The sequence below is a fragment of the Camelus dromedarius genome, chromosome 21 (genome assembly GCF_036321535.1).
Source record: "Camelus dromedarius isolate mCamDro1 chromosome 21, mCamDro1.pat, whole genome shotgun sequence".
Taxonomy (NCBI): Eukaryota; Metazoa; Chordata; class Mammalia; order Artiodactyla; family Camelidae; genus Camelus; species Camelus dromedarius.
In genome coordinates, this window is record NC_087456.1 from 20,692,253 (window position 1) to 20,800,578 (window position 108,326).

At 50.8% G+C, this 108,326-nt stretch overlaps 1 protein-coding gene across 3 annotated transcripts; it reads left to right on the forward strand.

Annotated features, from left to right (window-relative positions):
• The first annotated feature begins 469 nt into the window (after positions 1-469).
• Positions 470-96,971, forward strand: ITPKB (inositol-trisphosphate 3-kinase B). 3 transcript variants are annotated; one of them, XM_031438463.2, is made up of 8 exons: positions 470-741; positions 2,138-4,276; positions 81,526-81,625; positions 82,930-83,143; positions 87,309-87,513; positions 89,644-89,745; positions 91,425-91,496; positions 93,722-96,971. In XM_031438463.2, the coding sequence occupies exons 2-8, from the start codon at positions 2,345-2,347 to the stop codon at positions 93,935-93,937; spliced, it is 2,841 nt and encodes a 946-aa protein (XP_031294323.2). In that variant the 5' UTR covers positions 470-741; positions 2,138-2,344; the 3' UTR covers positions 93,938-96,971. The 3 variants fall into 3 exon arrangements, with proteins under 3 accessions (XP_031294323.2, XP_064333326.1, XP_031294324.2); XM_031438464.2 differs by lacking the exon at positions 470-741 and adding an exon at positions 1,428-1,539; XM_064477256.1 differs by lacking the exons at positions 81,526-81,625; positions 82,930-83,143; positions 87,309-87,513; ... (1 more) ...; positions 91,425-91,496; positions 93,722-96,971 and adding an exon at positions 6,315-7,622.
• Positions 96,972-108,326: the final 11,355 nt, after the last annotated feature.

A 108,326-nucleotide genomic window follows, 5' to 3' on the forward strand; every position in this document is an offset into this window, starting at 1 on the left:
ATATTTGTGTACAAGAACACAAACCGTTTCTATAAGGCTTTAGACCGTTTTTTATATGCTAAAAAGATACCCATGTTTAAATGCACAGCTCTGTTTAAAATGCACACTCAAACTTTATTAAAAACATTTTTCAAAAAAGTTTCATAAAGCTAGCCATCAACGAGGCTCGATGGAGGGGTGGAAAATGGATCGTATATCTTTAACCCGCAAAAGTTAAAAGGCTTTTTTTTTGTTGTTAGCTAACAATGGAAACTTTTTTTTTAAAGTGTTTCCCTCCTTCGGTCTTGCCAAGCAATAGAAAAAAAAAAAAAAAAAAAAAAAAGAAGAAAAGAAAAACTTGTTCCGCTGAGTTCAACCCCAGACGGGCTCACAACTTCCTTCCTGCTTTCCTCCCCCAAGCCCCCGCCTTTCTCTCTCCTCCCTCCTCCCCCGGCCCCCCCCCCCCTTTTAATCGCACATTGAGCAAACAGTGAAGTAGCCAGGAGCAGACACTGACAGGGGTAGTATCTCCACGGCCCAGAAGGGTGTGCAGGGCCGGCCGGCGTCGCCACCGCCGGGATCGCCGGGATCCACTGCCGAGGAGCTCGCCCCCATCTTTCCCACTCCCCTTTTTTGTCTTCCATCGCTTGGTGAGGAAACCCTTTCTGAGCTTTTTTACTTTTAAAGCCATCTTTCTCCTACGAAGTCTGCGTCCCTGGGCCATGTAGTCTGTACAGGACCCGGGAATCTGAGAAACTGCAGGTAAGTTTGGCGGCTTTTTAATGGCTCTCGCCTCCGAACCCTCTCTCCCCTCACTCTGCTCTGTAGCGAATCTGAGGGTTCCGGCTTCTGAAAAAGCGCCGAGAGGTGGGCCGGAGAGACTGGCAAGGGGGATTTGATTTGGGAGGGTGGCGGGGAGTAGGGGTGCGGGGAGAGGAGGGAGAGACGAGTTTTCGGCGTTTCTGCGGCTCGCCTTCCGGGCCGCTGGCTCCCCGACGCCTCCCCCGGCGCGCTGCAGGCGTCCCCCCGCCTGGGTTGGCGCCGGGCGAGGCTACCCAGGATGCGGAGAAGCTTTGCACTCGGCCGCGCCGCCCCGGGGCTTAGAGCGCGGCGCCGGGAGGTTTGCAGAGCCGGGGTTCCCGCTGGCTGCAGTCACGCACGCCCTGGAGTTACTCGGAGTGGGCGCGGATCCCGAAGCCCACAGAGGCAGTGGCGTCCTCGGGCACAGGGTGTGCGGAGGGTGGACTCGCTGTACGCGTGTGTATACACAAACACACACGCAGTTCTCCGCGCGCGCGCACACACACATACACTCCCATACACACACACACACACCCCTCCGCGAGGGGCGACAGCAGGGGGCGGCGAGTATTGGTTCCGGTACAGGGGACGCGCAGCGCCTCGGCCCCGGGCGCGCGCAGGCGCGCCCACACTCACAAAACACACTTGTTTGGGGACCGGCGACAAGGCCAGTGCTGAAAAATGCCTCGGCTGCAGCCCCGCCGCGCTCCCTGGCCATCATAGGCCGAGGGACACAGCCCCACGGCCAGGGTCAAGAAGGTAAACGGCAGGCATGCAGGGGTCCTTCCCAGATCCCGGCGCAGGCAGCGGCCCGGAAAGGCAGGTCCCACTCAGGTTCCTCCGAGTCAGTCCTTGGTGGTCAGAGAGGGTGGAGCGGGGAGATCCTGAGCCCCAAGGGCGGGGGCTGCCCCATCATACCCGATATAACCAGTGTTTGCAAAGCCGAGGGAACCCAGAGTCGGTGGAGCGGGTGTCCTCGCTCTCAGAGAGCTCGGAATCAGCCGCGCCCCGCGCACGGCACGCTTAGGAATCGAGTAGTTGTACATCGTCCCCCGCCCGTCCGCGTGGCTCTGGAGACGAATCTCAGAATTTGGAATTCGAAGGGACTTCCAAGCGCGTCACCATCTGGGGTGAGGGGTGGGAATGCACTCGGAAAACGCATACCCACAGCCGCGCTGGCGACCGACGTCCCCAGGGCTTATGTCCTCGCCGTGCCGCACAGTCCCTGTAGGTGAGACGTCCAGTGCACCCGATCCCCGACAGATTGGGGTCCCGCGGACCGGGGCCGTCCTAGTCCCCTAGCGGTCCCCTGCACTGGCCCTCTGGGGTCCTGACTTTTCTCCTTGTGTCTCCACAGAGGCGCTGTTGTTTATGGAGCTCTGGGCGGGGGCTGAGCCCGTGGTCTTCCCCCCCGCCCCGCGCCCAGGCCATGCCATCCCATCTGCGCGCGGAGCCGCGGCTGCCGGGCCTCCGGGGCTGAGCCGGGAGCCGCGGGAGGAAGAGGCGCCGGCGGCGGAGCCGGAACGGGAGCCGCGGCGGCGGGCAGCGCGGCAGACCCAGTACTATGGCTATGTACTGCTATGCACTTAACAGCCTGGTGATCATGAATAGCGCCAACCAGGTGAAGAGCGGCGGCGGCCCTCGGCCCAGTAGTAGCGAGACGCCCCCGCCGCCGCGGAGGGTCGCGTTGAGCCCTGGCAGCGGCAGCGTTTTCAGCCCCGGGACTGGCACCTCTTTCCTCTTCCCCCCAGCCGAGTCGTTGTCGCCCGAAGAGCCCGGGAGTCCCCCGGGCTGGCGCAGTGGTCGGCGCAGGCTGAATAGTAGCAGCGGCAGCGGCAGCGGCAGCGGCAGCAGCGTGGGCAGCCCGAGTTGGGCGGGTCGCCTGAGAAGAGAAGGGCAGCAGGTGGTGACCACCGGTACCCTTTCCCCTCCCGGGCCAGAGGAGGCCAAGAGGAAGCTTCGAATCCTGCAGCGCGAGTTGCAGAACGTACAGGTGAACCAGAAAGTGGGCATGTTTGAGGCGCACATCCAGGCGCAGAGCTCCGCGGCTCAAGCGCCCCGCAGCCCGCGTCTGGGCAGAGCTCGTTCGCCCTCGCCGTGTCCCTTCCGCAGCATCAGTCAGCCCCCAGGACGGGTCCTGGCCCAGAGCGAGGAGCGGAGGACAAAGTCCTGGGGGGAACAATGTCCAGAGACTTCAGGGGCCGACTCGGGGAGGAGAGGAGGGGCGCCCAGCCTGTGCCTCTCGAAGGACAAGGAGGGAGTGACACCCATGCCCTGCCCGGCCGCCCGGTCAGGATCAGGTGCTCAGGGTCCAGCCGCTTCGGTGAGAATGGAGAAGGGGGTACCTGCCAGACCCCACTGTGGCTCACCCATTGCTGTGGAAGTTGACAAGAGTTTCTCTCCTCCTTTGGGAACTCAGAGCTGCCAGGCTCCCTTGTTAGGGTTGGACCGAGTGAACTTAGCAATGGCCACAGAAGTGGCAGTGAGAGCCACATCCGCTGGGCCACACCATCCTCACGACCCTGCCCTCCTTGAGCAGTCTGAGAGGGCCCAGGAGCTCGGGGGTGTGCACCCCCGGAAGGCCCTGGCTGAGAGTCAGGGGCAGTTTCCGGGCGGTGAGACAAGCCCAGCCCCAGAGAGAGGCGGGCCCCACAGTGGAGACCCCCCAGGGAAGGTGGGGAAAGGAAATCTGCCCTGTGGCCTGCTGGGTTCTGGGGCGCTGGAAACGGACAAAAGGCCAGAGAGGACTGTGGACGTGCAAAGTCTGGAGGAGCCCTCCGAGGCCCGGAGCTGGTTCAGGCAGTCTGGACACCTGGGCTCCATAGGCCCCAAGGGGACCCAGAGTGGGGACGTAGTGGTCAGGGAGTCTCTGCTGCCCTCCAGCAGAGTGGATGAAGGGTCTCAGATGCTGGATTTGCTTGGAGGCAGTGGCTCAGCACAGCCAGGGACTCGGGAGGTGGAGGCGGGGATTGCTTCTGGTGAAATGCTGGAACCTTTGCCCTGTTGGGAAGCAGCAAAAGATCTGAAAGAACCTCAGTGCCTTCCTGGGGACAAGGTGGGTGTGCAGCCTGGGAGCTCCAGGGTTTGGCTGGGCCCCATGGAAGAAGCCAGGCTGGCCTGGACGTGTGGCACAAGGGTGCAATCAGAGGGGACTTGGGGAAGTCTGCCACAGGACAGAGATGTCCACCCCAGCCCAGAGCGGCTTTCGCCAGATCAGAAGGACAAGACTTCCCTGAGAGAGGCCTGCAGCCGAAGCAATATACCTGCCGTCATAATTACAGACATGGGTGCCCAGGAGGATGGGGCCTTGGAGGAGGCGCAGGGAAGCCCTCAGGGCAGCTTGCCACTGAGGAAACTGTCCTCTTCCTCTGCCTCCTCCACTGGCTTCTCCTCCTCCTATGAAGATTCAGAGGAGGACATCTCCAGTGACCCTGAGCGCTGCCTGGACCCCAACTCTGCCTTCCTACATACTCTAGACCAGCAGAAGCCCAGAGTGGTAAGTCTTGCCCTGAGATTTTTCTAGAACTTGTGGTGCTTTCATACCCCATGTGTCCCCCTCTTTTTTTTTTTTTACTTTCTGATTCATGAAGACTCTGATCAGGACCCTGGGGCAGTCACAACCCATAATTCTCTCCAGGTGTGTTTGCTAGGGTTGAGGGGATGTGCCTAGGCACTGGCACTGTATTTTGTAGCTTGGACAGTGAATTCGAGTCACTTCTGTTGCTATTTCCATGTACATTTTTAAAAAAGCATTTTTTTAAAGGTACCTCTGGTAAGTCATCACTCATTTCTTGGGAAGATAATATTTACGAGTATTACCCAAAACTTCCTGATTAATCTCCAAAGATAGTGAACAGAGCTGCTGAGTGTGGCTTTGTCTGCTCAGGTGAAACACTTAATTCTGTGATTCATTTAGGCAGAGGAAAACTGACAACGATGTCATCGAATCAACTCAGCCTCTACTCATAGGCCAGGAAAATGAGTGATGTGATTCTGTGACAGGGCCCTGAAACCTGTAGATGTGGTTGTGGCCGGTCTGTAGGGTAAAGAACCACCTAGCCTCAGTAAATTTTCAGGACGTTGCAATATTTCTGGGGCCAGTTTAACGTATGAATTACAGTGAAAACCATGCTTTGAGCTAATCAGATGTTTCTTTAATAACAGAATGTTATATTAGGTTGAATTACCTGAGATAAGCATCTGGGTGATATCTCTAGGGTAGATACCTCCTAATGAATATGCTTGTTGGCTAGTACAGGTACATTTCAGGTATGTTTTCAAGTGCATCTCTTGTGATTCAGCATCCTGACATCTTGTTCTGGCTATGGCAGTCGATAGGGGTTTACTTCTGTACATGGTTAGTCTCAGTCCTAGGCTGTTTTCACTCTTACGAGGATCAGAGTAGCTTACGGAAGACGTAAGCATTGAAGCTCGTACTTCTGAAAAGGTCTGGACTTTCTCTTAGCTTTTCCAGAGTATGGGGAATTTCCTAGTTCAGTGTATGAGGGGTTCCTGTGCTACCTTGGGGGAAAGTCTGCATTTTATTGTAGTAGGTAGTCTTCTGATTTAATCTTGAATATCAAGTACTGTTCACAGTACCTCAATAACTTATACCACTGAGAACTTTGTATTTCTACTCTACATTCTTCTATGAGGTATTTTGGACTCCAAAGCATGTTTCTGTCAGACGCCCACTTCAGAAATCACATTCTGAATTTTTGAAGACCAGGCATTTCTTTTCACTAGACTGTCCTTTCTGCCGATGATTGGGAGGCAAATGTGTATGCAAAATCTGGCCCCGATCAGCTTGGTATCTTGTGGCCAGCACAGGGCATCTGGCTTGGGCACACCACCTTGAGAGGAGGGATGATCGACCTGGAAGGGGACAATGGTAAAGGGCAGGTGGAACATGCTTCTCACTGAAGGCATAGCCCAGATTTCTCTGCCTTCTGGCTGGCTGTGAAAGGCCTGGTGAACGAGATGGTCCTCTGTTCCACTCCTCCCATTGGCTTTTTAAACCCTGAAGCAAGCTGCTGCAGCCAAGTTGCTTTAACTTGTTCTCCAACTTTCCATTTGCCCTTTCTAGTGGTGGATTAGCAACTCCTATTAGCTGGTTCTCAAAGCAGTTTGTGTGTCCCACTGTTTGAAAAGGGCTCTTGTCTGGAAGTGAGTTAAAGGGGAGATGAAAAATGACAGGTGATAATATTTTTTTTTTTCCATCGGCCAGAGGGATGCCAGCTGAGAAACCAGAGGGTTGAGTGGTGTTCTCAAGTCAGCAGACAGGTCCAGCGGTGGGAACGAGGCCTGTCGGTTGTCCAGCCAACCTCCCTCCTCTAAACAGGGTTTCAGACACCCACAGAGCTGGGCCAGGGAAAAGTCCCCTGCCAGCCTCACTCTGCATCACGTGACACTGATTGGGAGTTTGTATGTGGGGGAAGGGTGGGTAACCAACTGGAAATTATGGGATCCTAGGGACTTTTGAGCTTATGGTTGAGTGCTTGCATGATCAGCCAAATTTTCTTTTTCTTGCACAGATTGTTGCAGTGGAGTCTTGTCTGTGACACCGAAACATCTGCCCATTGGGTCAAAAGTCACTTGATTACCTGAGATTGATATTTTGTCTACAGAAGGCCAGACGTCTTGATCGACTGGGCCTTTTGGCTAGGCTTTTCGGTGTTTTATAGATAAAACTTGAGCTAGTGCTGTCTGAGACTCTAGGACTGGTGCTCTGTTCTCTTCTCTGGATTGTACTGCTCTGTCTACCCGGCTGCACTGCACTAAGGTGCACACGACCTCACACACACTCACCCTCACCGCCCCACGTGCCAATGCACACTCCTAACACAGGTTTGAAATTGCACGTTCAGCCTCGCAGTCACACAACTAACCCCTGACCCCCAGACCCACATGGAGGAATGTTTCTGTGCTGCTCTGTCTTTCCGCAGGGTTAAACCCTTCATGCCTGGAGTGATAGTTCTTTGCTCCTGTGGAGCAGCGACCCTGTGTGTGATGTGTGCACAGGTGGAGGTGACGGCCTGCAGCCTGGCTGCTCTGTTGGCTCTCCTGATGTCTGGCCTCCCTGCCTGCTTAGTAAGTCCCAGAGCCAGTATAGGGGATGTGAAAACTTCCTTCTAGTTAAAAACTAAGTGAGAAGCAAGTTGTTTGGAAATGCATTCTGAAACTTATTTAGCCACTTAGATTATAGAAAGTAGCAAAGGCCTTTTTTTTACTGAAGGGGTGTGAGAAGGCTGGCCTGCTCTTTTGCTCATTTGTTTCTGTGGGGAGGAGCTGTAAAGACATCCTCAGAAACAGGCAAAGTGCTTCAGGCCTTTCCTACCGCTTCAGGCTTCAGATGAGCTGGACAGATATGCCTGTCCCTGAAATTGAAGGTTGCAAGTTTTTGCACTTGCCTGTCTGTTTATAAAGGATCAGATGCTTGAAGTTTGCTCAGAAGTAGTTGTAGTACACGCCTTGTGTTCAAGGGCTGAAATTCAGGCACGTTCACACTTACTGTTTTCTGAAATTGAACAGAAGTGAATTGCGCTGAGCAAAGATGATGTTCTGTCATTTGTGTTTTGAGACAACTTGAAATTCATCAGCTGTTCTTTACCTCCCCCTGTTATTCCATTTAAGAGTAACTGGGCTTTGAAACACCAGGTTTAGAGTATTAAATTAAAATAAGCATGGACCTTACTTTAAAGAGGAGATTTTATTGAGTGATTCCAAAATTGTAGTATCAATTATGTGTGTAAAAACCAAAACAAAATGCTGGCCTAATTACCTCGGGGACATAAAAAGAAATATAACACAGAATCTTCTTGATTCTACTTTTTAAGGGCCATTAGAGTTTCGTTTCTTTTAATTTTTCTTTTTGTATTGACTAGTTTTGTTGTCTTTTTTTTAAAGTAAAAAACTAATTCTTACGCACGGTAAAAAAAAGAAATTCAAACAGTTTAAAGTGGCTTTCTGTGATTTTTTTTTAAGTGTGAAATTTTTATTTGGTGGTAAACCTAATTAAAATTTAAAAGCCTTAGGATACTTAAAAGAAATGTATCTGGTGGTAAGTACTTAGAAGTGGAAAATTCTTTTCTGGAAGAGAATATTGAAGGCCCAGATTTATGGGGTTATGAGTTTAGGTATGCTGTTTTTTTAAGATGGCACACCTTCCCCCTCAGGTATGTGGAGAGGATCTTTCTGGCAAGGCCTCAGTACCTTTCAGATCTGGGAGGACACCTCGTCATTTATGTGAGGTTCTGGGTGTTACCCTGATCTGTTCAGGGAGGAGGAAACTGAGACTCAGGCAAAGGGCTCCAAAGGCTGTGGCTCTGGCTCAAGATTCCTCCTTTTAGAATGTCCATTCTGCATGAGGATGATCTCATAGGGGCCTGTCAAGTTCTAACTCTCGGCGACTATATAATTCCAGACATTTGATTGAAGACCTGGTGTATGTGAAGTGTGTATCAGGGTGTCCAGTAATGTGACAAGATTTCTTTGGGGTGGACCTTGGGCAGTTGAGGCCAAAACTGGTTACATTTAATTGTGTCCTTTTACGTAAGACCCATTAACCAATCTGCCTCTGTTCTCTTTACTGGAAGAACGGTTCTTTGCGATTTCCCATTGAAAAAGCATCATCAAAATAAATCAGGACAAGACCCAAGATTTTCATGAGTAATTAGACTGATATTAGAGGCTGTGCTGGCAGGATGCTGGAACATTAACCTGAAAAATGAAAAATGCATTTTGTTATCTGAGGGCTTTGGCTCCCTCAGCTAGTTCAGTTTGGAAACCAATGCAGAGCCAAAACATCACTTCAAAGACCTTGTTTTATCAAAGATAAAAACAATTCATCCAGCTTAAAATCCTTTCAAATAAAAGGTGGCCTATAGAGAAAAAAGAATGTTTAGGCATTACAAAAACACGGCTCAAGATTTACCTAGCTTTTAGGTTTAGCAAGAAAAAAACGTGTTAAACTGGTGGGCTGCTGCTTTTAGAGAAATGTATTTCTGGTGTTACATAAATCATTTTCAGAACTTTTGCTTTTAGCGAGAGTCACTTTTCTGATTTTGTTGGCACATACCTGTTAAATGTAGCTACAGATTAGATTAGTTCTCTGTAGTTTATTTGTATTCCTGGGAAGGTTGATAACATTGTTTAGGCTTATTTTATTTTGTCAGGTTTCAACTTAGTTATCTAAAGGTAGAATTTTAAAATATTTAATGGAAAGAATTTTATATCCTGGTTGAAAAAACTTTGTAGTTTGCAAGTGATCAGTGATTCTGAATTAACTCAGGAACTCTTCTAAGTTGTGTTGTGGACATACCCTCAGTGTGGAAGGTTCTCTGGGTTTTGATAAGAGATGAGATCTTGGCATTGTAGGTTATGCACGTGGTGCCCTCCAATCCGTGATGAGGGTGCCTTGCAATGATTTTTTTTCTGACTAGGTGGAATTGGCATTGTGAATAATATATTTTTCATGAATTGAGGAAGCTCATGTTTACAAAATCACAGCAAACCCAGGCGTGAACTCTTTGGTAACATGAAAAGCCATGTAGAGTGCCAACTGCCATTTTCTCATTGGGATATTTGGGATTTTGTGATTCCCCACCAGACTCCTGGTCATTCATTTTTCCAAGGGTGAAAGACACTATAAATATAAACATGATCTCATTAGGAAGTTAGGCCTCTGTTCTTAGAATTTAAAAAACAAAATCTTTTCTATAGTTTACATAATTATCATAATGCAAATCTCGGTCTGGGAGAGGATTTAGAGCTCATTTCCTCCAAAATCCACCTTTTACAGGTGAGGAAAGTGAGGCCAGAGGGTATTCGATAGAATCACAGGACCTGTGTTTATATTTTTCTTTTAACTTAAAAAACATTAGTGGATAAACTTCTTACTCACCTGGGGAGATCCACCTTGGCTTTAAACATAGGACATGTTTTTAAAACGTTTGTTATAGGAATGGGTGAATGAATGAATGAGACAATATCTCTGCTGCATTGTCTGCACATAAAAAAACTGTTGCGTCATCTGGAAAAGAAGGAACAAAGAAAGGGAAAAAAGAAACAGTCAAGATAAGCTCATTGCTTATTCCTGGCCTTTCTGCCATAGGGTAGGGGTGCCAGACCTGGGTTTAGGAGACCTGGGTAGAATCCCAGTCTGTATGTGGCCTGCAAGCCCTCTGAAAAATGGGGAGAGGAGGCACGACCTTACGGGGTGGGGGATTAAAGTTCAGGGATGCAGTGTTTATAAAAGTGCTTCGACAGGCTCCTAGCACATAGTAGAGGCTCAGTTAACAGTGGAGGTGGAGTTAGGAGACATCTCAAGTACTGGTGAGGCATGTCTTTAGATAATTCATTGGGCCCCTTGGAAGAAATGCTCTGTAGCAACTCTAGGCTTTTGTTTGCATGCCACTTTCATCTCAGTATAATCCCAGAAAACGATGCTGCAACAGCCAAGATGGCTGGAGTGAAATTAATTTATCCAAGACTGATATTCATAGGCTACCTGTGAATTCACCTGCTATTGTGGGACCACAACAGTTTCCTGAGGTGTAGTTCATGGAATATTGAGAAAAAGGCCGGCCTTGCCTTCTGTCTCTGTTTTCTAGTATGGTTTCCTTTGGTTCAGTTGTGGGGCTGGAGATCAGAGACACAGAGGGGACTAGCTTGGTGGCAGAAATACACACCGTTACAGGCCCAAGGAACAAGGTTGTGATGACACCTTCTTGCTGAGTGTTTGTGCTGGGAAGGCCACTCATATTTTCACTTGAAGGTGAGGCCCTTCGGGCTGTCTCTGATGGGGAATGATTCCTGGTCATCATTTCACTGGGAAGCAACACGCAGGCTTTTAGCCACCTTGTCTGGCATGTTTCTCAACAGTTCCACTAAGAATTCACTATTACAGATCCGATCTTTCCCCTCTGTAGAGCTTCACTTGGGCATTTTTTTTATTGACTTGTTGGAAACCCATTCAGCAAAAGGTATCTCTTCTGGCCACTAGTCAATACTGCATTTTTTATTTCCTGAATTTTTTACTTCTTTTTGGCTCCAAACCAGCTGATAAGTTGAATAAGTAACCGAAAAGCAGGAGCTTCAGACAGTAAGTGAGCAGAGTGGACCTCTGCAGTTCATAGTTGTGTATGATTTAATGGGGGGGAGTGGAAAGTGTGGAAGGGGAGGATATGTTTTTATTTTTCCATCTCAGGAGAAGTAGAAAAAACTTCTCACTCAACCTGGGGTGGAGGGGTTGGGGCTGGTGAATATTCAGTGGAAGAGAATCCTCCCTCTTGAAGGTCACTGTTATCCTGTTAATCTAGCATTTTACCTTTGCAGTAAGATCCTGGGTGGAAAGGGAAAAATAAAATGAGACAGCATCTCAGACAAAGGCCTTGAGATTATTTCCATTGACCCTGGTGACTAAGATTAGGGTTTATCTGACCCAGAGACATGATTGATACGTGAATGACGCAGGGTCAGGCCCTGGCCTTGGCCAAGCAGAACTCGCTGAAAGGGGAGTCGGGTCCATTTGCTCAGGTTTATAAAGTTGGTCTTAATGCATCCGGAGGGCAGGCATGAGGTACTTTTTGCCTTGGGCTTTTGGGGCTTTGACAGCAGTTTTCTTTCTTTACCCCTCTTAATGAGTCCTCGACATCCTGCCCGCCCCCACCAAATCCATTTAATCAGAATGAATAAACTGTACTGTTTCCCAAGAAGCTGTGATATGTTTTATATTAGCAGTGCTTAGTACTTTCATACCCTACAGGGAGTATTCAGCCTGCGGCAGGACAAGGGATTTGGTGCTCCCGTGACCGGCCATCCCCCAGCTCAGTCCGCAATCGCTCTTGGTATGCTGCGAGTTGGTGGGACCCCAGCAGTTACGGGCTGTTGGGGGAGGTCACTGCACCCCCAGGCAGTTCCCAGCAAGTGTTTTTCCAGTTTCGCTGACATTCTTTCCAGGCTCAGCTCAATTTGTTTTCTTCTTCTCTATGGCAATTGATGACTGAGTCGTAAAATGTGTAATTCAGCCAGATCTCGTGTTAAGTGCGTCTTCCACAGTCGTGTAGGAGCTGGTGTTTGGCTAATCCTCTGCTATGCATGGGCGTGTAGGATTTTCTTTTTGCAAGTTAGCTATCTGAGGAGTAGGTTTAGTAAAATATACCTCATAAAGATGGGAAGGAATGGGGAGGGACTCAGGAGTATCACTTCTGTAATCCTTATCTAACCTGAACCTATTAGCAGGAAACTGAAAAGGCCTGTGGATGACAATGAGATAAACAGTTTAATCTCTTAACAATGCCAAGTGGAAAATCCAGCTGCAGCCAGGAGTTTAAGACATGGCCAGGTTTTTGTTAGGACAGCAAATCCTGAGACTCAGGTTGCTAAGCCAAGGGTAGGAAATTTGGTTGCTGTGTGTTAAAGCTGGAAGGTTGGGAAGACACTGGTTTGAGAAACTACTGAAAAATCCTTGCAGATATAAAATGTGCTAACGTCAGGGACATTTGAAATGCGTTATAATTGATATTTTAGTCTGTATGAGACCATTGAAACCTTTCCCTCCCTTTCTCCATCATCACCATAGTCAGAGCATTAAGCGCTCATTGGTATCCAGCATCTCACTAATTCCAAGTAAGTTAGGAGACTCAGGGCCTTCTCTGAGAACTTTACTGGGCACGCTCTGGGAGTGCAGTGTGCTGGAAAGACTAGGACTCTCAGATTTGGCACTTGGCCTCTTTGGGTTTTGGTATCCTTATCTGTAAAATGGGTATACTGATAGTCTCCCTACATCATGTGGTCTTTGTGAGTCTCAAATGAGATAGTGTTTGTAGAGTCATTTTGAGAGTATATTCTTTCCTGTCTAAATTTATTATAAGTACTGTGATTTTGCTCCCTCCCATTTTCTCTTTATTTCTTTAGTACCCATTTATTTGTTTCTGTCATGCACACTCTAAGTGTATACGTTGTGTTTTTTATAAACAATAATCTATTTTTTTATTGACTACAGTTGCCTTAGAGCATTATATTTCAAGTGTACAGCTATGACATTGTTTTTAAAGCTTTTCAAAAAGAGGATGGATGGACAAAGGCAGGCACTGCAGCAGTGTGAGATATTCCCACATCAGTGTTGCTGAAAGCAAAATTACTAAGGATTATGTCAAAAACAACCTTTATGTCCACAGAAGAGTCAGTTCTGACGCAGACATTGCAGCATAGGTCGGGGAGCAGGGATGAGTAGACAGTCTGGATTACATTCCTAGTTCAGCTGCTCAGAGAGTCTTCTCCTGCCTGAGTGACCTGTGCGGGCAGGGTGGACTGTGCATGAAACTTCATGCTCTTGTGGTTTGCTCACTCCCATGTGGGGATGCGAAGGTGATGGACATAAGGAAAGGCTGTCAGCTCCTGAATAATCAAGAGGAGACTACACTCCATCTAGAGTCCAAGGATGCTTAATGGGCACATTGATTTTCTCTAGTACCATGTCGTGGTTTTCTCTACTATGTCCTGGAAAGTGGAAGAGGGGAACTCAGCAAAGTCTTGAGTTTTTAAAGCAGACATCACGTTCAGCGGATATATACCAGGCACTTCCTAAGCATGGCCGGGCCCTGGGCTAAATCCTGAAATCTGTGCACAGAGCTGGCCTTCCCTTCTGGTGGCCACCCATGTTGAGAGGTGGACGTTGTGCCCCAGTGGCTGCCCAGACAGCAGGCATTCATCTGTCTGCAGGTGCCTGTGCTGAGGAGAATGGCTTAGTTGATGCTGTCCCCGTCCTTGGGGATGTGCCCTCTAAGGCAAAGCTGATGCCAACAGACATACTTGAGATTTGTGAAACTCAAGAACAAGTTGTATAGCCATTAAACAAGCACATTCATTAAATATGAGTTAATAAATAATGAATTGGTGTTGGCGTGGGAAAGGCAGGAAGCTTCAGTGTGTGTTGTGCAACATGTGAATTTGGGCAGCGGCCACTGAAGACAGTAAAGGCCTTGAGGGGTTTGCTATCTGTCTTGGAAGTGGTTAAGCGAAGGGGTTATTCTGGATCCGAAGGCTCTGGGAGATTGGGAAGGAAGATGGCACCCCCCCCACCCCTGTAAGCCTTAACACTGTGCATTGAACGCTACACAGATTGGCGCTTAGTGGGTTAAAGATGTGCTTGGACAGCTACACTGTAAATGTGCTCTTTTGAGGGTAAAATGGGGCCTTAGGAGAACCACCCCCCCCCCATTCCCACCTCAACTGATCACTGGGACATGGTCAGGAAAACTTGGGAGGGACTTCTGCTCAGTGAGTGTCTACTGAGACTGCAGCTTTGGAAGAGCCCTGGGAGAGGCTGGGCTAGGGGGTGTATAGAACCCTCCAGGGAGAGAGCCCTGGTGTGGAGTCAGGACAGTCCTGGGTTTGAGACTAAGCTCTGCCATTTCTTGACCGTGTGACCCTAGAGAAATGTCCTACCTTTCCGTTCCTCAGTTTCAACAGCTGTGAAATGGGGCTGACAATGCCACCCTTAAGGTTATGAGTCTGAAACAAGGTCCTGCGTGAAGTGCCTGGAATAGTGCCTGGACACACTAAACGCTCAACACACAGCAACCGCGTGGACTTCGAGGCAGCCGCGGTCTCCTTCCTGAGTTGAGCCCGCGCTGTCCTTCCTTTTCTTCAGGTGAAAGTGAGGCGGGTACCTGAGGGAGTGTTGCTTGCTGGTGCCCTTCTTACTCTAGAAGCAGAAATGGGGCCTGGGGGCTCTTTGATGCTGAGGTTAGTAGGAGGTATGTGCTGGAGGAGGAAAGAAGTAAGAAGGTCTGCTGGAGACGGGGTCTCGGGTAGCTACACCTGGAGTCACACCTTCACTCCGTCCCAGACCTTGGTGGGGACCTCACTTCTCTGAGCCTCAGTTCCTTCATGTCCGGTGTGGGGATAATATAATGACCCTCTCTCGCGGGCTGTTGTGAAGATGAACTGAGATCATGGGGCTCAAGGACCTGGCATAGAACAGGCGGGGATAGAGGTGGCCCCTCTTCTGGCCCCTCCTCCCCCAGTTGTTAGGCTGACTTGCCTTCACCAAGTGGCCGGAGTCACCTCGTCCCAAAGTGCAGTGAGTTGTCGAGGATGATGGCAAAACAGGCAGCAGGATTTATTTTTCCAAGAAGGTTTCTCAGTTGCAGGAAAGGCTTCACTTTGTTACCAGGGTTCACAACTTGAAGTTTAAAAAACAATCCACTATATTCAGCTGCTGGCAAGAGGTGTCAGGTTACTCACCTGGGACCAGCCTCTTTTTATTCTGTTTTGGAGGTGGAAACTGGCTGAGGTCAAGCAGGGACAGGAGGCCTAGCATTTGGGGGTGTGGAAGGCTCCATGTCTTCTCTCCCTTCCCCTGGCTCCTCTCCTTTCTTAATGTGTCTTTTAGAGTCACCATCTCTCATAAGGGAGAGAATGAAATTTGCATATGCATATGTAAGAAACACCACCACTTTGTACAGCTGTGGCTCTTCTGGCCAGGGAGGTCTCTGAACACGTGTCTGATTTGATTGGCCGTCATCCCTTCCCTGTGATGTGTCTGGTGGTGGGCTGGGCACCTGCTTATTAAAACAGGATCTGTCTTGGATTAAAGAGATGCTTTCTTCCACTGAAAGACCCTCCCTGAGGCCTTGAGGACCAGGCCAGTGGTCTTTGTAGCCCGCTTTGCCACAGAGAGTAAGCCACGGAGGGCCTGCCCGGCACTTCCCAGCCACACGGCTGCTTCTGCTGTTGCCCTGAGCAGACCTCGCTTGTCGGACAGTTCTAGGGCTGGGAGAGTGGATGGTGGTGTGGAGGGAGAACCCAGTCAGGTGGCCAGGCTGAGCTGGATTGACCCGGGCATACCCAGTCACTTTGGAGTTCCAGAAAGGCCTGTGGGAGCCTGTGCAGCTCCGGCAGGAGCTGGGCTCTGTGGCAACAAGTCCCACCAGAGCAGCACAGACTGTTCCTGGGCCAGACATCAGCACAGTCTTGGGCACCTAACCTGCCAAACACGGGCTTCTACTTTGCTGCACAGTTGGTGTGTGGTATGGAAATCCCTCTTGGTTGTAATGCAGGGCAGCTGCCTGCAGTGTGAACCCTTGGGGTTTGCATCTTTCCTGACTGCCACTGGTCCACACATCCCAAGATGGCCGTTAGGAGTCTGGGCAGAGTTTCTAGGCCCTGAACTGTTGGCTCCTTCCTGTGATGTTTCTGGGCCACAAAGTTTTCTGAAAAGACGGGTCTCAGGCCTGGCCGGCACTAACATCTCCCCAACCCCAGGCTCCATTTGCACTTTGCAAGCACAGAGGGGCTGACGTCTGGGAGGAGTAAAACCACGAAAAGAACTTGTTAGTATGTGGCAGCCTTTACCTCAGAGGCGGTCTGGATGGTGAGTGCGTTGGACAGTGACTCCTTTATTGCCCCAACCTGGAAATATACCCAGGACGGTAATCAGTTTCGATCTCAGGCTAAGGCCATATGGAGCAGCGTCTGGAATGCTGTTTACATTGTGGTATCACACTGTACATTCAAATCAGCCTGCTCTCTCCGGAGAGCCGCCTCCCGCCTCACTTCAGGCCGCTGGTTCACACTGAGAAGCTGAACAAAGTCTTGCAGGTCACAGGTTCTTCCTGGCATCCTTTCTCTGGCATTAAAGACTGGCCTAGATTTTTTTGGTCTGTCACTATTGGCCTCAAATACCACATTCCCAGGGAAAGGCAGGAGCATCTCTCCCAGAGATATAGCGGCAAAGAGCAGGCCCTAAGGGTCGATGTGGGTTACCCTGGAAGGAAGTGCCCTGAATGTCCCAGGTGGCTCGTTGCTGCAGACCATTTGCCTGGTCTCCGACTATGGTTTGCAGACATGTGACACTGACTTTGGAAAGAAGATTTCAAGAACTTCGGAAAATAGTTTTGTATGACCCCATGACCAGCTATTGTAAAAGAGAAAGTAAGTCCTGAATAGAGGTTTTAAAAAGTCAGTTGCATGAGGAATGGGATGGAGGGGACCTGGCTCAGCAATATTTCTTATGAAATTCACTGGGAGTTAAAATGTTAACAAAATTTCAGCATGAATTAAGTGGTGGTGCAGCTGTTACAAATGCCGAGCAATCTTAGGCTTCACGATAAAAATAAAGTAACAGTGGCTATGATTTCTGAAGTATCTATTATATGCCTGGCACATTCTATAAATTATTTAATTTTTGCAAGGCATATGTATTATTTTCCCCTTTTTACAGTGAGCAGACTGAGGACCAGGCAGATGAGGTTGCCAGTCCCAGGTGCACAGCTAGTCAGTGGCAGAGCTGGGATTTGAACTCATCCATGTCTCCCAAGTCCTTGCCCCTTCCATCATCTGTCACCTGGAGAAGAGTGGAGCCCTGTGCAGAGGGGTGCTGAGTTTAGTTCTGGGCCCTGTGCTTTAGGAAGATGGGACTGTTTGTACTGAGTGTAGAGGAAGATGCTTGGCTGATGAGGGGCCTTGGAGATGGTTGAGGGAACCAGGACTGCTTGTTGCCTCGGACGTATTACATCTGGGAGGCAAGAGAGTTGTCTTCGAATGGTTGCTCTGGAGTAGCATTTAGTCTGGTGGAAGATCAGATTTCTGTTCACAGAGGTGGAACTAAGAGAGGATTCTTTTCCTTCTAAATGAATGGACCTTTGTACAAAAACACAGACTCAGGAGATGGAATTGCAGCAGAAGTGAGCTTCTGGAGCTGCCTCGCAGCTCCCCAGCCTGGTGGAGAGCAAAGTGGAGAACTCCTAACCCAAAAGGGTAATAAAAAGTGAGGGCTCCTCACTGCTGCGGATGGAGCTGGGCAGGGAGCCCCTGACAGTGGGGGAAGGAGCAGGCATCGGGCATTCGTTCTGAAGCCCGGGCCCTGGGGACTTGCCTGCCTCCTCCTGTAGGAGACAGGGCAGTGCTGCCTGCAGGACATGGGTCTCCGCAGGTACAGAGCAGAGATCTGTATGTGTCCTGTTTCCTCAGTCCACCCAGAGGGAGTGTCACGGGCTCCTGGATTCAGTTATACTGTGCAGCCCCAGGCATTCTGGCCCCTTTTAAATGGCACAGGGAGGAACCTGTACTGGGTTTGTATTTCAAACACAACATTAGCACCTAAATTGAAATTGGGTGCATCAGGTTGCATTACTTGCCTACAGACTTGAGTTCAGTTAGGAGACACCAGACAAGAAAAGGGAGGAAGCTTATTCCAAAGGGGCAGGTGGACGGGAGGCCCAGGCTTTCCAGAGATGATTGCCTTGGGGTTTCTGACCTAAAGGAAGCGACTTTCTCTGTGTGGCCTCAGTGGGCAGAGCTGAGGCTGGAGGGTGTAAGCCCCGAAGATGCCATATGCCTCCTTAGAGAGGAGCACAGCAGTGGCACCACATGAAAGTGCCCTCTGATGAGCACTGTGGAAGTGCCTGGGGAGGGCGGTGAGTCAGGGCTGGAGGGATCCCCCCGGGCTCTCAGGGGTCCCTTAGCCTGGAAGTCGGAGGACTCAGCCTCAGCTTTGCCTTTGGAGACTCTGATTAAACTATTTTAGGAGGGGACATCTGGGTAGTTGCCAGTATTTGGCTATTTAGATAGAGCTGCTGTGAACATTCGTGTACAGGTTTTGGTGTGACCATAAGCTTTCATTTCTCTGGGCTGAACGTCCAGATGTCCAGTTGCTGGGTCATAGGCTTTTGTATATTTATTTAGTGTTTTTTGCTTTTTATTAATTAATTTTTTATTGAGGTATAGTCAGTTTACAATGCTGTGTCAATTTCTGGTGTACAGAATAATGTTTTAGTCATACATATATATACATATATTTCTTTTCATACTCTTTTTCATTATAGGTTATTACAAGATATTGAATAGGGTCCCTGTGCTGTATAGTAGAAACTTGTTGTTTATTGATTTTATATATAGTAGTTAATATCTGCAAATCTCGAACTCCCAGTTTATCCCTCCATACCCACACTTCCCCCCTGGTAACCATGTTTGTTTGTGTTCTATGTTTGTGAGTCTGTTTCTGTTTTGTAAATAAGTTCATTTATGTCTTTTATTTAGATTCCACATGTAAGTGTATTTAGTATTTTAAGAAACTGCCAAACTGTTTCCAGAGTGTCTGCACCATTGTACATTCCCTCCAGCGATGTATGAGTGGTCCACTTTCTCTGCATTCTTACCAGCAAGTGATGGTGTTACTATTTTTTATTTTAGCCACTCTGATAGCAATGCAGGACTGTTTCGCTGTGGTTTTATTTGTTTTTCCGAATGGTGTTGAACATCTTTCCATGTGCTTATTTGCTATCTGTATATCTTCTCCCGTGAAATGATCTGGCTTAGGAAAAAAAATTCCACAGGGGTACTGTGAAAACATGGACAGGGTCAAAATCCTTGGGCGTCGATTCCCCCTCCCTTGTGTGAGATTCCCCTTGCAGGGCTTCAGGTGAGGTTGCTTGGTCATCTCTGAGGTCCCTTCCTGCCCCCAAATTGTGTGGTGACCCAGAGCAGCCACCTTCCCGGTGGGACCGTGGTGTGCAGGAGGCCCGGGGCGCCCCCACCCACACTCATCCCTCTCCCAGCTCTGTCTCGTCAGGATCCCACCGAGGCTGACTCATGGGTGCTGTATTTAAGGAAAGGTGTTGTTGGGCCTGGAAGTAAAAGGAAAAACAAAGGAAGAGATGTTGGGTGTCTCCATGCCCCCTCCTCCCCTGGTCTCCCTCTGGGCCTCCTGGAAGGCCCATGGCCCAGCAGGGCCTGTGCTGTGTGGTTTAGTTTTGCAATATGGTCATACTGAAGGTCCCAGAAATGCTTCCCTTTTTATGTTAATTCAACAACAGAAAAAGAAAAGTGTGTGTATAATTTAAAACTGCTAAAAACAGTGGCGACGGGAAGTAATTTTTCTCCTTAAAACCAGCCGGCACCGCACCCTTTCACCCTAGGCTGCTTGGCAGTGTTGTTGATTTGTTTGCTTTTTGCCTCCTGTGTCAGGCAGGAAGTGGTCCTGACTGTTGATGGGACTGCCACCCATTTGAGGACCTGCTGGAAAGTTTGGCGTCCACTGGGAAGCAGGGTAGATGACATCTGCTTGAGAATGTATTTATTTTTGTTTTTCTGCCTAATGATGTATGTGGGAATTCACAGCGCATAAGATAAGCATCCTTTGGCCTTCAATTTCAATTTCAAGGCCTGGTTGTTTTCTCCCTTGGTATAATGAAGTATATACTATTTGCAGAATCTCCTTTGGTGCGTTTGTACAATCTGTCACAAAGAAGGAATTGTTTTCCATGTGGGCTTAGAGGACTTTGGGAAAATGAACAGAGGAGTTTTACATGGGTCCTTTGAGCCCGGGCAGTAGAGACAGTCTCCTGAAGGTAGATGGTCACAGGCTTTCCACATGATTCCATGGCCCACTAGAATATTCCAGCACATTTTCGTGGTCATTTGATTGGGCCCAAGACCAAAGATAGAGCTGAATCACATAATGGTTTGGTTCAGAATACTTTTCTGCTTCGGTACTTTTTGAAAACCTAGATTTATTTCTGGTTTGAACTTGTTCAATAGAGTTGAAAGAAAGAAACCTCTTGTTACATTCCTGGTTCAAATTAAAATTTGATATTTGCACTTGGTTTCACGTTGAATAAATAAAATGTATTATGGCTATTGGTGAGTAGTTCATTTTGATTCAGTCACTTCTCCAGATAGCATCACTGTTATAAAATTTATTTCCCATGAACTTGCATTCTTCCAGGATGGTGTGTGTGTTGATCTCATTTCCTAAATATTCTGGTCAATGAGTGATATTATATTTGCATTAATACATTGCAGTGAACTAGAAGTAATAAAATAGTTGACACTAAAACCAGTAGAGGTTTTGCTAAGTGCACAGACTTTGTCTTCTTGGGACCAGGCAGAAGGTTTTGGCTACTATTTGCGACTAGCTAACTTTCAAGGAAGGGTGAACTAACTTTTCTCATACAATCTGGAAACATTTTTTGTGTGCTGACTGTATCAAAGTTATGCTGGCAGGCAGGGATCTGTATATTAGTAAAGCTTAGTCCCCACCCTCTAGAAATTTTCAGTTCAATTGAGGAGGCAAATTGCAATAACCTGACATCTATTATACGTTATGTGTTAGGCACTGAATGAAGAGTTAAGTGATGTGCCTCAAACCATAGTAATATAGGAGTCAGAGTATGAGTCCAGACATTATTACTCTAGAATAGATTTTCTCAACTTTGGCACTATTGACATTTTAGGCCAGATATTTTTTTTGTTTGTTTGGGGGACTGTTATGTGCACTGCAGGGTGTTTAACAGCATTCGTGACCAGTAGCACCTCCCCCAGGTTGTGACAACCAAAAATGTCTTCAAACATTGCCAATGTCCCCTGAGGGTCAGATTACCTCTGGTTGAAGACCACTGCTGTAAAGCTTGTCCTGGTGACCACAACTCTATACTGCCTTCCCAGGTAATAGGTGCTGAGCACAGTATCCATGTGTTTAGAGGATAAGTCCATTCAGAGTCCTGTTGGAAGCAGAGGACAAATGCCACTCTACCTGGGGTTGTTGGGAAGAGAAATCTTCCAGGTGATGCTGTTTTGAGTTCAATTTTGGAGGGATTCACTTAGGCAGAGAAAGTGAAAGGATGTTCAGAGTAGAAGGACCCACATGCACAAAAGCATGAGAAAACAGTGCAGGTTTAAGGATGACAGACAGTTCACTCTGGACCCTTCACTTCCCTCTCTATTGCCATTTTCTTGTTTCCTTAGCAGCAAAGTGGGTTCACAGCAGTTATGTAATACTTACTTTCAATCAAAGATGTTGTATTAGGATAAGCTAGGTTTTGTTGCAGTAACAAACAGCCCCACAGTCAGCAGCTTAAAACAACGAAGGTTTGTTTCTTGCTCCTGCTACATACCTGAGATTGGTCAGCTGTGGGCTCTGCTATGTGTTGTCCTTCCTCTGTGACCCAGGCTGATGGTGCAGTCACCATCTGGAGCACTGCTGGTCACCAGGGCAGAGGGACTGAGAAAGTGGTGCATCATGTACTGGCTCATAAAGCTTCAGCCCAGAGCTGCATGTATCACTTCTGCTCATTTTTAATTGGCCAAGCAAGTCTTGTCCTCACTTAATTTTAAGGGGGCAGGGGATTCGAGTCCTACCATGTGCCCTAGAGAAGAACTGGAGATGTTTGGGAGAAAGCACTGATGTCTGCCACAGATGTCAAAGGCCCACACCTGGGATGTGTGGTCTATGGGCCTAGAGTCTGGACCGTGATGGACCAGGATGGAGAACTCATCGTCTCTTTGAGGGTCTCCTAGCTTGGCTTTAAAAAAATGGCTTATTGTCAAACCTTGTGTGAAATTGCTGAGCAAAAAGAGAAAATTAGATTATCAAGATTCCAAAAGATTTTAATTCTCTGAATAAGTCAGAGAGGTCCTTGTAGGTTAGGACCAGGTCAAAGGCCCTCATTTTAGAGTTAGGATGTTGTGGGTGGGAGTGGGAGAAAGGATTCAAGTGAATATGGCCTGGATGCAGTGGGTTGTGTGATGGAGGTGGGAGTAGTTGTTCAGGACCCTGGTAGTTACCTTGACACCTGGAATGCCCTCTCTGGCTGTTCCTGTAGTAAAGAGAACGGCTTTTAAGCCCAAGCCAAGTAGCAAGATGGCAGCCCTCGTGAACTATAAACTTACGGGGCTTTTCTGAGAGGGAAGGAAGCACTGGACGTGAGCAGGAGCCACTGAGAGCATTTGGGATGCTTTTAGAAAGCAAGCTCCTTATAAATAACCCAGGAGCATTTTCCTTGTTGGAAACTCACTCAGACCGCCGCCCCGTTCCAGGCCCTGGGGCGAGGAGATAGAGACAGAGGCCGACTGCCATGGATCTAAAATGGGATAAAACCGGAAACCTGTGGGGAGGATGCAGTCCTTGTCACCCCTCAGCAGAGGGGGCACAGAGGTCTTAGAAAAATAGAAATAAAAATAGCAGTTGTTGGCCACTTCCCTCCCCAGTGAATCGCTCTCTCCAAACTTGGTTTCTACTCTGTTTCTGAACTGTTCTCACCATGTAGTGTGGGAGCCAGGGCAAGTGAGGTGGGCAGAAATTGGGGGGTGGGAGTGTGGGGGACACAGGCATCGACTCACAGGGAGACTGATTTAGTCACAGTCTGGGAACTTGGGAGTAGGGGCTCCAGCAGCCAGAAGAGCTGAGAACAACCAGCCAGGCCCAGAGTCTCCTCATCTCTGGGGTCTTGCTGGAGTACCTGTGTGTACGAGTGTATACATGTGTACAGGTGGCCATAGGTGGGCGTGGGCATGCTGTGCCTGAAGGAGGGCTGCAGTGGAGGGTGTGCGGTGAGGGGGTGTAGTGGGCCACCCTGTGGTCTGCTGACAGCTGCCTAACCTGGGTTGTGTGGGTTTCCTCCCTCGGCAGTCAGATAGCCCAGGGCGCTCTGTGATGCACCGTGACATTGCCTCCCTGACATTGTCACCCCCCTCAGCTGGCACTGTTCTTTCTTACTTTGAAGGTATCAGGGCCAGCAGTGTCCTTCAAGCAGGCTATGCAGGACCAGACAGTGTAAGCCCAGAAGGAGCCCTACAGCTCCTGGGCCTGGCAGGCAGGTGGGCCTGCTGAGTGCGGGGCCAGGGCCAGGCCAGCTCCCCCTCTTCCCAGGCTAGTACTCCCTCCACTGTCCCTTCAGCACCTTTTTCTCAGCTGTAAAATGGGTGTGTTGCGGGCTGCTGAGCAGGACCTGTTTACAAATGCACAGGCTCAGGGACTCTGTTTGGGCAGAGGGCTCAGCTGCCTTCACCTTCTTCCTCAGTTGCCCATGTGGTTTTGGAGGCTGTGAACACCTGCTCACCCTTCATTCATCCTGGGACTGGCACTGTGCCCACGGTGACCAGCAGGGCTGGGGACCCAGACTGCTGTAGGCCTCACAAGGGCCCCACAAGGGCTCCACAGTTCCCAGCAGGGCTCTGAGAAAGGCTGCTTCCCATTGAGCTCTGCCCACCCCTAGGGTGGTGGAAGGTGGTGAAACCTGCTCTTACCCGCTCTGAGGTCTCCGGAAGACACAGGTGCTATATATAAAACCCGGCGATTATCTCACTCTTGCTAAGTTTCCACCCTGGAGGCTCACGGTAGCCACCGCAGGGAGATTTCCTGAAGCCCTCCTCCCAGCCCCTGGTGGCCACGGGACCTACTCCCAGGGCGGCCTGTTGTGGGGCTTGCTGGGGAGGGAGGAGGGGAATGAAGGACGTCTAGAAGAATGACCAGCCTCACACTCCAGCGCTCCCTCACTGAGGTGGGGACCAACATGGCCCCAGCCTGCAGTGAAACCCCTGTTTCTTTTTCTTGCCTTTAACGTGGGGCCTCAGGGCCAGGGATGGGACTGGTAGGTGAGGGATGCTAAGTACTGGCAGACACTCCAGTAGGTTCAGCTCAGACCTGAGACAACGGGCAGGACTCTTGAGGGATTTCTGTTGTTGCCTCCGTGACAAAGGAGAGGAGGACCGGATGGGCAGGTTTCCACTGAAGCTGCGGTGACTCGAAATTTCCTTGCGTGGTTTTTCTAAATGGGGCATGACTGGCTTGCTGGGTAGGATTGGTCTCATCGTTTGGAGCTGCCCAGCACACTGTGGGTCACCTAGTATCTTTGGCCCGTGGGCACTATTTGCCAGTAGTTGCCCCTCCCGCCCACGGTGCACCCCTCCCCCCTTGCAGACACCCCCCCCCCCCCAGGGCCGGGGCAGGTGCCGTTTCTGGTTAGGAACCACTGCACAGAGTTATTTACTTTGGCAGAATCTCAAGAGGACAGCAAGTGGAGCCAAAGGATTTTGGAGGAGGGAGAAGATGGGTGGGTGGGGTGTTAGGCTGAGAAATCTCTTACTAGCTTGGGCAGGGTGTGAGCCTAATTTCTTGTGAAGTGATAAAGTTTAATTTTTCATCCTATTTGTGAGCATTGGGCACCCTCAGCTAGTTGGAGACTCTTTTGTGTCTGTTTTCCTTTGTTTCATTCCTTCTCTTAATCAGCACTATTACCTCAGAGCTGGCTTCAGGGGTGTGTGACCAGTGCAGTTACACAGGGACTCCCACGCTCCCTCCATGGGCCCCACCCTTGGGTTTAATGCTCTGCAGTCACTGTCTTGAACTTCTTAATAATTCTATCTCTGAGTCGTGATTTGTAAATGAAATTCAGTGAGATAATGGAGCGTGAGTCCCCCACCCCCACCTCTTCTCCCCACCCCCGGCAATTGCTGACGTCCCATCAAGGGCCTAGGGGAGGGCTCAGGGAGGGCCAGGATCTGTGCTAGTGGTGTTGCAAGGTGGGGCATGGTGGCCATCCCCACCCCGGGCTATCAGGGCCACAAAGCAGGCAGCTCAGTGGGCCCAGCCTTGCACTCACTCCCCATCCGGGCATCAAGCATGTCCCACATGGAGGTTGTCATCCCTTGGGGTGTTCCCATCCCGGGGCAGACGGGCCTGTGGGAAGAGGAGAATCCCTGCCCATGACCTGGTGACTGGTGGGAGGGGACCTGGCAGCCCCCTCGGATGGCCAGAGTCCCAGGACAAGGCCCCTGGGCCCCTTGAGGGTCTGGATCAGCCCAGAGATGTTAAACAGCAAAGAATCAACACTACATCAGGTAGAGATTGTGGAAAAAAGAAAAAAAAGTTTATATTTTACTACCTTTCGTGGCCCCTCCCACTTGTTGAACAAGAAGTGCTGCCCTTTTCACTTTGCACTGGGTCCTGAAAATTATATAGTATTTTTACTTGTAATTTCTGTTTAGTTTTCCTTCCTGTTTCTGGAAAGGAAAAAGATAAGTAATTAAGAGAGATCACAGTGAATGTAGAAGATTCCATGTGTTTTCTCCCTTCTGTCCTTCTGAAGGTCATAGTCACTAGCCCCAGACTTCTCCAATGATACCTGTTGGCACAGCACCTTCTACAGGAGAGAGCAAACCAGGGAAAAGGGGAGATGGGGGGTGGGGAAGGGAAATCTTATCTGTCGCTGGAACGTGGCTGGAGTTTTTAGCTAGATGGTTGCATCTTCCTTAGTCAGTGAGCTGTTACTTAGTACGTACTAGTTCTGGGCCAGTGCTGGCCCTGGGCAGGACCCTGTAGGGATACAAGGCAGGCACCATAAAGCCTGGTTCCAGGAAACGAGGCTCCGCTGCCATCGGCAAACTTTATTAAGGGACTGTTGTGAGCAGCTGTAGCTAGTGCCACACCAAGCAAATTAAACAGACCTTGTCCTTGGCCCTGGAGGACTGTGCTGTAAGACATGGCCTCCTGGAGAAAGACTGCAGCCGACGTGACCACAGATAAGGGAAGTCTATAGACCGTGGACGGGCCAGAGTCAGGGGGGTCATACTTGGACAGGGTAGGCTCAGAGAGATACCATCTTTTTTCCTTCATTGAAGAAGTGCTTCTTGGGGGAAGTTGGACGTCAGGAGTCACTGTGCCCCCTCAGCTGCTCCCACAGTCTGCTGCATAGTTTCCAAACCTCCCAGGACCACAGTGATGCCTGCCCCACCCATACGTTTTAAGTGTCAGCCACGTTTTGTCTGTTACTATGAAGAGCACATCAGACTTTCCTAGACTCATCGGAGACTTCGTGAGGCCAGACACTGGCCATCCTCCTACCTTGGAGGCCAGTGGGCTGGGGGTGGCTACATGGGGCCAGCTGCCAGCTACCTAACCACCCAGCCACCAGCTTTCCACCAAACTGCTTCCTGAGAGTTCAAAAAGGGATTTTCAAAAAAATCTCAGTCTTTACGGGATGAGGCAAAGTTCAGTCCTCTAAAGACCCATCTCAAGGGTTGGCTGCATAATAAAAATTATTAAATACCATTGCCCTCAAGTACCAGGTGGTCCTATTTCCAGGCCAGGACAATTAAGAACAGTTTCACAAGGGGGAAGAAAAGGATCTATTAGACTAAGTCAGAATGAAACGCTGTTGCAAAATAAAGCATGATTTTAAGAGAAAACCACAGCAGTCCAGACAATGGGCAGGGGGTGGGGAGGTCAGTTCCACTTCCAGCGTGCAAACCTTTGTTTCTAGTCTGGTGCCTGGCAGAGACGTGAGAGACCTGGAGCAGAGGCACGGAGGCCTCACATACGGGACGTGCTTATACTAGAAAGGTACTTAGTCTTGATCTGACTTAAACTTAATGGGGCATCCTGTAATTTTTCTGGCAGCCCTACTCCAGAGGACAGTTTTGTCCAGAGGGCAGTTTTGCCTTTGTGACATGTGTGAATCCAGAAATGTGAGCTGGAGCAGGAAGCCTCTAGAGGTCCCCTCTAAAGGGGCCAGACATGGGGGGCTCTGCTGCCCAGGGCTGTCACTTGCTTGCTGTGCCATCTGGAGTTGTCCTTAAGCCTCTTTTGTACGATGGGGATGGAAAAGCAGGGCCTGTTCTTCTTCCACCTCCCTAGGGCTCGCTCCCCAGATGGGCTACGGTGAGGCGTCCTGGCAGAATCCACGGGGCCCAGGGCTTTGAGGGGCCTGCCAGGCTCTGTCAAAAGGCTGCTCAGGCTCCCAGCCACATTGGTTAGGATGTACTTGCTGCCTGTAACATCAAACTGCAGCTCTGCTGGCTTGAACAATAAGGAAAATATCTTATTTCACCTTAATTAATAAGTCCCAGCAGAGCTGCAGCGTTGGGTAATTCATTACAGCATTAGAGTCACTCAAGTCCTTTGCATCTCTCCGCCCCGTCCTCACAGCAGGTTCTTGCCTCTCTCCTCCGGTGGCAGGACAGCTGCTGCAAGTCCAGGTGTCCCACATGGACACGATAACATCCTGTGGAGGGAAGAGGGGGATGACTCTTCCTTATGTCTCAGCATCTTGCTCAGAAGACAGCCAGCAGATATCCCCTGCGTTTCATTGATCAGAATGTCTCACAAGTCTGTACCCCAGTCAGCCTCTGGAGGGGGAGTGACTTAAAGCAATGAGTAAGATGTTTACTCCTGGAATACACACATTTTCCTGGGTTCCTTCGGGGCAAACAATATTAGGTCCCTCGCTGTGTTCCTTAGCTCATCCTATGAAGCGTTTGAGGCAGTGTTCTTTGTTCTTTTTAAAAGTTACTCATTTATTTTGGGTGGGAGGTTATTTATTTTTAGAGGAGGCACTGGGGATCGAAGGCCTTTGTGCTTGCTAAGCTTGAGCTCTACCACTTGAGCTCTACCTTCCCCCTCTCTTTGTTCTTCTTGATTTTTAACATAAACATTCCAGGGGAAGAATCTAATGATAACTATGACCAAATGAATGATTTATAACTCTTTCCAAGTGTACTTTGATAAACTGCATAACTTTGTTTTACGTAATTGTAATCTGATTATATTCATTTTATCTATTGATTTTATCATTTTAACATCATCTCACATTTTCATTTTCATGAATTGACATGGGGTCATCTGCTTGTCATTTTAAGTGAATATATAATAATAATAGCACCTACCTTTTATCTAGTACGTACTATATGCCAGGCAGTGTTTTAAGTGTTTTCCATGGATGACTTTACTTAATAGCAACCCATTTTCAGGTGAGGAAACTGAGGCACAGATTATCTGGAAATATTCTGCAGCCTGACTCCTGAGCCTGAGCTGTCAACCACTGCGTCATTTACATGGTTAATGCCTTTTCTGTAGCTGTTGCTATATGTAGCAATGAGCATTTTCGTAAAAATTACCCTTTCTCTACTCCCTTTGGTTACTAACTTGGGAAATGTTTGTCTCAGTGGTATTGTCGGTCAGAGCCCAAGAAGAACGAATGGCCGTGTCATCTTCCCACCTTACCTTCTGGAAAGACTGACCCAGTCGCATGGTCATCTGCAAGATCTGGGCACTCCGGCTTCTCTCCCACCATTGGGGTTTCCTTCTAGTTTGGTATTGTTTCATTGCCTCATAAAGTTCTAATTTGTGATCTTTAGTTTTAAAGTGAGACTCTACGTGTTTCCCTGTGATGATGGCCTTTAATCACTCGTGTGCAAACTGCCTGCTTATCCCCATTGAGCAACGGGTAACTGAATTGCAGTATCAATGGCCCATGTTGATAGCATTTTTATATAGTAAGCACTCAGTGATGTTACTTACAAATATTTTTCTATTCTGTGGTTTTCTCTTAAAATCATGCTTTATTTTGCAACAGCGTTTCATTCTGACTTAGTCTAATAGATCCTTTTCTTCCCCCTTGTGAAACTGTTCTTAATTGTCCTGGCCTGGAAATAGGACCACCTGGTACTTGAGGGCAATGGTATTTAATAATTTTTATTATGCAGCCAACCCTTGAGATGGGTCTTTAGAGGACTGAACTTTGCCTCATCCCGTAAAGACTGAGATTTTTTTGAAAATCCCTTTTTGAACTCTCAGGAAGCAGTTTGGTGGAAAGCTGGTGGCTGGGTGGTTAGGTAGCTGGCAGCTGGCCCCATGTAGCCACCCCCAGCCCACTGGCCATCTGTACACCTTGGCAACAGAGTAGTGACCGACACACGCAGGCCCAGAAAGCCAGACAGAGTGGCGGCGGGAGACTTCATGGAATCCTTGTAATTAGAAAGGGGAAAGAGCCTGTTAGCACATGCGGTGTCCTCCTCCCCTCCCACGGGCCCAGCCAGCTTTAGAAGGTGGCATGTAATTTGCTCTGTCACCCAGAACACTCAGTTGAGTTTCTGGGCCTCATCTCTGAAATCCAAGAGTTGGACCAGATCAGTGGTTTTAACCCCTTTTGAGTCTTAGTGCCTTTTGGAAGGTGGCTGAAAGCAGTCCACTCTCTCCCTGAAGAAGTGCACATTTCACAAACCATTTTGCATGCTCTTTCAGAACATTTATAGCTAGAAAGCCGTCTCACCTTCAGTGCACAGTCTACAGGTTTAGAACCCAAAGATTTATTGATCTCTAAGGTCCCTTTTTAGCTCAGAAAGCCCAAGTTTTAGAAAGTTTCCAATCAAGAACTTGGGATTGGAAATGGGCAAAAGGGAGCCTCTTGTAGTTACTGGGAGGAAGCGACTGTCCAGCCCAAAAGATTTCACTATCAGGTTTTTTCTGGTTTTGTTTTGTGTTGTGTTGTTATTTTCCAGGGTTGAGTTCGTGATACCGTTTCTTTTCCTGTATCTTATTTTTTAAAAATGTTATGCTGTCTCTGAAACTACTGAAATTTTTCAGGTTTGTGGGGTGGAGGTGGGTTCCGAATGCTGTTTGATATTTACATTACAGGAACAGGGAGAGTGGAACATCTGCCCAGATGTTCCTGGCAACCCCCAGCAGCTGTTAGACTTTGCCTGTTGACCGTTAGCCTTTAGCAGCTTGCAACATGAGAGAATCGGCCGGTTGCGTTTATGTTTTTGTGCGCAGATGGGTCCTTGGGAGTTGGAAGAGAGGGAGAAAAATTTCTTCTGGTTGGTCAGAGAGTGCTTTCCCAGCACCTCTGGGCTTGCTTGGTTAAGAGGCTTTGCTTCAGTTCCCAGGGACTTTTCTAATTCCTCAAATGACCTGCCTGAAAGGAAGCTCAGGCCTCAAAGATCTGTTCTCAGGGGTCAAGCGAAAACTCCCAGGGTAATTTGTTATTAGCTGGAGGGGAGATGCCCACAGCCTCCAGCTGTCCCGGCCAGCCCAGCCTTCTGCAGTGGGATGGGGGCATTCACAGATCCAAGTCTTTCTGGTTGGAGGTTGGAGGCCTTTGCGCTCATATGTGCACACAGCTGCTTCTTAGTGTTTGGATTCAGTCCAGGAAGTTGACAGGGCTTGGGGCAAGAGGGAGCGAATCAGAATCTTTAACCCTGATTTTATGTCTCTAGAATCTCTTCCCTCCCTCTGGCCACCAGAACCTTTCTGTAAAATGTGGGGCAAATGATAAAAGAATTAGGCCATAAATATTTCACAACATTTTAGGGTGATTTTGCTGTGTGGGAGAGTGGCCTGAGTGTGGGGTACCTATGGATCTGGTTCTCCCATAGTTACTGGTGCTCTTCTAGTTTCCTGCCGATTCTGGAACTCACCTCTGAACGTGTAGCATCGCTAACCAAGCAGAAGCAATGCTGTGTTTCTTCTTAAAAGCAAACAAACAATTTTGCCAGTAGTTCTCCCTTCCAGTTCTAAGTTTCATGAGTTCTTTTCACAGTGCAAAGGAGCCTACAACTTTAAGAAAGTTCATTCCAGCTCAAGATTTCAAATAAAGTTGACGTTATGTGAAGTCACAGGTTTTCCCGTATCAGCTGCAGGGTGCAAGCCTCTTACTCCTAGATTGGGCACTGCATTTGTTGAATGTCCATCACTTACTGTTTAAGTAGCCAGTGATCCCTGAAAAAAGCCTGGCTGTAAAGTTGCCAGAACGATGCACTGCTTTGTTTCAAGCCGCTGTAAACTCTCTTTCTCCATGTCATTTTTATCTCCAGTGCTTTTGTCAAGGTCTTTCGTTTGTTTCTCCAGAGTGAGAAAATGTTACATTCCCCAGAAAATCCCCCAAAGACAATTTTCACTGTTGCCTGTTCAGTTCAATTCTTCATAATGACCCAGGAAAGAAACTAGCTGGGTCTTCTTCAGTCTCATACATTTTCATCATCACACACAAATTTAATACAGGAAATTCTCAAAACTTTGACCAGTTGCGGGGTGTGGTGGGAGGTGCCTAGTCTAGGTAATGATTTTTAAAAAGATAAGTCATTTTATTACTTTCTTGGTCATGTGCAATTACACTGAGGATCTAACTTAATAATAGTTAATAATTTGTAACTGATATTTTATGGCATGCTAAATAGATTTTTCTTAAGAGCTTGTACTGTTAATGTTTATTCCACTCTAAACTTAGCTAAGTAGCCTCTGTTTTTTATACTCCAAAGTCTACTGAATTCAGCCTAAGATTGAACTATCAAAAGTTTTGAGGTCTGAGCAAATAGTGTTAGAGTCTGACCCCCCTCAGTGTTTGAGGTCTAGGGAAATAAAGCTCAGGTCTGATGGTTTGGGATACAAACCCTTCACAAACTGTCCGTGGAGTTGGGCACAGTGTTTTCTGAAGAAATTAAGGTTTTTGTTTGTTTTTCGGGTATCAGTCCCTGCACAAAGTTAACTAATAGTGAGACCGAAAGCTGTTGCTCCTGAGGGGTGAGAGGGATGGGGGAAGACATTAGAGCAGGTTAAGTTTGATTAATTCAGCCTAGGCTGAACTCAACATACTTGGCGGTGTGAAAAACCAGGGCTGTTTGACTAATGAGTAGTATAAATACAAACACTTCAGAAATATCTGGCATGCCATAAAATACCAATTACAAGTTATTGCTAACTCTTAATAAATTAGGTCAGCAGACCTAGCTAGTCCTTTTCGGTTCTCACAAAATCCCTACAAAAGAGCTATTCTACCGGTTTTACAAATGCAGAAACCGAGACTTCGATAAATTCTCCCAAGACCACGGAGCTGGCAAATGGGTGCGCTGGGATTCCTTCCGAAACAAGGTGCCGCGGGGGCCCCCGGTCTTCCCCACCAAACAAGCCCGCGGGGAGAGGGTCTCCGACCACCTTCCCCGCGGCGGCTGCGGGGAGAAGCGCGGGCCGGCCCTCCCGTCACGTGACCGCCGCGGGCGCGCGCCCCGCCGCCGAGCATGCCGGGAGGCGGCGCCCCCTTCCCGGCCGCGAGCTTCCGCGCGTGGGCGGCGGGAGGGGCGCGCGGGAGGCGCCCGAGCTGTGGGGGTCCGGGTCCGGGGCCGCGGCGCGGGGGGGGGGGGGGGAACCGCGGGCAGGCCAGGCCCCTCAGAGAGCCGGCTCTCCTGCGACCTCCCTGACAGGGCCGATAGTGCCGGAGCGGAGGGCGGAAGGCCCGCCGCTCTGTCGGTTAATTGTGAACAGGTCGAGTGAGAAATGAAGTCAGGCGGGTCCCCCGAGTCCCCTGGGTACCCCTTGCAGGCTTCGCTGTTTCTGGGGAGGCTCAGCCCTTCACACCCAGGGTGCTAGCCCTCGCTTTTTCTCATGCTTAGGCCATAGGACTTTGTGTGCAATCTCATTTTCCTAGCAGTATCTGCACCTCTTTCCCCTTCACCTACTCAGACACTCTCATTTTTCTTAATGATCACGTTCTCCTACTTAAACATACACACTTAGCCCTTGGCAAGCGAAGTGGAATCTCGGGTCCTTGTCAGACCTCAGTGTTTAAGCTGCTGAAACACAGGGCATATTTGGTTTAGATATTTTACTGTTGTGAAAATAAACCACCTCCTGCAGTTACACCAGCTCAGATTTTCCCTTGATAGGGTCAATGTAGATTATCTACTGGAGAAAAAATGTTTAATTAGGAATAAAATTATTCTAAGTCCTGTTTTCTTGAGATTGGGGGAAGCTGGGGCAAGGAACAGTTATATAAATAAGTACAAAAAAATACCCAGGGCTAAAGAAACCCCTTTGAAATACAATATTTGTTGGCCCCTGGTGACAGATTTTCCTTGAATTTACTTTCTTGCCCTTAACGCTGGGCTCCAGGTTTCCCTGGCTCTGGATTTCCCTGTTCTTACCCCACTCTAGTCTTAGAGAGTTCTAGACTGATGAGCTGGAAAGGCGCCCTGTTAATGGATCCACATTACCAGCTGCCCAGTAAAGAGACTGTTGTATGGGCTTCTTAGAGCCAAATGATTGAATTAAATCCATGGTCTTAACTGGGCAAGTGTAGTCACCTCAGCTCACCTCTCTCCAGGCACAGTGCCATTGTTTCCTGCCTTTTTAGCTGAGGTACAGTGAGGCCCTAGGAAGAGCACGGGCAGCCCAGCAGAAGGTAATTCTTTCTCAGGACCTAGCTGTAATGAGACAGGGGAGAGGGGGAGCCTCAAGCCGATCTTTCTGTTGGGGAAAAAGTTGCCCCGCTCAAAAAATACCTGATGCAGTTTTCTTGTCTCTGTTCTTTGGTATTTTCTCTGGTCTTAGGCAAGCATTTCCTGCCTTTTCTGATCCTCTCTGTGTGCATGGGTGTTAGAGGAAGGAGGAGGAAGATTTCTGATAAGGGAGCAATTGGTGAGCAGGAAATGGCTATTTGGTACTGGTTGTTCTGCAGAATTAAAGGTTGTTCATGACGCTGATGCATGGTCAGTGAGAAGGATTCAGTTCCTGACAGGGAGTCCTATCATCGTAACCAGGTGGGCTAGTGAGTTCCCCTGAAGTGTGCTCACTTCGGGCCCAGGCAGCAGTGGGAAAACCCCCTCTCCTCTCCCTGCCATGCTGTCAGCTTACTGAGCAGGTCTCCACCTGTCTGTGTCGCTTAAGAGATGAGGTCCTTGGAGAAAACAGGGAGCATCAATTTTTTTAGGACTGTTGTTAAAAGAAATTAGAGCCCTCAGAGCCTAACAGGAATTCTCCTGTTGGGATTGCACTTTATGTTCTGTAGAAATGGTCCTTCCAAAAGCAGGAGTTCCAGCTGATTGAGCAGGGAGCCTCCTCACCTGCAGCTCACAGACCCTGCGTGGCTGGCTTCTGATTAGCGCACCAAGAGCATCTGAAGTTCTTGGAAGTGTGTTCATATGAAGAACTGATGCCGCTGTGTCCGGCCCTGTGTAATCTAACATCCAGAGTCAAAGGGAAAGCTGCAAATGATGACAAACCTAGGCCCAGAAAAAGACACAGGCCTTTACAAGATAGTGAGTTTCTTCTGAGGTCCCCAGCGTCTCTTTTTGTATTCTCTACCTCTCTCTTGCTTGACTTCTGTTTGGGCTTCTGCTCCCTGCTGTCTGGCTCTGTACAGAGAAGGTGGTGTTCAGCAGTCAGGCAGTGTAGCTTGTGGGAAGAACAGGCAGGCTCTGGAGTCAGAGGCTGAGTTTCAATCCCAGCCTGGCCAGTTACTGGTATCATGTTAGGCAAGATACTTATCTTCTGTGAAAATCCTTTCTGGATTGGGTTTATGAGGGGACTGAGCGATGTGAGTCCCTGTGATGCCTACCTGGTAAATGGTACTAATTGTTTTTGGTTTTGTTGTAAATGGACGAGGCTGTGCTGTCCTGGAAGCGAATGGGGAACATCTGAGTAAGGACCGCTCTCAGAAAGCTGATGCTAAGGATGATAATGACTACCTATTGAGGGCTTAATATGTGCCAGGCATTGTTCTAGATGCTTAAAATAGCTTGGCTTATTTAATCCTCATAATGGCCCTGTGTGGTCAGGCTGTTAATATATCTATTTTGCAGATGACGAAACCGAGACACAGGTTAAGTAACTCCTCAGGTGTCAGAGAAAATTCTAGTATATGAACACAGGCAGAGCCTGACTCCTCGAGTCTGGGCTCTTAACCGCTCTGCTCCACCCTGCCTCTCAGTACGGGCTGTTAGACCAGGGAGTCGGTGTTGTCAGCAGAGGTCATCCTCCAAGAGTCCCGTCCGTGTACTTTCCGTACTTTGTCACAGAGCCACTGTGACCAAGAGGCCACTTATTCAGCTTTCCTACTGAAGAAACAGCTCACTGAACACTTTCCTTTTGGCTGAGACCTTTCCCTCTCTCTTGGTCTTATTATCTATGTGTTAGATAGGTCCTTATTATATCAATGTGTTAGAAAGCCAAGGCTGTTCTTTATGGGAGATGGTGGGAGTGAGAGGAGGCCAGAGGGCCACGGAGAGTTCAAGGAACCCGAGGAAAACATAAGGCATTGTCCTTGCCCATCAGCTCCTCCCTGAACCCTCCCCAGCAGTTTTTTTAGAGTTTCCAGATGACCCTGGTTTGATACTGGTTTTCCAGCTCTTTCTTGAGCTGCCAGGTTCAACCATCTTAATTTGAGGCAAATAAGTGCACCAGGCTGGAGAGGGCACCAGCCTGAGAATGACCAGAATAGCAGAGCTGGTGCTGCCCAGGGTTCTTCCTGGAGACCATCAGCAGACCTGCGAGTTCTGAGTCAGCAGGAGGAAAAGCGAGGTGCAGGGCTGAACTCTAGCTCAGTGGCCTGGCAGGGAGAGGGATGCCCCACGGGGATGCAGCCTTCCATTACCTGCTGCAGATGCTGCCTCTCCTCTTCCTACATGCTTAGGATTGGCCTCCTGCAGGAGGAGTCTTTCTTTTCTGTTCTTCTCCAGCTGCTGGAGATAGGGAGTTACGACCCATTCAAATGTCAGTGAACAGTACCTGTTCCCTGGCCTCTGTCCTGCCCGGCGTGGTTTCACTGGGCCCTGATCAGGGTCTGGGGAGAGGCAAAATGAAATGAAAAGGCATACACTTTCCAGCCTTATAAGTCTGAAAGGCGCTCATCCTCTGATTGGCTCAGAGCATCCACACTCTGGGTTGAGAGAGGCTTCTCATCACCCATGCATTCAGTGTCCCTCATCCTGCTCCTCTGCCTTAAGGTCAGCCCTGTTCGGTCCAGAAATGAGCTGTATCTGCTGCTTTAGAGGCCTTAGCAAGTCAGTGACCTTTCTCATCTTTGACATCAACAGAGATTTCCAGAACATCCGCCCTATGCCAGGCACTGTGCTAGGTTCTGTGGAAACAGAGAGAAATCCAACAGAGCTGCTGCTGCCCTTAGGAAACTGTCCAATGTGGGTAATTCCCCTTGGCCCCTTGACAGTCACACCTGTGACATTTAGGGGACAGAAAACGAAATTTGAACCAGTTGGACAGACAAACCCAAAGCTGCCTTGCAGCCTGCGGTGCTGTCCTGTCATGGGGCCGTGCTTCATCATCTGTCTGGAGAGCACAGTGCGACAGACCTGCCTGTGGGTCTGGTGGCTGTGACTAGTGCTGCCCTGAGAGGGTGTTCACTCCTCTCTGGGGCCCTTACATCTGGAAGTAAAGGCACCTGTGTTGCTGGCTTCTCTTGGCCCCCCTGCCTGGACCCTTTCCTGGAATGATCTCTGAGCAGACGCTTCAGCCTTTGTGCATGTGGAAAGCCACCTCAGGGGATAATGTGCAGCAGAGGACTGGCTACATCACCTAATTCTGCCTTCCCTTTGTGACTGAGTTTTGGCAGTTATTTTTCCCCTTGAGTGCTTGGCTTGGAGAAGGGAGGCTTGGGAGCCTATGGCCCCTGGGTCCTAATCCCTCCGACCTACACCCATCTCTGTGAGGTCTCCCAGGAGATACCAGCTAACCCTAGCTGAGGGCCCTGGCCTGGGGCACGAGTAGGGAAGCTGTCTCTGGGAGAGTCCAGGGTTCTGTGCGGAGGAACCGAGATCTCTGTATCTTTCACTCATGCCATCTGGGCTGGGCTGCCTGTGTCTTCCCCCGTAATCACCCCCATCTCTAGCCCCACAAGTTGACTGAGTGCTGGTCAGAAGCCCATTCTCTTGTGGGATGTATTCGATTTCAGCTTCTCCCTCGGCATGGAAATGGTCAGCTCTTTGTAGAGTTTGCTGTTTGCAGAGTTGGAGAATCCGGCACAAAGTGATCTCCCACCTGACGTCCGGGCAGCGGGGGTGCCGAGAAGAGGAGCCAGGGCCCTTCCTGGCTGGTGCCAGAGCTCTGTTTGCTGTGCTGAGCTCGCTCGTCTCCAAGGGGGAGATTCCATTTCTCATGTTTTCTGCACTGTGTGTTTGTGATATTTTCAGATTTACTTATTGGTGGAGAAAGGGGAAAGAAACTTAACCTTTGTTGAATATTTGCCAAACACCGCACCGTGCCCTTACATGCGTCACGCCTCCATCAAGCCTCACAACAATTATTTCCGCCATCTCTCAGACAAGGAAACAGATGCCGAAAGGTTAACCAAGTTGCGACAGGCACGTAGCCTGAATCAGTGGATTTCCTCATGGACCTACCAACTTGTAGTCGACGCTTGCCTGTGTTTTCTGGTCTGGTGAACCACATGGTATTATTCTCAGATAGTAACAGCTCTGCATTAAAGTGAACTAGTTTGTTTCATGGTTGCTGGTATGATTTGTTCCCAAGACGGCTGGATGAATGAACACCAGGGCATGTCCTCTTTTTCATTAGGGCCACCGTATCTGTTCTTCTGGTAGGAAGCTGGCATCCCTGAGTGTGACCCGTGCTGGGGACGTCTCCTGAGAGTGGGAATGGGTTGCATGGAGCCCCCTGCCATCCCTGCAAGGGGGACCACATCCTCTCTGCAGTGTCTCAGTTCTGAGATTCTGTGGCCTTATTAAATGTGATGAAGCACTTAGAAAATATGCAGAGCCCTTGCTGGATGTTAAGGTATTGCGTTGTTTTTCTCATTGCTCATGCCAGCAGTGACTTCTCTGCAGAAAGTCAGTCATCTTAGTGGCCATTTTGTCTCTGAAGGGACCAGGAGAAACAGGAGCAGTTCATACTTCAACTGGAAGATGGTGTCCTCAGGAAACAGATGAGGAAGTCCAGGGCCTGGCCTGCCACCGTTTCCTCTCCTAGCTGTGGCCTCGTCAGAGATAGGAGCTGGCATTCAGGGCAGTAGAATAAGGTTACTAGTTATCCTCCAGGGTTGTCAGTTACATGTAATTCTAGCTACCGAGAGCTCTTTCTGTGTGCCAGTTTAATTCTCATTTAATCCTATAGCAGAATTGTGAGCAAAACTATTACCCCATTTCACAGATATGGAGACTGAGGCTTAGAGGGATTAAATAAATGGCCCAAATCACAAAGCTAGAAATTGGTAAACCAGGATTTTAACCAAGTGTATTGAATTCCAAAGACTCCCAAGTAGGGGCTTTAGTGAGTGAGTAATGGTCAAAGCTGGGCATCCTGGGTGAGGGGCAGGCAGGAGCTGGAGGGACGAGGAAGAATGAAAGTGGGAATGACAGAAGGAGGGCTGAGGAGGAGCCTGGGGGACATCAGTCTTTCCCTCGCTCTGCTTTTTTCTCTTCCCTTCTCCCTGTTCCTGGGCCTCTGTCCCTTTCTCCCTCTCCCCCCTCCCTCTCTTCTGCCTCATCCTCCTGTGATGCTCCCATATCACAGCAGGGGTTCACAGGGGTGGTGAGGGCCTTGCTGTGGTTTCTCCGTTCTCTTCCTCCTCTTCTCCTTCCCATCCTCTCACTTTCTTTCCTTCTTGCCATCTTGACTGCACACTGGGCTCCTCAGAAGAGCTGGGAAAGGTTGGGGTGGAGGCGGGTTCTCCAGGGAAGTTTGGGGCTCTGCAGTGTCTCAGGGTTCACTATGGTGGGTGAGGAGGGGAGAGAGGATGGCAGGGCTTGGTGGAGAGTGGGAGACGCATGCACTGCTGCTCACAAGCTTCTGAGCCTGGTCCCCAGTCTGCCAGATATACCTGCTCTTAAACCAGCACCAGCCTCACTGCACAGTGGATGTCTTTTACCCCAAAATATGGACCTTCGTTCTCTTTTATGATTGATTTTGGCCTAGCATTTCATTCAAGATAATTCTGACACTTGATTTCTGTGATTGATCATATTCACTGTCCCTCCCAGCTTTTTGAGAGGGTAGGAAGAATGAGGAGACTTCAATTCAAATACAGACCTGGCAACATTTTAACTCTGGAGCTAGAGACATTTTTGTCTGTCACAGCTCTAAGGGGGGACAATAGTTGTGTTTTGTGGGCAGAGGTCAGCAATCGGCTCAACATCCTACAGTGCACAGCAGAGCAAAGAATTACTCCATCCAGAATGTCAGCATGGCAGCAGTTGAGAAACCCCAATGACTGAGTCTGAGTTTCTTCAACTACAAAATGAGTGTCGTGATGCCAGGCTCCCTGACTTGGAAGACTCAAACGAGGCGAGGTGTGTAAAAGTACTTGATGAAGCTATGATGTGCACGGTGAGTATCCAGCTCATCCATTTCTCAGTTATGTTTGAGGGCACTCCAGACCAATCAGTCCTGGTGTAGTCACCAACTAAAGAAGTCGTTGTCTAGGATTAGCCTCAGGAAGAAACCCTTTGGGCTCCTAATAGAAGCCTCCCTCAGGGTTCCTAAAGATCTGTGGTCAATAACCTCCAGGATGTAGTTCAGACAGCTTCAAAACTATTCAGCCGCACTCTGGTGCAGATTTGATATCCCTGGCTTTTCATGCAGCTTGATGAGATCCCAACACATTCTCTGTGGCATTCTTCCACGAGAATCAGCATCAAAAGAAGAAATGAGAGTGACTGGTTGAAATTTTTTTCCTCCTGAACCCATTAGACTGTTAGCAGTTTCTACTTTTCTCTGTAAATGTTCACAAATCACTTGTTCTATAATCCAGCCCTATGTTTGCCAGTCGGAAGCTTCCAGAATCCAAGTTGGCAAAACATTAGGCAAATATTGACCTGTCTTTAGTCCTCTGAACCTTCTCATATTCTCTGTGCTGTCTTAAAGGTTACGAGCAACGGTTCTGTGAACACATAGTTGAGTTCTTTTAGGCCTGTCCCTGAAGACAGGGATAGTAAGCAGAATGTGCTTGGAGAACCCTCTGTGGTGGGGGCTCTTGAATAACTTGAATTCTCTTAAAAGCACCAGCGTGAGGCTCTATGGGGAAATTTGAGCTACCCAGGAAAGGAGAATAAGATACAAATCAACCCCCTGAAGTATACTTTCTGTGTGATCCATGGTGTCAGCCTGTGATGTTCACGTAGAAGGGTAGGACTGCCTCCTACAAACTACAGTGGTTTTAAAACTACAGATTGTCATCCTGAAGGAGGTCAGTATAGATGGTCACACCCAACATGTTTTAATGAAATAGAATATAATAGACTAGAATAGAAACACCAGAGTGCATCATACAAAGCCATAGTAAGTACTGTTTTGTGAAACTTCTGTTTTCAGTTGTGTGTGTATGTGTGTGTGTGTGATATATATATATATACTGGGACATGCTGTAAATTCAGTTGCTCACAAAGGGTCACAATTTAAAAGGTTGGGTGAGCAGCAGGCAGTGGTCTCTAGACCCATATAGGAAGTGGTTCTAAAATCTAGAAATTAAGTTCAAAACCATGACTCTTAGACAAGGGTTTCCCAAATCTCTGTGTGTAAAGAGGTTCTCAGCATTGCTTGATGGGGTTCGGTTTAGACTAGCCAGGAAAAGGAAGGGGGTGATGGAGGTGCGCAACTGCTTCCAGAAGCCCGAGGCAATCTTAGCTCAGTGTCTTCCATGCTCTGCTTTTGGGCTTCTGGTCCTCCCTATTTTCAGCGGTAACTTTCGTGCAGCTTCTGGGAAAGCAGGGTTCTGCATTGTCTGCTCACAGCGGTTAATCAGAGGGTCTGTTGTGACAGTGCTGCCTTGAAGGGCCCCTTGGTCCCTGGACAAAAGCAGTAAATTGGATTGAAGTGCCTGCTTTGTTCCCTGACCAGTGAGCTCTGTGACAGTTGGGACTGAAGCAGCTCCCAGGGCCGAGGGTCTAAAGCCATGGTCTTAGGGCCAGATGTTGAGATTTTATTGCCTGCTGGTTGTTGGTGCATGTTAGGAATAGAAGAAAAGGAGAGATGAGAAACAGCGTTCACATTGGCAGAAATAACTTCCACAAAGTAGTATTGTTGCATGAGAGTTGGCCTTTCTCCTCTTTCTTTCTTTTTTTTAATGGAGGTACTGGGGATTGAACCCAGGACCTCGTGCATGCTAAGAATGCTCTCTACCACTGAGCTATACCCTCCTCACTTTCTTTTTCTTAAAGAAGCTGGCATGCTCCTAGAAGTATTTATCTTCTGGGCATTAACAGTTCTGCATGTGGAGGCTAAGATTCTGAAACGCCATGCACCCTCCAGCTCTTTCTTCGGTGTAAGCCGGGTGGTGGTTTGATGTGACTTTCCCTTACAGTGGTGGCTCAGAAACAGCCCACACGCATATGGCCCAGACCCCCAGGCTCTCTGGAGGAGGGCGTGGGCCTTGAAGGCCATGGTCAGCCTCAGCTCCTCTGTGGCAGGGTTGGGTGAGGGTCAGCCCTGCTTTCTGGTGAGATTCCAGGATTGTGGGATGGGGGTGCTTTCTTTAGAAGCTTACCCCTTTAAAATGATTTCCACTTTCCTATTTATTTAAAGAGGCTTTTGGACTTGTGTTTATGAACTCTCTTCCTGCCATTTCATGTGACTTGGGACATAGCAGCTGGGATGATGTTCTTTTTACTCAAATGGAAAGTTGGGCTGGACTGGGGCCTACAGAAAATGGGAAAGTTTAGAAGCCAAGCAAGTGAGATTAAAAAAAGAAGAAGGAGGAGGAGGAGAAGGAGAAGAAAAAGTCATTCTGAGAGGCAGCCTAGTGTGATGGAAAGAGAGTAAACTTGGAGTCAGATGACTTAGAGTTGAATTCTAGCTCTGCTCCTGAGTGTTGAATTTCTTCTTTATTAAACTGGACAATTGTAGTGTTGTGAAGGCTCATGAAAAATGAGTCAGTACCTTGCACACAGTAGGCCCTTGATAATTACTGATTCCCTCCCAGGCTTTTATTCATGTTTTCCTCGAGCTGTTATGTTTCATTACTGGCCCTTCATAGGTCACCCATTTGGGCTTCAGCTGGTACCTGGGAGCTGAGAATAGAGAGTTCTTGCTATGGACTCAGGGAGGGGGGTCTAGGGGGCCTCTGAGAACCCACTGAAACCTTCGGGATTAAGGCTGATACAATCTGGTGCTGCTCCCAGAGCTCTTTTGTGTTTTTAGCTTCGAGTCATTTACAATTGAACCCATCACGTACAATGACTCGATGGGGAGAGGTGGAGGCCACACAGAAGGAACAATTGGAAGCATCGTGCACAGCTGTTGCAGTGACAGGACAGACTCTTGGGCACTGCAGCAGTATTATTTATAGGAAAAGTTGAAATTGGTCAGAGAACAAAGTTTTCCTTAAGGTATCAATTTTATTACCAGAAGTGTCTCTTCATCGTTCCTGCATTAAAATTATTTGCTCTGCTCTATTTTGGGCAAATGCATGAGCCAAAACACTGTTTTGCAAATTGGGGGGGAGTGTGTGTCTGCTAATTCTGTGTCTTCCCTTTCCTCCCGTTTATTCAGGCTCGGGCTAAGGCATTTATATGTATTTGGGGGAATTTGCTAAGGCTGATTTTAGAGTGTCTTCTTACTGTATTTGGCCACCGCCTGCCTCCTGCCACGGTCATTGGAAGACGTATGGCCTCAGGTTGGGAAGAGAATAGAAGAAACTGATCTTATGAACGCATCTATGGTTAGTTTGAGGAAAAGAATATGTATCCTTACCCCCAAAGAGAATAAACTGGTTTTTAAAAAAATTGCAGTATGTAATAACCTATAATGAAAAAGAATATGAAAAAAAATATATATATGTGTGTGTATGTGTATATATATATATATGTGTGTGTGTATTTGTGTATATATATATATATAAAACTGAGTCACTTTACTGTATACCTAAAACTAGCACAACACTGTAAATCAACTAACTTCAATAAAAGTTTTTTAAATTGTAAAATATACATAACATAAAATTTACGATTTTAACCATTTTTAAGTGTGTTTTTCTGTGGCCTTAAGTACATTCACATTGTTGTGTAACCAACACCACCATCCACCTCCAAAAGTTACTCATCTTCCCAAACTGAAACTCTGTACCATTAAATACTAACTCCCCATTTCTCCCTCCCAGCCCCCAGCCACCTCCATTCTACTGTCTGTCTACATGAATTGGACCACCCTAGGTCCCTCACATCAGTGGAATCATGTAGCATTTGTCTTTTTGTGACTGACTTATTTCACTTAGCAGCATGTCTTCAAAGTTCATCCACGTGTCAGATTTCCTTCCTTTTTAAAGCTGAATAATATTCCATTGTCTGTGTATAGCACATCTTGTTCATGCATTCATCCATCGATGGACACTTGGGTTGTTTCCACCTTTTGGCTGTTGTAAGAAACTAGTTTTGACATGTTGAGATGAAGGCTTGTGTTCTCTGCCGCCTTGTGAGGTAGACAAGTAGCATGGTTCTCTGTATGAGCAAGCGAAGCATGTCTGAGTGTGAGTGTCCGTCTGTCTGTCTACACTTATGTAAACAGTTAGGGTATAAAGGTCCTGTTTTATATCTGGAGAAACTCTCCCTGCCCACCTGGCTTGTCAAAAACTCCTGATGAAAGGATAAACAGTAGGCGCGTGCGAGGCCAGTTCTTGACGCAAGAGGAGACACACGTGGCAGGCTCCTCCCCTGGGTCCTGGGCACCCAGATCGGGTTTCACTGCTCTGAGCAGCTGCTCCAACCAGCCCCACCTCACCTCCTGTCCGAGGATGACCTGTTTACTGCTGCAGTGGTGAGGGGTCCATCCCGGGATCCCTGGAGCCAGGCAGCCCCGGGGCCAGCACCAGTCCTGTAATTCCTGGGTCGTGTGACTTTGGCTCAATCATTGAACCTCTCTGAGTCTCAGTCTTTGCATTTAAGATGATTAATTTCTTGGTGGGGGTGGGGTGAGGGTGCGTATTAAAGGCAACACATCAAAAAACTGTTAGCCCAGTCCCTGGTTTATGGTATGCATCCCCCTAAAAATCTTTGTTCCCCTTCTCCTCCCTTCTCCACCAGATAGTGAGCACTTGGCTGGGAGAGGCCTTGTTTTATTTACCCGTATGGCCCTCAGGGCCTAAACAGTGCCTGGCTCAGAGCAGCGGAGGGAGGCTAGTTCAGTGCTCCTTAACATTATACTGGGCCGTATGCGAAACAAAGGCTGTTCTACAACAGGACTTTCCGAAAGTGTTCTGAACAAACACAGCACCAGTGGAATGAAGGCAGGGCCTCCTAAAGAGACCACTTCAAAGAAAATAGTTTTTATTTGGATGAGGAGATTCTGGCTTGACGGAAAGACCGAGAGTCTAATCATGGTCTCATTGCTTTTTTGGTCGCCTCCTCGTCTGTGTGTAGAGTGCGTTTCAAAGATTATTGGTTGGGACTTTAAAAATAGGCCAGTTGTCAGGTGTCTTGGCAAGAAAACATATCCCAATGGCTTTAGGTATTTTCCTAAAGCTAAACATCTCTCCTTGGAGAGAGCTGTTTGGATCAAGAGTCACTAAATACCCTGAAGAGGCTGGAGAACAAACTCAGTCCGTCCCCAGCTGGTGGCATGGAAGCCGGATGTCAGTACAGTGGGTAGGCTTGTGTGTTGGGGGCAGGGACTGAAGGGTTGGTGACAGAAGCAAAGAGGGTTCAAGTCATTCTTTTCAGACCCCCACCCAAGGGTGTCTGTCTTTAGTTTGACCAGTGAATCATAGCAGCCTCTGTGCGTAGTTTGTGGCTCGGGCAGGGAGGAGGGTGCAAGGATTGTTAGTGGGGTTCCCAACGCTGGATGGAAGGCAGAAGAGAAAGTTCTAGCAGAAAAGCTCTGTCCTGGCCTGGACAGGCTGCTCCCACACCTGGGAATGTTTGCCCCAGCCCTGAGGTCAGGTGGCCCCAAGCAGCCTGCAAATTGTGATGGGCTCTGTTGGCACTGGGCCAAGTGGCATGGCTTTGCCATCAGGGTTGCTTTGATGATGGAGACCTCCTTTGCTCTTTTCTCCTCATGGCCTTGCTGTTACCTGATGCCAAATACAGCAGGATGGGGGTGGCTCTTCTTTTTGTCTTATAGGAGACCCGAAACAGATGGCACTGCCCTGGCAGAGTCGGGGGTTTACATTCTGGGTCTCCAGGAGTAACTCTGCTCAGCACACCACCTGTCACCTCGGGGGCTTTGGTAACAAGATGCGAGCTACACTTTTTCTCTGGGACCCTCAGAGCAGCAGGGATCTTCTTTACGGTAATACCCCCAGCCCGTTTTGTCATTTCAGAGTGACTCAGAATTGGTGCTCAGCCTATCAGAAGGGTTAAGCCCAGTTTTGTTTTGTTTTGTTTTTTCTCCTTGCCTTGGACTTGGCATGCTTCCAATTTTGATCTATTTATCCTAAGGAAAACTTGGGGAGATTGGGTGCTTGCTCCTATTTCTTGTTGGAAAAAAACAAAAACAAAAACGGGGGAAAGGCTGTGGCAGATACCCTTGTCTGGTCCTGGTTCACAGGAGCAGCTCTCCCCGCTCCCCAGATGCCTGTGGGAGCCAGTCAGCTCCTTGAGGACCTGTGGGATGATGTCTTTTGACCTGAGCCTCCATTGCCTCGAGCAGAGGGCTGCATATAAGGGGCCCTTCAAAGTGAGGAGCAATCATGGTGCCCAAGCCTGGTTGGTGTCTGCTGGGCCATCTCTGCTCCAGGTGGGGCTGCAGGAGGGTGAGAGGCACTGTGTCTCCAGGTGAGCAGAGCTACTGGGACCAGGATTTCAGGGAACTCCTCAGTGTCACTGCCTTTAAGTTGGCAAGGCCAGCAGCGGGCTTTGTCTCAAAGCTCGCTCACGTTCCTTTACAATGAAGGAAGCTGTTCCCGGGGACAGATGGCAGAGTCTGTTTCCCAGGCTGGCCCCTGAACTGGAGAATAGAAACCAGGGAGCTGGGGGGACATGGGCCATGGCCAATGGCAGCTAACACCCTCAGTGGCCCTTTTTGAGGCCTACTTTTGGCAGCTCAATGTGGGCAGTGGGTGAGGTTTTTGTTTCCATCCAAGGATAGGACCTGTAGACTCATGACTCTGAAAGAGTTCTCTTCACAATAATTTATGGTTCTGTATGTCATGGGCTAAATATTTGGCAGCATTCCTATTTCCTATTCCTATGCCCCTATTTCTGCCTTCCCGTCTTGACCAGTGTTTACTCTGCTCCACCCTGCACTTACTTCAGCCCACGTGTAAATGACGCTATAGTAAGATGCCTTTTTTAGGTATTCCTTTTTGCTCACCTACTACAAAACTGGAAACCCAAGGCAGCAGATGACCAGTGAGGCGAGAGTCGGTCCAAGGTTTCAGCACTCCCTGGAGGTCCAGGCCACAACCAGCCAGGCTGGCCCTCCAGGGGGATTTTGTTGTCACGCGGCCAGAGCCTCCTGAGCAGCACCTTTTCTTTCCCCACGAGCACTTCTGCACATCGAGCTCTGCTCCAGCCCCTCCCATTGCCATAAACCAGCCACAAGTAGCCCCTGGGCATGGCGGCCAGTCCATATTTCCCACACAGAACAATCCTTAGGAAGACTGGAATACACCCTTTGGGTGCCCTTTTCCAACATCGTTCATCGCTAATACTACCTTTCAGAAAGAAACCCTGTGGGGGCAGGAGGCACGTGGCCGGGAGTGCCCTTTTAGTGCTGGGTTGGTCTGTGCTGGGTGCAGGGCGTTCACAGCACAGGCTGGAGGAGGCTGGGCCCCTCGGGCTGGGGAGGGCCAGTTCTGGAGCTTTGTGTTTTCCCACTGGGCTCAAGGAGGCTTGAATGATCTGATCCTTTTTGAATTTCCCCCATTTTCCCAAAGCCCAAGGTGGACCCCCAGCTCTGGGCTGCAGAATGCTGGAGGGGACCCAAGTCCAAGAAGGGTATCTCTGTGAACCCGAGGGACTCTTTCCCCATCCGTTGGTAACTAACCATGACCTCCTCATCAGTCAATACTAGGAATGCCCAGCAGTGAAATTAGGCCCACTGGGTGGCTAAGGAATTGGAGACATTCTCCAACCAGCCAGAGCCTTGCTGCTGATCCAACGGCAGGTGCATCTGTGGCCTACCCCTTGCTCACCCACCACCAGCTGCCTCATTACAGCAGACAAAACCTGTTGGGAAGCCTTCTGGCCCACATGGCTTTCCCTTGGGTTCTCCTGAAGTTCCCTGGGAGTCCTGCACTTGGGCCTTATTTGCCATGCTGGACGAGCTATTCTCTTCCCTGTGCCTGCTTGCCCTGTTAATCTGGGATGGGTATCTTTATCCTCCCCTGACTCTTTGCCCAGCTGCCCGCACCCATCATCAGCTCCCACGTTGCTCCACATTTATTTGCAGGGGAGAGCCTCTTCCTGAATACTGCCCATCAGTCCACTGCCCTCCTTGCACTTAGAAGCAAGCCACTTCACTTCCCCAGATCTAGAGCTTTATAATCAAGTAGGGGCATTTTTTCCCCTCTGCGGTGTGTTTGGACTTTTCATTAGTTCATTTTATAAACACTGAACTGAACACCTGTTACATACTAAACATTCCAGCTGAGCGAGAGCCAGTGCCTGCTCCAGATGAGCCAGAGGTGTAGCTGGTCACAGAAGTGCAATCAAATCAGATCACGGTGCCTGGGAGGGGCAGGGGCAGGGCCATGGGGCACGCTGGGAAGCCTCCAGCACAGAGCAATCTGTGAAGGCTTCCCGGGCACGGGGACAGTGGAGCCACATCTTCACTGGTGATCTGGACATCAGTGGCTGGACAGGGAAGGAAGGAAGATTCCATGGCGAAAGATCCAACAGCCAAGAGACTTGAGAGAACGTGGCGGGACCAGGAAATGGTGAGTTGGGCGAGTGACACCAGGACTGAGGGGCAGGGGTGGGGACAAGCTCGAGTGTGTGTACCACTGAATCCTGAGCTCAGCGGGAGCTGAATTTTGACGTGCCACACTCTCAGGAAATTAAAATATCCTGTAGATGATAAGCAGACACATCGAGTTTTGAAAACAGCATCAACACATCCAGGTGTAGAGAGGCAGCTCTGGGCAGGGACTTGTGGATGCCTCTCTGTATTGTTCCCGTTGAAGGACTGTTCCCTCCTGATGCATGGAAGGTCCCCTCCTTCATTCCCCACCTCGGTTTCAATGGACCTGTGAATCTATATTCTGCTGCCCCAAGAATGCTGACCCGTGGTGCCAGCAGTAGAGGGCCAGCGGCAGGGTACCATGATGGAAAGGACAGCACAGTGGCCTCTAACCCACCTGTGTCCCTCTGGGCAAGTGGTTTAGGCCCCGTGCCTGGGTTTTCTTATCTGTAGATGTGACTGACTGCACATACCGTCTGGATTCTCCCTGAAGAGCAGGTGATACCCCTGAATGCATTCATTTGTAGCCTGTAACTGACCACTCCCTACCCCCGGGCTTTCACTGGCTTCCTCCACTGTGGAAGGAGTTTCTGCCCAAGGACAAGGGCTCTTAGAGATCCCAGGTGGGGGACAAGTACGATTTTGGGTTTGTATGAACCATACCTGTGACTGTCCCTTTTTAGTTTAAAAAAAAAAGTGCTATCTTTTCTCCACCTCTCCCTGCTCACTGACAGAGGGCTGTGCTGTGAATGCAAATGTAGGCATTCCACATAGGCTTTTGAGAGAGGTTGGTAGGATCTGGCTGCTCATCTCCTTCTGGAAGCCTTGGGCCAGGCAGGCGGGCTGGAGAGGGCTTGGTGGCAGATGGGCGAGAGTTTCTCCGGCTCTGAGTTCTTTGGGGGCGAATCTGCGCCTCTCCCACTTTCCCTTCTGGTAATACTTGTGCTGGTCCCGTTTCATCCCCCTGGGTTTTGTTCCTATAGCCTCAACATCAGTTCTTCATGCTAAGGGAGAAAAAATTCTGTCGGTGAGAACTGGGTGCTGTAAAGGGGCTGTTTTTCTACTAATTCAAGTGCATTTACTCTTTGTGTTGGACATTTCCCTGAGACGCAGAGGGCCAGATGTTTTGTCAATACGGAGCACACCTTGAGGAATCAGTAGGATATCTGTGCTTTCTTTGGTGGGAACTTAACATTTCCTGCTTTGAACCAGCAACTAATAAACTCTCTGCAAAATACCTTGCGCTATCCTCATTTCCTTAGTTTTTTAAAACGAGGTTTGGTAAGATGACAGCTCTGCTGTGGGGCATAGACCTTGTAAGGGGCTTGGTGGTTGGTTTTTCTGTCCTCCTTTAATCTGGCCTTGGGTAGGTGGCTTTGCCATTCCTCACACGAGGACAGGAGAGAGGCATAGAAAAGAGGGAATGACATGTTGCCCAAACTCACAGTTTTAGAATTGAAAATGAAACCAATCACCTCTCCTCACCCACTCTGCTTCACAGTTGGGTTATACTGCAGAGCACGTAGGAGGGATTTTGAAATAGGTAGGGACAAGGGGCATAACATGGTGGAAAGAAATGGGTTCTTGGTACACAGACTCAGATTCAAGTCCTGGGATCTGCTGAGCTTCTGCTTTCTTATTGGTGAATCCGGGTAATTTAGTCCCTGCCATCACTTGCCTCACAGGGCTGTTTTGAGCATCATATGACATAATGTAAGCAAAAGTGTTCCATCAGCTGTATGGATGTGGAGGGAGGAGAGAAGGAAAGGGGAAATAATTGTGTCGGCAGCAGGGTCTTTTATGCTCGGGTACTCAGAGCATGAATAGGGAACTGTTGTTCCAGAGTTGGGATTCCCCCATCCTCTCGGCCTTGAGACACCTGCCACAGATTCCCAAGGTCTGTCTCTTCCACCTAGGTCTGCACACGTTTGTACCGAGCAGGTGACAGGTTGCAGTGCTGTGGCTGCCTGCCCTGGGCCTGGCTTCCCTGAGAGTGTCCTGGTGTCAGGTGGGAGGGGGGAGGGAGAGGGGAGACGTGGGTCCTTGGGTGGATAGACCTGTCTTGGGCAGAGCTGCTTTGGGTGACACAATTCAGGGTGACACAATCCAGGCTGATGGCCAAATGCATTTGGACTCTCCCCCTAAATATACACCTCTTCCTGAGGCTGAACTTGGAAGTGAAAAGGGGACTGGAGGTGGGGAACCAAAGCGGGAGGTGTCCTGGAGGCCTGGAGCACTGCCCTGCCTGATTCCCACGCCACTCCTAGCTTCATAAAGCTCCTCCCCAAAGAGTTATGAATACTAAGTGTGAGTTAATCCCAGGTGCAGTTTGTTTGTTAACAGTCATAGGCATCATCTGCTGAGGACCAGCATGTGCCAGGCAGTGTCCTGGTACAGCTAGTTCTTACAACAGCCCTGTGAGGGAAGTAGTAGTATCACCCCCATTTTATAGATGAAGAAACTAAGGCTCAGAACCATTAAGTGGTTTACCTAGGACACACAGTAGGCAGAGTACTGCAGCCAGGATTCAGGTTTCTGCTGGCTCAGCTCCAAAACCTTTACTTTGCCACCTTGCCTTTCACTGTCAGTCAACAGAAGTCCTTAAGAACCCTGAATGGCTTGTTGAATGTTACTTCCATTTTCACAGCTCTTTGGCACCACTATGATCAAACACTAGCCCACCGATTCTTCTCCAGGCTGCCCATTGGACACATGTGGGAGCTTTAACCAATCCCTATGCCAGACTGCAAGTCCAAACCAAGTAAATCAGACTCTGAGAGTAGGACCCAGGCAACAGTGGTTGTAAAGCTCTCAGGTGACGCTGTTCAGCCAAGGATAAGGACCACTGCACTATCCCACCAAGCATCCAGCTGGCGATACTCCTTTGGGTAATGGAGATGAGATGGTGGCAGCTGCCTGACATCCTTCAGGTTGCCGAGAAGTTCTTCAGCCAGCCCTTTAGGTGGCCCACATCCATGGCTGCTATACTCTTTCCAGATAGGCTGACTTTTTATTTGATGGAGTCAGTCAGCCTGTAAGCAGCATCTGAATTCCTGGCCTGGGCTTTTCAGAGACAGATGCTGGAATGTGGGTGTTTTGTTTTCAAGGTGGGCAGTGAGAAAAAGTTGTGTTCTGCAGAGATGCCAAAAAGATGGCCAGCTAGGAGACCTGCATTTGCTCCCTTTTTCAGTGCTCAGGCTGAGGCATGTAAATGTTGTTGCAGGTGGGAAAAGATAAGCACAGATCCAGATCTGTACAATGCAAAAATATGCAAATTGGGTTTTAAAATAAAAGACTATATTTAATTTTTAAATCAAATCTTCTACCTTGATGTAGGTGCCCCAGGCAATTGCAGGAAGGCAGCCCGACAGCTGCCAAGCCTGGGTTAGATCTGGCTCTGGATTTATCACAATTTCTTTCTATTTTCTATCACAACTTACCAACCCTGTGCCCCTTCCAGGGTGGCTGTGAGGACTGAGAGGTTGGACACAGTCTCTGTCGCATGGGGCCAGGCACAGAGTGCACACGCAATGCATATGAATTCTTTCCCTTTCTTCCTCTGCCCCATTTTAAAGATGGGGGTGTCTGCTGCTCTGCAGTAATAAACTTGCTGGTCAACCCAATGGTGAGTGAAGTAAAACCTCTCAAGAGCATAAGGGGGTTGGTCTAGGCAGGAGTGTTGTCCACAGGCCGGGAAGAAAGAAGCCATCTGGCTTTTCCCTGGGAACTGGCAGCAGCCCACTACCCGGTGTTAGAGCTTTTCACTGGATGGTGGGTCTGACGTGGTATGGAGCCGATGGTTAATATTCTGACCAAAGTGCAGAGCTGAAAGGCCAGCAGAGATAGCACTAATAATTTTGCCATCCCTGGTGAATTTTGGTTTCGGAGGACAGTGCCTCTCAAGGGACTGTCAGGGGCAGTGACTTCACCTCACATGCTGAGCATCTCCTATTTGGGGACTTTTACTCAACATATGAAGAAACACACCACCTAGCTTATTCATAAGATAAATGCGTGCTGGTTCGCGGTTTGCTCTTGCATTCACCCAGCATGAGGTAGAACATTTCCCCGTTTATCCCAGGGACAGGCTAGCTCTCTTGTGCCCAAAGAGCTTCAAGGCAAGAGGAGAGCATACATCCCTCTGGTAAGAGAAGGTATTGTGAGTGTCTCTTGGACAACAGTTCCTGGCTTAGGTCCCTTGATCTGACTTTTCTTCCGCGTGAGTTGCAGTCCTACTAAGCTGAAAAGCCTGGGCCCCCTTTTTGCTTCCTCCCCAAATTGTGAGATTTTGTTTTCCCTTTTAATAAAAGTGGTGGATAACTGAATACAATTAATCACGGTAAAGTTACCCGTCAACTAACTCGTCCACCGGCTGTTCTTAGACAAGGACCCTGAAACATTTCAGCCTTTATCTCTTTAGGGGAAGAGTTTCTGTTCCTGCGGCCGGTGTTCAACTGCCCTCGGGCTTTCCTGCCTTCCACTTCGCTGTCAAAAGGGATTAAGAACCTCTGATGCTGCCTTTCAAATCTCAAGGAATGCGAGTTAAATTTCTAGAAGCGTGGCGCTCTTTCGGGGTCGCGCAGACTTGGGCGGCTCCGAGCGCCCACTGCGGGGGTCGATGCGCTCCGCCTCCGTTCTCCCGCGCCCCGCCCTCCAGCGCTGCGGCTCGGCGAGACGGGGGCGGGGCGCGTCACGTGGTCGCCGTGAGGCTGGGTGGCTAGGCCCTTCGACTTATGGACTAACTTTCAACCCCCTGCAGTGTCTGGGGCTGGTTCTTGAGGTGATTACCTGCTCAGAGATCTGTGTTAGGTTTGGAGGTGGTCTCCGCAAGCAGGTCAGAGGCGCAGATGCGGGGCTGACGTGTCAATATCAACAGAAAAGCAGTAAGGTTTTGGGGGCTTTTCGCATTTCCCTTTCTCCCACGCGTGGCATCGCTTTAACACTCTGGTTTCTGCTTGGTTGGGTGTGAGGGCAGTTGACACTGGGGAAGAGGGGGATTTCTGAAGTCAGATTCTTCTTAACCCTCTCTCCAGAAAAACCTAATTTAGAGCAATAACTTTTACGTTTATTTAAAATGTTATACGTCCATTGTAGACAATTGGATAAACCCAGGAAACTATAAAGAAATGAAAATCACCTATACTCACCTTGTTAGACATTTTTAAGCATTTAAGAAAGTTGATTTCGTATTGTGAAAATGCAATTTTAAGTATACTCTTTTGGGTTACTCTGATAAGAAAGAAAATTTCCATTCTCTTATTTGCTTTTTCGCTTAAAAACCACTTCAAAAGGGAAAGCAGAATATTAACGCAGGTCAGTAAACCACAGTTCAGCCTTTTTTTAGATTATCCCAAGATCACGGAATTTCAGAGCCAGCTATTATTTTTGAGTTTATGTGGTTTAATCCTTCCGTTTTGTGGACTGAAACTCAGAACTGACTGGCTTGGGGTTGCTAAATTCTATGCAAATCTGGGACCAGAAGAATCCAGCGTTCTCATTCTGCCTTCCAGTTTAGGCCCCTCCCCAAACTCCAAAGAGCATGGAGTATGAGAACTCATTTTCAGAGAAGGGTAGAGGGGAAATAGGCAGTCACATTAGAAAGGGACAATTTTCTTTGGAATTTTCATACATTCTAATTTCTTTTTTCAAATGGAAATAAAGTGACATTTTCTAAAATTCTAAATAGATGCTGTCCCTATTGGAAGAAAACACCAGCCAGGAGATAGCTAGATAGACAGAGGACTCTGTCTTAGAGAGGCACTCATTTTTTGGGACACATGGACCAGTCTATGGAGAAGTAGGCCCCAAACTCATCTAGCCTGAGTCCTGATAGCTGTATGCCTTCTGCTGGTCGGTCTCCTGGCTGCCACTGTTCTCCCTTCCCCCATTCCTAGCACCCATTCTGGGTCCTGCCCCTTGGGGATGCTCTTCTTCCTGCTGTGCCTGCCCTGTTTCTCTTGCTGGGAGAATTAACTGACACCTGCTGTCACTTCCTGGGAGGCCTTGCTCATCACATAGGAAACCTCCTTCCTGCAAGCAACCTAGAGTATGCCTGTTGCGGACAGTGTTGTCAAGACCATGTAAAAATCTGACCAACGCCTTACTCTAGCTTGGCTCTTTTGGAAATAGATAATTCACCCTGTATCTCTCTGACTGAGAGATTATTATTAATGATAATAAAAATGAACACCTAGAGAGCATTTAATGCTATCTCACAGTGTCCCAAGCCCATTTTACAGATGAGGAAATGGATGAGGCACAGACAAGATTGCCTGAAGCCATACAGCTAGTGAGTGGCAGAGCCAGAATTCATACGTAGCCTGGCTCCAGAGATCATGTTTCTAACCACTAGACTAGACTCATTGGTTTCCTACGGGGGCTCAGCCCTTTTCTTTGTGTGGCAGTGTCCTATAAGAGGTCTGCAACCAGCAGGGATTTCATTTGTTTCTCTCCTAAGGTCTTGCAACACTAGGAAGAAGCCTTGGTTCCTAGTGGTTCCTTGGTTCCCTGTCTTCAGTTTGTATGGCAGCCAGTTTTCATTTCGTGTCATTTTATTTTCTTTTCCATGGGTCATTTTGGTTATGTTTAATTACAAATTGTCATTTAGTATCTGGCTCTTTCATAAAAATTTTCATATAAACAGTGTTAGAAAAATAATCTTTGTCAGCCTCCATGTCCTGGTTTGGGTTTGGACAAGTGTAGATGTTGTTAGAGAGCATATCCTGGACGTGGAAAAATCTGTTAAAATACAGACCCCAGCACTGACTGGCAACATACCTTTTAAAAAAATTCCTTCATTTGATGCTTTTCAGACTATTCAAGTAATGCCCATACAAGTGAAATACCTGTACGAGTAGAATAATACATTATTAGAAGATGTAGAAAAGTAAAGTTAATCGTTTCCCCCTTCACTCCCTCCCTCTTGATCAGCGTTAGTCACTTTATTCTCCTGGGCAGGTATTCAGCCCCTCCAAGGTTGTCTTCTTGTCTGTGATGCCAGCATGACGCCCCACTTTGTGAAGGACTGAGCATGATGTATATAGAAGATGCTCTTTATAGATGTGTTGTGTGATGGGAACTTACGTACCCGAGGGCTGCAGTGAGTTGCATTTTTGCCGTGGAATGAGGGGCCTGCCAGCTTCACCGTGCACTTTGTTTCTCCAAGCTCCTCAGTCTTGCAACCTCTGGCACAGCCCAGAGCTCAGTGGAGTAGGCAGTGGCTGCTGGTGACTCCCAGCCAGGCTCGCCTCCCCCACCTTGAGCCACAGCCAGGGTGAGTCTGGGTCTGAGTTCCAGGCCTTCAGATCCTGAGGCCTGGCTTGTCTGAGAGTCAGATGAGGCTAGAGAACTGAGGAGAAAGGAGACTGCTTTAAACTACTACCCTCTCCCCCAACCTCAAACAGCTTCTCTCGTGCACACACACCTCTTCCTACCTTTTCCACCTTGATGCACAGGTCTCTTCCCAGCCAGGTGGCATCCAGCCTGGGTGCTAATAATAGAGGGGTAAATCTGCCAGGCAGTGCATTCAGGAGGCTGTCCCAGCTCCACTCTTTAACCGGGATCCTGGCAAACTTGCGTGGCTGACTTGGTAAATACCCTTTATGAGCAGAATAAGCCTTTGTGTGTCCTGGAAACTCCTGCTGTCTCTCCCTGAGGGCAACACCCTCCTGGAAAGGGTGATGGGGATGCCTTTGGCCTGGAGATCTTAGAAAAAGCAAACTTTCAAATAGCCGTAGGCTTCCAACCCAGCTGGGGGCTGGGAAGGGAGGTTTTGCAGGTTTGGCCAAGTTGCTGTGCCAGGTGCTGGGGAAGAAGTGGAAACATGGAGGGAGGGGTGCGGGTGGTTAAGTGTGAGGAGGCTACGCTGCATAATTCTACCTAAAAGGCAACATGGTATGCTTTTCATGGCTCTAAAGCAGAAATCAGAATGAAAGAAGAAAAGTAAAAGAACTACAGGTTTCCTAAAAACAAAACAAAACAAAACAAAATCAAAAGCCTGCTACCCAGGTCAGTGAGTGGTTTTTATAACTTGCTTATATAAACTTTTTTAGAAATTGTTTAAGCACCTCTCTGAACAGCTACCTTAAATTCTTTTTAAATCAAGGTAGGATATATGTTTATTAATGGATTAAATAAAACACTTCCAGATATATGGGTTATTCTCAAGGCACTTCTGCTAGATAATACCTTGCACTGGGATGATGTTTTGTGGTTTACAAAGCACTTTCACATCTGTTTTCTCACTTGGTTGTCACAATAACCTTGGGAGCAGGGCAGGGCTTGTCTTGTTATTATCCCTGTTTCACAGATGAGGAAGCCATGGTTTTGGAAGGTTGAGCTGCCTGCTCAAGGTCACATGGAGGCAGAGAGAGAGCTGGAACTCAGGCTTTCCTTAACTGTCCTGCCTCCCACTTGAGATGAAACAGCAGGATGGTTCCTGGGACCCAAGATGGGGGAGGGGGTGATTCTTGGATTAAATTAAGTCACAGTTCTTCTTTATGAGTATATGTAGACCTGCTGCTTGTGGCTTTTCTTTGTTAGAATTTGCATGTGAGACTGAAACCAAGATGGCTGGGTTTCACTGTGCCAGCCCTAGCCTGCTTTTGCAAGGTGCACAGCGGCGTGGATTAGCATGGGGGTGTCCGTGATTCTTCTTTCTGCATTGCTTTACACATCAGAATTACCTTGCAAGTAATTGTAAGTTAAAAGACTGCATGCAAAAGGCATCAGGCAGCAGCCAGATGTTCATTTTAATAAATGGAAAATATGACTCAGAACTAGAGCCACTCTGACCCTCTAAGCAGGCAAATTAGCCATTGAGGGTGACGTCTTTGTCTTTGGATGGGTTGTAGAGAATGTGGGAGCACGAGCCCCATGGCCAGATAGTTTTGTTTATTTCTCCCCACTTCTATCTACTCTTGCTGAGGCCCCTCTGACCAGACTCTGCAGGATATTCTACCGAAATTCTGCAGAACTGTGGGCAGAATAGTAAATAAGGCTCAGGAGGATGAATTGGGGGCAGTACTCAAGTGGAAATGTAGCTGAGGGGATGAATTGGAGGAGCCAGAGGTCAGCGCTCAAGAAGGCTTTGTGAAGATGTCAGCCTTGTTGATGGTAACAGCCTGCATCGGCACAGCACAGTGGGGTGTCCAGAGAATCTTCATCTTTGTGCCTTATTCCGTGTCAGTCTCATGACCACGAAGGATATAAGCAGAGCAGTTCATCACATCCCCGTTTTATAGGGGAAGTAGACACCGAGCTGCAGGGAGGAGGAGTAATTTGCCCAAGGTTCCACAGCTAGTAAATGGCAGAGCTGGGACTAAAGCCCAGGTCTTCTGACCTCTGCTTATTTTAGTGTTCTTTCCAATCCACCATCCAGCCATCTTCCCCTTTGTCCTTCCCTCAGCCCTCCCAGGGGGCTCCTGGCCATCAGTCTGCTTAGAGGGAAGGGAAGTGATCATGATAATTTTTCCAGTGCTGAGATGTTTCTGGAAAAAAAAAAAGGACCTGTCTCTGGGTCCTGATCTGTGCTTTTTTAGGGTTTGAGGTAACAGCACTGAATCTTTGACACTCCGCTCTGGAGAGTGCTTGTGCAAGCATTTCCAAGTGGGGTTGGCTTCTTGCATGCTGCTAGTGGAAAGTAGTAAGAGTTCCATTTTCCTGTTTCAAGCGAGTGTTTCCCCCTTGGGGTTATAGTAACCACTTCCTCCTCAGCACCCAGTGGAACATGGTAAACACCAGTTACAGCAGAGTATTCCCTTTTGAGTGCCTCATTGGGTTCCTTTTTTTCCTCTTGTCTTTACACACACAGGGCTCTGAAGGATAGATCTCCTTCCTCTTGGGTGTAGGGTTTTCAGTGGCCTTGACATAGGTCAGATGCAGGTTGAGGTGTTTGTCATCCTGCTTTATTTTGGAGGGAACTGGGTTGGAGTCAACTTAGTAGGACTGTGGAGCCGTTAATTATGGAGGGCAGGCGCGTGGGGCGGGGGGTGGGGGGGTGTCACTGTATCACGGTTGCAGACTCAGTGGGCAGTCCTTAGGAATGGTAGAGAATAGACCCTGCAGTGGTTCTTTTGAAAGTGGCAAGGGTTGCAGAGCAGGACTGGGTGGTTAGGTAATGACCACAAAAAAGCAAATAGGGATTCTAGAGAAATTAAAAGGGGGTGGGGCATATAAGAAGATCAGTAAAGGAGGAGTAAAATGTTTAAAGAGAGGCTGTTAATTTTAGATATTTAAAAAACGCTTTAATACTTTAAAATATTTGCAGTTGCTGGTGTTGGGTTAAGAACTTTGGAATCCACCCCAGTTTTTCTTAGAGCCTCAAGACCACAGAATTCTATAACCAGAAAATGCTTGTGATGTAGGGCTGATCACCCCTAACTTTGGAGGGTGACAACTGAGATCGAGTGGAAAGTGGAGGAGTTTGAGGTGCACAGGGGCTGTAAAACTTCCTGATTCTGTCCTCCAGTTATGCTGTGACTGAGCCAAAGAAGGGGAGAAAAGTAAAGCCACTCTGTGTGTTCATCTTGATGCATTATTAAATAGAACAATAAAAGAGCAGATCTCTGAGCCTGTCTGGAGGAGATCTCTCCGCAGAATAAGCGGGAGCTTCCTGCAACTCTGGCAGGTTTGCAGGACAGTCCACATAGAGACACTTAAATTGCAAACAGGCTTGTAACATTTCCCACTTTGTGCAGATAGATAATAAAGCTGAAAGGCCAAGAAATAGAAATATATGACCTACATCTGAGATATGTGATGTCTTATGTATCTGTCTATAGCTGTGCTATACTCTGTGCTCCGTATCTATAGGCTCCAGAAGATCTAGCAAAGATTTCCATACATCTAGAGAATTTAGGAGGATCCCCTAATAGGTAAGAGTGGAGACTGGCTACAGGTTGAGAGTTGGCTGAACTGGTTACTGGTACTACCATTGGTTGCTATGATCGTCTTTAGACCGATGTAGGCCTCTGTGTTGGCCTTCCTTAAATTCTTAAATTATCCCCACCCCTAAGCAAGACAGAATCTAATTCCACAATTTCTCAAATGCATCAATGCATCCTTGTTTAAGATGGGAATATCTAGAAGAGCATCCTTGTCAGACACTTGGTACACTTAGTTTAAAGCATGGTCCCCATTTGTCAGAAACAGGATTCTGATTAGGAAGGGCCAGTGTTCTGAGTGTGGCAGGTGTTTTTAAGAACTGGAATTGGGGTGCGGAAACCAAGTGCGTGGGGGCTTTGTACCTGGGACCTTCTTCTTGTTTGTCTGCCCAGGTTCACACCTCACTTAGAGGCTGCAGTCTGAAGAGAGTGGGATTATTGCACCCCCTTATCAAACCTGGAATTCCTTCTAGGCCTCTCCTCCCACCGAGGCACAAGGCTATCTCTGGCACAAGATTCCTTCACATTCCCGAGGGCTGAGGTGCCTTCTGTGAACAGGAATCTGGCCTCCAGGTTAGAGTGGGCGTGTAAGGAGCTGTGCTCTCACACCCAGAGACAGTCATGAGCCAAAGCTTAGAGCTGTTGTTTTTTTTTAATCCATTTTCCTTGCTTACCTGGATGATTACAACAGCCTCAAAACTGATCTCTCTTGTTTTCACCTTTTCTTCCCTGATTTCTGTTCCCCAGATCCACCTTTCCTTCATACAGGTTGAGGGATCCTTTTAAAAACCCAGCCTGATTATGATCCTCCTCCCTCAGAACCCTCACATGCCTTCCCATCTCACCACTAAAATCCAAGACCCTAAATGCAGCTTCAAGAGCTCTGCCTGAGTGGCTCTGGTTTCATTCCATGCCCTGCTCTGCTCACTCCGTTCGGCCACTTTGCTGCTTTTGCCCACCTTTGAACCTACCCAGCGTGTCCTGTCTCGGGCCTTTGTACTTGGCTGTCCCCTTGACCGGGACCTGGACGTGTGTCTGGCTCAGCTGCTCACTTCCTACAGGAAGGCCTTCCCCCAGCCGCCCAGCTGAGATAACACACCCTCCCCTGCCCTCGGCCACACCCTTTCCTCCACCTTGCTTTGTCTTTCTTCAAAACATTTGCTGCCATCCGATGTACTGGGTTTTGATTTATATGATGCACTATATATACATTTATGCCTTTTTCCACTTGGACACATGTGGTAGGAACTCTATAAATATTTGTCCAACAGTGAGGGAAGAAATTCATCCACCAGCAGTGCTCTCGACTGAGCGTCGTGGTTGTAGCAAGAGGTACAAAGATGAATCTCACCGCCCTGTGTGTGCATTTTGGTCTCTTCTCTGTGGGAGGGTTTCACACATAATTCTCTTCACCACGCCTGTTCTTGCCTGTGCTCTTTGAGCATCAGGAAGGCCGTGTGTTCCTAGCTTTTACCCTCCACTGATGTTCCTGGACTTCCGGAGTCCCACAGAGTCCCAGTGAGGGAGCAGTGTTTGGTCCCAACCTTGAGGAGCCTACACCGAGGGGAAGAGGGGCTGTTTCTCCCTCAGATGAAGGGGTGTTTGGAGGTTTCTCAGATCCAGTGCAGGGGGAAGCACTGAAGATGCTGGAGGAGATATGGCAGCAATTTACTCATGTCACCTGTCTTTGTGTGTGTGTGTGTGTGTGTGTGTGATCTGTGCATTTTTAAAAATTGTAAAAGCAAACTAACCACATTAAGAGATTCTGAAAATAAAGCAAAAAGATGTCTATCATCATAACCCTATCATCATAGCTAAATATATTGATTCTGTTGATTATTAATTGGTTAACTTACATATAAAAGGATTTGAGGATGCTTCCAAACTTGTATGCAGTACAATAGAATATAATAGAGAGCTAAGAAATCAGAGCAAAGGGTTAAATAGTTTTATGGAAGTCAGTATAAACTTAATATGCAGAATGCATACCAATACAGCTATTCATATAAATTGGTATATTTCCTCCCAGCCTTTTAAATATGTACCTTCTTTATAGACTGTCCTGCTTTTTTCCCCTCATTTAATGTTGTACCAAAATTTCCATGTTTCCTTCTAACTCTTATTGTTCAGGACTGAATGATCAATCCCAAGGATGTGCCCCCAGTTTATTTAATCATTGCTCTATTGTTGGATCTTGGGTTATTTTCAATGCTATTGTTAACTAAACAATGGCCTAATTAACATCTTTGTGCTTGTAATTTTTTCCATATTTTAGAGTATTTCCTTAAGTAGATTTCCAGAAGTAAAATAGCTACTGAAAGACTCAGACATTTTTTTGTGGCCTTTGAAACCTGTTCCTGGGCTCATTTCCACCAAGGGTTGTGTGCACTTGGGATGCCTTCATTCAGCAGCGCACGAGCACGCTTTCCACCCTGGCCTGCTCCTCACAAGCACTTGTATTGATGATTTTTCTGATTTTTGCGAATTTAGTCGGGAAACCATATAGTGTTAATTTATCTATTGGCATCTTAGAGGCTTTTTTCACCCACTTATTTGAGTTCTTTATGTTCAAAATGTGTTAGCCCTTCTACTATAATGTAGTCTGTAGAATATTTTCTCTAGTTCATGTGACTTTTACTTTGGTTTGGAGGTTTCTTTGCCTTTAATACTTAGACGTGTTACATTTTGGTTAGTCAAACCTCTTGGTAATTTCTTCTGTCATTTCTACCCATTTCTCTAGAGACGCTAGTCCAGGTTCATTAGCCAGGCCGTCAAGGCCTTGGTAATCTTGGCTTGGTTCCCCTTTCCCAAAGCCTCACCTTCTGTTGTCCTCTTGAACCCTCTTGTCAGGAAGCTGAACCAGTGACATATCTGGCATATTTGGCACCTGGCGTGGATTTTTTTAAGAAAACACTCATCTGTATGACAAAATTATTTTCAGTAATAATTAAGAAATAAAACAAATAATGAAAATGGCTGGAAAAGAATTACAGACAGTGTAACTTTTCTGTTATTGGATTTTGTGTATATGATCTTGCCAGTAAGTAAAAAGTGTGTGTGCGTGGCAAGGGGGAGGTGTAGGGAGTGGATTTAATACTTAAATACATCAATGCCTGTTTTAGAAAAAGGGAAAATTTGCACTTACATATTGGTCTTTAGCTGCAATGAATAATAACATTACAGCTTCTACTTTTGAGTCTTGTGTAACTTTGTCAGGCTTCATAAAAACTCACCTTATTTGCATATTTGTGCTCAAATGATTCTGAATTCTGTGAACTTGTTCTTGAAACGTGTAGCTGCGTCTCCGTGTGTGTTGGGGCTGACTTTATAACTGTGAGTTCTCTGAATTAACTTCTGTGTAGAATGCAATAAATTGATTAAAGGTAAGGAATAAGTCTGAATTTGAAGCTTACGTATGCTGCTAAAATTAAACAGCAAGCAACTGTTTAAAATTACACGAGACTTGAAGGAATTAGACAAAATGTTAGGTAGGAATGTCTTCAATCAGAATTGCCAGCTTGTGGTGGTAATAAAAAGCTGATCAATTTTATTGTTGCTGTAAATTCCCTGCAGACAGCCCTCAGTTGCTTGCCTCTGAGGCAAACTGCTCGCCTTGCCCAGCCTTGGTGCTGAGCTGAGCTGTTTGCTGTTCTGTATGTGTATCTGCTTTTGCTCTTGCTTTTCTCAGGGCTGAAATCCTACCCCCACTGCTCAGATACACACACACACACACACACACACACGCGCACACACACACACGCGCACACACACACGAACGCACGCGCGCACACACACACACACACAGGCTACTCATCATGCTCATCTTTTAAGATTTAGCTTAAATGCCTTTTACCTGAAGCTTCTCTAATTTATTTCCCCTGTCTCCCAAAGAAGCGAGCTTCCTGTAGCCCAGAATCTGTGCCTCTATAAAGTCACAGACATTTTCTACCCTCTGTTGTAGTATTTTAGGCCCATGCTTCTCCCCCTCAGTGGACTGTGGGCTTCCCAAGACAGCACTGAAACTAAGACATAGTATAGACGGTTGGTAAGTGTTGCTGAATTTGAGTGGTACAAATTATCCTGCGTGGTAGAGGGCAAAACAAGAGAGAAATAAGCAGCAGGGGCCACCGGATTTCGGATTTCACAGACAGGAGAGATGAGGGGAGGCTGTTTTGGTCAGAAAAGTCGGGGAATGGGGAGCAGGGGGCTGGGGCATGGAGAGAGCGCGGCTGGACTATGCGCTCTCAGTAAGGACAGACCTGTCTGGAGAGAGGAGGGCTGACGAAGGAGGCGACATGTTTGTGGAACCTGCAGTGGCCTCGGTGTGGGGAGACCTGAATTCTCTGCTGAGCGTATGATCTGGGCGAGTCCCTTCCCCTCTGAGTATTCTCTGCAATGATGAATCCGGGCCGAGTGATCTGAACTCCAGCCGCTTCTTGCTCCAATGTTCAGAGCATCACACAAGGTGCTTGGGAGCTCTGCCTTCCTCATGTGTCCAAGCCCGTGGCCAGGCCAGCATCTGACCAGGGAGTCCAGGGAGCCCACCCAGGGTTACCTGCCTGAGTCCTGGTTCTGGGGCTGTCCCTGTCTGCCTCTCTCCCTGAGGGGCTGGCCCTGGTGGCAGAACCTCATGTAGAGCCTCAGAGGCTACTGCCTCTGGTTCCTGACCTCTACGTGTGTGAGAGGCTCCCCTTCCGGGTTCAGGAATCCCAGCCTTAAGCCAGGCTCTACAGGGGTGGCTGAGGATTCTGGGCGAGACTTCCTCCTGCCTTCCCAACCAGGCTCTGAATCTAGGGGACTCCCAGCCATTTAGCGTTTTTTTTTTTCTGATCCTGGGAAAGGAGGATGCTTGGGCCTAGGGATTCAGCTCTTCGCTGCCCTCAAGGAATGCTCACTGCAGTAGGGGTGACACCCGTGGTCCAACCAGATGATTTGAATATGTTGTAAGGGGAGGGAGTGTGAATGTGCAAGGTATGGAGGAACAGTTCTGCAGAGGAGGAAGCGATGAGCTTTTTCATGCATTGGGCAAGGGGAAGTGGGGTCCGGGGAAGGGTGAGGAGGAGGTGATAACTGAGATGGTTTCAGAGAATGGAGAAGAGTTTTCTGGGCAGGTTTTCAGGAGGGCTATCCAGCCAGAGGGAACAACACAGGAGGCCTGGGAGCAAGAAGCAGCATGATGTGTTTTGGCGAAGAGGTCAGGTTTTCTTCAGCAGACAGGTTGAAGGGGCATGGCCTGACAGGAGCCCTTGAGAGTCTGTCTGAAGGAGTTTGGTCTTAGTCCTGAAGGCTTTGGGGAAGCTACTGAAGGTTTAAAGCAAGGGAGGGATCTGCTGGAATTGGCATGATGCGCTTTACCTTTCAGAAAGACCTCTAAGGCGGAGGTGCAGGATGGGACACCTGGAGAAAGGGAAGGCTGTCCTAATCCAGGAGAGAAAGGAGAAGCAAGAGGTGGTGCAGATAAGGGTGGGGGAGTTGTCAGGGTGGTAGAATCGGGGGCTTTGGCGATCTGCTGGATGTCCTGGAAACACCGTGCCAGAGTCTCCCTAGCTCCCCCGAAGGGAGATCCCAGGGTCTCCCACATAGTTTGTGATCCTCATGAGCTCAGCACGATCCTATCAGGCCTGCTGGGCAGGGCCAGAAGTCTGGGTGTCGGTGTTGACTCCGCACTTGCGCGCTCTGCCCAGAGCCCCTCAGGCTCCTGGCCACCAGGAAACCAGTTGAGTGTGATGACAAGCCATGGGGCTCTGGATGCTCTGCTAGGGAGCAAGTAATCCCAAGAGCAGTGAGCACTTAGGCTCTGCCCTGAGTGCCTCTGGCTTTGTGGGAGGCGCCCTGTTGGGCAGCCTGGTCAGTCATCACTGCCTCCCCGAGCCACGGGCCACAGGCACCACGTCCCACGGGATCCCATCTCGTGCTCCCTGTTCTTGTTTCACGGCTGCTCTGTCCCCAGCCCTCCCTGCAGAAAGCCTGTGCCCTCTTGCCTTGCCTTCAGGAAGACTTTAGGGTGGATGTGCGATGGGGGCATTTATCACTTAATTCTCTCCTTGTCTGTGAGGCATTTCTGTCATTTCTTTCTCATTTTTGGCAGATTTTGGGGGGAAGAGAGAAGATGGGCAGGGGCTTTGAGTCTGGTATGGGTGCACCCTTGAAGTGCAATTGGTGACTGCCCTGCGAAGTACTCAGAGGTTCTGGGACCCTCTGGTTTTTCCCTAGCATTTTGAGTGTTAAGTTTCATGGCCAAGATGTGTTAGGCTTCTGGCCCACCTCAGATGCCATGGTGAGTGTCTCCTCTCCAAGACTGGGCCACGACTGGCAATCCCAAAGGCACTCCCAGTTCTAAATCCTGCCAATTTAGAGGCCCGTCAGGGCCTATTCTATTCGGCTGTGACCGAGTGATGTCCCACCTCTCTAGTGAGCAGGCAGGAAGGACCAGCCTGCCCGGTGGGCAGTTCAGAAGTCGTTCTGGGTTCTATTCCAGCTCCCGCAGGCGACCACTGAGCTACCTCTTGCCTCTGCATCCCCAGCTACTAATCTAATCAGAAGCCAACTTTCTTTGGGAATTTTATTTTATCCTTTAGACCCGAATGGCCACGTCTTAACCTTGCATATGGTGTGGGTAGGTGTTCAGAGCACTCTCCTTGTTTCCCCACATCATCCTCCCTATAGTCTTAGAGGCAGGGGTGATGCTGTGCACGTTCTGTCTGCAGGGAAGTAGGTGATTTGACCACGTTACAGGGCAGTGAGTAGCCTGCTTACCAGCAGTCGAGTTCCTAAAGCCGTCCTTGGCCCTCCTTTCTCTAATCCAGGGGCTCGGTTGGGATGCCGTTGGGGGCCAGGTGTATGAACAGGGCCTGGTGATGGGGGAGGGAAGGCCTATCTCAAGGTGTGTGGCTTAGCTCCAGACCACAAACGGATGCCACCAGGAATGTGGGCCCACTATTTCAAAGAAAGTGGGAAATTTGGATTTTTGTGTGAAATGTCCTGATTTAATTTATAACAACAACTAATTTAGAACAACAACAAAAAAATTGTTGCCAAAGAAAATGAGTCTGCTGGCCCCTGGCTGGAACCTCTGCCCTGCATCATCTGGTCACTCAGTGGCTTTCCTCTGGGTCTGATTCCGGGTTGAGGGGGAACTTCATGGACGGACTTCCCTGCAAAGGGCAAGAGAGAAGTAAGTTTGGGAAGTGAGGAAGAGGAGATGGCCTGGGGAGCTGCCGGTTCCTCTGTCCGCGTCATGCTGGCCAAGCGCTGTGTACATAGCTTGGCTGCTTGCATTCCCAGGGCAAATACTTTCCGTTTTCCTCTCTGGCCACCCTGAATTCTGGGGTTCTTTGGCAGTTTATCATCTCACTTCCTTTTCCAAAGATTGAAATGATGACGGCTTGAAAATATTTTTTTCTTCATTTGTGTTTTTCCTTGATGACCTCACTCAGAGACAGATGTGCCCTAATAATAGCATTGAAAGTTGAGGGGAATTAATCAGCCAGCTGGTTCTGTTCCCTAGAAGTGATGTTGCAGTTCCTAAATGGGGGCCGTCCCCAGAGACCTGGGGGTGGAGGCGGAGCCTGCAGCAGGGCTGTGGTCCCCATGAGACTCCGGAGTCCTTGTCTCTCGGACAGAGTCCCTGCTGCTCTGTTCACCCAGGAGAGCAGCTCTCACACCTCATCCAGGCTCCCAGCTCAGCCGCCACTCTCGGACTCCCACTGGGACGCACATATCACCCGGCACATGGCAGGCGGACATCGCAAAGGAGGTTTGCTGTTGTCACAGGTTGGCAGACAAGGCACTCACTCAACTCGTGCCTTTTCCCTGTGCCCGGAGGCCCGGAGCTTGGTGAGACCTAAACCCAGTCTGCCTTGAGCAGCCCAGTCCTCCAAGGGTCTCTAGTTCCCTTGGTTTGGGGCCACTGGCTGGAAGGACTTAAGTCATCAAGCCCATCCTCAGGCCCTGCTATTCCAGAATACATTTTTTAGATAACCCACTTGCATCTCTCAGTGATGTTTCATTTCCCCTGACTCAGTAGGGAGGACATGAAATGCATCTAAGAGAACCAGAAGCATTCCGTAAGCTTTGCAGGCAAGAGGGGGACTGGCGTGGGTCAGGCTTTGAGGCAGGGGGTGGTGTGTACCTTGGATAGAAAACCTATCCGCCGTCCATTCACAGATGCTGGTGCTAGGTTTGTTGGTTACTTCTCTGTAAATCTGAGAGAGAAGATGGGAGGGATTGGAAGCCTTCTTTGCCCCATCTCTAACCTAGGAGATAGATTGCCCACCACAGTGTTATGAAGATCCGGCCCATCTGTAATTATCCCAAGAGCTGCTGTAAAATACCTCAATGTAAAATAAATGTTAATTCGTTGGAGCCTAAAGCCAAAGAAAAGTGAAGGGAGTAGTCGTGGGATGTCTTGCTTCCACTGTATGGGAGACACCCCCCGCCGCTGCAGTTGGGTATGCAGGCTGCCAGGGGTAGGAGTTGGGGCAGTACCCCCAGGTCTGCCCCCTGGTTGGGACACAAGCCTGGCTGGGCCCCTCGGCCCCTTTGTGCTTCTCTGGGAATGAGAGGGGAGTCCATTGCCCGCCTCCTGGGGCCCTGGGAGGCTCCTGCTACATGGGAAAGTGCTAAGTAAGCACTCGGGCCCCAATTGACAGAGATGCCCGGGGAAGGGCGATGAGTCAGTCTGTTTATGAAAATCACACATACCGACACAGACGTCAGGATGACCCGGGGGACAGCTGCATTCTGAGATCTGACAAGTCTTGCTCATGCATGGGGGTTCACTGGTGTGTCTTTCTGGCAACCCCATTTCCTGTGCCTCCAGCAGTCTACACGTGAACAGATGCATGACCGCCTCTCTGAGACAGGCCTCTGCCCTGAACAGCCCTGGTCGGGAGAGGGAAGCTGGGTGACTCAGAGCCCAAGTCAGGGCTGTGCATCAGCCTCTGGTGGGCAGGGCTGTAGCGGCTCAGTTTCTGATCTTCTCTGCAAGTCTGCGTTCCCATTTGCCAAGCGCCTCTGAGCCACAGGCAAATCCGTGTCATCTGTCAGAAATATGAATTGCACCAGTGTATCTTGCTGGGGAGTATTTTCTAAATATAGCTAAATATTTGATACTGCTTGTAAATTCTCATGTACTATTCAAGCTTTTCCTGAAGAATTTCCTTGTTAGAGATTCCTTACGTGGGAGTTCCCCTAAAATCTGACTTTGGAGTTAGTCCAGAGTAGCCCCCTTACCAGATCTTTTACAAGTGCTTTCTGGGTTCTTAGAAACTACTTAAAAGGTAGTATTTGTCTGTGAATGTTCTTGGCCTAGAGAAGTAAACTTTTAACAAGCTGGAGGTTAAGGAAATCTTGTCCCTCAGGTTCTTAAATTTATAACCAGAAAATTTTTAATCTCAGGGCATGTCTGAGAAACGACAAGAGCTGCTGGCACAGGAGAAATTGTTTCCACAAGCAGGGCTGTGCTTGAGAGCTGGAGGCAGAGAAGAGGCCATTTTAGATTCTTCCACGTTTTGCAGAAAACTTCCTTTCAGATTTCTGGCTTTTTAAATGTCATCTTCCAGCAGGGGCTAAAGAAGTCTGTTTCCACATGGGCCACCTGGCGGAGCTGCCCGGATCCTGTTGCCTGGTCAGCCTTCCTGGGAACCAGCAGAATTACTTCTTTCCGACCATAAGTCCCTTGGGGAGGCCTGGGGTGGGAGGGGAGGGTCTGCAGGAAATAGAAGAGCTGCTGGTGGCTTCTATGCGAGGCTGCCTGCTCACAAGCTGCCTTTCTCACCCGTCCTAGAAGTGGCTCCCGGGCATTCTGGACTCCCAGAACGATGCTGTTTAAAGCCAGCCCCAAACTCTTCCAGGGTTGTTTTTATGGTGAGAAATAATCCCATTGTTGGAGACCCACTGCCTGCCAGCTGTGGCCTTTCCTTTCCCTCTTGGAAAAGAGGGATTCAAGGGCAACAGTTGGGACAGAGGAGGAGGTGATCAGACCAGGCTGCTAATTCTGCAGAACCAGTGCAGAGCCCCCTCCCACGTGTTTCATCCCACAGACAGGCTCCTGTCCTCGGGGGGTGACAGATCAGACTGAACACATGAGGGGTATGCAGTACTCACCTCTACTGAGGGCTTCTGTGTGTGTAGCAGGTGCTGCTCAGAGAGACTTTAATCCTGAAACCACCCTGCAGGATAGATGGTATTCCCATTTTACAGATAACGAGGAAACTGAAGAAACTCAGAGAGGTTTGGTAACTTGCCTAATCCCACTAGCCAGGAATAACAGGATCTAAATCTGGGTTTATAAAGTTACATGTTATAAATTCCCAATGAGGTAGCCTAGCAGAGTGATAAAGCGATTGGACCCCGGAGCCAGACTGTCTGGGGTCAAATCTCGGCTTTGCCACTTACTATCTTTAGAACTTTGGGCAAGTTGTTTAATCCCTCTGTGCCTTGGTGTCCCCATCTCTCAGATGGGATAATGAGATGACCTATGTGATAAGTTGAGATCTTCGTGTCATGCATACTTAGCACTTAGCATTGTATCTGGCTCTGGTAAGCACTCAAGACTCATCACCTGTTTATTACTGTTCCTAGAACAGTTCACATGCTGTGGGCTCCATGCTACTGCCTGCCTGGCCCTCCATCTTGTCTCGGTGCTAAGAAGGAGGGATTGAGCACCCTGAGCCACTCCGGCCAGGGAAACTGGAGGAGGTGTGTTGGGGCTGGGGATGGGCATGGGGCCAGTGTCCTGACTGGCCCCTGTGAGGGAGGGGCCCGTGGTGGGTGGTGCTCTACGGTCCCAGGCCTTCAGTGCCAATTGTCCGCTGACCAGTAAGATCTTCAGTAAATTTCCACCCTCTGTAACTTGGCCTTGTTTTTTTGCATTTTAACCAAAGTAAAAATAAAATCTGTGGGGAGGGGTGGATGAGGCACAGGGAGGGAAGGGACCTGGTGTGTGTCGCAAGGGCGGCCCCACTAGCTGGACAGAGCCCCGGATGCCCTTTCCCAGAGGAAAGGCTGAGCCTTTCTGTCTTGTGAGCTTGGTCCATTAGGAAGTCAGCTGCTAGAGGCTGCCAGCCCCCACCCCCAGGGCTCTTCCCTGGCCCCCTGGCCACTCCCTGTTTCCTCCTATTGTTGGCTCCCCCAGCCTCTGCTCCCGCAGCCCCAGCAGGCCCCTGGCGGCCTGAGAGGTATGCTAGGCCTCTGTGCACCAAAGCATTTCCTACGCTTTCAGCTGCTTCCCATCTCTCGCCTCTTTCCTCTAGTGCTCCATTATTTTTAGTTCTTAAGAGGATGGAATCCAGGAGGGAGAAGGCAGGAGGAGCCAAGTCAGTGACCTTCTACATGAGAGATGGAGCATTCCCCAGGCCCTGCCTGGTAGGGAGTATTAGGAGCATTTCCATTTTGGGTGAAGGATACCTCCATTCTCGGGTAACCCATAAAAAGGCTGGTTTGGCAAGATCGTGAGCCCCTTTGTTGCCAGCTCCTGTAGAGTTAGGAAGAGGGAAGGAGGGTAGATCTGGAACAGTCATTAGTGGTAGTGCTTTCCCTGCTGGGTTGACTAACCGGAGTGAAAGAGCATCTTCCAAGCCCTCACGTGTGCATGTGAAAAGGTCCCTGGGGCCTGGTGGAGTGAGAGAACCCCAGGGAGACTGAACAGAACATCCCCACAAATAGGCCCCCTGGAGATGTCTCTGGAAAACTCCAGACTTGAGCAGGTGAGCATAAAGAGGTATGAGCTGGTTTAGGTGTATTTCAACTTCTAGGAGATGGGATGTAGCAGGGCCTGAGCCTCTGCTGTTTGTGGAGCCTAGGAAATTTTCTTACAGGTCACAGGACTGGTAGCGTTGGCCTTCCACTGTGTGTCCAGTGGGGGGCATACAGCAATGTTAGGACGAATTCCCAGTTCTTGAGAAGCTCACCCTTTGATGGGAAACACAATACAAGACGCAAGAATCACGAAGCTCTCAAACCCTATCCTGCGATGGGGAGGATTCCAGGAATGGCATGTGGCTGGTCTGAGACTCAGCTTTATGGAGAGGGTAGGGCCAGCTCACAAATTCCAGTGCCATCAGCTGGAGGAATAGGTGGGATGTGGGTCCAAGGAAAGGAGGAGGGAGAAGACTGCAGGCAGAGCACCTGCATGAGCAGGGACCTGGGGGTGGGGCAGGCTTGGGACAAGAAGATGGCCAGTCCTGCTGGATCAGGGAGGGCACCTGAGAGAGTGAGCATGGGGAAGGAGGGCGGTAAGGTACCTGGGCCAGCCCTGTGTCCCTGGTGGGGCCTCATTCCCGCCTGTAGGTGGTCAGGGAGCATTGGTTGGCCCCCGCCCTTGCCAGAAGCTCCTCTGGCAGGGATTCTGGATGATGGTGGGGGAGGGAGCGTGGCCATGAGGGAAGACCCCCGTGTGCCAGGCTGGGTGCTCCCCTTTTCCTAGAAACGGGGCTCTAGTCGCAATAGGAAGAAGACAGCTGATTAGGAGAGGGACAGCTGGGCTATCACACAGGTTTTCCTGGCTTGGGCCAGAAGATGCTGCTAGGAGTTGACTGACCAAGGTGGCATCCCTCAGGAAGGGTCAGCCCGAGCTGAATGCTTGCATCAAGAGCTCCCATTTTTGAACAGGAGCTCCAGGTCCTGACCAGGTCCTACCCTCCCAACCCGGAGCAGAGCAGCCCTCTGATCCGATCAGAAGTGGAGAGGACAGAGCTCTCACCCTGAGAATAGAGCCGGTTCCTGCCTCCCACACCTGCAGGAGCCAAGGGTTCCGGACCACAGGGGAAGGTGGGGATCCACCATTCTCCTCCTGCTCTGGACGAGCTGTTGATCCTGGGGGGCGGGTACCTCACCCATCCCTCCACTCCCAGCCGGTAGGTTCTCTACAGGACAGGTGAGGAGATGCCGCGCTCAGCCATAGACTCTGTGGAAGGTATTCTGAACCACCCAACTTGTGGGGACATCACATGGGGGGAGGGGGTAGTGTTTAAATTCAACGTTTACTCTGGTCTTTCTCAAAAAGTGTTTTTGCATTTGGCTTTTAGGAGAGTTTTCTTCTTTGTTAAAGGGAGAAGACGGTTAGTCTTAAAATCCAGATTCTTATTTTTAGCCCAGAGCTACCTGCCCTGCCAAGTCCTTGGGCTTAATTTTTCCGATCCTCGGTGTCTTGGTTTTGAAAGGCCTTCCCCCCTCCCCTCCAGGCTCCCAGCGCACTCTTGGCAGGGGCAGGTTTCGCCTTCGGCCCCAGCCAGGTTTCTGACCTGGGCTCCCGGGCCGAGCTGCTGAGCCAGGGGCCCCTACCTGCCTGGGCTTGCACGCAGCTGCTGTCACAGGCGCGCTCTGCCGGGGCAAGTACAATGAACAAAGCTGGCCGGCTGTGGCTCGGCCTCCTGGGAGAAGCACAGGCCTTCCCCCAGCAAAGGAAAGAATGATTACTAGGGAAACCCTAACTGCTTTTTTAGAAAGACCAAAAGAAGAAAAAGGAAGGAAAAAACACATTTTTCCCAAACATGGACAACTCAATGCCTTTTGCTCAGACTTCTGCAAGAGCAGAACAAAGGCACTGACACAGAACGAACCTTCCCAGGCAGGAGTGTCATCTCCCACTTCCAGTGCTTTGTTAGTGTGCCTCCTTGAACTGTGTGTCAGTGAAGCTGTTGTGGGAACCACTTGGAAGGAAGGCAAGGCAGGTCTTTATTCAGGCCTCCCCATCTGAATGGTTACTCTCTTGACACAGCACTTGCTGTTTGTCTGAGGCTATTTTTTAACTGAGGGAGAGATGATGGGGGCCTAGTTATCCCAATGGCTGAAACAAAACACAATCCTCAGAGCAAAGCAGGAAGCTGTGTGACCTTGGGCAAGTTACTTAACCTCTCTGAACATGTTTCATCATTTGCAGAATGGAGATAACTATATCGGTGTTGTGAGTGAGGATTACATGGAATATTAGCATAGTACCTAGTGCGTGTTAAGTGTTTAATATGTGATTTTTCTGCCTTTTTCCCTGGTTAAGCCAGGTTATTACCACTAACCAACACACATACACACCTGCATACACACATGCACGCGTGTGCAGCAAAGCAAAGGATTCTGGCAATATTGTTTTCGAGAGTCAGAGGGTCCAGAGATAATTTCCCTTTTCTGGTATTTTAGAGATTTCGCCTCATTTCTTTTACTCAGAAAAATAGAGGAGACTCTTTCTGGTTATCTACAAATAAAAGTTAGCCAAGTGATCTATTTAAGTACAAAGGTAAGTACTGGAGGAAAGAACAGAATATTGGGGGAATAGCTCAGGTGGAAAAGGGGTTAAGAAGAGTGTGTAAACCCCCTTTAAAAAAGAAAATGTGTTCAGCAAGCTCGCTTTTTACCCCTGAAGTACTGTTCTTCATTGGTGTCTAGCAGAGTTCCACATATGTGAGATGGGGTGATTTGGTAAGCTCTTCTTTCTCCTTTTGGCAACGTGAGTGAACTTCTGAACCAGAAACTGGTGTGGAGACACCTGGGCGCTGACTGGCTCTGCTCTCCCTGAGTCACAGAGCTTGGGGGCCTCAGGAGCCGCCCCGCGGGTTCCCAGCTGCCGTGAATATCCAAGGGGCAGCTTTGTAAGCATTTAATCACACAATTAGCTCATCTTCTTGCCACTGGCAGTAATTGACCCTCTGGAAATGCGCAGTGGATTTTTGCCAGTCTCCTGTACCTTGGAGGAGAAAACTATTTCAATTAAAAAAGAAAAAAAAAAGAACAGACAGAAGTGAAAACAAAGTGAACATCTGAGGTTCGCCTGTCCCATGAAGTATACAGAGCACCCGTGTACATGTATTGCCACCTCATCCATCCTTTCTGTAACCTGTAGGGGAGGGTAGTGCATGTGTGATGTTGCGGTGCCCAGTTTACAGATGAGAACACTGAGGTGGGGGACAGGTTCAAAGGCTCGCTCACAGATGCAGCTGGGAAGTGGCAGAGAAAGGGATCATTCTAACTCCAGAACCTGAATTGGGCTCCATTTTGTGTGCTGTCTTCTGGAAATGAAATCCAGCACTCAGCTCGGAGGCAGAGGATTTCAGACAGGCTTCAGACAGAGGGGGAAGAGTGTGTCGCTCCAGCCTTGATCGGCAGGGCGGTGAAACAGCGGCAGGCCTGGCAAAGTCAGCGGGAAGGGAAGCTGCAGGAAGGGCCGGCTGCCTTGGGGTAAAGTGGGATTGTGAGTAACTGTCTTCAGGAGGCCAGCTTCTCTGAGACAGTCCAGGCATTGCTGTGGCTGACGGGTGAGGAGCAGAGCCTGCGCAGGCCTGGAAGCTCCAGCTTGCTTCCGGAGGCTCTCCCTCCACCTGAACCATGTGAGGCTCGGCTCGGCCCAGCCTGCAGGCCCAGCTGGCAGAGGTGGCCTCTCAGGGACCCCAGCAAGGGTATGCTGAGTGCCTGGTGGGGCAGGTGCTGGGGGTCTGGCTCTTGGGAGGTGAGAACTGGGACGCAGGGTACCCAGGAGGGACAGCTGAAGCAGAGGAAGGGCTTCCGGGGAAAGGGGCATCTGAGCAGCCTAGGTAGGCTTAGCTGAGTCCTTGTTCTCTGTACACATTATTGTGAAAAATTCCTGATGGCAGAAAGTGTCACCCTTGCAGTGTCTGAGGGTTGGTGGGGAAGGATAGATGGGGCCCGGAGATGCCTGCAGAACCTCACAGGCCTGAGAGAACCTGTGTTCAGTGAGCTGCAAACACCTCCACATGTGGGCAGGAGAGGGGCACTAGCCCCTCTGGACATCCTACAGCCCCCACGTCACTACCCTTTCTTCCTCTACCCATCCCAAATTGTGTGCAGAAGCACAACATTGGTTTGGAGGGAAAGGCAGTGGCTAGACAGGAGACAGGAAGCGGGCCCCAGAGGGCACTGTGGGCTGAGCTGAGGAGAGGACAGGGTTGTCCCTGGGCAGCTCGCCCTCCTGTGGGGAAACTGGGCTGCTACTCAGACACCACCTCGGGGCCCACTCTCCCCTCAGAGGGTGAGAAGGAGGCCGCCAGTGAGGAGAGAGCATGGCCAGACCCTGAAGAACATGCAGAGGGTGGATGAGTGGAGGGCACAGGGCTGGTGACCATCTTTGCTCCTCCTGCAGTTTTCAGGGTGCTGCTGGACACACCCCCAAGGAGAGCCTCAGGCACTTGCCACCTCTGGCCCTCCCCTCCCCCAAGTCAGTGGTCATTGGCAGAGAGGTCGCAGGTCAGGAACCAGAAGGCCCTGCAGGCCCAGGGTCACCTGCCACCACCAAACAGCAGGGCTCTTTTCCACCCCAGGAGTCAGGGCCCGTTTCCTGGGGGTGAGAGCCATGCAGTCACCAAGGCCCTTGAAGGGGCCCACACTTGGTGTGGGCTCCTGCTGTCCCCATCCTGGCATTCTTACCAAGTTTTGGACAAGAGGCCCACATTTTAATTTTGCACTGGGCCCCGTATATTATGCAGCTGATCCTGACAGTAGAGAAAGCGTCCTGTGAGTGGGTCGGCTGGAGGCCCCTCATTCCCCAGCCCAGGCTCTGGGTCCCTGATTCTCCGCCTTCCTCCTTCTTCCCTTCCTCCTCCCCCTCCTTCTTCCCTTCCTCCTCCCCCTCCTTCTCTGCTTTCTCCTCTTCCACCAGTCCTTTTTGCCTGTGTGATGGAAGACAAAGGCCTGGCTTTGAGGTCATCTCAGTTAGCCTTTTTTATTTGTTTAATAAAGGCAGTGTTCCCTGCAGTATGAGTGTGGATGCCTGACTCAGGGAACCAGCCGGAGGGTGGCGTTTACCCAGGAGCCATTAGCATCACGGGGAGACTTGGTGTCTGGTTTAGATAAACACTCAGAATCAGAGATGCTGCCCAGTCTTCCCCTTGGGGCCCAGCCTGGGCCCTGGCAGCCCTCCTGGCGGGTGGATTGTTTCTGAGCTGGGCTCTCAAGGGCTCTGGGTGACTCGAGTCCAGGCCAGAGGCACGTGAAGAGATGCCTTCCTCCCAGGGCTGCCCTGTGTGCTCTGAGGCTCCACATGCCGAGTGGAGGGGTCACCCCACATCAGTACTGGCCTTCAGGGAAGAGATTCATACCTGCTGTGATTCCAGAGGTCTTTGGGCAAAGAGGAGGAGGGAAAAGTGAGGCGGAATGTGTTCCGCCCTGAGCCTCCCAAAGGCACCGGTTCCCACCCACAGGTTGTGCAGGGTGGGTGGAGCCTGAGCCGCTGAGACCCGCTGCCTGTGGCTGGTGTTTTTGCCAGGTTCTGAAACTCCATCTCCCGGGGACTTCTGTCACCTCAAGCATGAAGAGGGTTGGAGTTTTGTTGCTATTAAGTTTTTTTCCCTCCTACTAAAGCCTCTCTCCACATTCTCTGAATATTTTAGCTCCTGTCAAGTCAGGTACAAAGGGAGGGAACTGCCCAGAGCAGCTTCAGAGCACCAGACCCTTCCAGCCACTCTAAGCCTTAAAGGACCAGCTCCCACCTCGCCACTGGGTCTGGCTATTTTCTGATCCTTCTAAACTCTGAATGAACTGGGGTCCTACCCTTCCCTGTGCAGCCAGAATAGAGAACAAGACCCCACCTGTTACAGACAGAGGGCACTGCCCTGCACTCAGGTAGGAAACAGCAAAACCAAAACTAGTGCAGGAGTTCAGTCATCTAGGGATTTGTGTAGCTGGGTCATCCAAGCCCATAAACCCAAGGTGTTACCTGAAAAACCTCACTTCTGGTCTGCAGTTGGCTTAACCCAGAACAAAGATGAAAGCTCTGTGTCTCCAGCCCACCCTGTGGCCCCTTCCCTGCTCAACAGATAATCAGCTTTATGGGGTTTCCTTTCCCTTGAAGTACTCCTAAGACTATCCCAAGTGCAGAGTTCCAGCCACAGTGTAAGAGTGTTTAGCTGATCTGATCTGACTCATGGGAGAGCCTTGTGTCACCAGCTAAGCTGGAAGTGGCACCTGCCCAGCCCCGGGATGGGACCTGTCTGGGGTTTTGGTGGCCAACTATTCAGTATCTTCCCAAAGCTCTGGGCTCCTCCGCTAAGGAGCAGCCAGTGCCCTGGCCGCCCAGGGGAACTGCCTTGAAGAAATCTCTGTGTCCTTCCTGCCCAGTCCTCTGTCTCTGTCACCTCGTCTGGCGTGCTCTGGGCTGGAAGGAGTGCTCATGGACAGGGGCCCTGCTTGTTGATGGGCATAGCATTTGGTGAATCAGTTTGAGGTTCCCAGTGTGAGCTGGCATCTGCTGGCAGGGAGGAGAATGGAATGACTTTGAGGAAGCAACTCAACTTAACAAGATTCTTCATCTTACAGAGACCATACTCCTGTCTACCATCAGGTTGTTCGAAGATGAGAAATGAGGTTGTAAAGCACCTGGTCAGCTCCTGTCACATTTGAGAGCCCATATGTGTTAAGAGTCATGAATACACACTCCAGGCCCAGTGCTGATGCAGGGGGGCTGGGGGTGGTGGGCTGGCCTTCCTGTTGCACATCTAGGGAAATGTGCCCTCCCAGCTCCCAGGGAGATGACAGAATGACACCAGCCTGCAGGGAGATGCTCAGCAGTCTTAGGAAGAACACCCCAGCTTATCTGTTAGGTAGGCCAGTCCCCTGTGTGTCAGTAAGTAACGTGTCAAGAGTAGAGCTTGCTGGAGTCAGCTGCTGACTCTTGTGAGGACCCTGCGGCCCAGAGAGGCCAGGGGTCCTTTCAGGCATGTGGAGCTTTGGGGGCATTCCAGAAAGGGTCAGCTGAGGGTGTCCAGATGGCCCTGGTGATCGGGAGGTGATGAGAGAACCTGGCCAGTGAAATCAGTAGGCAGCCAGCGCTGCCCCGGGGGAGGGAGCAGGTGCCCTTCGCCTCACAGTGTTCAAGGCATCTGAGAGCTGCCTGTTTGACAAAGCTCAGCTCAAGAAGTTAGAGACCCAAGACTGATCAGCTTTCAGAGAAGTGATTGAGGCTCTTGAGAATCTCCCAGGAGGGAAAAGGTGCTAAGTTCCTCTGGATGGAATTCCTCCAGCTTGTCAGGCTGCCCTCCTTTCTTGCCTCGTCACCTGTCTTAGGCAGGGGAAGAGGCCTGGCATCCACTTTGAGGACTGTGGCTTCCTCCAGCGAGGGGCTTGGAGGGAGACTAGTGGCCCAGCCTGCCCTCTGGAATCCACCACCTGGAAAGCAGCTTCCGCCTAGAGTAGGTGGTTCCTGAATGGGTGCTGTGATCTGCCGGGCATTGTGAGGAAATCGATTCTCCATCATCCCCTCTCACCCTCCCTTTCGTTCTTTCTGCTCCTATGGGCTGGGGGTGGGGAGCAGTGGTCACCCTTTCGCCTTTTTTCCTGGGCCTGGACTTGGACCTGGACCTGCTTTTCTGTTTAATGTTCAGCTCCGCCTGGGTGTTGCTATTTAAAAACCACAGGAAAATCCCCTGCGTGCTGCTGCCAGCACAGGCGAGAAATCCCCTGGTGTGCAAACATGCGCCAGTGGAATATTCTACCTTGGAAGGGGAGGACTTTCTGGCCCTGGCCATGTGGGGCCCATTTTTATGTTGAAGAAGTACTTCCTCGTGGAGGAGGTGGGGAAAGGAGAAGCTGCACAAAAAAATGCCCCGTTCGCTCGGAGCTCAGCGATGTTGGGAGGCTCTTGGATCCTGCGAGCCGCCAGAGGACCCCCCCACCCTGGAGTACTCATCTCCATCCTGGACCCCTGATGTGTGGTCTGGGAATGAGAGGTTTCACAGCCCAAGCACCCGTGCTGGGCTCAGGCCTCACTGTTCTCACCCAGTGTCTGTTGCCTCCTGCCTCCTGGGTCCCAGGTCCACTGCCCAGTGTGTCCCCATGGGTCTCCAGAGAGCTACATCCCAACTGGGTGGGTCTGGCCCAGCCCCAGACTGTGGCCTTTATTCTTTAGAAACCACGGAAACACCTCCACTTAACTCCAGACTGACTGTCCCTGGGGGAACTTCAGGGACACCACCCTTGACCACAGCCCACTAAGACTTCCACATACACCCCAGTGACCGTGGTATTCTGATGGCTTTACCTCCTAGGATCAAAGAAATCTTCATGTTATTCCCATTTTACAGGTAAGATAAAGGAGGCCTCAAGGAGGCCTACAGGCCTCAAGGAGGGTCAGGAACTTGTCCCAGGCCTGTCACTGATGAGCGGACACCCAGGACCCAGGCCCAGGTTGGCCTGCCTTCCCCACACCACGATGCCCAGAGCCCAGGTTTCTCTGCCTGGCATCCAGAGCCCGCCTTATCTGCTCACCCTGACCTCCCATTGCTTCCAGCTCCTGTTCCCAGCAGATCTGGCCCCACCTGCTCCAAATCCCAGTCCCAGGCCTCTGTTCCCACAGGCCCTGCTGCCTGCAGTAGGTTTCTCCTTCTTCCTTGAGTCTGCCCCCAAATTGCCCCTGTGGGGTGCAGCCTCTGCTACGGCCTTCCTTCCCAGCAGGCATCAGTCTTTGCATCCCCCTTACCATCCCCTTCCCCCAGCAGCAGGACCTGACCTCCCTGGGTCCTCTGTTGCCACCACATCTGCAGATACCATGTGAAATGACATGCTGCGGCTGGGTGACTGTGGCCTCTCTCATCTTCCTCTGAGGGGCCCTTGCTGTTGGGATGCGAGAGGTCATTTTCCAGGGTCCTGGAGTGTCTACCAGTCCATATAGTGGACTAGCTGTCCATCCCTCCCTAGACAGATGAGGAATCTGAGGCCCTGAGATGGGGTACACAGAAGGGTAGTGTGGGTTTAGCTGTCCCCTGATGGGGAAGTGGCGTGGGATGGGGTCAACCCTGGACTGAGAACACTGCCCTCCCCCTCCTCCCACTCTGCTCTGGACCTGTCAGACCCTCGTCCCCTCTGAGCTCTGTTGCAGGGGCGTGGTCAGCAGGTGGTGATGGGCTGTGCACTTTTCTTCTGGACCCACCTTAATGTCCTCCCCATCAGTCGGACAGCCACCACTTGGTCATGTCATGTAATTAGGTTTTCCCATTGCTGCTTTCACGCATCGTCTGCCCTGCGTATTTATGCAGCCTTCCAGGTGCTTGGATAAGGAATGCTGGCCTTCCGTAGCCTTCTTTGGTGATCTCCATCAGAACGATCTTGGAAAAACTCTGTTGTCGGTGAGGCTGGCCTTGTCACGTGGCCTGGCAGAGCATTGTCCTCGCTTGGGATAGACTAGGTCTTGGCGGTAGAGTGAGGGTTTCTGGGATGGGGTAAATGTTGCCAGGTTCGGTGGGGAAGAATTCTTCTTCTTAAGCAGATTTGAACTTGAAAACCTGATGACAGAAGCAGCTGAGTCTCAGCAGAGAGGAAAAAAACAAGGGAGGCTGATTTAACCTTGGGTTCCAACAGCTGGAGTCCGCCCAGCATCCCCAGGGTGGCTGTGGCGGGCGCTGAGGGACAGGGAATGAGGAGCCGCCTTCCCAGGGGTCCCCTGTCCAGGCAGGGCCACTCCTCACCTCCCTCTTCTGCGGAATTCCCGGCTCCTCCTTCCCAGAGCAGAACCTTGAGGTTTTACTCCCTCAGGTTTCGCTGGTCAGGGATCCGCTTCTCAGGAACTTGAAATGCTTCTCAGTTCAACTTCTCATCACCCTCTTCAGGGGCTTGCGTTTGGGGACATTCGATCTTCATCTCCACAGCCCGTTCTTATTAAAGTTAACTTAGGGATTTTTTTTTTTCTAGAGAAATGCTTATTACTGGGGGTAAAAAGAATTTTTTTAAAGTAGTCATGTAGGTGAGGGTTTAAATGCAGCTTTAGCACTTAAACTTGTCTGAGGCTCTGATTCTGCAAATGGAAGTAACAATAACTGCCTTGCATGCTTGTTGTGAAAATAAAATAAGAAGATGCTCAATAAATAATATCAGTTCTCCTTTCTGCCTAAGGAGCCCCTCCTGTGTGCGCACACACACACAGACACATACATACAGACACATTCAACGCAGACACACACACATATGCAGACACACACATACAGACACACACAGACACAGACACACACACACAGACGCACACACACACACATACACATACAGACACAGACACACAGACACACAGACACAGTTTTTACTTAAGAAACATCCTGAGAAGAAGTACAGTGGAGAGATAGACCTGTGGTTTGCTCACCCCTGGGTACACCAGAGTCTTGGAGGCACTGCTGTCCCCGGGGAACTCCCTGCTACGTCTCCTCAAACCACTCGCAGGCAAGAGGTGCGTCTGTTGCCACCATGCCTGCAGATACCATGTGAAATGACACACTGTGGCTGGGTGACTGTGGCTGCTCTCGTCTTCCTCTGAGGGGCCCTTGCTGTTGGGATGCGAGAGGTCATTTTCCAGGGTCCTGGAGTGGCCACCAGTCTAAAGAGCTTGGGGGACCAGCTGTCTGTCCCTCCCTAGGCAGATGAGGAAACTGAGGCCCCGAGACAGGGCATGCAGAAGGGCAGCGTGGGTTTAGCTGTCCCCTGATGGGGAAGTGGTGTGGGATGGGGTCAACCCTGGACTGAGAACACTGTCCCCTTTCTTGGTTCCCAGAGCCTGTCAGATCCTCGTCCCCTTGATTCTGGGAGTTTTGCTCGGCCTGTCTGTAGAACAGGCAAAGCCCACAGATGTATCCGACATAGGTGATGGCAGTGAGGTCCTCGGAGCACCAAGGATGCCTGCGCTGTGGGCATGACACTCACCTCTCATCCTGTGGCCACAGGCAGCGGGTTACCTTGTTTTGCATTCATCTTAACCGGAAAGTAGTAGTTCTGTTTCTAATGTAGAGCTTTTCATTTGCTTGTTTCTAGAGCAAATCATGGAGGAAAATAAAAAACATGGTGCACTGGTCTCCCTTTGTCATGTCCTTCAAGAAGAAGTACCCCTGGATCCAGCTGGCAGGACATGCAGGTAGCCGCAGCACTCCCGGACTCTCCGACGGGATGTCCGGCTCCTTGGTGGGGGTGTCCAGCATACGTGGCGGGCAGGCCTGGCCCTAGACGCTCGTGGGGATGAAGCGTCTGTACAGGTGCTCTCTGAGAGACTTTGCGGTGTGCAGTCAAGGCTGCACTTGAGGGATGGGGCCTTAACACTGCCTTGAAAATGCACACGGACGACCGTCCTCCGCATAGTCTGTGCCACCTCTGCCCCAAACACACACAAGCCCCCATCTGGTGTCTATCTCTTTCAGTCTCTTTCTTTCTCTCAGTCTCTCTTCCAGTTTAACTCAATAAAACAGATGAAAACACCCATCTTTTTAGCTTGCCCACCCTTTGTCACCCTGGAAGTGAAGAAGTGCTTCACTGGTGCCTGTTGTATGCCTGCATCACTGTGTTCCTCAGGGTGACAGCGCTGATGGAGATGTAGCATCTGCCCCGAAGGAACCCATAGCTGGCGGGGGATGCGGGCGGGTCACTCCATGAGTATAAGGCAGTGTGGAGTGCTGGATGCAGTGGCCAGGCCCTGGGCTAGCCATGAGTCTCCAGGTGGCCCCTCAGTGACAAGAGGAGGGACATCTAGGGCTGTCTAGCCCCCTCTTGGTGGCCCTTTGTTATGCATCATCCTCGGGGGCATTTCAGTGGCCGCCCATGGACTTGGCCTTCATGAGTTTAGGCTAGCACAGGGTCTGACATTTCTTTTATATCCTCAACCACAGTGGCTCAGCCTAAGGCAGGTGGATGGACACCCTTCTCATTACTTACCTGAGGGTGTGGTGCCCAGATGGGCCGAGCCTCGGATCCCCACTTCTCAGCCCATCTCCCTGTTCTGGCACTAAATCTGGTCCTATCAGGACTTCTCCTCTACTGAGACCAGAGACAACTTCGTGGCTAAGAAGCAGGGTTGACAGTGGGGTTGGGGGACAGTAGTCACACAGAGATGGGTGAATCGGTCCTGGCACAGACCTCTCACTTAGCCCTGCCCACTCTCCAACAGTGAGCACTGGAGTGCCTCCATCTTCAGAGGAGGAGCCTGGGGTCTGGGAGGTCAGGGAACCCTGAGTTGCTGTCAGGGACTGAGGGGACTGGGACTTGTACCCACTCCCCTTAAAGGGCTCAGTCCACCAGCAGGGACGTGGGCACCCCTTCAGCCCTGTGGTTGGCAAGCCCCACAGCCTCCCCGAGAGGCCGGGGCACTGAGATGGAGGGCCAAGGGGTGGTCAGAGCAGGGAGGGCCAAGGCTGGGGACCCAGGGCCTCCTTCCACCTTGCTCTGCAGGGAGCTTCAAGGCAGCTGCCAATGGCAGGATTCTGAAGAAGCACTGTGAGTCGGAACAGCGCTGCCTGGACCGGCTGATGGCCGACGTGCTGAAGCCCTTCGTGCCTGCCTACCACGGGGACGTGGTGAAGGACGGGGAGCGCTACAACCAGATGGATGACCTGCTGGCCGACTTCGACTCGCCCTGTGTGATGGACTGCAAGATGGGCATCAGGTGAGTCAGGCTCCTCGGACAGAGCACACTCGCTCCTCAGCACCCAGCCCGGCCAGGCGGCAGGTGCCAGGTACGGCATCCAAGGCTTCCAGGAGGCCAAGCTTTCTGGGCTGTTTCTGAGGCCTCGTGTGTGCAAGGCCAGGCTAGGGGGCTGGTTGGACTCCACCCAGGTCATCTCACATATGTGCAGAGGGGACAGGGATGCTGGCTTTGCCCACGACGGCCCCTTCCCTTCTCTGGTGAGCTGGGGTGGGGCAGGAGCCAGTAGCTGGTGGGGCCAGAATGGGTGGGAGCAGAGCCTCCCCAGGGAGAGGGCAGAGAGACCCACCAGGTCAGGTGGGCTTGCTGGGGGGCAGCAGGGTGGGGGAGACTTCTCATCCCACGCCTCCCACCCCCACATCCCCACCCAGCCAGTGAGTGGGAAGAGGAAGCTGGTTAGTAGATCATGTTGGTTTGCCAAAAAAGGCCTTTGCCTGTCATAAGAGTATAACGGAGGAGGAAATCCAGGCGCACGAGAGGCCCTGACCACAGGTACTGGCTCACCTGCATTCTGGACTGGTGCTGGGGGTGGCCCCAGCTTGACGGCTGCGTGCTCCCAGGCCCAGGGCAGGGCCCAGAGGCTGGAGAGGTCCATGGGCCCGTGTGTGGAATTGGGTCCCCCTAAGGCTCTGTCCTTCATCTCAAGAGTCACGGAGTAGCTCCTTCTTCCCTGTGGGACAGGGGACAGTGAAGTTCTCTAAGGCCTAAGATCGCTGCCTGGCTGCTGGTGCCCAGATGGACGGCCAGATGCTGGCCTTCTCCCTCCCAGCCCGCCGCTTACCGGGGAGACCAGGCTCCGAGAAACAGAGCTCAGAGTTAGAGCCTGCATTTGCTCTGGATGGTTTAAACAGTTTAATTTCTTCTAAGAGGAGATGGAGAAAGAGGAGTATGTGTGAATATATGTGTGTATGTTCAAGAGAGACAGCGGTCAAGAGAGAAGCAGGCCAAGCCAGTCAGTTTTCCTTCCCTCCTCATTCCTCCTGGGAGCTGTGTCATAAAATCACACCCTGCAGGCTGCCCCGCTATGTTTCCTGGCATTGCCTGCAGGGCAAGGACGAAGGGGTGGGGAAGTATAGGTCCTACTCTTAGCTCTGGCACTGTCCCCAGCCTCCCTCTCTCTCTATCCAGGGCTCTCACCATCTCCAACCCACAGAGTGGAGACAGAATGTCCCTCCAGCCACCACCTGGGCACGGCTCTTCCCCAGAGTCTTATTTCTGTCCCTGGAAGGCCCTCGCGGGTGCAGCAGGATGAGCCCTTTCCAGGGGAGACACATAAATGTTCTGATTGGTATTCGCTCAGACCATGGACAAGAAAGCACACCCTGTGGGAAGAACGCATGGCCAGTCAGTCCTGAAACGCTGCTCCCTGTGCCTGTCTGCTCCTGGGAGTCTGCTGGGGATAGGAGCCCCCCCTTACCAAGGCTGTCCTTAATCCCCTGTCACCTGCAGCCTCTGTCCCACTGCACCCCAGGGCTCTCAGGAGAGACCCAGAGTGACCAGCAAAGCTGGGACAGGTTTAACCCAGTCCTGGGCAGGGCCTGGAGGCTGAGGGAATGGGTGGGTGAGGATCCTGGGTGGAGGGAAAGAGGTAGGTCTCACCCCAGCCCCGCCGTCCCTGTCTCACAGGACCTGAGGATGGGCCCTTCTACGCTCTGAGTGCTGGGTGCTCCTTACGGCCACCCTGGCAGATGGGCCATAGTCTAGTCTGAGCTGGAGGACTTTGACACCAGAGGTTAAGGGACTCACCAGGGCACACTGCCAGGCAGCTGCACAGCCCACGTCTGCACCAGGTAGATCGAGCCTGGGCTGCAGTTGGGTGCTTCCTGGGGACTCCGTGCTGGCCAGAGGGAGGACGGCCAGAGGGAGGACATCAGAGCCAAGGGCCCCACAATCACTGAGTTCCCAGCAGGAGGGGTTTAGACTCATCGCAGTGGTGGAAAGGCTGATCAGCAGACCCCGTCTCGGCCATGGTGGGGCTTGAGGAAAAGGTGATGCAGGCACAGTAATGTCATAACTAGGGGTGTCTTGGGAACCCCAGTTCACGGACATATGCTCACCTTGCTCTGGGAGTTTCCTTAGACCTGACCCTGCAAATCCATGTGTTATGTGACCTTCCTTGGAGAATCAGAAGTGTCTTCCTGACATCTGGACCAGGGGCTGGTGGGTGGAGACCAGAATTGTCTGTAGCACCTCTGCCCTTTTGGAAGAGGTTGGAGAAGATGTGGTGGGAAGTGGGTGACTTTGGTGTGCCACATGTTGGTTCCCTGTAGGCTGGCTGGCTGCCTTCCCTAGAGGAACACTCCCTTTTCTTGGTCTTGTGGCTTCACCCAGCAGGCTTCACCCCCCATGTGACAAGGTTTGGCCTTCATGCTGGGGTGGGTGTGGGCTGGGCCAGTGCTGGGGCTTTATGGAGAGACTTTGTGGCTTGTGTCCCAGTGGACCCCTGGCCCCACCATCTGGCTGGTGACCCCATAGGCATCTCTGCCCAACCCCTTTCCTCTCCCAAGGTTGAGCAACTCTGCCCAGATTGAGCTGCGGGGGCCCTTTTTGGAGAATGCCCTGTGTTGGAAGGGATTTGACAGCAAGTCCTGCTTCCTGTTTAAGGAGATACTGAGAGCTCTTTACAGAGGTGCAGCCACCCACCACCCTGCAGTCCCCTGCAGTGCACTTAGGAGCATTTGGGGTGGCAGCCCCTTCCCCAGCCACACAGCACACGAACAAATAACACACATGCAAAAGCCTCCTGCCTCACAGCCTCTACCCTGAAGCTCTCATCCTCTCTGGCCTGGCTCTGCACGCACAGTAGTGTGTGTACATGTATGTGTGGGTGCAACATGCATATAGTAGTGTGTGCATACACATGTGTGTACGTGGGTGTGCGTGCAAGGGTACGACCAAGGGCAGACTACCTCCTTATGGTCTTCATCACCCCTGGAAGGTCCTAAATGACCAGGCTTAAGTTCACACCCAAGGATTTGCTTTTTTCTTGGAAGAGTTGGTCCAGTGGTTTCTGGAAGCTTATCTTTTAAGGGCATCATGGATTTGAAGTTCAGTCTGTTCTGGATCCCAAACCGGCAGGTTGGAGGTGTGGTGGGATGCGATGGAGTCAGGCCCCAGAGACAGATAGGGGAGAGTGGAGGCCAGGCTGGTTGTCACAACTTCCACCCACGCAGGCCCCGGGAGAAAACTTCCCTCTGCTCAACTGACACTGCAGATTTCTGTTTCAGGAAGGATCACAGGCAGCAGCTAAGCCGGTTGTAGGGGGAGAAGGGAAATTTAAAGGAGAAGTAAGGGAGAGGGTGGGCGTTTGTGATGTGCAGCAGTGGGGACTCACCCCTCTTTTGGCGATGGGGGTCAAGGAGGCAGCCTGGGGCCAGGAATTGTCTCAGGCTGCTCAGATCCTGTACTGTCCCCATTCCTGTTTCCTCCGCCAGTTTCTAGGGGACTCTGGTCAGTTCATCCTGCAGGCCGGGCCTGCCTGTGCAGAGGGCAGGGCGGTGAACGGTTTCATTGACTGCATTCTCTTGAATCCTGGTGTCTCAGGAAAGGGGCAGGAAGAGACGGGCACGTCATGGGTTTTGCCCTCCAACACTGGCCCCTTCAGAGGCCCCTGACCTTTGTTCTCAACAAGGTGTCCCCTCTTTGGTGAGAGCCTTCAGGCTGCTGCAACACTGGGGAGATGGGTGGGGTGGGGACAGAACACGCTTCCCGACCCACACAGGTGCTAGCTTCCAAAGCCCTTGCTTTGAGGGAGGGTCCCAGGCAGCCACGGGGGCACAGCTGTCACCCTGAGTGGATGCTGCCCTCAGCCCCCTCTCCCACCCTCACCCCAGCAGGATGAGGGGAGGGACAGAAGGACAAGCCACCAAGCTGCCCTGCCTCCTCCTACCTCTTCTGCTGGCCCCTGAAGGAAGAGCTCCTTGGGCTTTGTCAGTAGTCTTGGAAGGAGGTTGCTCCCATTGGGCCACGCTGCTTTGTTCTCAGTCAAGAGCCAGGCCCGGTCCAACCAAGCATGTGCCCATCCTGGATGAGCCTGACTTGACTACGTTGACAGCAGTCCTCAGGCAAGGCACCAGGGGGCTGAGGTCCAGCCCACAGCCCTCACATGGCCTCCCCTCCCTCTCAGGACCTACCTGGAGGAGGAGCTCACCAAGGCCCGCAAGAAGCCCAGCCTCCGGAAGGATATGTATCAGAAGATGATTGAGGTGGACCCTGAGGCCCCAACCGAGGAGGAGAAAGCCCAGCGGGCCGTGACCAAGCCGCGGTACATGCAGTGGAGGGAGACCATCAGCTCCACGGCCACCCTGGGGTTCAGGATCGAGGGCATTAAGGTGAGGACAGCCAGGTGTGGCCTGAGTGCCCAGCTCCTGGATGGGGAAGTCATTGGGTTTGGGGGGCCCCACCAGCATCCACCCCTGGGGTCCTGGCTGCTCTCAGGACCCTTCAGAGGTGGTAAGATTCCTCTCTGCACAGGCCCAGGGTGTGGGCAGCCAGCCTCAGAGACAGATATTTGGGGAAACTGGCCTACTCCTTGGTCTGGGTCTGGGTGGGATGACCATGTAGGGGCCTGGGGCCCAGAAGCAGGGATGGTTTCTAGCCCTGCCCAGTGATGAGTCCTCTGCCAGGAACCCTACATTTACCCTAGACCATGCCCGGCGCTGAGAACCCACCCAGGAGCCAGCTCACTGGATGCCAGTGCTAGGCGCTGCCTTGTTCTGCCCATGAGCAGAAAATCAGGACTGACAATGAGATGCAGGCAAGGGAGGGAGCATGCTGGCTGCCTTTGACATTCGCGCCATCTTCCCTGGACAGGTGGGACTAGGCACTGCTCCTCCAGGTCGCCAGACACCTCTGCACTGAGGCCACCTCCAACTTCTGGGCCACCTCATTCTCTTTTCTTTCCCCTTCACTCTCCCGAGAAGGGCCTGGGGATGCTCTCCCTGTATCCACGCCTCCTCTGCTGGTAGATTTGAAAGCAGGCTCAGACGTGTGCTTCACCCCAAGGAGCGAGGTTGCAGGCACCGGCCCCGCGGTCTCAGGCAGCCGTCCATCCTGAGCGGAGGGCAGTCCTAGAGCCTTCCTGGGTTTCCATTCTCTGTCCATTCTTGGCCCGCGTTGGCCAGCCCTGGAGTCAGAGTTGGGCAGCGCGGAGCCCTGACTCATAAGCGAGCGAGGCCAGAGCGGCTCCCGCAGCCTCCTCGCAGATGGCATTGGGTGGAAGTTTCTGCAGGCAGTGCCTCGCTGCCAATGGTTTTGAGTGGGGGAAAGTTTTCACCTTCCCCTGGGACTGCTGCTTTGTGAGCTCTGAGCTGAGAAAGTCATCTGCCCCTCCCCTGTCTTCTGAAATCAGGCTTTCGCTCTTTTTTGCGTTTAGTGTGAAAGCAAATTATATGTTCATCCTCCTCCTCCCAGTGCTCCTTTTCCTTTCTGTATCTGTTTGAAACAACCTTCTTTTCCCTTTACCTCTCTTCCCCTCTCAAGCTGGATCTTCTGGTCTCTGTCCGTTGTCTGCCCATCTTCTGGGACTGAGGGCCACCAGCTCTGAGAGGAGCCAGCTGCCCCCAACAGCACTCCACCAGCCTCTCCCTCCCTTGGTCCAGGAAATGCCCCCTCAGAGAACCCCTGTGGGAAAGGTCCAGCCCAAGATGTGCCGTCCACCTACCCCTCTGCTCTCTCCTCCTGCCCAGGATCCCGCCTGTTGGTCGTCTTCACCCTGGTGGTGCACAGACGCAAGTCTGGGGGCTCCTAGTGGACTCATCCTTTCTCACCCTTTGTCCTTAAAGAACAGATGTCCTCATAGAAATGCTAAGCCCCGTGTGCTGCCTGAACAGCCTGGAGCAGGCGTAGTACTGCGCTCAGGAAATGGAGCCTTTTCTTGGGCTGGGTGGGCTGGCAGTGTTATATCTTGGCTCTCGGGGAACCTAAATAAGAGGCCTTAAATTACAAAGGGAATCATACTTGAGGCAAGGAGTGCCTCTTTCCTGTCTGTGGGGAGGGAGGGCGTCCCTGGAAAGCAGGGAACTTGAGGCACCCAGTTTCCAGGGCCCAGGCCCCTAGTGGCAACTGAGGCCCACGCATCTCCCTCAGCCTCTGCTGCTCACATTCAGGACACTCAGGACGGGCTCTGGCAGCCTCGCACCTCCATTCTTGGCCCAAGCTCGCCTCCTGCCTCTAGGCCTTCCGAATGCCTTCCACGCTGCCGGGGACGCTGGTGCCACCCCTCTGTTCTCCTCAGCCAGGGCCAGGGCAGCCTGTCCTCTGCTGTGCCCATGCAATTGACCTCCCTGTGCCTGGACAGATCGGCGCCGGCCTCTTTGTACCACACATGGGCACCTGGCCACCGGGGTGTCAGGCTGGGGCCCATGGCTCTGAGGTTGGCGCGGTGACCCCCGGGGAAGAGCCCAGCACCAGCCTGGGGGCCCTCTGCTGACCCCTCCTGGACGGGATGCCATTCTCCTTAGAAAGAAGACGGCTCTGTGAACCGGGACTTCAAAAAGACTAAAACGAGGGAGCAGGTGACCGAGGCCTTCAGAGAATTCACTAAAGGAAACCGTAACATCCTGGTGAGTCGGGTGCCCCCTGCCAAGGGGCTGGCTGTATGTTCCCCGGGCAGGGGTAGCTGCTGCCTCTCTGGAGGCTCTTGCCCAGCCTGAGGCTGAGCCAGGCTGGCAGCCGTGGTTCCCACGCAGAAAACCCTGGCCCCAAACTTCTGCTTGGAAGGTGAAAGGAAAGTGGCGTGGTTATCAGCCCCGTCGGGGGGTAAACAGGGAAGCTCGGTGAACACTCACACATCTTTCCCTTAACCAGCAGCGTCTGCTCCCGAGAACATTTCCGCCCTCTTCAGAGCAGTCCTTTCCACTGCTGTATGCCTTTAGCACCCGCTGCCTGCCAAGTGTGTGTTCAGTGCTCACCGAATCCTCACAGCAGCCCCCTGCAGCGGGTGGGCAGTCTTGTCCCTATTTTACAGATGGTGAGACTGAGAGGTCAAGGACACGCAGCTAGGAAAGGGCAGAGGTGGAACACACCCAGGTGGGCCGGCCGCCTGCCGGTCCCTGCACTTCTAGGCCCGGCCGGGCCTCTTCCAAGCTGAGACCAAGTGAGGGAACTGTGCTGGGGAAGTTGGGGGTTGCTATTTACATCACCCTCCCCAGAAAGAACTGACTGGCTTTCTGAGACTAGAGGTGTGGGCGGCAGAAGTTTATGACAAAGTGACTTTATTTTCCACTGTGGCAGCAGGCAGGCTGGACAGATTCTCTGACCACTGGGATCAGCTGAGGTAGCGTGTGTTGAGCCTCCACACCCCAAGTGCAGGGGGCCCTGGGACAGCCAGAGCCTTGGGTACAGCAGGGACGTGGGCTTTCTTCTGCCCAGCCTCCCAGGCTGCTGAGTGGGGAGGGCTGGACCCAGGCAGCCTTTCTCCAAGGAGCCTCAGCGCTGGCTGGAACTGGGGACTCTCCTTCCCCTCCTTTTCCGGCTGGGGAAACTTCGCTTGGCCCCTGGCAAGAGCTGAGGCTTTGGTCATGGGACATGCACCCAAACGCTTCCATACCTGAGGCTCTGGTTCCTGGGTCACCTGCCCGAGAGGGTGTCTGCTCCTTGGCAAAGCCTGCCGCAGAATGCAGTCTTCCCGCGCCTAGGCGAGAAGGGCTTGCTCCTGGTGCTGAGCCCCGGGCTGGCGCTGCTGCACACGGGCATGGAGGGACCGTATGTGCCTGGGCCACAGGCTTCCCTCGCGGCCCCTGGGGAGGGTGGGTGCCCCCAGAGCCAGCACAGCTCAAGCTGGGGTCTGGAGGCTCCGTGGAGAGGCCCCTGGCAGAGATGTTTGTGGCTCCAGCTCTTACTTACTGTGTCCTTTCAAAAGTCAGGGCACTGAAGTTTCTATCAGGAAGACACACACCAGGGCATCTAGGCTCTCTGGGTGCTGCCTCTACTGCCAGCATTCCAGAATAGACTTAACTTTCCTGTGAGGAGCTCCTGGAAGCTGCAAGGCTGTTCGGGAACTGTCCCTCCCGGCACCTCTGGTCACAAAGCCATGTGGAGGGGAGGAAGCTTGGGACCAGGGCCCCAGCTGCCCTGCCTTCTCTGGGCCTGTTTCTTTGCTCCTAGATGAGGAGGTTGGAATAATCGGGGTGGAAGCCCCCTCCCACACTGACACTCAGTGACTCCAATGACCCAAATCAGGCTTAAAATCCTCCCCTACCTCCAAGTGTTTAAATCTGATCATCTTTCTTTTCCCACCCAGATCGCCTACCGGGACCGACTGAAGGACATTCGGGCCACCCTAGAAGTCTCTCCCTTCTTCAAGTGCCATGAGGTAGGTGTTAAGCTTTTGTCATTGTGGGCAGAGAGCAGTGCCCCGTGTGGTTGGCCACGACCCTCGGGCATGCCTGCCTGAGCTGTGGGCCGGCCTCCGTGCTGGCAGACCCGCTTGCTCTGAAAACCCTGGGTTTTTAGGGTGCATACAGCCTGCAGGCCGTCAGTTCGGGCACCTTGTGCCACGCAGGAACCATGTCGTAGAACGTCTGGGTCCGGCTCCCCATCCTGCCTGAGACTGTCGCCGTTGCCCTCTTTCTTCTCCCTCTCCCTCCAGGCCACTGAGGCTCATGCGCGCCAAGTGGCAGTGGCAGGACTTGTCCCAAGCACCCAAGGGGCTCAGGGCAGAAGTTCTCTGAGCTGCTGGAGTAGCCCAGCAGCCCCCCACATCACCACCCGGAGATCTTTAGGAGGGGGAGGCAGGTGTTTGGGTACTGCTCTGGGAGTAGTACTGCTGGAACTTTGCCTTCTCCTGCCTTTGTCTGCAGAGGCAGTTGGCAGCAGACAGGGAACGGAGACAGCTGGGAGAGAGGATTTGGGAATTGTCTGTGGTTCTGTGGAGGGGTTTATAAGATCCTGACATCGGGGAACCCAGGGCCCCCAGCCCCATGTGCGGACAGACACACGGACATACCTACAGCCTCTAAAATGGTTATTGCTGCAGCTGGTGCATGTGAAGCAGGTATCCCACCACTTCCTGCCGACTAGCAGCTCTCTCAGGAAGGCAGCCCTTGAGCGATCTTGTATGGAGGCAGCCTCTGCCGAGCCCTGCCCGCAGAGAGGGCTGTGGATCCAGCAGGAGAAATTTGAGACAGCTGGTCCCAGGGCGCCAGGCAGGAGAGCTTCCCCAGAGGCAGTAGGCCAGACCCACAGAGAACCATTGTGCAGATTACATGCCCGCCTTTCTCTGGGCAGACAGCCGGCCTTGCCCTTGGGTTTTATCCCGAACCTATCCCTCGGCCAGGGTGCACATGTCCTACTATATGAGGTGGCCCTGACAGAGGTGCCTGGACAGGGCCACCCATGAGGAAGGTGTAAGGTGTCTGGAGGGGAGGCTCAGTGTGGCTCAGCCCTGAGTAGCTGTGCTGGGTCTAGCCGATCTCGAAATGCCCTTTTTTCCATCCTCACTGAAGCTCAGTGTCCCTGGGGTGTCTTTGGCTCATCCTGGAGTCTCTGTGTTCCCAGCTTTGTGCAGCCTGCGTTGCCTCCTCCAGCCGGCCCGCTTCCTCTGGAGGAAGGACTCAGGCCGTAGGGCCGCCCATGACCCCCTGGTGGACGGAAGGACCCACTGCTGCCCACTCGGCAGCCCCAGGCTGCCTCCTGCAGCTTTGCGCTCCCTCCTTCAGCACTTTGCTGTAATTTCCTGAAAAATTGTTTTGCTGTGCTCTTTCTGGAGGCTCACTCAGAAATCTCAGGTCTAGAAAGAGGCCAGCTAGGAACAGAATGCCCCTTCACTGGGCTCAGCTTTTCCAGAGGGTTTTCCCTGTCCTGCCCGAGGCCCTGGGAGCTATAATGGCACCCCAGCCCCTCCCCATCCCCCCTTGTCTCCTCTGGGACTCACACGGTGATCCAGCAGTGCTGGGATGTGTTTATATTTGGGAAAGCACCTTACCCCATGCAGGTGCTCTGATCTGGCCCAGAGCAGGAAGGGTGCTTGGCGCCTGCTGTCCCCGGCAGAGACCATGAGCGCGAACCCGCCTTAGAGCCCGTCTGCCCAGGACTTACAGGGGGTGTGCTGTGGGGCTAGAGATGACCTGGGAAACTGCCCACCCTCCTCAGGAGCTGTGAGTGTCTTTTGGACAGTGTCCTTTCCCCTGCCCTCTACAGGTAGGAGGGTGGCATCTCCCCTTGGGGTGTTAGGTTTGAGTCAAAATCTCCAAAGGGAGGGGCAAGCCCCATGGTTAGCTGTGGTCTAGAAATAGGGAAAGTGTGCAGGTCAGAGCAGAGTCAGAGAGGAGGGGTCTGCCACCCTGGACTCCTCCCTGCTGCCACCCACACAGAGGGTGGTCAGGGTTCTGGATCCCACGTCCTCTGCCCCTGGCATCGCCACTCTCGGGCTCTGCTTGCTGCCCAGGTGAGAATGGGGGCCAGAGCTGCGGGCAAAGCTCTCACCACTTCACGGAGGCCTCAGGCTTTTCCGAGTCCCCTCAAGTGCCAGGTCGCACAGTGTGGAGGGCAGGGTGGGGGCCCCGGGCTGTCCCGTCTCATCCCCCTGCTCCCCTGCAGGTCATCGGCAGCTCCCTCCTCTTCATCCACGACAAGAAGGAACAGGCCAAGGTGTGGATGATCGACTTTGGAAAAACCACACCCCTGCCTGAGGGCCAGACCCTGCAGCACGATGTTCCGTGGCAGGAAGGGAACCGGGAGGATGGCTACCTCTCGGGCCTGAACAACCTCATCGACATCCTGACGGAAATGTGCCCGGACGCCCCGCTCGCCTGAGGCTGCCCCGCGCCCCACCTCGCCGTGTCCTGGCCTCTTCTCCCCTCTTACTTCCCTCCTCCTTCTGAATTTTTTCTTCACTTTTACCTGGGTGCGAGCCCCAGAACTGACCCTCCCAAACGTCACTACAAGACACTGTGCAGAAGAGGAGATAAGATTTTCTAGTTACTTCCTAATTGAAGGGCTTGGCATTTGTCCATAGGATCTCCTGCTAGCAGAGAGGCCCAAACCCAGGCTCAGCTGCCTGCAGGGAGGTCAGTTGGGTTTAGATCTGGAGGGAGGTACAGGAAGCTGTGGGGTCCCTGACTCCAGAGGGGATTCTAGTAGATGAGCCCCCTCAGCCTTTGGGCAGGCTACCTGTGGGGGCCTGCTGCCCCCTGGTGGCTGGTGCTGTTAGCGCCACTGCTGGGCACAGCTCATTCTGCTCCATCCTCTCAGCCTGGGTTGGGGGTCGGGAGGGTTGCTGTAAGAATAGGTCCCTGGTGCCTTTCTGGTAGTTGGGGCACAAAACCACTGGGAACAGCATGTAGGCCATGAATCAAGTATCCTCTGCTTAGCAGCCCAGGGACTCCCAGAGATGCTGTGGTGGCTTTTGTAGGGCTGCTAAACCAGGGACCCCACCCACCCGGGATTGAAACCCTCCAGCACTGGGACAGACCCAGGAGTAGGAGGAGTCCAGATCCAAATTGGCTGTGTTCTCCAACACTGGCCTTCCCAGGAGGGGGCAGGCAGGAGCTGTGTTGCTCCATCTCTGATTTCTGCCCATGGATTCAGAGGGACACTCTGCAGACCTGAGCTTCCAAGGATGCCACCCAATCCCCAGAGCTGCTTGTGCCTCCCGCTCCTCACCTTGCCGTGCTGGGGGCTGGGTGGCAGTGGGCCAGGGCACAGGCAGCCCCCAGGGGAAGAACAGAACCTGCAGGGGACACTTCTCTTCCGTCCCCTCACCTGCCCCACCTCCTGGTGCCAGGCGGTCTGCCTGCTGCACACCCAGGGCTCCCATGAAGTCCAGGGTCCTCAGCCATTACAGGGCAGAGCTTCAGGCCTGCGCTGAGCAGGGAGGTAGCAGGAGGCTGGCTTCCTGGCATCATTTTCCCCCTGAAATAAGTCTTAACAGCCTGAGGAACTTAGGCCTGTGTCCCAGACACGGTGTGGGCAGCTTCCAGAGTATGTGATGGGTGCCAGGCATCTCCTCCTGGAGTGTCTAGGTTGCTTGAAGATTCACAGAGAACCAGCTGTAAGCCTTATTTTAACTGTAAAGCAAGTAGGTCTGTATTATTGAGAAGAATGTAAATTTTGCGTGACTTCTAAGGAACAAAACTCTGGCTCTATGACCATTTGGAGCTGTGGCCCAGGTGCTCTCCTTTGCGGTTGGGGGTACAGGAGAGCAGAGTTGAGGAGCTCCGGCCGGGCGCCAGGCCAGCAGCACTGGGCCCGTTGCTCTGCGGGGAGCTTCTCCAGGGACACATGGAGATAGTGTGTCCCCAGGTGCGTGTGCCTGGAGGACCAGTCCAGAGGGAGGGCTTCCTGGGCTGCCCCCCATTACCCCAGGGTCTCTGGGGGAACTGTCAACTTGCCCATGTGACACGTACATTTTCCCTTTTCATGCTGGGTGAGTGACAGTTGGTGGGGGTGGAGGGTGGGACACATGAGAATGTGTAAGTACAGATTTTAAAAAAGGAAATCACTTTCAAACTTCCTGGCTCTTGTTCAAAACAGCAATGAGCTCCTGTGTGGGCTGACTTGCTAAAGGTCACACCCCCGCCCTGCTGAGCACAAGAGATCTTGTGACAGCACGTGACCTTAGAAGGCAAAGCCAGCTCGGGGTCTCGGGAGCTGTAGTCATTTATGGGGCAGGAGAGACCCCAGGTGTCTCTGCTGCAGCTGTCTGCGGGGAAGGGACATCATTAATTCAGATGTAAAGGTTCTACCACTATGGGCTGGCCAAATCACCCTGTGAAAAAAGTTTGCTAAAGCAGATCAATGCTATGAACAAAAATTACAGGGGACCAGCCTAACTGATTTAAGAGAACAAACATTCTAAGCACTTTAAGCAGACACCAGTTGTCTGCAAACAATGTGCTAATATGCAGACGATTTGTTTAGTAAAGGGGGCCCATAGGGCCTCTTACTGGCAATCCTTTGCTTTGGGTTACATTATATATGTGAATGGTAGAAAGTGGCATCTTGTAGGGTAATTCTAGGGGCTTGGGACTTTTCTATTTCCCATGCTGGTTCTCCTCCTCCACACCTACTCTCTTTCTCCCCTCTATCCCCCACCCTTCTGTCTGAGCGGCATTGAACAATCCTGGAATGGGATTTCCCAAAGCCCCTGCCCAGGCGATCTGAAACCTTCCCCAGCCAGCCCCGTCCGGGCAGGGACTCCTTGGGTCCTGGCCGCTCAGGTGCCAGGAGGGTGGGATGAGCTGGGCGTGCCTGCGCACAGGTGAGTGTGTGCCCTTCCAGCCGTGTCCCTGCTGGGCCCCAGGCGCTTGGTGTCCAGCCTGCTTAACAGTGGAGGGAGGTTTCTCAACTGCTTGTCCCAGATGTGCCTTTAGTGTCATGTAAGAAGTTTTTAAGTTATATTTATTTTGTCGGGTTTTTTAATTGCACAAAACACTAAGATTGAGAGGCTGGATTTGTTTCTCCTTTAAAAGCTTTGCCTTGTTCCTGAACTTGCTTTCCTGCTGGTGGAAAGGGCCCAGATGCAGCCCTGGCCACCATCCCACCTCCCACGCCCCACCATGGACTCTTTGCCCTGTTAGCTGTATTTAGCTTTGAGTTTCTCTGCATCCAGTCAACCCCCGTGTGTATATGACCCAGGCCCTTGCTTGGGAAGAAGCAGGGTGCTCACCCCCGCCAGTGCCTTTTGCTGAAGGAGAGGACTCCCCTGAGTGTTCTCCTTCCCTCTGAACCCCTCTCCCCGCCACACCTTTGGAGAAAACTGAGCTGTTACAAACCCCCGCACAGTGCCTGCCGGACTGACTACAGACGCTCTGTACCTCCCTGAATAAAGGCCCTGGGGACCTCGGTGCTGGGTGCTGTCTGCGTGTGGTCCTTCTGACCCCAAGCCCTCAAGGAGTGTCTGGGGGGTGGACGACGGGGGGTGGGGGTCTTTGGAAGCTGGAAGATCCACTTGGGGCTCTGACAACCCCCTGGGTATGGGGGTCAGATTGAGTAACATTTTAATCAGCAAAGGATTTAAAATATTCTTCAAATGTGGGATTTTAGTTTTGAATCCTCTATAAAATAATTGCTAAGACCTTAAAAAAGACAAAAACCACTCTTCAAAGCTACTCCTTTCTACTCTCTCCACGAAAATTTTTACACAGTAGCTCAGGGACCACAAAATTAGCCACAAAGTGCTCCCCACCCCCTGGGGCTGGGGGAGAACCTCGGTCTTTCTGTGTGAGGCCCTGGGTGCGTGAATCTGTAGGCCCCTTTGATCCCTGTATCACCTCCATGAATAAGGCTGTGTAGCCTCCATTTTACAAACAGGGAAGCTGAGGCTGGGACCAAACACTTTGACCTGGTAGCAAGAGGGAAGGCAGGGATTTAGATCCAGAATTTGCCCGATTTCAAAACCAAGTCTGTCTTCCTCCCTCCCGGGGAAGCATTTAAAGAACAGAGAGCTTTTGTCTTTGCCCCAGTCCCAGGTGCTAAGCACCAGGCTTGGCACATAGTAGCAGCCCAGCGAGGTTTTGGTGGACCGATGTGTCTGGGTGGCCGAGGAAGACAGCTGAGAGCAGGAGCCCCAGCAGCACATTGAGGATTCACCATGCACTTCCCTTCAGGCCTTTCCCAGCTCTGGATTGCTGGCGGCTTCACTTGCAGAACTCAGAATTCTTTATCTGCGGGTTGATAACATCCTTTATCATTTTGAAAAATTATAGGACAGAAGTACCAAAAAAGCCACAGGGCCTTTGCACCTTCTGTCCGATCTGCTCTCCCCAGGTTATCATGTGTTAACTATGCTCACTTCAGATTCTCACACCTGTATCTCATTCCTGTTCGTTCCCCACAACTACAACTGGCTGTGGGCTGCAACCATTGTCTACATAGGTTCACCTGAGTTGCTTCCTGCCCTTCCTTCCCTGTCAGCCCAGAGCCCTGGGATGTGCCCAGACCCTGCCTGTGTAACCTTGGAGTCTGGAGCACTTTAAACCACCCCCCGCCCCTAGTACAAACCTTTCACCAACAGGAGACGGGAACAGGTCACTGGATCCCTCCTCCTTCCCATCCACCTCACTGATGGATGCAGCCTGACTGGCTTCCCAGAAGGTGGTCCATGAGATCCAGCAAGCTGCTGCACTTCGTGGGGCTTGCACTCTGACAAAGCAGCAGGAAATAAGCCTCCTGCTCAGGCTTTGCTCCCTGGGGAACCTGAACAGGGATATCATTGCTTAGATCTCTGCTCAAATGTTGCCTCCTTGGAAAGGTCTCTGAACCCCAACTGTGTTCTCGCAGTGCCCAGTCTTATCTCCCACACGCCCCTCGGGGTTCAGAACTGACGTGGATTCATGGCCCCGGTCCTCTACTGCCATCTTGTCTGCACTCCTTTCAGCCATCCGTCTTCAGTATCTTTCTCTAGACCTTGTCTTTGCCAATAATCGACCAGCAGAGTCACGCAACAAGGGCTTTCTGGAATGCGTGAGTGTCACCTTGTCTTCTCACCATCCTTCTGCTGTGGTTACCTCTCAGGGCTTTGTGATCACCTCCAATCCATGTGCAACCCCTGTGGCCATGAAACACCAGCCTCTGTGTCCCCCCCGGGGTTTCCCTGCTCAGCCTCCTGTGCCTGTTGCACAGACTGACCAAGACGCTGCTATGAACCTTCATCCCCTGCGCCTCTGCCCACCCCCTTCCTGCCTGGGACTGGGCCACTCACTGGATGGGAGCTCCTCTCCAGCACTGCAGTTAGGGGACCAGGAGCATCCAGGCCTTCTCAGCTTGTGGACCCCTCATTCTTGCTAACCTGGAATGGACCCCACATGTTCCACAGAGGCTCTGGCCAGGCAGAAAGGACCAGACCTGAGGCCATGGGAATAGGCTTTGAGGAGCCTGGGCACCACCAGAGGGCATGGGCCCCAGATGGGGAAGAGCTGTCCTCTGGCTCAATTAATGGGATCCCGAGTCTTTCTGTCTGTTTCAAACTTCAGTGGCCAAGGCGGCTCGTAGAACCCTGCCTGCCCTGGGAAGAGGGAGTCAGCGTGTGAACCAGTGGAGCTCAGGGAGCCTGCTGCCACCAGGCCCCCATGTCCTGGGTGCAGACCTCGGGTGGGGTCTTTGTCACTCCAGTGTGGCCCCACAGCCTGGCTGGGGGTTTGCAGAAAACAACCTGAAGCAGCTGCTCACGTGCATTCACTTCACTGGAAGTGTCTACTCTGACCAAGAAGCGAATGTAAGATTCCATCCACTGCAGGTTAAACATTCCAGTTATACATCTGGGAACCAGGGAAATAACCACTGCATGGCTCTGTGGACCCAGTGGACTCACTGAGAGGTGGATTTGAGCCCAAACCCCTTCATCTCAGGGACTCAAAAACCCCCTCTCTACCCAGAGGCCCCCAGTGGCTTTTCTGGTTGCAGGCAGCACTGTCAGCACAGACCCCAGAAGACTGATGTTGGCTGGTGCAGTGGGAAAGTGCAGACCCTTCCAGAACCAAGTTAGCTCTCAGACCCGGCCAGTGATGGAGGCCTGCCCTGTCCCCCTCCCCCTGCCCCTCACTCTACCTGACCACAGGGGAAACCTGGGGCCACTGGCATGGCCACCTTACTGCCTCTGACTTGGGGGCAAACCAACTTCAGAACTTCACCCTGAGGTTCTGCTTTCTAGGGTGACCAACTGTCTGGGACAGCCCTGTGTCGTGGGGAACCCGAGGGTCAGAAACCCTGCTGCTTCCCAGGACACTTCTGGCACGAGCCACCTTGGTTGGGTCCCCTGAATCATGGAACAGGAGATAAAGCTTCTAAGCTAACACTTCACTGAGGGGAACAGTCCCCAGGGGCAGGAGGGGAGGTGGGGGAAGTGAGGCAGGGACGAAGGCAACAGAAGCACGAGGGGATGAGTCAGAGAGGCCTACGCACTAGTGTCAAGGGTAGGTCTTGGGGGAGGGAGGGGTCGGAACAGACACACCCCGGCCATCTGCACCTATCTCTGGGGTGGCACCATCCGTGCGCAGGTACTCGTCCCCAGCAGGTCAGTGTGGTGGTGGCAGTGGGGCAGTGGCAGCATAGGGCTGTGCTGAGTTGCCCCGGTCTGGGGTGCTGGGTGAACCAAGTTTGAGAGGAGCTTTTCCAGTACATACCAGTAGGGCAGTGCCCATCTGACCCCCACCCTCAGGGCTGTCCTGCATTCTGCCCCTTGCATTTCCTTGACTCGGGGCCTCACCCCCTCAGCCAGCTGGGTTGGAAGCTGGTCACCACATCAAACTGCCCCCCAGTTCTGCCGGGTCTGGGGAGGGGAGAGAAACTGAAAATAACAGAGCTCCCTGGGGGCCCGCAAGGGGTTGGCTGGGGAGCACTCGGCTGTCTTGGTAACAAGGAGGCCAGGGAGCTGCAGGAAAACCTCCTTGAGCCATTTTGAGAACCAGTGGTCAGGGGAAGGCCTCTAGGGGAAAGGCTGGGAGACCCCATCTGCCTGTAAGCAGCTGTGGGCTGTCGGGGACCTCTCCTCCCACATCTGTCATGGCCCTGAGGTCTCCCAGGGAATTTCACTGAAGTCTGAGGAGTCCCTTGGCTTAACACAGTGGTTTTTCACCTTTTAAGGATCATGGATGCCTGAGATAATATAGAGGAAGTTATGTACCCTCTTCCCAGAAAAATGCCCATGTGCATATACACAAATCCATATACAAACTCAGGGACTCCTAGACAGCCCCCAAAGCCCCTTGAAAAATTCCCAGATGGTGTATGGCCCCTAGTTTGAGAACTGTTGGCTTGTAATAGCCCTTTCCAGTAATACATTACGGACATGTGGCCCCCTCCCCTCACTGCATGGACATCTCTGTGCATCAGAGACCTGCCTGGCCTCTGACCCCAACTTTCCCCTCCCTTAACCGTCCTGCCTTCTGAATAGGCATCACCTTGGAACTATGTTCCACCTGTTTATAAGTAGAGCTTTATTGGAAACAACCGCACCCATTCCTTTATGTACTGCTGCTTTGTAAAACAGAGGAGTTGAGTAGTTGCCAGGGGCTGAATGGCTGCAAAGCCTAAAACATTTCCTATCTGGCCCTTTAGTGAAACATCCTCCACCTGCTACCTTAGAATAGCCGTGACCACTGATGAAGGATTGCTACCTGTCAGGCGCCATACCAGGTGACTGAAAGCTAAGTAGTTTAATCCTTACAAAAACTTTGTGAGATGAGCTTTATTGACCACATTTTGCACATAGGAAAGCAGAGGCACAGAGAGGGTGAGTAACTTCTCTAAGATCACACAGCTGATAAGCAGCAGATCAGGCTTTGAACCAAAGCTCAAGATCTTCCCATAACCCTGCATGACTGAGTCTCCCAAGCAGCAGGGTTTGTCCGCACACCTGGTTGCATCTCAGGATTGCTGGGACAGCCTGCTGTCAAGCCGTGAGTCCTGACAAGAACTTGGGAATGTTAATCTCAAGCATGGCCTTCTCCTGAGGGTGGGAGCGGAGCCGCAGAGGCTGGGGGTTTGGGGTTGAGGGGAGACCCTGGATCAGGAGATCTCTGACGAGACACTGTTTGTTCTAGACTCTGTGCGACCCTGCAGGGAAGTGCAGCCTACGCCTCTCATTGCCCGAGCACCACAACACCCAACCACCAGGTTCACTGCTGCTCCCCCCACCGCACCCGCAGCAGACGGTGCAGAGCCAAGTTCACTTGCCAATTCACAGGCTGGTGCACTTGCCTTTCCACAGAAAAACACATCCTAACTTTCACAAACACCAGGAAACAGAGTGCATGCCGTTCTCCTGTCTTTGCTGTGACAGCTGTGGCCCGCTCCCAGCATACAGTGCACTGTGTGCGGGCCGGAGATGACAAATTCAACAGAGACGTGAGGAAGGGAGTGGAAAGTGCTGAGTGAGGAGAGGCCTTTCACACTTTAGCAAGAGGTGAGGGCTTGTGGTTTTGTTTTTTTTTTAAACAAGAAAATAACTAGTTTGGTATAATACTAACAATATGAGAAAGGGAAGTGCTTCCCTGAATAGGTGTCTGTCTCAAAACATAACAAAAAGCCACAGACTGGGTGGCCTAAATAACAGAATCTTATTTCCTCCCCGTTCTGGGGGCTGGAAATCCAGGGTCAAGGTCTTGCCAGGTCTGGGTTCTGGTAAAGGCTCTCTCCCTGGCCTGCAGATGGTGACTTCATAGTGCGTCCTCATATGAGGTTGTGGGTGGGTGGTGCGTGGCGGGGAGCCAGCCCTGGTGTCTCTTCTTCCTCTTCCACGGACACCAGCCCCATCCAGTTGGGGCCCCACCATTACAATTTCACTTAACCTTTATCAGGTCCTCACAGGCCTCATCTCCAAGTCCAGTCACATTGTGGGGTTAGGGCTCCAACGAATGGGGGCAGGAAACAGACGTTCAGTCCATAACAGACTCCCTTTTCTAACCAACTTTAGGGACTGTTCCCAGCTCCACCTTCCTGCCCTGTACCTTCCAAACTTGTGAATGAGTAACGCAGTTCAGGGGTGGGGGTGGGGCGTGCAATGCTAATTTCCGTGGCTTGCAATGTGGTAACATGTATTTGGGTTATTTTAAAAATAGCTTCTGCAAATCATGGACCAACAGTATCTTACTGAGACAATTTGCTGTCGACAGCAACCCTGTTTTATTTCAATGGGGGAAAAAATGCCCAATTTTAGTCATGCTTTCTGAGAACACGTGCTGGAGTGAAATCAAGACCACAGTCTATAGAGACTGCTGAAATAGCGGGGCAGCGTCAGGGGAGGCTGCCCCCTACTGGGTGGTCATGTGCATTACAAGGCACTTGAAGAAAAGGAAAATGGATGGAGAGTTCTTCTAACTTAACAAGTCTGGAAGCCCCGCTGCTCAGGGAGACTTCTTCCTCACGTGTCCCCCACGAATGCCCTGGGGAAGAGAAAGTTCCCTTCCTTTTATGGCTCCTCCTAGCCTAGTGACATCTTTAACTAACAGGGATGCAGTGGCCGTGGCAATGATGAAAGAATCACCAACAGCCATTACGGAGGGTTCACCGTGCGGGGCACATGGTGGGGAGGATGGGGACACGTTACCTCACTTAATCCTCACAACACCCAGTTGAGGGAGGTACTGTTAGTGTTATTACCTGTGTTGTCTTAATTAGAAAACTGATGCTTAGAGAGGTTAAGTAATCTGACCAAGGTCACACTGCAGGTGAATGCCAGAGCCAGGATGTGAACCCAGGTGTAAGGCGTGGCATGGAGGTGGACAGGTAAGCAGGCAGGTGCAATGCAGTGTGAAGAGGGCCATGTGGGTTCAACATGGGACCCCAGGGGGGCACAGAGGAGGGCGCCTGACCCAGGAGAGGGACCAGAAGCCACTGGAGAGAGGCTTAGCAGAGCAGGTGCCACCAAAAGTCAGTTTATAGGCTGAGTAGGAATTATCCAGAAGGCTTGGGGGTGGATAGAGGAAACAGAACTGCAGACCCATAGAGGCACATGGAAAGACTCAGGGTCAGCTCCAGATGGCCAGAGCAGAGGGTCTGTGTGGGGCTGGAGGGTGGACAGGGCCCTATCACGGGTATGGTGAGCCTGGGGAGGTGCGTGGACTTTCTCCCAGTGACATGCGGCCATCCTGGTAGTCTCCTAGGCCAGGACATGACGAGATTGCCCTAGTATGTGGTAGATTGCTCTGGCTGCCAGGGGCCTGGGGATGGAGCTGGGGGGTGGGTGGGGGGAGACGGACAAGGTGAGGGGACTCATTAGGAGAAGGTTAGGATAAGCCAGAGGAGAAATGCTGGGGTCCTGAACGAGGTCAAGCCGTGGGCCGCAGAGATGTGAGAGACATAGTGTGCGTGCCCCTCCGCACGTGGCCGTGGGAGGGCTGGGCCTGAGTGCCCAAGGGTGACCGGCTGGTAGACGGGGGCAGGGGGGCACCACTCCCCCAGGGGAAAGGTGAGAGGAGAAGCAGGATCAGGGGTGGGTGAGGAGGGGAAGCTAGTAAGTTTGTTTGGATGCCTTGAGTTACAGGTGCCTGGGGGACAGCCAGAGGCAGCTGGCCTCAGCAGCTGGATACGTGGGCCTGAAATTCAAGAGCAAGCCTTGGGTGGGAAACAACACTTCCAGTGTCTTCGGGATAGACCTGTAGGCTTCCCCAGGGAGGCTGGATTGAGGAGAATGCTCACAATATCACGGTAAGTGAGAGAAGCCGCATTCAGAGTTGTGTGTGCAATTTAGAGTTAAAAGGAAAAGATCAGACTATTAACAGTGGGGTTTTTTGAGTGATGGGCTCACGAGTATTTTTTATTTCCTTCCTTATGGTTTGCTGCTTAATCAAAAATTTCCCAGCAAGCATAGTTTGCTTTCATAATCAGACATATGTACATATGTAATTATTTTGTTTTAGTCACCACCTCTGTAACCAAATCATCTGAAACCCTCCCGGCAGAGGTGGGTGCCCCCTTCCAAGTCTCTTTGGGTGCTTATCACACACTGTTGTTAAGTATTAGTTTAACTGTGGGAGGGTCCAAGTCCTGGTCATCCCAGTGACCTTAGCTCCAGCCGAGGGTTGGCACACAGAGGTGGTACAATAAATGTTTGCTACATGAGTGGAAAAATGAAACTTCGTGGCCTACTACAAAGCATGTACCGCAGTGGGTGGGCAAGATCTGGGACCCCCAGGGGCCCTGACAGTATCCTTGTCAGGATCACAGGCTGGGCAGGGGACAGGAACTTAACTGTTTACAGAGCTCCCAATCCTTGGCAAAATCTGTTTATGAAAAAAATCTAGCTATCTGTAAGTGCTAATGAAATACTAATATGAAATAAGGATTGGTAATGAATAATACATCAACTCATAAATAAGCTCATAAAAAGCAACACTAACTTCTACAGGGGACAGTTTGGCGATAAATAGTCCCAACTTTTTAAAGCACATACCTGCTGACCAAGCAAAAGTACGCGGGTATCTATCTACAGATACCATAGCCCATATGTCCAGTGATTTTGGTACAAGGATATTCATTCCGGGACAGCAGACAGCTGCAAATGCCCTCCGCGTCATCGTGGGACTGGCTGAGTGCATCCATTCTACTGCAGCTGTTACAGAGAGTGAAACCACTCTGTCAGCACTGAGAAAACACACTCCGGAACATCCTGTTAATTGGAAAAAAGCTAGATTGATAGCAGTATATGTTTGTTGCCATGTGGGATCTCTAGCAACAATACTTGCTTCCCGGGAAGAGAGCTGTGGGTGGGATCGGATGGGAGGGGGGCGTTCTCATCGCAGTATGTCTTTTTGTTACTTTGAGTTTTGCACCCTGCTTAGATACCCCCATATGAAAAATTTAGTAAGATAAATAAATATTTAGTGAGGCACAACTGATCACAGACTAGAGCAAGTACGTATTTTAAACCACAGCATGTCAGTTATATTTTGTTTTCCTTTTTTCAAAGTTCTGCTCAGAGGCACTAACCTCTCTGGTTTTCAGGCAGCAGCACAACTCTCTTTGGTATCTTAACAGGTTCTCTTGAAAAAAGTTGAGATGAAAAACCTGTTTTTTGTTGTTGTTGTTTTTAAAGGAGGTTGGATGTGCCATATCTGACGTCTCTATCCTTTTCTCACTGCCAGCCCCTCGAAGGGGTGGCTCCAGGAGCTAATGGAGGGCCCCGAGGGGTTGCGTGTGGACCACGTGGGGTTGCCAGTGGCCCCTGAGGATGATGGCAGGCCTACTGGGAAGGTAGGGTGGGCTGGAGGAGCCTGGGGAAGCCCTGACCCTCATCCCCCCAAGTCCACTGACCCCTTCACTCGCTGACTTGAGTGAAAGGATCCATGCAGGGTCCCGAGGTGGGCTCGAGCCTCAGTTTCCTTCCCTATGTCCCAGACATAACCTCAGGCTCAGAGGATCTCCAAGGAAGGAAACCCCTGCACCTGCCAAGCGGGATAGAAGCCCTTGGCAAACACAGCTCCCCCCACCTCGGCAAAGTATGGCTCTGGTATAAGTTTCCAGACTCCCCTCCAAATGACCTGGGGCCTCAGGGCTCGGGGCTGCCACATGGCCATGGTGAACGATGCCTCTTGGGTCTGACAACAAAGACAGAATAGAGCCTGATGGTTAATGCTTTTGCTAAAATTGCAATACATTTTGGAAATCCTTGTCAGGCCATCAAAGTGTCACACCGCTTCCCGAGGCTTGGCTGTTTACCTTCCATACGCTTGCTCTCTCTCGGCCTAGCTTCTTTCCGGTCCAAATAAAACCCTTTGAGCCCCTAGGCCTGTTGGCTTGTGCTTACTTTCACAGCTAGTAACTAGCACTTCAGATGAGCAGGAAGCCAATGGACACAAACTTTGCTTTTCTACTAGGTTCGGAGAGGATTCTTTGCACAGAGTATTTCCCATTTAGGTAGAAGGTGGGAAGTGGGGAGAGGGGCCAATATGCAGGTGTGCTTCATGGCAGTTAGCAACTCGCTGCTTCTCATTCCACCTTCCTCATGCAACGACGTTTGCCTGGAACAGGGCCAGGCGTGGCAGGAGGGAAATAAAAACATTATTGGAGATGGTGCTATTTGGGGGAGAGTTTCATGTCTAAGAAACCTAGTTCCCTCTGTGAAGTGATTTGGGCCATTGGCCTTGCTTTGGGGAGAATTTATTGGGGCCTGGCCAATGGCAGGACACTGGTTGAGGGTCCAGAATCACAGAGAATTCCCAAGGACTTTGGAAAGCTAACCTCTGGGATCGGTTTTCACAAGAGCTAAACAGGAGAAACAGATTTTGGTCTTAGCCTTCAGCCTTAGTTTCTTATTCTGTTACTGGCCCCTCATTAAGGTAGAAACCCCAGCATGCCTTTGGTACCTTGCCACCTGCCTGAAGTCCCTGCACCAACCTGGAATGGCCACACTTACAGTCTTTTCTTGATGGGATAAGAAAAGGGTTTTGCATGCATGTTAACCTTTTCTGGAAATTTTTAAAATAAATAAAGTTTTCACTGAAATCACTGGGCATATATATACCTACATTTTTCCTTCTAAATACTGTTCTCTACTACTGTCATTTGAGACAGGAGGCATTGGGGGACTGGGAAGTTGGGAGGGTGGGCTGAAAGAGATGAAGACTTGTAACACATTCGTACACGACAGATGCATCACTTGTGACATGTGGGAAACAGTCACACAGGTGCCCCGGCCTCGCGCGTGCACACGTGTGCATGTGTGTGTGATGTACGTAGGATCTAGTCTGTGTCTGACACACTGCAGAAGCTCCGTAGATGGTGGCTATTATTTGTAGGCGGGAAGAGCAGTGAAGACAGGATGAGTCAGAGGAGGCTTTGGGAGCAAATATTTACTTAGGATTTTTTCTTGTTAGTGAGAGAGTCTCAACTTGAACCAGTTTAGGAAAAGGAAAGAAAGAAGAAGAGGGAGGGAGGTGGGGAGGGAGGGGCAGGGGGAGCACAGATGGCTTATGCATTTCAACTGTGGGACAGGCAGGGCTGGAACTGGCCTTGGGGCCGACGCGAATGACATCCTCCCTCCGTCTCTCATCCACTCCTCTCTGTGTTCTGGTGTCTTGTTCGATCCTCATGTTTCCATGAGGGGGGACCATGGCTATTGGTAGCTTTGGGCTGACAAACCACAGCCTCGGGACCAAGGAGGAAAAACAGCTTTCCCGTACTTTACTTAGAAAGATTTCAGGACCTTTGCAGTTTAGCGCAACGAAAGGGACGTGCTATTGGCCTGGCTGGGATGGGGTGGGTTCTTACCCAGAACCCCATGGGCCCAGTAGGGGAGATGCTGCCCCTGGGAAAGGGGGAGGGAGAGCAGAGCAAACAAGATCATGGTCCTGTCTTAGGTTGGCAGGTGCAGTTCCTGAGCTGGGCCCAGGAGCCAGGAAGGATTTGAATAAGGAGTGGGGAGGGCTGCCCTCTGCTCCGGGAGAGGGAATAGGGTACCAACTCTGGGGGCACTGCAATGCTGGGAGACAGGAACGTCAAGGCCACAGCACTGATCTCTTTGTAATAAAATCTAAACATCACTGCCTCAGCTTCTTTAAAACCTTCTGGATGTGTTTCAAGTTTCCCCAGAAGCCAACAGCGGAGGTGTCCTGACTGTTGGGTTCCCCTCCTGGCCTGGAACCTCCGGAGATGGGGACAGCTTCTAAGTGTTTGGAAAGTGCTTACTTCCTCCACTGATGACATTCCTAGTTTTAAAAGTTTCTTAGCTTTCTAGAGTCTTTTTTTTTTTTTTTAACATAGCTAT

Coding starts and splice junctions, on each gene's coding strand:
- ITPKB (XM_031438463.2), top strand. CDS start 2,345: ATGGCTATGTACTGCTATGCACTTAACAGCCTGGTGATCATGAATAGC. Junction 83,144..87,308: donor GACTGCAAGATGGGCATCAG/GTGAGTCAGGCT, acceptor CCTCCCTCTCAG/GACCTACCTGGAGGAGGAGC. Junction 91,497..93,721: donor CCTTCTTCAAGTGCCATGAG/GTAGGTGTTAAG, acceptor GCTCCCCTGCAG/GTCATCGGCAGCTCCCTCCT.